General features: G+C 37.6%; 3 protein-coding genes and 1 long non-coding RNA gene across 7 annotated transcripts; 2 read left to right on the forward strand and 2 right to left on the reverse strand.

Annotated features, from left to right (window-relative positions):
- Positions 1-14,890: 14,890 nt before the first annotated feature.
- On the reverse strand, positions 14,891-28,041 carry slc20a1a (solute carrier family 20 member 1a). Of its 3 annotated transcripts, none has more exons than XM_036578609.1 (11): positions 27,880-28,041; positions 23,863-24,581; positions 22,710-22,850; positions 22,291-22,376; positions 21,996-22,092; positions 19,957-20,076; positions 19,349-19,567; positions 16,440-16,938; positions 16,060-16,245; positions 15,553-15,637; positions 14,891-15,441 (listed from the first exon to the last, which is right to left on the reverse strand). In XM_036578609.1, the coding sequence occupies exons 2-11, from the start codon at positions 24,209-24,211 to the stop codon at positions 15,277-15,279; spliced, it is 1,947 nt and encodes a 648-aa protein (XP_036434502.1). In that variant the 5' UTR covers positions 24,212-24,581; positions 27,880-28,041; the 3' UTR covers positions 14,891-15,276. The 3 variants fall into 3 exon arrangements, with proteins under 3 accessions (XP_036434502.1, XP_036434500.1, XP_036434501.1); XM_036578607.1 differs by having other exon boundaries at positions 27,738-28,041; XM_036578608.1 differs by lacking the exon at positions 27,880-28,041 and adding an exon at positions 25,458-25,738.
- A 28,091-nt stretch (positions 28,042-56,132) lies between these two features.
- vgll4l (vestigial like 4 like) lies at positions 56,133-61,220 on the reverse strand. The gene is made up of 5 exons (XM_036578611.1): positions 60,665-61,220; positions 58,851-58,974; positions 58,445-58,682; positions 57,281-57,359; positions 56,133-57,084 (listed from the first exon to the last, which is right to left on the reverse strand). Exons 1-5 carry the CDS (start codon positions 60,729-60,731, stop codon positions 56,759-56,761), a joined length of 834 nt encoding a protein of 277 aa, XP_036434504.1. The 5' UTR covers positions 60,732-61,220; the 3' UTR covers positions 56,133-56,758.
- Positions 61,221-78,629: 17,409 nt separating this feature from the next.
- On the forward strand, positions 78,630-82,397 carry LOC118813338. Its single transcript, XR_005007629.1, has 4 exons — positions 78,630-79,214; positions 80,411-80,477; positions 80,725-80,812; positions 81,315-82,397. It is a non-coding gene; the product is annotated as an uncharacterized LOC118813338 (long non-coding RNA).
- A 2,225-nt stretch (positions 82,398-84,622) lies between these two features.
- syn1 (synapsin I) lies at positions 84,623-102,857 on the forward strand. 2 transcript variants are annotated; one of them, XM_036578612.1, is made up of 13 exons: positions 84,623-85,429; positions 86,096-86,153; positions 87,444-87,535; positions 87,739-87,895; positions 88,218-88,307; positions 94,046-94,108; positions 94,251-94,393; positions 94,653-94,727; positions 94,864-94,966; positions 96,143-96,310; positions 98,392-98,473; positions 98,585-99,185; positions 99,837-102,857. In XM_036578612.1, exons 1-13 carry the CDS (start codon positions 85,125-85,127, stop codon positions 99,976-99,978), a joined length of 2,079 nt encoding a protein of 692 aa, XP_036434505.1. In that variant the 5' UTR covers positions 84,623-85,124; the 3' UTR covers positions 99,979-102,857. The 2 variants fall into 2 exon arrangements, with proteins under 2 accessions (XP_036434505.1, XP_036434506.1); XM_036578613.1 differs by having other exon boundaries at positions 85,125-85,429; positions 96,143-96,274.
- The last annotated feature ends 32,771 nt before the right edge of the window (positions 102,858-135,628 follow it).

The following is a 135,628-nucleotide window of genomic DNA, read 5'->3' on the forward strand; positions in this document are numbered from 1 at the left end:
AATAAACGCCGTTTTCATGACCGTACAGAAAATGATGTAATAAAGCTGCGATTCCAAACACTGCGCTGTAATGTCAACAATGTGAAGTATGAAGCTGTTTCTGTGCATACTACTACTACTACTACTACTACTAATAATAATAATAATAATAATGAGACGTGGTAAACGGTGATTCTTAACAATGTTAATTTAATCAAAATTTAATGTTTGAAGTTGTTTGGTGCACCAAAAACAATGGAGACTCGCAGTCACAGTACATGCATTCATAAAGACAATTTTGTATCCCTTGTTTTTCATTTTCTATTGTTTTTTTTATTATTTATTTTTATTTGTTATGTATTTATTCAGCAATGTATAAATTTGAGTCTTAATACTGAGAATTTTCATTGTATAACAATAATAATGATCATAACTATTATTATCATTATTATTATTATTAAATCGTTTTGAATTTTATTTTACAATGATCACTAATAAAAAGTAATAACAAAAATTAATTATATGGTGAAAGTGTATTGTCGTGCTGAATGGTTGTGATGACACGTGTCCCTTTAACACCTTCACAAATTTCTGGGAAGCTCCTACAAGCACTGCAGTTTATTTCTAGGTTTTTATAAAGCTTTTGTAGAACAATAGAATGCAAACTCATTTTTAAAGCACTGGAACATTTTGGTTTTGGGTTAAAATGAAAAAAAAAATAACATGATATATAAAGGAATCAATAGCTCAATTTTACTTGCATCTGGTACTACAAAAAGATTTGAAATTAATAGGGGTATACACCAGGGTATCCAGCTAACCCATATTTGTTCATTCTTTCAGTTGAATTACTAGCAATTTGTGTAACAAGCAATAAGGAGGTTAAACACTTGAATTGGTGAGGAGTTAGCTGTAAGTCTGCATATATTATGTCCTGCTTTTCTGAAGCATCTGCATTACAGTTAAAATATAAAAAAGTGAACTGATGACAATACCTGAACATCTAAAAATATAGTAGATAATAGATCTATAGTAGATAATATACCAGTTAATATTAAATATTTAGGGACCACAATAATTAAGGACGGATTTAAATGTTAGTGAAAAGGTTGATTTTGATGCTAACTTGAAGAATAGTCCCCTTCTGATTAGTTGGCTACAAAGAGATATTTCTATCTTTGGAAGGATTCTCTTACATAGAACAAAGACATTATCTAGATTGATACTCACTAAGTATATCTGAGAAAATAATTAAAAAAAAAAAAATCAAATCCAGTACTTATCTGGAAACTTTATCTGGAAAAACAAACACCATTATATTAGAAAAGGAGTAATGGTCAAATCCTTCAGTGAGGGTGGTCTGAATATTATTGACTTTAACGGTATGACTGGTAGTATTAAAATGAAGTGGTTACAGTCATTTCAATGAGATGGGCATAGTGTCTGGTTCACCCTTCCTAGGAAAATTTTTGAGTTTGTTGGAGGCATACATTTTCTATTGAAATATGATTTAGAGCCATCTACCTGTTAAACTGTGTTCTTTCCATAGTCAGGCCCTACTGTATTGAAGATGATACACAAACGTATTTTTTCTCCACACACTATTACACTGCAGAATAACAGGTTTGTTCTTATTAATAAAAAACTGTGTTCTTTAGGGATTGGATGGAAAAGGGTATTTGGTCTGTGGTACATATGATGGATAGTAAAAGAAATGTCCTTAACTACACAGAGCTAAAGTATTGTACTAAAAAAAAATTACGTTGATTAGGGCTATTCCTCTGGGGGTTATTAAATTAATCAAAAGTGTATCAGTCTACTCTTCTGTGGTACCAAAGTTGTTCAGTTTGTCTGTTTCTGGTTACAATTTTACAGAAAAAAAAGATAATAATAGTAATAACAAGGCTTTTAGACATTTGTTATCCACAGAATTATTTTCATCCCCACTCAGAAGGAGAGACCTGGAAATAGACTATACCAAAGTGAAAATCATAAAAATTTGAACAAAATATCTTTCTTTTACTATTTTACCCAAAGTGAAACAAGTACATTTTAAAACTATAAATGACCCTTATAGGTGCACTGGGCCTCACTGTAGCATGTGTATCAAAGCGTTAAATATTGAGAACCAAACCACTTTGCAAATACAACAATAACAGAAATTTTACTTTACTCATGTATTTTTGACATCTATTTTGGCCAATCTTTTGCATGTTCTACAAACCTTCGAAGATCAGTACATATGAATGTAGATATATGTTTGAAGACCCCTGCTCTTTGTCAGTGGCTAATGAAGCCTTTTTGATAAACTCCCTGACTTCCTTTCAGCTTTTCATATAAGCCAATGAGGCCTAATGCAGTTTGTTCCTTATATATATATATATATATATATATATATATATATATATATATATATATAAATGAATATATATATATATATATATATATATATATATATATAAAAGAATATATATATTCATATATATATATATATATATATATATATATATATATATATATATATAAGGAACAAACTGCATTAGGCCTTGTGAGACCTCATTGGCTCAAACCGCCTAAGGGTTTACTGTGCTGATGTGTGCTCATTGCCGCTTGCAGCTATAATTTACTTTAACTTTTTAAACCTTTTTACTTTAACTTTTGACTGTATATATGTTATGAAAAATGTGAAATCACTTATTTTATCATTATTTGCTGAACTACTTAGAAGCTGCACCATTTGAGCCCCTCCAAGATAAAATATGTTGTAGCGTCTCGCTACTAGCTCGTGCTGCCATAGAAGTGCAGAAGGCTGGTTATGCAGAGCTTGAGGATGTGCATGTGTGCTATTTGTGTCATTCTATATTGGGTTGTGGGCTACTTTTCCCTCGCTGTCTGTTTAATAAAAGACCATTTGCCTTTAAAGTGCTAAGTCTCTCTGCAACCTAGCACCAAGGCAGAGCATGCAGCCCTAAGAGAAGACTCGAGGGGCCAGTAAGACCGTGGGGGTGGGGCGGTGTACCAAAGAACTCTGCTCAACCTCCATGAGGTTACCAGGGCGTTTCACCTTGAAGACTGGGCTATGTAGCGTCCTGATACTGGCTCGGGCTGCAGGAGACATGACCATGCAGAGCAGCCATGCACGCAGCCCTTTTAGGAGGCACAAAGTTCATGGGAGGAGAGACAGTAATTTAATTTTTTTTTAAATCAGTTGTTGTTGTTAGTTTAAGATGTACATGTGTGTTAATTAGGTCATTCTGCGTTGGGTTGTGGAATAGTTTGAGCAGCGGCTCTCCTTTGCTGCCTGTTCAATAAAAGAGCATTATCTCAATTACCGCAGATCAAACAATGGCGTACCATGCCTATATGTTTTTTTACAAAAAATGTCACATCTTTCGTTGCAAGGGCTCATTTGATTTATTACGGAAGAAAGATGTGTTCTTGAATTAAATATTCCTATTATTCTATATAATATTCTTATGAGGGGATAAATTATGCTTGTAAGCTAGTGTCCACACCAGCAGAGCCTGTTTGTGAAATCTGGACAGTTTAACAGTTAATTTCTATTTCTATCTATTCTATTCTATCAAATTAAGCAAATATTTTGGAACATTTTGCACATTTTGTTTTGTTTTTCTTCAACTAGAGTAATAAGCCACTTAACTTTAAATGTATTAGTTTATAACTTAATACTTCTAAACCACAATTACTTCTCTTATGTAATGAGAAAAGTAACGAAGGTTTACAAGTTTTAAGTTATGAAGCCTTAACTTTATACTTACAAACCACCATTATTTTTCTTATTACATAAAATATTTCTTTAAGGTCTATTATTTCATATGAAGTTAATGGTTTATGTAACCCTTGGTGTATGTTATAGGCCATATCTAATGATAAAGATGTATAAACAGATCTAAGGATACCTTCAGCCATTTAGTGAAAGATCTCTGTGTAACAAAAAAATTATATTTTTTTTTATTTTTTGCATTAAAATTTGTGCCTCTGCCCTAGTTGTATACACTACCAACTTTTACAATATTGAAGCTGGAGTGCATTTATATCAAACAAATCTAAAACCTATTTGGAATCACTACCTAAGGTCAACTAAATATAAACCCAACAACATACATCTATGTTTATTATTAAATGAAAACATTCTGATCTGCCCAGTTAAGCTGTCATGGAAAAATCACTCAGACTTTATTTGAAATAAAATATAAAATGCAGGGTCTTAAAGTCAAATTATCTGTGGGCCAAGTGTCAGGTGGTCTTCTCCAAAAAGGCCTGGTAGAAAAATGTAGGGAAAAATGTTCTGTATTTTCCATCCAAGTACGTAAAACATGCACTCATTTAAATGCATCTTAGAACCAAGTGAATTTGAAGGCAGGACACATACACAATCAGATATTCTCATGAGCCCTCTCTTCAACTGACCCTGCCCTCAACAGGACTTAAAAGCAGAACTCATGATAGAAAAGTTGGCAATAAATCTCTTCCTCCACTCTGATCTAACAGTAGGCTACTACAACGATACAAAGATGTCTCTTCTAGTCTAAGCACAGATAATGAGTGAAATGTTACATGCAAAATAATAAAAAGCCCCATGCAGCATTAAACTTTCTCATCCAGAAAATTTCCTTTTCAGTAATTATATCAGTCCCTTTTGGTCACTTGAACGTGTAAAATAATCAGATAGGCAATATCAGTTAACCAAAAATCTTTGACTATGATAGCAAAGGCAAAAAAACCCTACAATTTAGACAAAGAAGAAACCATACATAGACAGGATCCAGAAATGCTTTCACCTTCTCTGGGCCCAAGCTTATTTAAGATTGATGGAGGGGAAGTGGAAAAGTGTCCTGTGGTCCGATGAATCAACATTTGAAATTCTTTTTGGAAATCATGGACACTGTGTCTTGGGGGCTAAAGACCACTCAGCTTGTTATCAGTGCACAGTTCAAAAGCCAGTATTCATGATGGTATAGGGGTGCATTAGTGCACATGGCATGGGTGACGTGCACATCTGTGATGGCACCATTAATGCTAAATGATATATACAGATTTTGGCAATGTATACTGCCATCCAGACGACATCTTTTTTAAGGCCTTGCTTATTTTAGCAAGACAATGCCAAACCACATTCTGCATGTATTACAACAGCAGTGCTCCATATTAAAAGAGTCCAGGTGCTAAAGTGGCCTGCCTGAGTGGGTCTTACTGATAACATTTGGCACAAATGAAATGAAAATACGACTAAGGAGATCCAGAACAGTTGAGAACAAGAATGGGAAAACATTTCACTGGCAAAACTACAGCAATTGGTCTCCTCAGTTCCCAAATGCTTACAGAGTGTTGTTAAACGAAGAGGTGATGAAACACAGTGGTAAACGTTTTTGAAACGTGTTGTCGGCATCAAATTCAAAATGGACATATATTTTTCATATATATATATATATATATATATATATATATATATATATATATATATATATATATATATATACACACAGTGGAGGAAATAAGTATTTGATCCCCCACTGATTTTGAAAGTTTAAAATCCTGCAGTGCACGCCAGGTTCCTCTGCTCAAGAAGGCTCATGTCCAGGCCCGCCTCAAGTTTGCCAATGAACATATTAATGACTCCGAGAGAGACTGGGAGAAGGTGCTGTGGTCAGATGAGACCAAAATTGAGCTCTTTGGTCTCAACTCAACTCGACGTGTTTGGAGGAAGAAAAATACAGAATATGACCCTAAGAACACCATCCCCACCATCAATCATGGTGGTGGAAGTATTATGTTTTGGGGGTGTTTTTCTTCTAAGGGCACAGGCCAACTTCACCGCATCGACGGGAAGATGAACGGGGCCATGTATCGCAAAATCCTGGGTGACAACCTCCTTGCCTCCGCCAGGGCACTGAAAATGGGTCGTGGATGGGTCTTCCAGCACGACAACGACCTAAAACATACAGCCAAGGAAACAAAGGAGTGGCTCCATAAGAAGCATATCAAGGTCATGGAATGGCCTAGCCAGTCTCCTGACCTCAATCCCTTAGAAAATCTATGGAGAGAGTGGGCTAAAATTACTCCTGAAGTGTGTGCAAACCTTATAAAAAACTACAAGAAACGTCTGACTGCTGTGCTTGCCAACAAGGGTTTTGCCACCAAGTATTAAATGATGTTTTACTAGGGGGTCAAATACTTATTTCCTTCAATGAAATTCAAATTAATTTTTATTTCTCATTTCATGTAATTTTCTCAGTTTTTCTTTTGATATTCTATGTGTCACTGTTAAAATAAAGCTGGCATAAAATTATGAGATGTTTCATTTATTTTTTTGTATTAAAACTTTTAAAGTCAGTGGGGGATCAAATACTTATTTCCTCCACTGCATATATATATATATATATATATATATATATATATATATATATATATATATATATATGTATATATATATATGATTGGAAAGTGGAGAGTGATTGGTTTGACATTGATTGGTTGAAATAATTCAGTGCTTTTGGGGACTTGTAGTTCATTCTGACTTCTAAAAATGTTAAGTACACAGTCTTTTACCCAAGGTGAGAAATAATAATCTCTTGGACCTGTGAAGGTCCCTGGAAATTAATTCAGCATAATGATGTTATGCTGTCCATTAGGGAAAAATGGACACTCACATACAAATTCAGGGACAGGTTTATGTATCACAACTGGCAAGCTTTTGTCTTAATGTATTAATATTCTTAAATAACTATGCAGCACTGGTCTGCCTCAGAGTGACGATATAGCAAATTAGTTCACCTAGTTTATTAGTTTGTCCTTCATTGCCTCATTGCCTAACTGTACCTATGCTAGGAATATCTCTAAAAAAACTTTACAATATGGCGTAGCATATTTGTAAATCTGATTTTTTTTTTTACAAGAGATTGGTGGAAAGAATGAATTGTTACTCATTTCTCAAACAAAAGACAGTAGAGGAGACAGGTAAGGTCTCAATTAATGTGTGGAAGACATTACCAAACCAAAAAAGAGCCTTTCCAAAAGAAGAACTGTTAAACCAAACATTTTGGTGCCACTGAAGCTCTAGTGCCACGAAGGCAAGTTAGTTAGCATGCTGACTGTAGTGCTGAAGAATGCTGAAGTAACCAGCCAACATTGGACCCCTCAAATATCAAGGAGTATTTTGCACATTGCTTGTACCTATGCCTTTTTGTTAGTTTTACTAAACCTTCTTTGCTCTGATTTAAATTTTATAATCTCATGATTGATCTCATAGCTGGCTGAGTGTGTAAAGCTGTTGATATGACGGTGTGTCTAAATGGCTATGGAGACAATTAATAGGATTTTATCTTCCGGAACTATAGCCATGAGGCTGAAGTTGGCTTATTCGTCCAGTGTTGCTAACAATTTTCAATGGAAAGTAGCTAAAGCCTGCTTGAAAAATCACTAAATGATGTCACGCACTAATTAACATATTATTATGCACTGTATTTGCGTTCTGCTCAGGAGCAACATGGTGAGAGCACTTTACATTTGTTCTCTGTACTCTCACGTACTGTATTTTAATACGGCTGAATTCTCAATAAAGCTTTTCTCATTTATGTATTTTTCTGTTTCTGTTGTCACACAGCGGGACCAGCATTTGAACTGACAGTAACTGAAATGAGGCCCATTAAGACTGCATGGCTGTGCTGTGATTTTGACTGCATGTCCTGATATTGTAGAGTGAGGCGTGGTCTTGGGTCAACAGGGGAGGTGCTTAAATTGAATTTGTTCAACCAATCACTAACTTGATTCTTTGACACCACATGCAACCAGGTCTTTCTTTTATTATCTATTTTGAACCTCACTGCAGTGAAGCTCCAGCTAAACTGCAACCCCTGGTGAAGGTAAGAGATTTCATTTAGAAGCTCCTTGTTTTACATCATCCATCCTTAGTAATATAGTACTGGTTTTACTTACACAATTAAATATTTACTGTAGGTAGCCTTAGCTTGGTTAGTTAATTTTTAATAGCAATTGCAATGCTGGGTAGTTAAGCTATCTGACTAGCCTAATGGTAGGCCCGAGTACTCATTTTTCACTGTTAAAATTTAGCTCTGAACAATTTCTTTCAAACTTGTTACATATACTAAGTTACAAAGTCATGGAATTGGATTTTTTAGCTTGTTTACAGTTACCTATCTAGCTAGCATAGTTTGCAATTCAAGGAAAATCATGCCTAATATTTTCTTTGTGACATCATATAGAATAGCTGTGTTAAAATGAAATGTACTACTTTTGGGTCGCAAAGTTTTGGAACGGATCTTTTATCTTCCTCACCACAGTATTGTGTGGCCCCAGGAACATAATCTAGTCCTAACTTGGGGCATCATACACATACAACTGTGTTGACTCAGGGATTTTTAAATTAATTTATGTTACCCTAGGAGCAGTACCTTTAATAAAAACAGCAGAAACAAAGTTCTGGAACTTGTTTTAGTTTTCTCGCCACAATAAACTAGTTAGCATGTTAGGCAGTCCCAGGAACATTATTCAGTTTTAACTTCATACAGTTGTGTTGACTCACTGATTTCATTATTTTGTGTTAGCACAGGAGCAGTACTTTTAATAACAACAGCAGAAGCAAAGTTCTGTAATTGATCTATTAGCTTTAACTCCCCATTAAGCTAGCCAACAAATTTACAGTCCCAGGAACATCATCTAGTCTTGATCTGGGAACATCAATAAAGTTGTGTTGACCAAGGGATTTCATTAATTTAAGTCAGCCCAGGAGCTGTTCATTAAATAATAACAGCAAAATCAAAGTTTTGGAATTTCTTTAGTTTTCTCAGCACAATAAGTTTATCAGCATGTTATGCAGTCCCAGGAACATCATCCAGTCTTGGTCTGAGGTCATCATACAGTTGTGTTGACCAATGGATTTTATTATTTTATATTACCAAGGCACAGTATGTTTAATAATAACAGCAGTAGCGAAGTTCCTTACGAACATCCCAGGAATATCATGTAGTCTTGACCTGGAGACATCATTAAGTTTTCTTTTACGTTAACCTGAGAGCAGTATATTTAATAATAGCAGCTGTAGAAAAGTTGATTCACGTAGCTTTAGCTTTAATTTTGACCATACGGTCAGTATTGCTCGCTGCCTCCTTAAGAAGCCTTTTCATTCTTCTGTTCTCCATGCCACTTTGGTTTCTTTGGTCTTTTGCAGTTCTTGCCACTGCTGTCCATTTTCACATGATTCACTGATGATACATCAGTAATGGAAAAAAAATAATGAACTTTGCCTGTTGTATCAGTAAGTATCAGAGTCAGTATGCTGCTATCTCGAGCCTGATGTTAATTAATTTCTTTGTCGAATTTCTGTTCCCCCTTAATAGTGTAGCAGTTGCATACTAGGTGTCTGAATGTAACTCCTCCATCATTTAAGCTGGAACGAGAAGTGAGAATAAGAGTCTTTTGCTTCATCTAATCTCTATCCACTGTACGAGCCTCAGTTACAATCAGCAAACTGGTTCGACCTTAGACTGACCTATATTCTTATAAGGAAAAAATAACACCAATGTCTTTGTCCATTTTTTTAAATTCAGGCCGTAAACATGTGTGTGCAATAGGCAGAAACTGACTTAAAAATTCTAGAAAATACCTAAAATTTTATAGGGCTCTTTTTGGTTGAAATGTTTGACATAGTGTAGATTAATATAAATAATTAATTCAGAAATTTAATATATCACTTCATGTCATTTAATTTGTAAATGTTAAACTATTTAACATTTTTTTGTTAATGTTTAGAACAACAAAGTCTGAAAACAAGCATGTCAGTGTCACTGCAGTGCTGATAACAGTACACCACCAAAGTAATATCTGGTCAGTTGTGTCTATGATTCTGTGATGATAACTATGACCAAGACTCTTTATGCTCAGTGACATGGGCTTGACTATCTCTCTGCTGCAGCCGGGTGTGCTTCCTCACACCACATGAGGTATGCCGGACGGCTGGGAGCATACCACTGTCGTAGAGTTCAGCTCCGTTACTGGCAGCCGACATGACATGAGAGCAAGGAAGTGACTCCCTATCGTGAGCCGTGATGCGACGGGAACTGTGATCAGTGACGCAAAGGCTACGCTGAGGCTGGAGAGGAGGTGAGGAGATGAACGGGAATCTTTGTGGCAACTGAGGAAGAATATATGGGGACCAATTTGGTGTTGCATAGCATTAACACAGAAAATGCTGCTCCAAGTTTGCCAGTACTACCATTCCTGTGAGCAGCTGCAAGTTTGTTGTAGGGAACGGAATTGCTGGCTGTTGTATTAGGGCAGCACCAGTTTTGGCCCTACCTGTACAGTTTTTCCTTTATGCTGCACATTGATCATGCCTTGTCGACCTGGCTTATGCAGTTTAAAAAGCCCGAGGGCCAGGCAGCAAGGTGAATCATGGTGCTACAAGAGTACAATTTTTTCATTCAGCACCATGCCAGGCACCTACACGGTAATGAAGATCTGATCTCTCCTGATCCTGATAACTCCTAATACTGATCTTTGCTGGTTGCATGGTTGGCTTCAGGCAGGGCAGACACCAGAATGAACAGATGTATCATCACAGGGACCAACTGCCAAGGCACTCCAAGTGGGTTGGGACAGCCTCCAGGTTGTTGTTCCGTGTTTGGGAGGAGCATCTGGCTGTTGCGGGTGCCATGCAGCCTATGCAAAGTGCTGGGGCTGCTGACATAGGGCACTTTAGGGTGGGCAAGACTCTGAAGCAGCTGCAAGCTGAGATTCTACTGGCCAGGTTGCTGCTTGGATGTGAAGCTCTGTTTGCATTGCTACAGCTTGTGTACAGCCAAGAAAGGGCCACCGCAGCCGTCACGCACTTTGTTGAAATCCCTTTCTCTTATGGAGGGAGCAGATGTGGGTATTCTGGGCCCCTTTCCCAGTACTGAAGCCAGGAACTGCTATGTGCTTGTGGCCATGATGATGAGTGGCTGGTAGAGGAGTTTATTTTGCTGTTTCGGTGTGCCAGAAGAACTTCACAGTGACCAGGGGTGCGACTTTGAGTCAGCAGTCATGACTGGGGTTTGCAACCGGCTGGGCATTTGAAAAACCCGGACCACACCACTCCACCTGCAGAGTGATGGTCTTGTGGAGTGTTTCAACTGAACGCTCACTATTTAGCTGGCCTTCATCATTTACTCCTGGTCCTGTTGGGGCCATCAATGAACATATGACTCATACTGTCAAGGGCAACTGCTGTCGCCTGGAGCATTTGTGTGGCTGTACAACCCACACCACAGAAAAGGGTATTGCCCAAAGCTGCAGTCACCCTGGAAGGACCCTTGTGTGGCAAAAGAATGCCTGGGTAAGTTGGTGTATGGGGTCCTGGTGGGGCAGCAGACTGTTGTAGTTCATAGGGATACATTTGCCCAGTACGGAAGATGATGCTGGGCTAAGTGGAGCCATCTCATCAGGGGCCCCGCCCTGAAGAGGAGTTGGAAGTGCCTGGGGTCAAGGGACGTTGCCTCCCTGGTGCTTGTGCTGACCAGGACAGTGGAAATTCAGAGACCCGTGCTATGAGGAGACCATAACAGGCGACACCTTCCGGTGCACCTAAAAAAACTTTGTTCGAGCAATGTGGGTCACTGGGATGGCTGACTCCTAAGGTAGAGGGGGCTGTGTGGTGGTCTGCCACTGACTGCACTCCTGTTGGAGCTTGCAAGTGGACATGCAAAAAGTGCCATAAGAACAGGCTCTTGGGAGTCATGCCCCCTCCCTTTGAGTGACAATTACTGTTGTTTATGTTATTGTTCCTGGGTTGAAATGTGTTTTATGTGTTTTGTGTGTGGTTTTGTGTTGGGGGTATGGTTTTATTTCAATTGTATCGGAGCTTACCATTGGGAGAAACTATAGGGCTAGGAGTGACCTGCCCTCATTTCAGTTAATTCAGGAGCATTAAAACATCAAAGCTTTGTGATTATGAAACCAAGTATTAGGGAGACCTATAATAGTAAACTGTACAGGAAATAATGACAAATAACGCAACAAAGAGTCATAGTGCTTTGCAAGATTTGTAAGTTTAAGTGGAACAGTGCTGTGCGTGCTTATTTTATTTTCTTCACACAGGTTCATTAAAGATTTGTCTGTGTGATATGGGCAGTTTCTAATTGCATTATTAATAGACTTGTCTGATAAATTAATATCAGGGTCTGTGTTAGACACGTATCAGGTTGAAGAAAGAAACGTGTATGTGAAGTACTGTAGTTATAAAAAGAAAGAGAACTGGAGAGGGCTATAAGAACATGAAAGTGCAAAGGACTTAGTTGGTCTAGGAAATATGAACAGTGGTGAACCTTAATCAGACTGGGGTTGACCATTTTGCTGGCCTGGCAGCTTGGGTGGGCAAACAAAAGCTTATCATATAGACATGTATACAGACATGCAATATTTCCCTGGCGTTATGCTTCATGCAGCCAGGGTAATAGTTCCTTTCTTTTCAAATGCACAGCTTCTGAAAAGTTTTCATTGACATAGATGTTTGTGCCTTTGAGTGTTTTAGACAGTTTTAATATTTCTTCCTTGTCTTTGTAGTGCAAGAGCTTTACACCAGACATTCTTTGGCAACTGGCGTTAAACTTGCAAATGCTGTGCACCCTTTCAAATTCCATTAGTTTTGGTTCCTTTTTAAGGTGATCAACAAGTAGCTTTTTCTCTTCGGTAGCTGGCTACTACCAAGTTTCATATTTAGAATCATGTGCCCTATCTATTATAATGTTGTTTCTGTGCAACTGATTTTAGTAGTGTAGTAGTAGTGATCCAAATGCATTTGATGCCATTTGCTATTGTTTTTAATGCATTTAAACAAGACGCAGAGGCAGTTTTTAGATGTTCTATCTCTGATTTTGCGTAGATTAGACTACTTTTTAGTTCTTGAACATCTTTGAAGAGGTTATTGATTCTAAGATTTGTTGAGTCCATAATCATCTCGATAAATTACTTGTATGACCTCATGGCCAAGTGAGTCCTCACTCACCTATACAAGGTAATCTACATCCCTTCACTTTGGGGATATGCAGGCTATATGGATCCAGTTGCCCAATCTAGCTAATCTTCTTCTTATAGTGTTTTTCTGGAGACTGCCTCTAAAGTGTTCACATATCTTTTTTAATGTTTTTTTGTGGCCATGTTGGCCTGTTTTGTCTTTATCTACCTACAGGGTTGTAGCTGTAGCAACAGTGACAAGACAAGAGTTACAGCTTGCCTACCAAGAAGTTACTGGGTTTTCTTAATGACATAACCAACTACTATGAAAAGATTTGAATGTAGACCTAAGAAAGAGCTCTTCTGTATTTGTCCCCTGCCATAGCAAAGTTTTATTGTTTTATTTTTTTCTGTCTGATTGTGGAAGCTACATTGAAGTACATGAGTGGGTAGACTTATTAGTAGTTGTTGACCTCACTATAGCGATGTCTCTAGGACAAAATGCTTCCTAGTTGCCATCTCAACCTCCCCACTTAAAATGAAGTTCTGGCTACGCTACTGGCATAGTTTTGGCAACTAAATGTAACCTATATAATTTTTTATTTATAAAACAGTGCAGTTTTCCTCTTTCCCTTTTCAAAGACATCTTGGATGAGTTTTTATTTATTGTATTTTTTAACATGTAATCGGTAATCTATAATCTTCCTAACCCTGAGTACTGTGTACATATTTCTGAATTAACAAGGCCACACAGTGTCTCACTTGTGAAATATTCAACAACACATCATTTATTTGCATAAAGCAGCATTACAGTTGTACTGCAAACAAGCCTTGATGAGATTGTATTCATATGGGTTTTCTCTCTTTCAGTAAGCCAATACAAACCTGTTTAAGAGCTAATAGATCCCCCTTGTGGAGAAACATCAGCCTGCGAAGTGCAAGAGTCAGGTTTCAAGCCAGGTCAATATGTGCTTTTCATCTAAAAATGAGAAATGTTTAACATTTGCTACATGCAGTTACCACAACAGTTGACGAGTACCCTATAGTTTTTTTGATGTAGTTGTTTATCTTTCTGTTTTAGACATTAGTGATTTAACACTTATAACCTTAAGGTAATTTAACGTAAATTATTTTGGTATTTTGGTTAGGTAGAATTACAATTGCAGTATTTATACGAGACAGTCCCACATGCCATATGTCATTATGTTCAGTTAACAGTGTAAACAAAATTTTCATGTATTATCAAGTTTGATTACTCGCTGATAGTTTTCTGCACATCAGTCACAGATTGTTGCTGATTGTTCTGAAAAGTGTCATATCTGAATGTTTTTGAGTGGTGAAGCCTAGAAACAGAGATGTAATTTTGTGACAGCAAGTGAATTTTGCATTGTTTTCCAAGCCAGATTACTTGGAAAGTTCAAAGTTATAAGGCTCAAAGGAAGCCATGCACACAAATTTCAGTGTTTTCATGACCTCTGAACAAAAATTAAATCTTTATGGAAACCACAGAGTGGGAAGTCCATTTCCTTTTCAATCTCTCAAACCACACACAACTTAAAGCTAAATGCATTTCAAGAAGAATTCAAAGTCAAAATCCTATCCTACTCCCTATTAGGTTGTCAATATTTATGTATTGCTAGGTGTTTGCATTATTTTGTCCACTCCCTTTATTCCTGTCCTTTATTTAGCCAAAAGTCCAGCCCTTCTAGGTTGAATGTGCCAGACATATTGTATGTATTCACCAGTAAGACAGTGAGGGTGTTTACATTTATGGAATTCCCATAAACTCATTTAATTACGAATGCTGACTTATGCAGCTCATTTATATTGGCCTGAATGTGTTATCAGATACCTCTAGCACCCACTATGTTCAATCCAGTCAAACATCCTAGTGCACTGCAGGGCAGCTAAGAAAAAATAAATGGACAACTTGTTTGTTCAGTTCAATAAAAACTTTGCTTTATTTATGAAATCATATTTGCATGACAATAAAAAATCACTGTTTTAGGACAACCTTAATCACCTTAATCTTTGTAATCATTTTTATATATGGAATTCCCAAGAAGTGTAATGAAAAAGTTAACCAAGAGGAAAATTACATTACACTGTTATAATTTTTTCTCACAGTGTTACACATGATAGAATTATGCACATAAAATGAGTACAAGTATCACAGAACTAATATGTCAAGTTAAACACACTTTGCATAGTACACATAGCTTGAATACAATTGAAAATGGAAATCAAATGAAAGGCCCACATCTGAAATTAAACAAACAGTAATTATTTAAAATGTTTACAACATTTACAACAGCTCTAAGGAGCCTTTTAGTTTACAGGCAAAATAGCATAATAGAACAGTGCCATAATGGCAGCACTGATAAGACCAGAAATTGGCACAGTCACAAACCAGGCAATGAAAATATTTCGAAACAGACGCCAATCAACGGATTTCCTGGAGCGAATCCAGCCCACAGCCACCACAGATCCAACCTGTTAATCAATACGCATGCAAATCAGAGGCAAACAGTATTAATGTATAACTTATGTATACAAATATACAATTATTTCATAAAAACAATACATTACTTATGGCAGGCTCACCTTGCAATGAGTGGTGCTGACTGGGAGTCCAATGTTGGAAGCAACTACTACTGTTACAGCAGAGGCCAGCTCAATACTGAATCCACTATGAGAAAATACACAATATCAATATGTAATATTTAATGTTAATATTTAATAATTTACACAAAACACCATCTTGCATCTTGTTGCTTTAAATTTTTTTTAAAAAGAGAAAAAATAACTGAAAATTGTACATCTTATTACAGATAAAAGTTGCTTTATAGCAGATATCATGAACAATCTGTGCTAATTCAAGAATGCCAGTGTGGTGGTTTGATTAAGTATAATAATATGCAGCTAAGTAATACACTATTGTGAGTCCAAGCTGCTTAAAATCGTATAATTCTATGAACAGAAACAAAAAAGCAAACCAATGTAATTTCTTATGCTTGCTGTTGAATTTACACAAGGCCATTTGTTATTGCTTTGCTGTGTGTTTGAGTTTATGTATGACAATAAAAAAAAAAAAATTATGATGTTCCTTACCTGGATGGTGTAATTGGGGTCAGGTCTTTGCCCATAGTTTGTATGACCCTCCGGCCCCAAACCCACAGCCCAGTGCAGATGCCCACTCCACCATAGAGGAGCAGCCAGATGGGTGTTGGGGCATTAGATGCTACAGAGACACTTTTATATACTAGCCAGAGAGCTATCAAAGGACCTATTGCATTGCTGTAAAAGGAAGTGGGAGACAAAAGAAGGTAACCATTACGTTTTGTCCCTTGTAGATAGCAAAATGACGGAGTAAAAGAAAACCCTATTTTTATTTAATTTTATGGCTTAAAAATGACATCCCCAAGAATTCAAGGGCATCTCTTGCATATGCTGTTACTTAGACCAAAGGCATACCAAAACTCTTTCCATACCTGACATCATTACCTCCATGTGCAAAGGATCCAAAGCAGGCAGTGAGAATTTGCAGGAACTGGAAGAGCATGGATACCTCCGGCTTGTCTATCTCCAGCTCATCCACCTTGTCTTCCTGCAGGGGGTCCTCTGCACTGTCATCATCATGCAAATCTACAGCTAGAGTGTCACTGGCACCACCTGCATCTCCATCTGCTACAGCTGTACAATAACTGTTGTAACTGTCCATGCGCGAACGCCGTTTCTCACCATCCTCTCCAGAGCGACCTCCCTCACCCTCTTTGAAAGATCCATGGATGCCGTAGATGGCCATAGTATAGGAAGTGTAGCTGTTGTTTCGTCGGATAGGCTTGTCACTGGTCTCACCCATGCAGCCTCCCACCTTGGCTAGATGCAGCTTGTGTAACAAGTCTTTGTAGATGCCAGAGTCTTTGTGCACTGTATGGAACTGCCCCCCCTGCAGCTGTGCGACTGCCATTCCTGCATGTCCATTTAGCACTGCAATGGCCACATTTGAAGGCATTCAATGTCACTGAGCAATCAAATGTACATAGCTTTGATGTATTTCTTGTTTACCTATCTTTCATTTATTCTTTGAAACAAGCAAGTAGTGCCCTTCAGAATGATTGGTAAAAAAGCTATGAAAAGCTTTTCACAAATATGCGAGAAATGTAATGTTCAAATGAGGCAAACATTTTCAAAGAAAAAATAAATCCATATTGAAAAATCTCAAAAAGATGTGTCTTAATTTTTATTATTCCAAATTCTAATAAATAAAATGTAATTGATAAAGACAGGTAACAAATTAAAGTAAAACCAAAATAAATGTTTGGAGAATTATAATGAATGCAGATGCTGTCTGACCTGTACTGGATGATACACTTATGTGAGGATTAGTATTTTTTCTCCTGGGCTCCCCCTACAGTTGCCAAGTGTATTTCATTTTACACCACTGTTGTAAATACAAATCGTGCTTTGAGCCCCCCTCATGAACAAATGTACACGTGCATTTGATGACAAGTTGAAGGATACAGAATCCAACTCAGGTGATTGTTTCACTAACGCCATATTGTAAGATTTTCTTGCTCAGGTCGAGAATGTGACGTTTGTTTGGGAACAGAAGGAGAAAGCAGCTTGTGACTCATGATGTGCTGAACATTACCTAACACAGTTTGGTTTTTAACTTTAATTTTTTTTAAAAAAGCCTTAAGATTTAAAATGTTTAAAAAGCAAACCTACACATCTCTGCTACAAAATGAAAATGAACGTGTTTCCAGTCTCTGCCCTTTCTGATAAAGACCTTTGCTGAAAGTGACAAGATTGCAAATGCAACTCACCCCAACTGTAAACGGATGCAGACACAATTAATTAATAAAGTACACAAAAATACATTCATCACAACTTAATCACAAAATAGAACAGCAAACAATTTCATTATGAAAATTTAAATATATTTATATAAGAAATCTAGTACCTATCTTGGTGAATCTATGAATGTCATTTAAAAAATTATAACACAGTTTATGTGACAAGCTGATGCCTTAACAAATAGAATGTTAAATTTAGGTGCATTGTGGGCGCACATTGCGGTCGCATCAATGCACATTCTGTGCTGCGGGGGCGCTCGTACATATATCTGGCCCTTTGTGGTGGAAAGCACACTTTCGCTGACTATGATGCTTGTGCATTAGTTTGATACTTAGGAAAAACAGAAGAACAACTGTTTCTGAGGTGACTGAGAATGTCAGTGTAGGATATGAGATTGTGTCAGCAAGAATACTCTATCCTCAAATGCATAGAAATATGTATTATAATAGGGCCCTCTTTACAGAGAGGAAGCAGATTTGAGAGGTGTGCAAAACCTTTTGTCTACAGAGATGTGCAAAAAAGTGATTTTGTCAGCTGAGTCATCTTTCAAAATGTTCACCAGAAGAATAGTGTTCTATCCCTCCAAAATAGTTCTTGTTCTTGTTTTCTTTAATTTGTTAGTATCTGTGTATTTTTATCATATGTATATTTTTTAATCTGAACATGCCAGCTGCTGTTTTGATTGTCAAAATTTCATGAAGAACGAACCAACAGTAATAGTCCAAACAACATTAGAATACAATCTTCTTACATTGGCATACATATTTTAAATTGTTCATCTGTTTTGTTACGATAAAATTTTAATTTTCATGTTTGTTAATGACACAGTAAGTTACAATGCATCTGCACTGTTCAAATGTATTCACTACAAATACCATTAACAACATAAGTTTAGCCACTGTTCAAAGTAGCATGGTTCCAACTGATATGGCTCAAACTACTGTGGAGTGAACAAGCTAAAGTTGTTTAGGGGAATATTGATCAGCAAGATGTTTGATAATTTAATTATCAATCTTACTATACTGATTTAGTAGTGCCTTGCTTTGGTGTTCAGGAAACACACGCTTATTAGTAAATTGCTCCAGGTAGTCCCCCCATGTTTGTATCTCAATGATCTTACCTCTTAAAATGCACAGTTATGAAGTAAGGTGCAGTAAAACCTGCAGCTCAGCAGAGACCTTGTGTTTGTATGCAAAAAGTCTTCTGTGAACAGGTTGATAGATAGCTGTAGTTATCTCTACAGATGCAGCATGCATTAGCACCACCAGAGATGTTTTGTAGATACTGCTATGAGTGACTTCATCTTGGGAAAACCATGGTGTACAAATTGCTAAATGCAGAGGTCCCACTAATGTGACGTGTTATAGACAATGTTGAAAAGCTAGATTTCTTTTGAGCTGTAGATTTTCAGTACAAGATCAAGCTGCTAAAGCATAAGAGCCATTTTCGGTAGCCTTTCATTAATTTGTACCAGGAGTGCTAATAATTCTCAAAGATCCTTCTTTAAGTTATTGAGTCTTAGTCATTTTAATATACTGACCGTTAGTGCAATCCAGGTCTTTTGGTTCAAAGTCTTTGCTGTCAAGGTCAGCTTCTTCAGAGCCTCCAACGTCAAAGGCCACTTTGGTGCTGTCCACAGCAGGTGTCTGCTGGGTAACGGGAGAGTAGGACTGGAGTGTTACATGATGTTTCACTGATGCATCTGTGGGAGTGATTCTCTCAGCCAATGACGCTTCACAGTGGTTTGATGTAATCACACCTAAATGGAATGATTTCAGAATTTTTTCCACAAAGCACAGTGAGACGGACTATCTACACATTTAATTCAGGAGATGTAGTTAGATTGAGTTTTGATGACTTCTGTAACATAATTGATACTTAACTTTAATTTAATATGTATTAAATTTCCCCTAACCCTAACTCTAGTCCTAAACCTAAGCTTGGTACTAATTCTCACCCTAACTCTGACACTGTTGAGAATCAACCTTGTTTCATCCAATTGTTTGTTAACAATTTTAACAAATTTTTGCAATTAATAATGCCACAAATAGTGATCTAGTTAAATTTTTGTCACAGTCATGAAAATCATCAAAATATGAAGAAGGACAAACAGAGATTAAGTGAAAAATGCATGGTATAGAGACATACTTTTCGTCTTCTTCTTTAAGCGAGGACACACAACAAACCACACCACAAGGGCAGTGAGGAGAGCACAACCCAGCGAGAAGAGAAGCATGCCCCACCATGTCATCCTGTTGAATCCCAGCACTGTTCAAAAACAAGAGTGGAAGATTTCTGAAACCAAGGTTTGGATACAAATTACAAACTTTAAAGCTGTAATATCTTAAACAGACCAAATATGACAAATGTCTATAAAACATTTGAAACAGTTTTAACTTGTGGTGGCTTAACATTTATGCATGAAAAAAAATCACTCTGTAACATGGACTGTCTAGACTGTGTGAGCGCCCAGGCTTGGCCTAAGATGAGATTTTGCCCTACGAAATGGTAAGTCAGATATTACTGTCAGGGGGCTTGCTCTATTAGTTATGAGAAGGTAATAACACCTCTGTAGGGTCACAAATAGGTGCCTTGCCATCCTTCTCTGTTGAAAAATTGTTTCATGCCCATCTAGAAAATATCATTTTAAAATGGAGAACGACAAGGTCCATTAGCCACTTGATCATAACAGATTCCTAACTGCTAGTGAATATATGTGAACTAGGTTTTGAAAACTACCACTTTTATACCATTTTATTGTCAGTTTTACAAGACATTCTTTTTTGAACGGTGCAAAATTACTTGATTTAATTTATCCATACTAATGAAGTGAGGGCTAATGAAAATAACCCAATAGCCAGGACCTAGTCACACCCCTACTTAACTGACTTCATTAAAACCTGACCATCTATACAGGGCCCACTATACAATACTGTCACAATGTTTGAGTCTGTTGCAATATTTAAAGATTTGTGATGTGGTAAATATATGCAATATATCAATACATTTGTGTTTTATCTTATGATTTCATCTCCCTTCAATCCTTTTGAAACAGAATTCTGAAGTAGACAAATCAGCATTTAAAAAAAACACTTTATCCTTATATTTACATATTTAGCAGATCCCTTTATTTGTTAAGCAAACAGAGAAACACTAAAAACAGGCTGTGTTTTTCTCCAGAAAAGATTACAGCAGCAAATAAACATAATTTTAGGAGACTCACTGGTATATTACCACCCAGTCTTCATTTCCTGCCTGAGCAGCAGAATAGAACCCTGTTCTCAGGTGCACTGGGCAAGTGTGTTGTCCACTACACCAGAAGTGTCCACTCTTATCTGTCAAGACCAGGTGTGGCTGCAGATTTTAATTCCAACAAAGCAGAAGCACGTATGATCAGTTGTTTGAGGACTGAGATTGATTAACATGTGGAATTAGGTATGCTCCTGCTTGTTTGGAATGAAACCCTACAGCCACACCAGGCCTACAAGTGGATAAGACTGGACACCATTGCACTACACTGTCTAACTGTTCCTAATAATGCCACTCCACTTGGTCTAAAAAGCAAACAGTGCCATGTTGTGGATTAAGACAGAAAAGCATTTTTCTCCCACATCTGTTGCCAATCACATGAGGCAGAAAAGTGATGAGTTTCTGAGCAAAATGAGTTCTGGGTAAGTTTTAGGTTCTTCGAACAGCCCTTTCTGCTGACAGTATCCGACATGTTCATGGGCTTGGCACAGCAGATAATGAGAGAAAAACCCTCTGCTGTTTATTGATTAGAGGGTATATTCAGAAGGTTGTATGGTTCACACCAGTTGCTTAATGTTTTCTTGCCAGTTTTATTTTTTCATGTAATGATTAATATTATAATTTAAGAAAAACACACAATTTTTTTTTGACAGGTTAGAAAGACTAACTTATGGTGTTCTGTTATAATAACAATCAGGTCCCAGTGTGACCCTATGACATCTATCTGTATCAAGGTGGGATATACCCACTGCATGTCCCAGAGCCAAGAAAAAAGAATATGCCATGACAAAGACATATTCCATTGGGAGAAGGTTGTGTAAGTGTGTAAACTTGTGCATATATGTTTATGTTTGTTTGTTTGTGTGTGTGTGTGTGTGTGTGTGTGTGTGTGTGTGTGTGTGTGTGTGTTAGAATACAGGACTATATTATAAACTTACTTGGGGCTCCAGTGAACATAATGGAGAATAGATTAATTCCCATGGTAACAGCATAGAATATTGGAAGGGCCCTTAAACCATTAACCATTGAGTCATCCTAGAAATAAACAAATGAATAAACAAACAAGAAACATTTGTGCTAGTCAAGCTAAATCTGTCACAACTAAAAGTCAATTCAGAAAATTTTAACTGTTCACTGCAAAAGTAGCATGTGCTCTCAGTGTTGACAGTAAAACAAACTAAGCTCATGAACACACTGATAGGTTATGTAACACAATTTAAGTTTACATTTTACCTTATTTAGGATGAACTTGCGGACAAAGTAAAAGAGAACAGCAGACATGATGCCTGACAGCAGAGGGGAGAGGAACCAAGAAGACACTGGAGCAAACATAAACAAATGAATCCAGATAAATAAGATATTAAAAACATCAGGTTTGATTGTGTGCCAACTTGCAAAAGGGACGTTCAGTCTGTGCGAGCCATGCTGTTATCTTAAGATCATGTGACTAGAATTTTTTCCAAGCTGTGTATCCTTAAACAGCCTAAATCATCAGAGACATTTGGTTCTTCATGCGACCTTGCTTTCTGTCTGTGCAAACTGTGCTGTTCTTAAAATAGATTTCAGATAAAATTTATGGTTTTCAAAAGAAATGGCCAAGATAGAATTTTACAAGTAGTTTAGCCGTACATCAGGACATCAGAAAGTCATACCAATTCGAAGCAGTTCCAGCCATCTGACCCCTTGATGACCCCTAGCAACCACAGAAAAGCCGATAGTGGCTCCAACGATACAGTGTGTTCCAGAGATAGGGAGCTTCAAAAATGATGCCACCAACTGCCAAACAGCAGAGCCTGCAGCACACAGACATGTACTAGTGATATGTTGCAATAAATTTGAAAAAGAGGAAGAGAGACAAATCATCATGGGTGCACTATGTGTGCAACTTTAACACAACATTAACACAACGCATTAAAGCAGGAGCAGTAGTGTAATAGGAATAATGTTATGACAATATCACACTATGTATGTATGTATGCAAATTTTAATTCCAGAACTAAACACTCAAAATGTGTAATTAATGTTTTAAGTGTACTTGAAATTTGGGAACATTTTAGAGTTGAAAAGGGTAAAGACAGACTTGCTAGTCTGGGTTATATATGTTGAAATAAAATAACAACAACAACAACAACAACAACAATAATAATAATAATAGTTATTCTTCCTCTTCTTCTTATTATTATTTTGTTTTTTTATTTTTAAAATATTTACCTTTTACTTTAACATGCAAAATACAAATAACAAATTCATTGTCAGTTGTGTATGAGTGTGTTATTTTTAAACCTTGTTGAGGAAATGTATTTACTGTTATCATCTAGTACATAGTTTGGCTAATCAGTACTTCATTAAATTAAAATAGATGTGCTGCTGATGGAATTTAACAAGTCCATTCAATGGCTGGAGTGCACCCAAAAGCCAAGAACCAAAACTGTGTTCTTCTAACTGTATTCTTTTAACCAACTGTTACATTGTATTTAGGTTTATTTGTGGGAAAAGCACACAAACTGCTGACAGGAATAGTTTTATGCAATTTTCTTGGTTGCCTCAGAATCTTCTGCAGCACGTTTTCTACCTGTTTGCCACCAGGAAACTAATGCAGACAGCATTACAAGTGCAGGTGTTCCGAAGTAGCTCAACCAATTAACACAATTGGCACTAATCATGTTCAGCTGTACCTGTTATTATATGTTAGCTATGTTGTAGCTATAGTTCTACTAGATTAGTAGATTTGTGCAATTTGGAATAGTAATTAACTAAATTAACTTGAAAATTAGTGCAACAACAACAACAAAAAAAGATTCTCACCAAACATGGCGCTGATGGAGCCAGCCATCAGTACTGGCTCAGAACCATTGTACATGTTAATGTCAATGATGCCCGACCGAATGGTCTCACTGACTTTGGCCCCCAGAAGCATAGCGCCTAGTGTCTCGAAGATGGTAGCGAGGATGCAAGCCTGACGCAGCGTCACCACTCCAGAACCCACCGCTGTACCGAATGAGTTAGCCACATCATTGGCTCCCACAGAGAAAGCCAGGATAAAAGCAATGATAAAGCCCAAAACTAACAGCCATAAATATGGAGACATGTTAGCCTCTGTAGTTAAGTTCGTTGCAGTAACAGTCACTAGGGATACTAATGTACTGGATTCCATCCCTAATCTTTTAGTGTAATTATATTGGGCCAAACCACTATGATCAAAATTACAATTATTAAGCTGTTATATATCAGTTACAAAGTCAAACACTTTCTGAAAATCTGACAATTAAAAATTAGATATTTTTATAATAAATAAATACACTACAGATTTATAGATTAGAACTACAAATTACAAATAGAGTGTGATCGTTCAGCTGTGTCCTTTCATCTGTGTGTCTGCAGTGAAGTAAAAGGGAAGTGACACAAGGCCAGTTACTAGCTACATATACTAAGATTAGTGTTTGTTTTGTTTTGGCTGTGGGAAGCTAAACACAGAAAGAAAGCCATGGTAGAGCGCAGATTTTAATGAAGGTGGATGGCGCATTCTGAAAAAGAATAAATAGTGAAGATAATTTGAATAATTTAAAATACTATAAAACAATCAAATACAATAAACTAAATGACTTTGCAAGCTGGGGAGTCAGTCATCAGTCAATGGCCAGGTTTAGCTGGTGTATTTTAGCAGAGAAATCAGTACACTGTGTTGTACAGTTTCCCTTGCAGAGTTGAATACCTCGGCAGTAGGATATCAAATACCTGGCTGAAAACCAAATTCTTGTAAGAACTATCATGTAATCACTGTACACTGATTTGTGCAATAACCACCAGTTACTAGTTACACTGGAGCCTTCTTTTACCTTTGCGGTTGTGCTTGCAGAGCGTAATATACCAATCGGTTTTAGGTTATGGAAAGCGTATAATTAAACCGATGGTTGCAAATAAAACATGAATTGCAATACCTTTTCCCTGTTTTATCTTAATTAAAGTTATATAGAATTTAAATGAGTAACATTTATTATCAGTAACAAACATAATACATTATAAAGTTAAGTTTTAATCTGTAAATATTTTTGTTCAAGGCTTATCAGGAAGCAGTTACGTAAGTAAATGTAAAACAAAATCATCAGAGGACCGAGGGCGACTCAAGGCTTTAATTTGCTGAAGAGAACATTTTAGTGCCATGTCACCACAAATGATGCAAGCCAAGGCGTTTGAAAAGTATGGGTTGTTTTAACCTATACTATATAGCACGTACTAATTAGGGAACTAATAAAAATGTCCTGCTGAGATAACGGTATATTCGTGACATAAATGCTAACAACTATTCCTAACAACTGCGCACCGTCTTATTGAACAAGGAGAGAGCTCCTGGAAGAAGCTCAGGAGCTAAACACAGTCATGTTCATTTAGGAACTACTCACCAAAGACGTTGTTGACCGAGAAAGGTACCTCGAAATGTCCTTTTGCCACAACTTGGCGAAACTTGGCAAGTCTTTCTGTCTTGCGAATTTCCCAAAAAAATATATAAACAAAAAGCTTTTTGATTATTATACCGCGCCAAAAACTCAGGTGAGTTTTCAAATCCTATTTGCTCCGTTTTAACAAGTACCACTCTCTCAGTCTTGCTCTGAATAAGTAGCCGACGCCGATTATATCTATTTCTCCAGAGGAGGAGGGCAAAGGGCTATTACGACACGCCTCCTGTGCAAATCCAGTTGCGTGCGAGTAGCAGAGGAAACTTCTTTAAAATTTAGCCAGACACATCTGGTGAGTTATTTACTACGTGTCATTTTCATTAAGGGTCTTTTTTTGTGTTTCAGGTGTTACACGCTGCTTAAATTTAAATAAGCGATGGTTTGGTGGATTATGTAAAAACTATGCAACAATGTATTATTTACGTTTGCTTGTTTTTGACTGTACTCTTTTTGTAGCGCTTGTTTTAAAACTGACGTTTATAGGTATATGCCTAGCGCAGGCCTCTGTTGTGAAGCTGTTTTGCGTGTTGTGTTACATTGAAATTAGGCTAGTCTTAAAAGCCTGAAAACAAACCGACACATACACACACACACACCACACACACACACACACCACACACACACACACACAAGACAGTCAGTTTAAATATACTCAATGGCTGAAGGTTTCCCTTACGATTCTGGGAATCATTATTGTTTTAGACTGTTTCATTGTACACATGGCTTACATTCCTTTCATTAGATCTGAACATGAAATTTCCTGTTTATGTTTAATCTGTTTACAACTGGAAGTCAAAATAAAACTTTAGAAATACAACATCAGCTCTCAAAAGAATGGCCTAGGACAGTTATTTAAGAAACACAAAAAGAGATAATTGAACCACTGTAAACCATTCTTTAGTGAGAGTGGTGAAATAAAAAGTGTTTTGTGCATTGTGTATAAGGCTCAGGTGAGCCCTCAGACAATAATTACATGTTAACTGCATTTTCTGTGCAGTACTTTAAAGTTAATCTGAGATAGATCTTTATGTAATCTAGAAAGGTTTAATTGTTCTCTGATTACTAATGTAAAACATAAAATACCTTTTCTGATAGAAAGTTAATATCGTAATGTAAGTTAAATTTGTAAGGCAACTTACTGCACAGCTTTAGTTGGTTAACTATCTGAGGGCACAGAATTGTGTTAGGTAAACAGTACAATTTCAAGTTGAAGAAGTTGGGGTTAATTAAACAATATGAATATGAATGTTGTTGCTTCAGCGAAAATATTTTTTTCTTCTATTTTTTTACTATCCAATGTCCTATTTTTCTCAAACGTTATTACATTTTTCTCTAAACTAAGGTGAGTATTCCTAAAACAATTAACACAGTGGAATATATTAACATTTACAACTAAACTGATGCCAACGGGGCTAGTAAAGCACAAAACAAGTCCAGTTTCATAAATTGTTCACACAGGTGTCAGCACTTATATGTATATAAAAGGGGTTACATATGAAAGCCATGGAGCTAGCTTATGTTAAAGAATAAAGGAGTTTGGAGAAAGAGCAAGATGTGTGAGATTTAGAGGAGGCAGAGTTGTTGTAGGAGGACAAGGAGAGATGAGAGGAAGAGGAGAAAAGAAGAAGAGTGGAAGAGGCAGAAGGAGATGTGGTACAGATGATGAGGTTATGTGGTAGGAAGAACAGAGCAAAGAGATAACAGGGAGGGGAGGGTAGGAAGAAGAGCATGGTGAGGAAGTGGGCATAGAAAAAGGATATCAAATCTGATAAGGGCCACCCTGATTGACCATGTTATCAACATGGTCTTTCCCTAAGAGAAGCTGGACAGAGTTCACCCTGCTTTAAGCAAATCCACTGTTGCCGTAATCATTTGAACATGTCAGACAGAAAACAGGTATTGCATTTCTATATATCTATGGGTATTCTGGAATGAAGAGTTGTGATATCCTATCACAGAGTCTAGTATCTACATATTACTTATAGTACTTAAATGTGTTTTTGACATTCTTAAGAATGCTACAAAGAGCGCCATTAGGAGAACATGTATGGCTTTTCTCAGACAAATAATAACATTCTGTTGTAGACGTGATCATCTAGAATAACATCATTTGACTCTGAGGGATTCAACAGAGAATGATAGGATAATGAAGCAAGGAAGTCATTGTGCCACTGTTACAGGCTATACTAGTCTGGCTTCAGCCCTTGTGTTGGCGAGTGGACTTACGGTAACACAGTGGGCATGGAGTCCATCACCATTGTCGCACATCACACAGCCACAGCGCTGTCACTCCAATTCCCCATCCTACTAGCCCTGTTTTTTACAATGAAAGTAGAAGTGGCCAAATTATACACTGGCACTGCCCTACCTGAGCCAGAGGTCAGTGGTCCAAACTAGAAATCCAAACCCACACAAAAATGGTTCAATAACCACAAAATCAAGCCTTTGACTCGACCAATCCCAGTCCTGACCTAAGCCTCACTGAAAACCTTCAGGAGGAGCTTTCCAGATTTTCAGTGTGAGGTTGAGCTCATTAACCACAAAGGGCATTCATGATGGTTTTTTTCCCATCTCGATACATCCTTCTCAGGAATCAACTTCACAATCATTAACACACTTTTTTTTCTGTAAAATATAGAGACAGGTTCCAGGCAGTCATTAACTTTACACACGAATATGCACACAGAAATGCTGACATCCTGATAATTTTTGTCTAATTATTACTTATAAGTCATCTTGTCTTGAGAATGGAAAAGGCTTGCTCAGTGTAAATCTAACGGATGTAAATTTCAGAGGAACTTTGCCCCTATGTCTCAAGTAAATGAGGAGGGACATGAGTGACTTAAAGTTCAGAACATCATGACAGTTCCTCCCCTCCTCAGCTTATCCTCAGTGAGAGTGATACTCATGTTGCTTATCTTCACATGTCAGCTTTTTTGTGTGTTTTGTTAATATGTGTGCTTATCACCACAGGCTTTAGGCCAACAGGACCCTAACCCTTGACTTTTGTCAAGTTTAATAACGTTTTTGAATAAATCTACAATCTATTGTAGAATCTGTTGGTTTCACTGAAAACATATTGGGGGCCGCTCATTATTGCAATCACACCCTTGACTTAATTGTTTTAGTGTCAACACAGATAATTTAGCTATTCTTGCCCAGACTATGGCAGTCTCAGATCATTATCTAATTTTGTATAAAATCCGCTTTAGTCACATATTCATCCCCACACTAATGTGTCAAGCATACTATATCCTCCACAGCTAGTAGCTTTATTGAAAATCTCATAGGTCTTTCAGCTTATATCAGCTGTCTATCTAACTCTAACTACTGAAATAGATATTGCTCGATCTTAGTGTGGTATTTGATAAGATAAGATAAACCACACTATTCTACTTGACAAGCTAGAAAACATACTAAGCTCTAAATGACCTTGCCCCATTGGTGCATACCTGCATTTTCTGTAAAGCAGCTTTGTGACAAAACCAGTTGTAAAGTGCTACATGAATAAAGTAGTCTTGAAATCTTTTGGCAGATCGTCTTATACAGAGTGACTTACAGTTCAATCATATTACGGAAGCGGGTGAATGTAGCATTACATCTTGATCAAGGACTCTTATAAGTACAGTATGACATGCTTGCCCAAGTGTGGAATCAAACCCCAGTCTGCCACATAGAATTATCCATTAAATTGTTGTAACCCTTCTTTTTGGCAATTATAAAACTTTATTTTGGTGTAGCTTATGCTATGTGAATACGGCCTTAAGGTCTTAAATGACCTTGTCTTGTCTCTATAGCATTTGGACTTGTCTCAGTCTCTGAGTAAGGTGGACTTGGAAATTATTCTCGAGACCAGCCATGTGCAGTGGCTATATCTGAATTAACTGGAAACTGAGCTTCAAACAGAATAAAACAGTTCTTTTTCTACATGTTAAAAAAGAGTTGCGGACTTGCCTCTAATGGTCTTGACTATGACACTGCCTAGACCTTTGTGGAGCAAAGCACATCACAGCAAGAGTCATCAAAGCATAACCTTAAATTTAAATAGAGACAATGTGAATCACTGTTTGCTTTTTAAAGTCTACATGTTCTATAATTAAATGAATGTTCATACCTTATAATATGAGTTCCTTTACACCATGTTTTCAGTATACTACTGAATGATTTATGCCATTCAGTATCAGCAAAAAAGCAGATGCATTAGTCCATGCCCTTAGAGTCCAACTGCTTTATCCATATATTTAAATTTTTTATTGAATGCATTTAAGCAATGTTTTCAATTGTACTCTGATTTCGACATAGAAGAATTGTGATTTTGGTCAGGGTGAAAAATGCCCTGATGCTTTAACATGCCCATTTACAACCCTATGATTTGGACCTGAAATTAAATGAGCTGTTTTCCCTTTTTGGTGTGCTCATTTAAAATTTGATGAGCTCTGCTCCGATTTGATCTGGTTTACAGTGAGGCACCGCAATGGCTCACACAAAAGCACTATGTCAAAATAGACACACTCAGGAAAATAAAATGAACCTCCATGTAAATAAATTCTGTCATCATACTATTTAGTTTGCTATGCTAGTTACTTAGGGGTTGATGAGAGCTAAAGTTTTCTAGCTACTTGCTTTCAAAATCAACAACAACACAAAGTAAATTAAAGCTGTTAGCTCACCATGAAACTTTCAATTTAAGATAATCTGGCTTCAACCATCAAAAAGTGGATAAAATCACAAACATTATGGCTGCTACTCACAGGTTGCTGTTGGGGTTGTGATGCATTTGAAACTGCCCCTCCATATCTTTAGTGTCAAACGCTGAGCAAAGCCTGCTCAATATTGTCCAAGGTTTGAGAAATTGTCCAAAGTGAAATGTTCAGAGCAAACTAACAGCTTTGAATTAAAGTTGTCCATAATCTTGATAAAGATGTGGGCCCTGAAGTTGGCTTCCTATACACCAGCTTGTTTTGTGAACTTTCCGTTACACCTTAAATGGTTCCACAGTTACATTCTGGTGCCTTACATGCTGTAGCATTTAAGGTGGAGAGAAACATTCGATTAAGAAGCTAGACAACAGGAAGCCAACTTCAGCCTTGCTTAAAGATGAATATCAACCATACCCATTGACCTTGGTTGGGCCTTCAGAAGGAAAGTTTTAGGTTCCTTGGAAAGGGTACAAAAAGTGCTGACATCCCCTTCACAGCCTGCAACGATACATTTCTGCACATAGTTTGCCATTTTCTTGGTGTTGCTCTGTTGTCGTAAATTCTGAGTTTTGCGTAAATGTTGAGTTACATCACAGTCTAGGAATTTGGAATCAATCATTTTACCACCCTCTGTTTGAAGGAGGAGGCAATGTTTGAGGTTCACAGTATATTAGTTCTATGCAATGAGTTCTCCTTATTCAACTATGCTGATGTCAGGCCCAGATTATCCAATAGGTTTTATGGGCATGGGCCCAGGGGCCTGAGCCACTAGGGGGCCATGTGAGCAATTATGAGAAAATCTAAAGAGCTGTTTTAATTGCAGTGGAATCTTTATTTTTATTGCATTAATTAAATTTATCTTTACCTTAATTTAGTGGGTACAGCAGTAAAAATGAATAGCTAGTGTCCTACCAGCTAATGTTAGCCACAGATGTTCAATCCACGGTTTACTCCCGTACTCATGATAGCCTGGGGGGATGCGAGCAACAACAATATAATGCTTTCATTATAATCAATGAAGCTGTCTATACCAGCTGTGAGCGGCAGAGCTTAATGCGATGCGGGGAGATGAAATGTGCCGGTTTTTCTGTTTTTAATGCATCACTCTGCAATTCCACCTTAAAATGGATGTGAAGAAAGTCTTCCAAGAACAACTTTTCCAGTAAACAATTAGGAGAGAAAGAGCCAGAGTGCTGGAAGTTAGAGGTGAAAATCTTTGTTTTGTGTTACCTAGATAACTAGTTAGGGTAGCTAAGTAAAGATATGAGTTAGCATGACCGAGCAGCCCCCCACCAAAACGAAGCAGATTAATGCAATGTAATTTAGAGTAATGATGTTAAATGTGGGAATAAAACTAAAAACCCAGTACAAACTCTATTAAATACATGCCTCAAACCACAGCTGATGGCTCTGTCAGTAAAGCAGCTTTTGAGAGGTCTGTGGTTTGTTTACATTTTGATGCGCACTCAATGTTTCCGGTGTAGACATCCTGATGGCTTTGTGACGCGATGCAATTCTTCATTTGAACATCAATTTGCTGTAGGACACGGTGCAATTTTGTGTTATTGATCATAATCCTGATGCTCTCCACATCTTTCCTGAACCTCAGTTTATTTTTGTCCTCCAATCACTATTTAGTAATTGTTACACTACCCTTCATTATTTCTCTCAAGCTTTCAGGTTTTTAGCATTGAACTAGAGCTACTTTGGAGCTTTAAATTTTAGACCAAAAGAAATAAAAAAAAATTAATCCCAAAAAAAAAATAACAGAGCTGCACAATCAAATTTTTTTTATCAATACTTTTACCTGTGTTGATTTAAGCTTCTTTTCTCACCTCTGAACCTGATCATGAACAGTGCCGGTGTTTGTTTTGATGCTGCTTCAGTAGGTGCAGCCTCAGACAGCAACATTTGTTTGCTGTTTTCATACGCAGTTCATTTTCTGAAGACCGCATCACAGCTTGTCTTTTTGTGATATGGTTTCCTTTGGCTTGGATGGTGACCTGCAAGGGCAAAAGTGGACTAAATTACACACGTGGGTGTTTGTTAATTGATCACAAATTTTGCAGGGATGCAAGTGCTCTGTTACTCTCACGTTCATCACCATGAAAACAGATAAACAGAAAATAGAGACATGTATCATCTTTGTGAATACCAATTTAAATTTAACCGATCAGGTTGCCAAAAATATGCCCCACGATGCATAATCAAATGCATATAATTGTTTTATTGCTTGTCTCTCATTATTTACAGCAGCTCACAGTGCAGGAACAATATGAGCATTTGTACTGAAAAGAATGTTCTCTGAAGTTGAATTCTCTCGTGAATTAGCGCAGTTCAATTGTTTGGTGTGGATCCGATCTGAGTGGAGTGTTCCCACAACTGAACTAAAGTGTACCAACCAAGGCAGATCTGAAAGCTCCTCCAACTGAACTTGAGATTCTGATTGCCTACTCATAAAGTAGTGGGGCGTTGCCACAGTACTTTGAAAAGTGGTGGGTCAAATGCCTGTTTGCCACTGTGGTTCTGGCGGCCCTGTTCCAAGTATTCAAAAGATGTGCCTGAGGGATCTGTTATAGCGAGACCTGAAACTTCGACAAAGTAGTAGATGCACATTTCCAAAGTCAAATGTAAAAAGTTAAAAAGTTGATTCGTCCTTGTCATCAGAGAAAAGATATAAATGGAAAATCCCCCAAACATTTCCAAGCCCCCAACAGTGGTATGCATTGTCTAGGCTCAGGCCCAGATCATCCAGTTGGTTTAAAGGGTGCGTGCCCAGGGGCCCAAGCCACTCGCAGCAGGAAAAAATGAACTATTAACCTTATCAATGATCAGAATCCTGACACTCACTTTGTCTTTCCTAAACCTCAGCTTCCTTTTTTTATATTCCAATCACAATAACAACCGTTTTGCTATCTGCCATTACTTTAGACAAGCTATCAGGGTTTCTTTTACATCAAGCTAGTGTTCCTGTCTATGCACTTTGAATTTGAAGCTTCACAAGTACAAAAGAGAATCTGTAAAAGAGACCTGATACTACAGGTAGATGTCTATTTTCAAAGCCAAACACAAATAAAAATGTCAGCCTGAGTTGATAAAAAAATTGCTGCGTCATTGTTGGCAGTGATCTACAGACTGTCTACTTCAAATGTAAGATATAAAAATTAAAAAAAATAAATAAATAAATTTCCACTTCCACTGAAGCCGTATACTTCAGCTTAGGGTGAGTGACAGTTTTTATTTCGCTGGTGTCATTAGGCACATTTCTCAGCTGTATTATTTTAATTGATGTCATCTTCTTTGGGGTAAATGTGCTTGTGAAAAGTGGACGCATTACTTTAGGATGTTTTGCACTGGTTGTTGGGTTTATGTTAAGTTGTGTTCTTGTTAGTGTGGGTGTAATCTTGCTATGGCTCCTATAGTTTGGAAAACGTATGACTTGTCAACTTGTTATTGTGTAACCAGCACAGGTCAATGCAAAAATGTTCATGCTAAACAAATTACATTAAAACATTATACTGAAGCGAAATATTTCATTCAAGAAGTTTGTTTCTGTAACTACTTAGATAACCTGTTGTTTTTTTGTTTGTTTTTTAATTTTTGTATAGCACAAATCCAACATTCAACATTCAAAGCTCTTTACAAAAAAGTAAATAAGGGGCCTATATTTTAATGATCTGGGCCTGGCTAATGTAAATACAGTTTATATATGTAAATATTTATTGAAATGTGTACTCATTTCTCTCTCTCTCGTCATCATCTTCCCTGAAGAGTTATCTCTCATCCACTCACCTTTCTTCTGCTCTCCTTTCCTCCTTGTTGTCTTTCTATGTTTGTCCTCTGCCCTAGTCTCTATGGTCCTCTATTGGCCAAGTTATCTAATGTTAGCTATAGCTATGTGCACTAGTAGGCAGCTGGAACATCAGCAAGATTCATGTTAGTAGTACCACTGAGGATAAAATAATGAGGAATGTCTAAGATTAAACTTAGCTGAACATTTTCGAATCATCATCATTTCTCTACTAAATTAATAGTCCTGGCCTGCCTTTATTTTGTCCCTCATTATCCTGAAATATGCAAAATCAGAGACTCTTCCTCTGCAATATTCTTTTTAATCTGTCTCTGGAAAATTGCACATTGGTCAATGTCTAACATAACTTCTCTCTTTACTGCTTTTGTGCTTAGTGCAGATGGGGTCTCAGTGGAGTAGCCAGACGGATACTACGGGTGCTGCAGTGTAAACTTTTTAAAGTGACAGTAGTGGTAAAGAAAATTACTGCGCTTTTAAGAAACTGTGCACTGATAACAAGCTGAGTGATCTTTAGCCTGGAGGACACAGCATCCATGATTTCCGAAAAGAAACTCAAATGTTGATTCATCAGACCACAGAACACTTTTCTGCTTCCCCTCAGTCCATTTTTAATGATCTCAGGCCCAGAGAAGGTGGCGATGTTTCTGGATCCTGTTTTTCTTTGCGTTTAAGACTCTAATTAGCATTTGCGGATGCAGCAACAAACTGTTTTCACAGACAGTGTTTTTCAAGTTTTTCTGAGCCCATGCAGTGATTTCCACTACAGAATCATGTATGTTGTTAATGCAGTGCCATCTGAAGGCCCAGCAAATACAGTTTTTTGGCCTTGTCCAATGCGTACACAGTTTTCTCCAGATTCTCTGAATATTTTAATGTTATTATATACCGTAGATAATGAAAAGCAAAAGTTCCTTGCTCTTTTATGTTGAGAAATGTTATTCTCGAATTGTTGCAGTATTTGCTCGTGCAGTCTTTCACAGAATGGTGACCCACTCCTCATCTTTACTTCTGAAAGACTCTCTCTCTGGGATGCTTTTTTATACCCAATCATGTAACTGACCTGTTGTCAATCAACCACCAGGTGTTTTTATTAGCATTACACAATTTTATCAGCCTTTTGTTGCCCCCATCCCAACTTTTTTGGAATGTGTTCTTGGCATCAAATTCAAAATGGGCATGTTTTTCAAAAAACAATAAAATTCCTCAGTTTCAACATTTGATATTTTGTCTTTGTACTATTTTCAAAGAAATATAGGGTTTGCACATCATTGCATTATGTTTTTATTTACATTTTGCACAGAGTCCCAACTTTTTGGAAATGGGGCAGTTTCTTTGTCGCACTGATAACAAGCACTTGGGGTGGGGGGGTCTAAAGATTTTTATCAATAAAATGTCTCAAAATGAACAAAGAAATAATGTGGAATCATTTTTTTCAACTTTGTCAGCTCACCTTCTTCTTCTTTCTCTTCAAGAATGTGCATGAGGGCCAAAAGGTTTTTGCCTGCCTAACAGCATACAGTAGTTGCACTGTTTTCTTGTGGCTACATCTCCAAACCCATATTTAAGGTCAACATGTAGCAAACAGGACAAGAACCTTTAGACTAAATAGCTTGGCTTTGTCTCATCTCGATCTGCCTCAGCTAAGGGCTTGGAAGTAACACAGAACACACAGGCATTAAAATAAGATGTTTTCTCATAGTATCTGAGGACGCTGAACTGATGCATATCTTAAGTGCTGTCTAATAAAAATATGCTGTATTTATTTTTCAACCCAAAAAAGATAGGTCTTCTGATGAAAGACTACATGCTGAGCTACTGAACAGTATGTTAAATAGTTTCTATGAATATTCTGAAGTGAATATTCAGCTGTATTTTGTAGAGCATCTAACGTGCTCTGTGTTTACATCATACCAACTATGTTCTTTTGTTTTGTACTTTGTATTAGTCTTTTTGCTACTTCTTTGTATTTTCAAGTGCTGAGATCTCTTTTTCAGAACTCTTCACATAGTTAGCACAACAACACTCTGTTTGGACAAAACCATGAACAGTGTTTTTCCATGCTTTAAAATAGTATGCTTTCAGTGACCACAATTTCCAAAATTCTTTAATTCACTTCTCACTCAGGCTCAGCCTTTAGTATAACTGTGTATTTCTATAGCTCATTTTGCAAATGCTTACATACACTGTTACAAAACTGTTTTACTAAAATCTGAGTTATTTTGTTCATAATGGACAGTACATTATGGGCCCAGCATGTAATAAGCAAGTGCTTATTTGTAGGCAAGCAAGTGCTTATTTGTAGGCAAGCAAGTGAGGACATTATGTGCGATGTGATTGAGAACACCTATTTGGACCAACAGCTCTTTGCTTGCTTGAATACAATATACATTCAGTGAACACAATTTCCAAAGTTCTTTGAGTCAAATTGTAAGTGCATATAAACGCCATTACAGAACTGTTAAACTTACCTCCAAAACATAAACATAAACTCCAAGTCATAAATGTTAAATTGCATATTGCAATTGCATATCGAAGCAAATAATGATATTGATTATAGAGACACAAACTGCTGATTGAATGTGTCTGAATAGGCCAATCACATATGATTCCCATCTGAGCTGACCATCTATAAAAGGGGGTCAGTTCTGTAGTTCGTGTTCACAATGGACGGTCCATTATGAACCCAGTAATGTAAATAAGTAAGAGAGGACATCAGGTGTGTGTGTGAATGTGAGGCTAAATTATATATAACAGACACACTAAGTGTTAACTGTATCTGAGACTTGGATGTTTTTCTTTGCTAGGTTTTGTAAAAATATAGGATTTTTTTTATTGTTTGTTTCCATCACTTCATTTGTTATAGTAAAGTTAAACCATTTGGTTTTGTAACGATTTTCTGTTGTGTTTTTAGAAAAAAGTCTATACCTTGTTTACATGATCAACTAAAGAAAAGTAAAGTAATGCTGACTGACAAAGTATTCTTGTTGTAAAAACACTGGTGTTGGTGATTTGATGGAATGAGTTTGAGATGTTTCTGTAGTGTCTTGGTAGCTGTAGAGCATTTGAGGTGTAAAATAACATGTTGTACCAAGCTGCATGTTTCTGCTGAGAGGTGTGTGAAGACTTGAAAAAGTGAGCTTGGCATTGGAAAATGCTTCATAGCTATTGGAAAAAACTGCAAGGTTAGCATGGTGTGAACAAGAACATGTGGCCAAATGATGCAGAACAGAGACACTCAACATGTACTGTATCTGTGACAGATCTTTGCCGGATTGTTATGGGGTTTTTTTTGTAATGAGTTTGTAGCAAAGCAGCTTTACAGAAACATCCAGGTCCAAGCCCCCATGAGCAAGCCAATGGTGACAGTGATAAGAAAAAACTCCCCAAGAGCAAGAGGAAAAAACCTTGAGAGGAACCAAGACTTAAAAGGGGAGCCGGTAACACTTTACAACACTGTTTTGTAGTTAATAAGTAACTAATCAGGAACTGATCAGGAACGAGTGAGTAGTGCTGCATTAACACTTAAGGAACTACTCTTAACTACCAAGGACTACTAGTTAACTACTCAGTCGGTAATAGTAAACTAATGATTAGGGTAGTTTACTATTAACTAAACACTACCTACTGAGTCTTATAGAGAATTACATAGTAACTATGGTTTCTTAGAATAACTACTAATAACTCATAAATTACCGATCAATTCTACATTAACTGCTCAGTAGCTGAGTCTTTCTATGAACTGATAACTGATGTAGTGTATTCCAACACCTCTAACAGTAGTGAAATACACTACCCAGTGTGCAGTCTCTACAATATAATGGATTATATCCTCCATTTCTATTCAAAGAAACAGGTATCCTCAGAGAAGGCTGGCGACATCACACCACACTGTATAGACTGATGTCCCTCATGTGTGTTTTAATCAGAAACCTTAAAAGGCTATTGCACATGTTCATATTTGGCAGTGTGAACCAATTTGCACATCAGCCTACAAATGGGACAACTGCTAAAATACTACAGTATTCAGTAGACCAGTCTGCTTACCTCTCATCTTTAGAAAAGAGAACACCATTCTTTTCTTCAGGAGCACGTCTGACAGTGTTTTTCTGAACAGTAGTTCTCCTTTAAAGTCCTCTTGAGGGCAGGGTCATCTGCAGTCCGACTGTGTATGTGTCCTGCCTGCAAATTCACTTGGTTCTAAATATTACCAACTGATTATGTAATTACTGTCTGTTAAATAATGAATGAGGTGTTGCTGTTCTTCATTAGGAGTTAATGAAGATCAAGAACAATATAAAGTGAAACACATGGTAACCAATTATTAATGAACAAGGAGTTAATGATGATTAGGAGCAATATAAGGTGAAACACATGGTAACTCATTATTAATGAACAAGGTGTTACTGTATTCTTCATTAGGTATTAATGATGATCAGGAACAGTTTTATAAAGTGAAACACACGGTAACTCATAAATAATGAACTAGGAGTTCATGATGATCAGGGACAGTATTATAAAGTGAAACACATGTTAACTCATTATTAATGAACTGGGAGTTAGTAATGATCAGGAACAGTATTATAAAGTGAAACACATAGTAACTCACTATTAATGAACTAGGAGTTAATAATGATCAGGAACAGTATTACAAAGTGATATACATTTGAAATAAAAACCCCTAAAGAAATTATGTACTGTAGTACAAAAAATATTAATAAAGAAATTTTGAATAAAGTAAGAGTAAATAAGTTGTTTATTGACTGCTTTTTTATTTGTGAACAGTCCAAATGTGAAAGCATCCCTGAGTTCGCTAGCTATATCATTAAAAATAATACACCCAAACAAAATGAAATCAAAATCTGTGATTACTACTGAAAGAGAAATTCTGAGAGCTAATACTGATCACTGTATGTTCTGCTAGTATATTAATTACACATCTTTCTGTTTCATATCTGAGGCACAAAGTTTTACTGCCTATTAGCCTTGCTCACATTAGTTAAATTAACTACCTAGCTAGCATGCACTCATAACAGAACATCAGCAGCAGCTTTAGGTTTAATAAAGCACTAACATGTGCTTATAATTCTGAAACAACACAGCAAAACAGACATTGTACAAGAAGACCGAACCTACTTAGCTCAGATTAGTTAGCAAGCCAGCTAACTGTGTCTCTACGTTAGTGCTGCAGTCTGAATAAAACCTTGAATCTGAATCAAACGTCTCACATTAGTGGCCTGGGGGTCTGCCATGAGTCTGATTCACTCATCATACATCAGGAGATACAGCAAGTCAGAATTAAAATATGAATAGAATTATCAAACTAATCCACTGAGAATTCAGGATTAAATGCTCTCCTTGCCCAGCACTCAGAAAAACCTCACAGGCACTCAACAGAAACACCAAAGCTGTCATAATAAGAGTGCTGTGCAGCTCTACTGTTAAATGTAAGTTTATTTAATTCAATATAACTCTAGAATTTTTATTATTTTAAGTGTCAGACTCTCTATTTATTTATACTCCTACAAAAAACAAACAAACAAACAAAAAACAGGAGTGGTGAGGCCAAGATAAGATTTTTCAGCATTTAAAAATAAAAAGAAGAAGAGAAAAAGCACTGAAACCACTAAAAAGGTTCTTTATCATTCATTATACATTATATATAAATGAATATTATATTTATAACATTTTGTAAAACTAGACATTAAATAATATTTAGGCTGAAAATATTGCGAAATATTATTATATTATAATATTAGTCCAATTCTGCATTATAACTTTGATGGTAGATTTTTCCCTGTCCCTTCTTCTCTAAAATCTATTCAGAATCACTACCTAAGGTTAAATGAATATAAACCAAACAACATACATGCATTTTTATTATTAAATGAAAACATTCCTATCTGCCCAGTTAAGCCATCATGGAAAGATCAATTAGACTTTATTTGAAATAAAATATAAAATACAGGGTCCTAAAGTCAAATTGTCTGTAGGCCAAGTGCCAGGTGGTCTTTTCAAAAAAGGCCAGTGCATATTAGCAAGTCTTCTATCACCACAATCCACTACTACTACTGATGATGATTATGATGATGATTATGATTATTATTATTATTATTATTATTGTACTAGTTGTGGTATAAACACATAGAGGTTTTGATATTTAAAATAATAAACATTTTAGTGTTCTGTTGAATTAAATAAACTTACATTTAACAGTAGAATTGCACAGGACTCATTATGATAGCATTGACATTTCTGTTAAGCACAAACTAGCACAATGGACTCTAATGTAGAGACGCAGTTAGCTGACTCATTAACTAATCTGAGATAAGTTGGTTCAGTCTTCTTATACAATGTCTGTTTTGCTGTATTATTTAAGAATTATAAGATCATGTTAGTGCTTTATTAATCCTAAAGCTGCTGCTGATGTTCTGTTATGAGTGCATGCTAGCTAGGTAGTTAATTTAGCTAACGTGAGCTAAACTAATAGGCAGTAAAACTTTGTGCCTCAGATATGAAACAGAAAGATGTGTAATTAATGCACTAGCAGAACATACAGTGATCAGTATTAGCTCTCAGACATTCTCCTTCAGTAGTAATCACAGATTTTGATTTCATTTTGTTTGGGTGTATTATTTTTAATGATATAGCTAGCTAACTCAGGGATGTTTTCACATTTGGACTGTTCACAAATAAAAAAGCGGTAACACTTTACATTAAGTGTCGCTAATCAATCATTAAATATATAATAATCAACTATTAGTTTCCCATTATTTAGTTATTAGTTAACTCTTCATTAAGCATTAGCTATTACTTAGTAATCAATTAGTAATTAAGTACACTGTTAGTTGATAAGTTAGTATTTCGTTAGTTTGTGGCTTACTTACTCATTATCTGTGTGCTAATTGCTGCTTATTACATTGTTAATTAACTAATAAGTATTTTTCTTCATATAAAGAAGTAACGTGATAACTTACTAGCACTTATGTGTTAATCCTGCTAATTATCTGTTAATTAACTTTCCATCACCTCCATATATATCCATATATTCAGTTGCTTCACTTTTCTCACTTTGGTTCTTGTTCATTAAAGATGCTTATGGTCACATCTGACCATAAGATGAGCGCACACAAATTCATGGACGGTTTTGTTATTCATCACGTTCATCTTGGCATATCTGTACTCATATCTGGTAGGAGTGCATGTAAATTTGGGCATAAATGCTGGATATGTGGCTAATTAACCAAAACTATTATCAACATAATCGGTAATTGCAAAAATAAGAACAACAATAGAAAATTTCAATAATACTAATTTGTGTGCATGGCAGTCCAGTACAAAAGTGGATGTACTTACTTTACATGCACATTGATATAACAAGTGCTGCAACTATTTCATGTTCCATTTAAAGACACATTACACTGTGCTTTTGTTTCATACTACCGGCTCACAAACACAGCTTCAGTCATACACTGCAATAATACAGCGTTTATTTTAGGGAATTAATTACACTAAACAATCATTCTACTATGTTAACAACACTGAGTATTTTGTTTTATTTCACATTTTATTTTTTCCAGTTGTTTTCATTTCAATACTATTAAGTTTGGTCAGCAGGGGAGGAGTGCACTCACTGCTGGACATCAAACTCCACCCACGAGCACGGCCATTAGCTTTCATGCCAAACACTGCCATTTTATTGGCTGGCTACTGAAACATCTGCATGAATTAGTGCTTTATGTAAATGATATGTAAATGAGGTGCTGGTAGGCTGGTTTCATGCACTGAAGCTGATTTATCATTTATGCTCAAATCTCCACTTGTTTCCACATCGTACAAAATTGTTATGAATCAGATGCAGAGCAGTTCATACCTTATAAAAGGCAAAAAAAGGTGTTCTTTTTTTACGTAACTTTGATGATTAATGGGCCCTTTTCATAAAATTCGTGATTACTTACGGTTTAAGCATTAGCAGGGTAAAACTCACTTCCTCTCCATATAGCTACGATGCAATGTCAAAATGTTTACTAGTGAACTATAACGCTCAAACACTGAGCTACAACAGCTGTATTTTAGTTTTCCTGCACGGTTGTGACAAACAGTGAGAATAAGAAGTGAACGGCAGCTCTGATTTAACTGTAAACAGAGCTAAAATGTTGTATGTTGTTTTTACTGCAGTTCTGCTGCAGCTGCTTCACATCAAGCAGCCTCTGTGCCTTTGTACAACATGCCAGCGATTCGGTAATATTCTGATTTCAAAAGAAAGAAGAGCTTTTATATGTAGCATGAATGTTATAGACTCTGTTTATATTAAGCTAGCTATACTGGCTAGAAGCTACTGCTAACCAAACTAGCCCGGCTAACATAAAGCAGGTTTTTCAGATGTTTTTTTAGCTAGGAGTCTCGTTTTTGACTGAGCAATGAAAGGTGGATGTTTTCTGAAGTGCTGCTTCAATAATTGCCATGAAACTATTAGAATAATGCTGTTTGGCAGATCGCTAACTTAGCTTTAAAGTTTGCTACTCATATGAAGCTGGTGCTCCTCAAACTGCTAATGGTAGGCTAGCTAATTAGCGACTGTAGCCTGCTAGCCTACCATAAGCTAATACAGTTTAAATGAGGTCTGTAAAATAGACTTTACATATAAAAGTTTTTGTTTGCGTTTATGTCAGAAGTCACTGCCATCCTGTAGCTAAATGTGTCACAGAACCTGCTCCACATTAGCCGGCTGGTGGCAGCAGCTAATGAAAGCTAACTAGCTTCCTTATTTTGGGAACACAGCTACAGTTAGAAATGGCTTCTAGCGTTGCTAGCTAGCTACAGCTAAACAACGTCTACCAAATTCATACCACATAGAAGAACTTTTATTTCTTTTGAAAACAAAAATATTACAGAAATCACTGGCATGTTGTTCAACTACAGAGGCACTGCTTGATGTGAGCAGCTGCAGCAGCAGTAAGCAGGGCTACACCACACACAGCATTTTAGCTATGTTTAAAGTTAAATCAGTGCTTCTATTCTCTTCCTATTCTCACTTTTTGTCATGATAGTGCATGAAAACTAACATATGTCTGTTGTAGCTCAATATTTGAGCATTATAGTTCGCTGCTAATGCTTAATCTGGACGTAATCGCGACCCTTTGTGAAAAGGGCCCATGGCCATTAGATCTTTACATTTTGACCATTAATTACTTCTTAAATTCCACTTAATCAACCATTCATTGCTTCTTAAATTCCTCTTACTTAATCATTAATTACTTCTTAAATTCCTCTTACTTAACCATTAATTACTGCTTTTGTGTCCCTCCAAGTAAAGTGACAACACCTAATGGCCATGGGCCCTTTTCACAAAGAGTCGCAATTACGTCCGTATTAAGCATTAGCAGTGAACTATAATGCTCAAATACTGAGCTACAACAGACATATGTTAGTTTTCGTGCACTATCATGACAAAATGGCCATTAGATCTTTACATTTTGACCTTTAATTACTTCTTAAATCCCTCTTACTTAACCATTAATTACTGCTTTTTTGTTGTCACTTTACTTGGAGGGACACAAAAGCAGTAATTAATGGTTAAGTAAGAGGAATTTAAGAAGTAATTAATGATTAAGTAAGAGGAATTTAAGAAGCAATGAATGGTTGATTAAGTGGAATTTAAGAAGTAATTAATGGTCAAAATGTAAAGATCTAATGGCCATTAATCATCAAAGCTACGTAAAAAAAGAACACCTTTTTTTGCCTTTTATACGGTATGCACTGCTCTGCGTCTGACAATTTTGTATGATGTGGAAACAAGTGAAGATTTGAGCATAAATGATAAATCAGCTTCAGTGCATGAAACCAGCCTACCAGCACCTCATTTACATATCATTTACATGAAGCACAGGAAGCACACACTAATTCATGCAGATGTTTCAGTAGCCAGTCAATAAAACGGCAGTGTTTGGCATGAAAGCTAATGGCCGTGCTCGTGGGTGGAGTTTGATGTCCAGCAGTGAGTGCACTCCTCCCCTGCTGACCAAACTTAATAGTATTAAAATGAAAACAACTGGAAAAAATAAAATGTGAAATAAAACAAAATACTCAGTGTTATTAACATAGTAGAATGATTGTTTAGTGTAATTAATTCCCTAAAATAAATGCTGTATTATTGCAGTGTATGACCGAAGCTGTGTTCGTGAGCCGGTAGTATGAAACAAAAGCACAGTGTAATATGTATTTAAATGGAACATGAAATAGTTGCAGCACTTGTTTATATCAATGTGCATGTAAAGTAAGTACATCCACTTTTGTACTGGACTGTCATGCACACAAATTAGTATTATTGAAATTTTCTATTGTTGTTCTTATTTTTGCAATTACCGATTATGTTGATGATAGTTTTGGTTAATTAGCCACATATCCAGCATTTATGCCCAAATTTACATGCACTCCTACCAGATATGAGTACAGATATGCCAAGATGAACGTGATGAATAACAAAACCGTCCATGAATTTGTGTGCGCTCATCTTATGGTCAGATGTGACCATAAGCATTTTTAATGAACAAGAACCAAAGTGAGAAAATTGAGGCAACTGAATATATGGATATATATGGAGGTGATGGAAAGTTAATTAACAGATAATTAGCAGGATTAACACATAAGTGCTAGTAAGTTATCACGTTACTTCTTTATATGAAAAAAAATACTTATTAGTTAATTAACAATGTAATAAGCAGCAATTAGTGCACAGATAAAGAGTAAGTAAGCCACAAACTAACGACAAACTAACTTATCAACTAACAGTGTACTTAATTACTAATTGATAAATGCTTAATCAATTACTAAGTAATAGCTAATGCTTAATGAAGAGTTAACTAATAACTAAATAATGGGAAACTAATAGTTGATTATTATATATTTAATGATTGATTAGCGACCCTCAATGTAAAGTTTTACCAAAAAAGCACTCAATAAACAACTTATTTACTCTTACTTTTTTCAAAATATCTTTATTAATATTTTTGTACTACAGTATATAATTTCTTTAGGGGTTTTTATTTCAAATGTATATCACTTTATAATACTGTTCCTGATTATCATTAACGCCTAGTTCATTAATGATGAGTTACCATGTGTTTCACTTTATAATACTGTTCCTGATCATTACTAACTCCTAGTTCATTAATAGTGAGTTACTATGTGTTTCACTTTGTAATACTGTTCCTGATTATCATGAACTCCTAGTTCATTAGTTATGAGTTACCATGTGTTTCACTTTATAATACTGTTCCTGATCATGATTAACTCCAAATGAAGAACACAAAAACACCTTATTCATTAATAATGAGTTACCATGCATATCACTTTATATTGTTCCTGATCACCATTAGCTCCTAATGAGGAACACCTCATTCATTATCTAACAGACAGTAATTACATAATCAGTTGGTAATACTTAGAACCAAGTGAATTTGAAGGCAGTCACATGTTGCAGATGACCCCCCCCTTCAACTGACCCTGCCCTCAAGAGGACTTTAAAGGAGAACTACTGTTCAGAAGAAACACTGGCACACATGCTCCTGCAGAAAAGAATGCTGTTTTCTTTTCTAAAGATGAGAGGTAAGCAGACTGGTCTACTGAATACTGTAGTACTTTAGCAGTTGTCCCATTTGTAATCTGATGTGCAAATTGGTTCACACTGCCAAATATGAAGATGTGCATTAGCCTTTAAGGTTTTTGATCAAAACACACATGAGGGACATCAGTAAGTACAGTGCGATGTGATGTCGCCAGTCTTCTCTGAGGATACCTGTTTCTGTGAATAGAAATGGAGGATATAATCCATTATATTGTAGAGACTGCACAATGTGTAGTGTATATCACTACTGTTAAAAGTGTTGGAATACACTACATCAGTTATCAGTTCACCAGGAACCTTGTAAGACTCAGCTATTGAGCAATTAATGTAGAATTGATCAGTAATTTATTACAAGAAACCATAGCTACTAAGTAATTCTCTATGAGAGTCAGTAGTTATTTTTTAGTTAATAGTGAACTACCCTAATCATTAGTTCATTATTACCTACTGAGTAGTTAACTACTAGTCCTTGGTAGTTAAGAGTAGTTACTTAAGTGCATTAAGCAGCACTACTCATTCGTTCCTGATTAGTTACTTATTAACTACGAAACAGTATTGTAAAGTGTTACCGGGGAACCCATTCTCTTCTGGTCCACACCAGATAGCAAACAACATAACAAAAGAGCAAACTGAAGAGAGAATAAGATTTGAACATTAGTATGAAATATTAAAATACCAAAAAGGGGAAAAGCAGGTGAAGCAATGGCTATGACTAAATAGTTAGAGCCTGTGCAGCATCAGGAGGGTCAGTTAATGCAGGTGAGGTTTGCACAGTGTTGTACAGCAGAAAGCTCCATGGTGGTCAAACTGGTACAGGCAATGGGTGAGCAGTGGGCACACGATCAAGGTAGATGAACCAACAGCATCAGACTGCACAGAATGGGCAGTTGTTCAAAGAAACGAAAGAAAACACACATATAGTTCTGTTAAAAGAGATTGATTACAGTATACAGTGTTAACAGAGTGCAGCAGAGACTCCAGCAGGTCTAGCTATCACAGCCTAAAAGGGAGAGCCAGAAGGTTGTTGAGTGAATGCATAAGAGCAGCAGGACAACAGCACCTACACTACCAGTTTCCTATACTCTTTCTCCATGAACCCCAGAACACTCTTTATCTAAAGGGAAAAACTAATTACCAAAAGCAGTAGGTTTTTAGCCTAAACTTTTACAGATGTACGTGATGCATCTGAGAAACTATTACGTTTAAGCATTAGACAGTTTGTTTCTAGCAGTGTTTGACCCAAGAGGAAGAACCTCTGTTTTCTCTGAGTAGGAGGAAGTTACTCAACATCCAGTCTTTTATGTCTTTTTCACAGTCCTCAGTCTTACTAGGTTGAAGTTTATCATCTGGTTTAGTCAATATATATATATATATATATATATATATATATATATATATATATATATATATATATATATGATCACCTCCTTGTTTCTATGCTCATTGTCCATTTCATCAACTCCACTTAATATATAGGTGCACTTTGTAGATCTACAATTACAGACTGTAGTCCATCTGTTTCTCTGCATACTTTGTTAGCCCCCTTTTATCCTGTTCTTCAGTGGTCAGGACCCCCATGGACCCTCACAGAGCAGGTACTAATTGGGATGTGGATCATTCTCAGCACCGCAGTAACATTGATGTGGTGGTGGTGCGTTAATGTGTGTAGTGCTGGTCTGAGTGGATCAGACACAGCAGTGCTGCTGGAGTCTGAGAATAGTCCAGCAACCAAAAATATCCAGCCAGCAGCATCCTGTGGGCAGCGTCCTGTGACCACTGATGAAGGACTAGACCAACACAAACTGTGCAGCAGCAGATGACAACCACGTCAGTGTTACTGCACTGCTGAGAATGACTGGACTAATGACAGTCTGTAATTGTAGAACTACTCAGACTCCAGCAGCACTGCTGTGTCTGATCCACTCAGACCAGCGCTACACACATGCTGAGAATGCTCCACATCCCAATTAGTACCTGCTCTGTGAGGATCCATGGGGGTCCTGACCACTGAACAACAGGTTGATAAAATGGACAATGAGTGTAGAAACAAGGAGGTGGTCATAATGTTATGTCTGATCGATATATATATATATATATATATATATATATATATATATATATATTATATATATATATATTTATATATATATATATATATATATATATATATATATATATATATATATTTATATATATATATAATTAACTAATCACCACACAAAACAAAGCTACAGAGCAAATAACCCTTTACTACTTCATAGATTTACATAATACAGTGAATTTACAGGACCTTAATGCTGAGTATTCATTTACAGAATACAGAGTATTCCTCTTGTAAGAACACTAGTGTTGATGTTTGAGTATTTTGAGCTGTAGAGTATTTGAGGTTTAATACAAACTGTTTCTGCAGAGAGAAGAGTTTTGTATGTTTTGCATGTGAAGAGATTTGAAAACGTGATCTTAGTACTGAAAAATGCTTGTTAGTAAGTGCTGAAATCTTATATTTCATTTTATAAAGAAGATACTAGCATCTCAAGTGTTCTTTGTATTTTAGTGAAATTAAAAAGAATGATTGGTATAGTGTACACACACATGCTTTACAAATAAAAGTTGGTGGACCAGACTCCTAACCAGGAGTGGAGTGGAGTTTAGTGATTCTGGGGCTCTAGGCAAAACACAGGTATGGAGCCCCCTGGATGCACAGTTTTAAAGTAGCTATGAGCTGCTGAGTGGTGCAACCATGCAAAAATGATATGTTGACAAGTGGAATCATCTTATTTTTAAATAAATGATACATCTAATATTTCTCATTCTTAGATTGTTGCAAAAATGCACATTTTTCTGAGAACCACTTATAACATTTATTTGGTTTTATGTAGCAAAAACAATCATAATTCATTATTACATGACCATTTTCCAACCTCTCTTTTTCCCTAAACAGGCTGTTTTTTGTTAGTGTAAATTTAGAAAGATTTAGTAAATTTGAAGATTTTTTTTTAACAACATCATATGTTACATATATTGATACCCCTGTACTTAAAACTTTGTACAACCTCCCTTTCTCAATAAAACAGCACTTAGTCTTCTCCTCAAACATCGTATAAGGTTGGAGAATACAGAGCAGGGAATTTTGAGATCATTCCTCTTAACAAAATCTCTCCAGATCATCCAGAGGAGCTTCTTCCCACAAGCCATTACTCTCTTGAACAGTTAAAATATTACACATTAAAATATTCCAGCTTCTAAACTGCACTTCTAAATATACTGGTATACAGTATCACACTGAACTCCATCCACTGAAACTACCGTCTCAAACCAGTGTTTATTCTAGTATCTTACTTACCTGCCTTATTACCCCACTTATCTTACTGTTACCTCACTGATCCCTTCTTTGCCACTATACACCCTTACACACTATACACCCTCAGCATTTTAACTTTACACTCATACTTTGCACAATGTAAAGGTTACAGGTATGACTGTGTATGTGGGTGTATGAGTGAGTGATGGTAGGAATGCATGTTTTATTTTATCTTTGTTTTATTTTTTTGTATTTTATTTTATATTTATTTTATTTTATTTTATTCACTACATGTAAATGTTTGATACTGTGCACTGTGAGCTCCTGTAACCAAAACCAAATTCCTTGTATGTGTAAGCATACCTGGCCAATAAAGCTTGATTCTGATTCTGATTCTGATGATTAAGGGAATTTGACGACTGTGTCACCTCAAATATATACTTCAGTGAAACAGAAAGTCATGGATTACTGCTTTCCTAGTTCCTAGACACTCTGATCAAAAAGTAAAAGTTACCTTTTGTTTCTAAGAATTTCTAAGGGTGCCAATAATTGTGGAAAACCTGGTTTTGTTAAAAAAAAACTTTCTGGATGAGGGATTTTTTTTTTTATCTCAGAATAAATTTACTTCAATTAAAGGTTTTTCTCATTTTTTTCAGTGTGAAAATAAGCTAATTCACAATTCACTATACTGCAGATAATGTTGCTTCTTTTAAGAAATATGCTTGCCAATTTACTGAGAAAATAAATAAATAAATAAATAAATAGTTGTGAATAATAAGTACCATTACAAATAACTATTTAGGCAAAGGTAGAGGCAGCTACTAGTTCAAAGATTGCACTAGTTCAAACTCTAGTTCAAAGATTGCCCCTGCTCCTACATTACATTAGTGTACCTCTGTAGCATAATTAAATTAGAAGTTTTGGATAAGAGCATTTGCCAAATGCATGAATTTTGCTATTCCATTATGCTTTTCTACTGTTGTCAGAAGACTGAATAGCAATACGCAAACCTCAGAAAATAACTGTTTTTCAAGCACTTCATATAATAGTCCACATCAGTGGCACATTTGCTTGCACATCGATATTCATTTATCATTGCTTTCACAATAGTTTTTATGTTAATACATATTTTTGCAAATATAATTTTGCAAGTCTAATTGTCTTCAGTTGGCTCTGAAATGTATTTAGTAAGCTTTGGAGATGAATATTGAAAAAACTGCTTTACTGTTAATTTTTATTACTCACATATGTATATTTAACAATATGTATAATTGATAATGGATATATCCTTAGATTACCTAATACTAGCCAATCACACATGCTGTCATATGCAATCATATGCTGAAAGCTTAAAGGTAGTAGCATTTCCTGAGAATGACGGGGGACTGGACAACAATGACTTACCAAATAATGTAGTAGCTTGGGAACTTTTTAGCTTTCACTGCACACCCATCCATGGAATTCTTAGCTGCCCATTCCCCAAAGCAGTGTTTTTAGAAAAAAAGGTACGAAACTGTCACTTGGGCAGTACTCGTCTTGTCACTGGGGTGGTACCCTCAAGAGTACATCTCAGTACCTTTAGTCAGGGAACATAATTGTACCATAGTCCATTAAAATTATATTTTTAAGTTGTATTAGCTCCACACACCCCAACTCATCTCCAGACTTTTTATAATATAGTTCTGTTTTAAAACATTTGGTTATAAAAGTTACAAATGCGTACTTTTCACCTGGGAAAAAGTTTATTTGATGTACACAATTGGACCTTAAAACCACTGTTGTACCTTTGAGGGTATATTTACATTGTTTGTACCTTGATGAACAAAACGTGTACCTGCACAGTACCTTTATTTCTAACAGTGTAAGAACAGTCTTAATTATGGCATTTTAGCTTACTGTTTTGTACAACTTAGCTTACTGTTTTATACAACTGTTTCCACGAGAAATCTAGAATTTGAGGCGCAATAAAATTAAAACCTGAGCACATTTTCTGCTATACAATCAGTTTGTAATTCTAAATCATACACAAAACTCTACAAACAGTGCAAATACTATAAACAGCACCAGCATTCAAAAATTTAGAGTCACTGTTTTCAATATTATAAAACAGTAGTAATTTTGTTGCAAATACTTTTTCTACAACTTCATGGGTTTCAGCTAATTTGAAGGAATCTGTAAAAATTAAGAAATTTTACATGTGCTCAGAATGCTGGTGACATAGAAATGCCTTTAACTTTAAAAATTAAGTTAATACAATGACTGTAACATCCAAGGCAGATAAACCAATCTAAACCACAAGTACATGCAATTTCACAGAATCCCATATAATTATGTAGACAATCTACACAATAGCAAACTGAAACAAACATTGCATTGAGAAGAAGAGAACTGTTGTAATACTTGTCTCTGCTACCCAAAACATTACTTAAATGAAATGATAGTGATAAGGATGAGAGAATACTTGCAAAAGGGTCTTACAATAGATTAAACTCACTGAGAGACAGAGACAAACCAAAGCAGCATTGTTCAGGGTCAAATGAACAGTATAAACAGTGTGGCTTGCTGAGAGGAATAGTAGTGGTGGATCATAAGTATATATTGCCCAACAGGTCCAACACTACTGCAAACTTATGTTTGCCATTGTATATAGTGCTCTGTACATTGTTAGAATAGCTAAAACAATACACACAGCTAAGAAGCTGGCAAGTACTACAGATTTACTCATCTCACAAAAGTAGCACACCTACAAAATGACAGACGTGCTTGTGGAGAAAGCCAAATGTCAGAGGGCAAGTTTAAACTGGCTTAAGGTAAAAAAATGCTTTACACCTAAAAATACCATTTTATAAAAGAAGAGCAGAAGACAAAGTGAAGCAGGGCATTAATATAGCTATATTTTGCTTTTCTAATATTCTGTAATTGCTACCTTCACTTTTTGCAATTCTTAAATAAGGCCACACTTGAATGTACAACAGAGCCAGTAGAGGTATATCCAATGTACATCGAAATTTTGAAATATTCTTTTTATCTCTGTTTTAAACTCTAAATACAAGGCACAAAAACACCAAAAAGGTCTTGCAAAGCTAAACACTGGGATTCAATCTCTGTCATTTCTTGTTAAAACAGTATTTTGTATCAAATGATACATACATGCCATCAAATTAATACATCTTTGCTGGAGCCACATGTTAAATGGATCAGTGCTATCTTTACCTTGTTTATGCCTTTTGTATTTTCAGTAAAAACAGTTATGTCTGTTTCAGTAGAAACAGTTCTTTCTGTTAATTCTTCTACATCATGAAGATGTAGTATTTTTTTCTATTGCCGTTAAACTTTATCACCTGTCTATAAAGCACTTTAAGCTTCCACCAGTATGTGAGGTGCTCTTTATAAAAAGTTATAATTATAATTATTATGATGTATTTGTACAGTGCTTGCTCCAGACATTGTCCACAAGCAGCTTGTCCAGAAATCTTGGTCCAGCAAGCTAATTTGCATTGCTGAGGGAGGACTTCCCTAAGAGCATGAGGAAGAATCACTAAGAGGAACCAAGATGCATAGGTGTTTTGAATGGCACTGTTTTTGTGGGACTTCACTTCCTCCCATACAGAACATTGCAACAAGTCGCTGTCTGACCAGAGCTCAGACCATAAACAGAGACCCCTCCCACCATGGACTGTTCTCGCTGCTAGCCACTGGAAAGAGGTTCCGAAGTCTTCGAAGCAGAACAGTCAGGTTCAAAAACAGCTTCTTCCCACATGCAATAAGACTGCTGAACTCTAAATGAATGCTGTTTCAATTCTTTTTTGATCACTCCATACCTGGGAGCTACAGTGCAATACACCCTCTTGTATATATACTTATTTAAAATGAATTTATCTGTTGACATAAATATGTTTACATATGCACCACACTCTGCACTACATTTCACTTTGCACTACATTGTATTACTTATGATTCTCCCTGATCTACTCTGAGCCTATGCAATGTAATTTCATTCTAATGCGCACTGTACGGTGTAAATTTGAATGACAATAAAGTCTGTCTAAGTCTAAGTTTTCCAAATGAAGTGGAGAAAGATGTGTAGTGTTTTGTCATTTTAAATGGCAAACTATGTGCAAGTTAGAAAATGTGAATGTATTTTACAGTTGGATTAGGGATTTGGTACATGAGATTCGGGTTTCAATTACAGTGCACTGTGTGTGAATTGTGAATGCTGAAAATCCCATGCATGTCCTAAAATGACCACTAGATGGCACCATCAATCATTATTAGCTCCGTTATTTCCATTTGCTTAAAACAACACTCAGCTTTAACAAAAAGACATGGATCTTTTTTCCACATATTTAATGCTTCCTTTTGTGAGGGGCGCAGATGAAGAAATGATTTAGATTATATAGATCTTAGGATAACATTATGTTTTACAAGAGTTCAGAGCTGTGTCACTATTCCCATGTATTATTTTCCAAATATGCACTCTATAGATCAGCTCGCAAATCAAGAAGAACAAAGGTAGAATTTTCAGCGAAAGCTTCTGTACTGTAAGAAGCAGACAAGACACAGCATGCAAATGAAGCCCTGAAAATGATCCCTTATGAGAACGTGTTCTTCAGCTCCCCCTCCCTTATCCACTCTTTTCATCTTTGTGTTCCCTTGCCAAACAGGATCTGTAGGATCTTTCTGAAGCATCTTCTCAGTAGAGAGGAATGTCTTTGTGTGTATATATGTAGAGATGGGCAATATGATGATAATTTATCATTATCATGATAAACAATATGCTTGTTCATCAGAAGAATGACCAACTGTATATTTCTAATAGTAGTTTATAAATGTAGTATTATTGACATTATTAGCATTGTTAATATTAGGTTGGGGGGCTTTGTAAAATAATCTGATATTTCCTTTTTATACCGTAACAATATTTGGCTTCAGAACTGTACATTTAAGGTGTAAGCCTCCCTAGACCAAAAACATGTACTGCGGCCTGTTCATTGCATGAACACCCAGCCCTTGCCCACTCCCCAAAAACCTCAGACAAGGACATGAATGGCATGCATAATGATTTCTGTGCTAGTAGCCTCTGTCCGTGTGAATCAATTACACAGATATTTTCTAGTCTTAGGAACTAAATAATGTGGCATGCCTACATGTTTGGGAGAGTAACAAACAGTGCATCACCACGTAACTCTGTCTAGAGTGATGACTTATATGTCAGACAGAGCTGTGAAGGTGAGAATCTTGAGCCTTGTCCTGCGGAAGTGAGTCATATATTGTAGTTTACTGGAACCCTAAAGGGAGTGGTTGTGAGGGCTTAAGATTATATACTTTAAATACATCTATAATGTCACTGTTAGAACAAAAAAATTCTTTTTTGACACGTTTGCAAACACCACATATAAGATATCTGTGACTTTGAAAACTAAAGAACTTTTAAGAATAACCTCTCACACCTAAAATAGTTAAGGCAATGCATGAAAAGGGATGTGTTTCAACAAATCTATACTGACATGTGAAGAAGGTGTGGCCTCTAAAAAAGTCATCTCTCTTTAACAAGTTGGTTTCATACAGCAAGAAGTACTGTGAAATCTTTAATCTGTTCTGTTTACTTGGAGCCTAAGTCAACCAACATCATTTTAAGTTTAGTGGAGCCCCACTTGATAAGCCCAGTATTCATAGCCTGAGGGACTAGCAAAACAGACTGACATACATTTGCTGTAATTCAAAATGACAGGAATGGAATGCAACAAGATTCTGAATAGACATGGACAAAGAATTATTAGCTCTAAAGTATTGTTTTTGTTTATAATGTCTGTGTCGTTCAGGTACATTGTTCCTGCTGGTGAAACATTTAACAATATTTTTGATAAATAAATCCTGCGTTTACATAGTGTAGCAAGATTTGTATTTCACAGTGTTAAAAATAAAGGTGCAAAAATTGTTTCATGAGAGATGCCACAGAAGAACCACTTTTGGTTTACTTAATAACCTTTTAATGAATGTTTCTTTGGACAAACGTTTTGTACATGATAATGAGAGTGTGAAAAACATTTATGATGTTTAAAGTACCTCCTATAAAGGTTCTAGGAAGTACCCTTATATTAGTATAAAACCATTATATTAACACTCACACATCTCTTTTTCAAATATGATTCAAACATGGGAACCAAAAAATTATTCTATAGCATCACTAAAAGAAACCTTTATGACTCATTTTTTAAGAGTATATTTTATTTTTTTTGGTGATAAACATTTCATACTACTAAACTTTATCTTTATATTTATCTCCACTAATCTTTATATCAACTCTTTATAATTGTAATATGAATCTAAGCAACACATTGTATTGCATACAAATGACTTCTAGCAATTTCTGATGTTATTGACTCTGCAATCTTTCATATGGCATATATAACAGAGTTTTTATATATATATATATATATATATATATATATATATATATATATATTTTACACCACTACAGTTTCCTAGTCCTAACCTCAGCTCAGAGTTTATCAACCAGTTGGTATGCACCGACATGCTGACACACAAAAAGAGAAATATTAATAATAATTTCTTAATGAAATAAATACTCTTGTTCACACTTTTGATAAATGAAACATTCACTGAATATCTGGATTGGATATTGGTGATGTCATTGCTGATGTGCTTTTCTTGTTCTTTACAATTGCCCTGAAGTGTCCACATTCCAGGAGGCCATCGAGTTACAACACCATCTCTAGTGCTAAGCTGAGAACATGAGTTGTTTTGTTGCTGAGTAACACGAGACCGCTACCTGGACCAGGCAAGCCAAGCCTAGAGCTTTATAGAGGGCTTGGCTTTTGGCAATGAGAAGACTTCTTTGAACTGTATTTTCAGTCACTTCTACTGTATATGCCTAGAAGAATTTGTTCAAACCAGTTTCTCAACTGCACTATCATAATTTTGCAATTTACATGCTAAGATTTTAAAATATACTTAATGTGTGTCGGAACAATAATTTCAAAATTGGTTTCCATTTCTATTCTCTTTAAAGAAGGGCAGATCTGAAAATTTGATTTGGTTCAATAGTCTTGTTTTATATTTATATTTTTGCAATAATAGTATTTAGTGAAATATTCTTAATAAAAATATATTAAACTCTGTCAAAACAAATAATAAAGCATAATAAAATGCTGCTGAATACAACTGTAAATGAATAAGTTTATTATAATATTTACAGTAGCTGATTCTTGAAATCCAACCATAAATTGAAATGAAGAAATTCATCCCATTAAATTCTGCCAAAATCTTTCTCACTGTATGCTATGTATGCTAGTGTTTGTGTTCATTACAAAATCTATTACTAATGTTTTTAACGTTTACTTTGAATGGTACCACAACTGGACTACAGGACCTATGCATATACAAACACCTCTAGCATTTAGTATTAGTATTAGGCAAATACTGCCAAATGAAATGGTATTATTAATAATCAGTGCAATGAAGGACAACAAATATTCATCAGTGGCAAACAATGTAAGTCATGGGAAAAAAATGAAACCTATCTATTACACTTCTCTAGCAGTACCTAGCCATCAAGAAATTATTCACATCCTTGAAATTAGGGCATATCATGCTCAACTGCTCCAAGAAAAATCCCATGTAGAGAGAGACATACAAACAGGCAGTACTTCAGTACCAAAGTCCTCAATATTGCTTCACTACACCCTGTCATTTTTGTACAGGTGCTAATCATACATAGCATGATTCTATGTGTCAATCTTGTGCACATAAGTTCATTCACTTAATTATATATGCTTTTCTTTTTTCATTTCATTTCTCTGACCACAGACTGGGAGTGGTTGTGGTTGGGCTGACAGAATCCTTGCGGGCCCGTTTGGGACTCTGGCCATAGCCAGGTGAGTGAATGAAGGTGGGACTGCTAGATGGAGATGAAGAAGATGATGATAGCGAAGAAGAAGAGGTACAAAAGGAGGATGATGCTTTAAGCTGAAGCCACTTCTCCCCAAGGGCCTTGGCAAAGTGGTCATCCACAGACACACTGATAGAGAGCTGCTTGGAGGAGCTGTTTTGGTAGTTCACTCCAAGACTTCTCTGGAAATGCTCCTCAACGTTATCACAACTGTGGTGGGTCATTACTACACAGAAGAAACCGAGAGAGGGAAAAGACCAGATTTAAAATGTACACTAAAATAGATAAAAAGAAGGATATAGATAAAATAAGTAATCTGACGTATGTTAATAGTAGTGAGCATTGTGATGTTGTAAAAAGCAATTAGAAGAACTGTTAAAAAATGCAGTCTCTTTACATTGTTAGCTTCTTACATTACATACCAGAGGAATGTTCATAGCAGTCTTCAGCCCTATGTGCTGACTTAGTTGATGAGACACAAGTGATCACTGAGGGACGAACCTGGAAAACATAAAAAGTGTCAACCAACACTCATTACATACCATACTGCAGGAAAAGTCTATCCTTTGATAGTGAACTCTATAGTGACAGAATAATGTTTAAGAGCCATTCATATGAATCTAACCCAATTCAGATTAATTCCTGAAGAAAACAGTTGTTTGCACATTTGTTCAAAGGAAGAAGATCTCAAAGGCATGTTTGTGGCTAAAATTCTATAACTTTAGTCTTTTCAAAGTTCCTAACTACTGCTTCAGTTCTGATGCCACTAACAGGTCAACAACGACCATGGTGTGTTGGGACTTGTTGACAACATTCCTCCACCCATTGCTCACATTTCTCCCTGAATCCGGCTGGATTGCATATCTGGGGCAGGCAGAGGCCTGTCTGCTCACTCAAGAAGGAGTCTGTTGGGAATATAGACAACCTTCTTGCATTCTGCTGAAACTTACAGATATTGGAGATAAGTCAACCTACATGGCCTTGGGAAAGATTCTAAAATTTGACCAGACACACTCTACTTTATGTTGAACAGCATTACTAGCACAGACAGAAATTGGTTGAATATGTATATATATGCATATGTATGTATATAAGTCCATACGTAGTTAGTGGTTTAGTATAGGTAAAAAAAAAATCTAAAAATCTCTAGAATAGAATAGAATAGAATAGAATAGTGTGGAACCTTTATCCAGTCCCCTTTTTATTCATATTGTATTGTACTTATTATTGTATTAATGAACTTATTTTTCAGCATAGTTGGGTAAATAATTTGTTCATGATTTGATAATTAAAGTCTAAGTATATTTTGTTGTCATATCCACTTTGAAAGTGTACAATAGAAATGACATTGAGTATGCCTAAGTTACAATATTTGAGTGTTTGATATTGGAGTAGTAATATCATTTGTCAAGATATTTCACACCAAATTTGGCCTGGTTGTGTTTGTTTACTGAAACGAATATTTTGCTGTGTTATGGATATGTTACAAAATAATTTTATAATATCAATTTTAAGTGGTAATTTATCATTTCCATTTTCCTCTGTAAATGATGCATGAGAGACAATCACTCTTTGTAAACAATCACCTGTATGTGCCTGACTGAGGTTTTTTTGTTCTTATCTTCCATCATCTCTAGTTCTTGACGGGGTTTCTTGATGAGGGCGAGAGGCTCATCCATACTTGGTGTGGAGAGGACAGGGCTGGGAATGAGGTCAGTGGGACTGGCTGTGGGGCTCCAGGTGGATGTAGGACTCTCAGGTATGTTGAAGCCTGATGTTCTCCTGGTGGTGTTGGCCAGGCTCTTACTTAAGGCCCTTTCTCTCCTGACAAAATACAGCAATGACTGTCAATCTCCAGGAAGCTCAGTGGTGTCTACTAGTAACAAAGAGTGGTAATAGCATTTGGCTAAACTGTACAAAGGTATGTGGCAAGCTACTTAAAAAGCCACCAGCAGATGTTCCTTGATTAGAGACGGCTGACACTGGATGTACCTCTCTTCAAGTGTCCGCCCTCGTTCTGAACTGTGCCTGTGTTTGGGTGGATGAGCAGGGACCACTCGCATTCTGTCACTGGTCATGTGACGGAACCTGTCCTCACTCCTCAGGTTAGGCTGACCTAGAAGACAACAGAAATGTATCTCACACATTTCACACAAGAGGACCACAGATTTTAAAGATGCTCAGTGCAAAAGCTGCAAAATTATAAGTGCATATTCCATGTCTGTAGAAAATCACAAATATGTGAACCGGTGTAAACGTAAATTAATTGAGATAAGTAACACAGTAGCATTATATGACTAGGCAATGATTATGGGAGCAAACGGTGAAAAGGAGTGGCAAACACATAAACAACCGTCTTACTGTTAATACTTGCTATTTCATCACTACCTGTATGACTTAATTGTGGGAAACTTTGCTGTGCTTTCGTTAAATGTAAACTCCGTTAAGCAGCAGAACAAGATCAACTGGCTCTGTGAGTATTACTGTGGAACCCAGCTGATTCACCACTAACGGTAAATGTCATTCAAATGCAAAACAAAAAAGGCAGCACTTGTTTACTCATTTACTCATAACTGCCTGGAAACAAACTGAAACTTTATTATCCATTCTGACTTTGTTTGCCTTGCTGGCCAACAACTGGAAATTTGTGAAATGGGACAACCATGACTGTTCACATCGTATTTTTACTCATCATCAAACAGAGCAGAATTATCCAAAGAGAACTCAGTAAAAACATTTTTATCCTAAGTATGTGATAACTAAGTATTATTTCTCAAAAACTCAAAGTGATACACTGAGCCAAGGAACAAATTAATAGGTGTCATTCAACTTTTTGTGGCTGTAGTTAATGTCAATACAGTACACGTTGTCAAAGTTCAGCACACCTCTGGTGAGTTTAGTTGGGTTTTATTTATTATGTCCAGAAATATCCTTAATGTCTTTCACCTGCAAAAGCATTATTAACCACAAATACCATACTATGTCAGGATAGCCTCGTTCACAAACTGTGAAAAGCACAGATCAATTGTACAAAACATTTAAATAAGTACATTCCTAAAAAACAATTAAAATCCTTAGATGCAAGTGTTAACATAAAAATCTTGCAGCATGAAATATTTAAGTCAAGAATCCAACACTCCAAGTGTCTTGAGGAGAAAATGTTGGTAAATTTCATGTGAACAGTAGCCTTTCTCCCTCACACTTACAAATATGCCCACAAAGCCAATTCAGTGGAGTGTGACAGGCTGGCACAGTCTGGCAGAGGACAGGGGGCTGGGTGTAAACCACACCTTACACCTTGAGTCGTTTTCTAGCGCCTGAGGGAGGGTTATTTTTCTTGAGAGCTCAGACACAAAAGCAGGCCCTCCTAAGGGTTCCATCATCTTTTTTATTCACTACCAGACAATTAACAACCATTTGCTGTCTAATATATACACTCACATAGTCTGTGATGAAGCACACACAAATGAAAGTCAGTGAAAAATACCATTTTTTGTAATTTTGTCACAGTTTTGTAAGTTTATCTGAATTCATTCAATTCAGTTCTAGCTATCCTCACTTGGATGGAAATGCTCTATAAAATTACATATTTTTACATTATGAACTAGACCAATTATGTTTTATATTCTGCTGGGCTGTCATTAAACATTATTGCAGCAAGGTATTTGTTAGATAGAGTCACACTTTTGGCTGGAAAAAATGAACAGAAGTTGTGATTAGAAGACCAAGTCAAAAATTAACAGAAGCTATTAACAGACGATAGAAGACAACAAAATGATTGCACAAGAGCACAAAGGGTAAATTACCTTCCAGTATGTAAACTTTAAAGCCACTGCTCATCCGAGTGATGTAGTGGAAATTAGTGAGAGCCATGGTTCCAGATCCGAGTTTTCAAGTGGTTCAGGGCCCTTGGCAACTGCTGACAAATAAATTCTATCTGGGCTTTTCACTAGGACAACTGAAATGTCAGGCTGACAACAACTCTACACTGTGCTCTGTATCAGGACTCCACTCCTGTGCTCTGTGTCATTCAAGAACATCTTCCTATTGGCTATTTCAAGTACAACCCCCTTCTCCATATCTTCCTGCTCTTTGTCTGCTTCTGTTTCGATGATGTTAGTCTCCACAGGTACCTTATGGGAGGAGTCTGGTAAGGAGCTGTAAATTGCTCTCTATCTGGATCCCCCTAACTGCCCCCTCGCGTAGCTCTTATGAAACTTGCAGCGGCAGAAATCTGTTGTGGCTCAGTATGTTGTGAATGTGTATGTTGTGTGTGTCTGCTAGTGGAAAATTGTATTCAAAAACGTTTAGTTGTATTTAAACTCAGATATTCACCATTTCCTTTCCCCTGAATCTTCTTAGAATCCACAAACAAGCATTGCACTGTCTTCTGTTTCCTCTCCAAGTGTTAGCACCTGTTGACAGCCCCTCCTTCAGGACTAATCTAAAATCTTGCTTGACTGCATTTTTTAGAGCGCTTAGCCTACTTGAGCTGCAGTCATTTTGCCAACCTGCCTATACACGTAGCTTCATGTAAGTGCAACTAACCTTAAAGCACCATGTCTTTTCTTCTTCTTTTATTTCTTCTTTCTTTAGCTGGTCAGACAAATGCTGTAAGCACTGAAAGATCTCTGTGCTCTGTGTGTGAGTGATCTTGCCTGAGCATGTTGAAGCATCTGGATACATACCCAAACTGTGAAATACAAACACACACACACACACACACACACAGTATGTTGGTAAGTCAAGTCTAACTTGGCTCTTTACTAGGACAATGAAAATGTGAGGCTCTGCATTGTTCTCTCTATCAATACTAAGCTCCTGTATTCTGAGGAAACACCAGTCGGGAACAAATAAACATACTGAAGTTGTTTCTAAATGACATCTTTTTTCAGGTTGTTACTGATGCAGTTCTATCAGATGTTACAATGCCTCTCAAAGACATGGTAGTAGTCCATTGAGTCTTGACCCCATTGTTACCAATATTGGTCAGTTATGTCTCCTTCAAGGTGCAGGTCAATAACCATAGAATATGGGCATTATTCCAAAAGAATGTAGTTTCTGTGAAATATGTATAAGGTGCATTGGAATAATTTTGCACATAGCCTTGGATAAATCTGTGAAATTTACTCACTTATTTATTTGTCAACAAAGTGAATATTGGGCAAAGTGTACTGAAGTTGCATGAAAACTGGCACAATGATGTTGGTGCTTGGCTTTGTTTTAAATGCAACCAAATAAAACTTCTTTTCTTGTGGTGCAGGTTTTTTGTAACCTGAAAAATGAAAACAAACAAACAAAAAAGCAAACTAGCTGAAAGCAATTAATTTGAAGAACAGGCTTGAACTTTGTGGCATTATTATACCCCCCAGTTAAGTCAAAAGGAAATTACCTTGTCTCATATTCTATAACTAGCTAAATGAATACCTTGCCCAGATGCCACACATGCTGATGTAGCCATCTACTGTAAATGTTTACACAACTCATCGCCTATCATTATTGGCTTTACTGTTGCTTTTCTTGTGTTTTCTCTTTATTCGACTACATACAATGGAGACATACTTCATAGCAGTAATCTAACTACACATAATGATATATTTGGCTAATGAATCAAGTGGTAGATAGTTTAATCTTTGGCATACAGTTGAACTAAGAAAGTAACTTACTGTCCTCAGAACCAAGTGTATGTTTATAAAGAAAGGGAAAAAAGTGTATAGTATAATATGTAAGTCCTATATTCTGCCATTGCTTTGGGTACAGCAAGCGTCTCTCTCTTTCTCCATAACAGATGTTGGAACATCTCCTGGCTTTCCGAACAGTTCCTCGCTGTCTTCAAATGCTGACTGAAGACTGATCTCTTTGTAAAGCACTTAAATGAACATTAATCTATAGCATTATTGAAATGCATTGTATTGCACTTATACTATGTCTTAAATCTGTATTTTGTATTTTTTCTAGGTATCAACACTGGCTTTTGTTTCTGCCAGTGTGTTAGCTCAAGGCTGGTTTGGACTCTAACCTGTTTTTACTAGTTGGAATACATTTTCTGAGTGGACAACAAAGCAATTTTGTAAGTTACTCTGGATAAAAGCGTCTGCTAAATGCTGTAAATGGAAATAAATTATCCCATTTTACACAGCTTGTCAGTGAATATATGTGCTGAAGTATGGATTGTATAAACAGTGACCTCTTGAGGCGGACAAGTCTGATAGCAACAGGTATATATTTATATTTATATACTGTAAAAGACTCTTAAAATACAGCTTTACACAGGAGCAGATGATTAAATTTAAGCCCACTAGCTACTACTAAAAAATTTAGTTAAGTCTTATACACCTCTTTAAATACTTACACATGAAAGTGTACTAATGTAAGATGTAAGAAAATGTAAGACTGTAAGAAAATTGCTTTGCAGGATACACCTTTGTGGTCTGTGTAATCTGCATATCATTAAGAAGAGCTAGGTTTCCTTCTTCACACTGGAACTTTCAGTCAACCATTTTCTGTGGCTTTGTAGAGTACCCATGTATTCATGCCTACAGTGCTCCCAAAAGGTATTGGCAAGATGTACTTGCTTCCATTTTTGCCAGAAGAGGTCCTTGATGTCAAATGTTTCTGGCATGTGAAGGAGCGCCAAGCTTTTGTGTTAGTAACATGGCTGGGGTCAAGAGAGTAGGTAAAACAGGATCACTAGACGGGAGCCAAAGGTCTTGCATTCACTGAGACTTCTGCCATAAACATAGAAAACACTCTGTGTGTGAGTCACAACTGGAGAATACACAGGAGCATAGAGTCCAGTATGCAATGCCAATCATCCTTTTCCAAGTCCTGCCTATAGGGGAAGCATGGTGAGGATTAAAAACCCAGTGATAACCTCCTTAGCTCAGGTTGGTTTTCAAGCTTGGTTCTTCCAAGACCATGCACGGTTCTTTATAAGTACCCCTAAAATTGGAGCCACAATCGGAGCATATTTGTCTTGCAGGACCTAAAAAAGTGTCAGAGTGCATTAATAAAACTATACTATATGTAAGTATTAGGACACACATCTTAATCATTGAATTCAAGTGCTTCATTCAACCCCATTGCCTCAAATCAAGCACCTACCCATGCAGTCTGTCTTTCTAAAGAGCTCACTGAATTTGAGCGTGGTACTACAGTAGAATGCCACCATTGCAACAAGTCAGTTCACAAAATTTCTTACCTCCTAGATATTCCACGATCAGTTGTGAGTGGTATTATTGAAAAGTGAAAGCGTTTAGAAACCACAGCAACTGAGAACAGACCACATAAAGTTACAAAGCGGGGTCGGTGATTGCTGAGGCGCATAGTGCATAAACGTCGCCAACGCTCTGCTGACTAAATAACTGCAGAGTTCCAAACCTCCTCTGCCATTAACATCAGCACAAAAACTGTGATCTAAGTGTAGTATCACAGTTCTCGATACCGTAATGATAATTTGGCAAAAATAAATAAATAAAAATAAATAAATAAAAGACCATAAAAATATAAAGTCCTTTTATTGTCTGAATGTAAAAGGTTTATTGGGTTGAACACAAAACTGAGGCTGCCAAATTTTGATTTTGATTTATAATTGCAACATTGCTAAATAAAGTTTGTTTAGACCATGCCTTCAACATGTGGTGGTAATATGAGGGAAGACTGATTGAGGACTGAGAACTAGGCTGGAGTACTAGAACTGAGTGATCTTCACATGATGAGAACAGATGTCCAGAAATCTGGTTTTCCAAGAGCAGGTTCCGAAGTGACAACAACTGTAGCAGGGTGGGTAACTTGGTATGACTGTATGCCAGTGGAATATGGAGGATCTGGATTCAGAATCAGGTTGGTCAGACATTTGGGTATCTAAGGCATGGTATGGTTAGGTAGAGAAGTTTAGTCCTGGCAGAAAAGAGGTCTAGTAACATAGGCCCTTGTATGATGCTTGGAGTAAGTAGTTTGCTATTAAGGTTGTAAGATGAGAAGAAAAATGGAGCAGATGAATTTGATTCTGTGTCACATTGTGGCATGCCTCTTAACAGACATCCGGGTTCAAACCCCTGATGAGCAAGCCAACGGCGACAGTGGCAAGGAAAAACTCCCAGTGAGGAAGAAACCCTGAGAGGAACCAGGACTCAACAGGGGAACCCATCCTCCTCTGGTCGACACCAGATAGTGAAGATTGTGTTAAACATGGCAGGCAAAGGGGTTGGATGAGAATAAAGCAGATTATATCCTTCTGAATGAAATGAACATGGAGCAGGAATGGCTGTTGGAGGTGGTTGTGGGTAGATATGAGTGTTGAATGGCTTGATGACAGAGACAACTGGATGATGCTCTAGCCACTGCAGGAGGTAGTATGGCATGGAAATCCTGTTGGCAACAGCATGGTTGTTCTGTTATGGCAATGGGTGAGAATAACTTGCTTGAAATTTAAGCCCCCAAAAGACTGATCATGCCAAAAAGACATGGGCCCCCAGGACTGAGAGCTGAATGGAATAAGAGAGTGAAGGAAAGTCAAATCGGCAGTGGCCAAAGAACAACCGGAGTGCCTACGAGAGCAGCAGATTACAGACAGCATTTTTATGAACAAACTAATAGTAGTCCAGTCAAAGGGAAAAATTAAGAAATGGATCTGAGTACAGATAAAAGTCATCCAAGATGGAGCTGGTCTGAGGTAAAGCTGAGTTAAGACAGCAATGAGTTGCGGAGCTGACTGTGTTGGATCTGAACATAGATGGAGCTGATCTAAGATGGAGCAGATCTAAGATGCAACTGATCCAACATGAAGCCAGGCTGATCCAAGATGGAGAAAAAGTGAGACAGATGTGAGTTGCAGAGCTGATTGCACTGGAGCTGATCTGAGACAGATCTGGTCCGATATGGAGCAGAGTTGAGACATAAATAAGTTGCAGAGCTGTTGTGTTGGCGCTGATCCTAGATGGAGCCGATCCAAGATGGAGCCGAGAGAGTGAAGTTTTGCGGAGCTGATACACATTGGAGCTGAACCAAAAAGGAGTTGAACTTGAGACGGAGCCAGGATGAGATGGAGCCATAAAGAATAAGAATGGAGTTGCAGAGCTGGGTTGTAGGAACCGATCCAAGATGGGACCGTGTTGAGATGGAGCCAAGTTGAGTGAGGAGTTGCAGAGCTGAGACACATCGGAGCTAACCCAGGAAGAAGTTAAACCTGAGACGGAGCTGGGATGAGATGGAGCCATAAAGAGTCAGAAAGAGGTTGCAGAGCTGGGCTGCAGGAGCTGATCCAAGATGGAGTGGGCTGAGATGGAGCTGGGTTGAGATGGAGGCATGTAGAGTCAAAGAGAAAGGAGTTGCAGAGCTGATTGAGAGGGAGCCTAGTTGAGAGGGAGCCAGGTGGAGAGGGAGCTGGGTTGAGAGGGAGCCATGTAGAGTCAGAAGGGAGTTGAAGAGCTGGGTTGCAGGAGCCTATCTGAGATGAAGTAGGATGGGATGTAGCTGAGACGGGATGGAGCTAAGATGGGATGGAGGCTTAAGGTACAAGGTTGAAAAAAACACAGGACGAAAAGGGTGTGAGAGAGAGGGGGGCTGGGATAATCAAGGAAGGGGAGGTATGACAAGGAAAGGGGAGGGATGATAAAGGGAAGAGGAAGAATAAAAAAAAATCCTACAGAATGAGGGGAGGGGCTTGGATCAGTAGGTCGAGCAATTACAAAATCACTAAATAACATAAAACTACATGGAATGGAACGTAAGGAAATCAAGTGGTGCAGTCTACATTACATAAGCAGTGAGGACAATACAATAGGATTGAATAAGCAAGTCCCCAGTGAGCAAAATAAAACTAGTGAAGTAGTAGGTAGGAAGTAGGTAGGAAGCAGAAAAACTGACATATGAACAGCAAGAAAGGCATAACAAAATAAGGCATTGCATGCAGCTGAATAGATGCAAGGCATGGTAAGGGACAGCAAGTTTGCCCCTATGCTAGTGAGAAAAGTGGGAAATACAAGGGAGGTAGAAAGAGACAAGAACAAGAAAGAGAAGAAATGGTGGCTTGTGGATCAGGTCAGAATGGCGGGAAGGGGTGACGTTGTCCTGTAGAATATGCGTTGGCTTCGATATCGCATATGGTGAGTGTGCCGTTGTCACTTGGTTTGCGCAGAGTCTGAGTCAGATATGAATGGCAGAGCTGATTGCACTGGAGCTGATCTGATATGGAGCAGAGTTGAGACAGAAATAAGTTGCAGAGCTGAGTTGTGTTGAAGCCAATCCTAGCTGGAGCTGATCCAAGATGGAGCTGAGTGGAGTGAGGAGCTGCAGAGCTGAGACACATCGGAGCTGCAGAGCTGAGACACATCGGAGCTGAACCAGGAAGAAGTTAAACTTGAGATGGAGCTGGGATGATATGGAGCCATGAAGAGTCAGAAAGGTGTTGCAGAGCTGGGTTGCAGGAGCTTATCTGAGAGGGAGCCCAATTGAGAGGGAGCTAGGTTGAGAGGGAGCCAGGTTGAGAGGAAGCCAGGTTGAGAGGGGAGGGCTGAAGGTCAAACAATTAGTTTACCTCCGCTCGGAGCTGAGACAGAGTGGATAATGTCTGTATGGGAGACGCGATTTGTCCATCACAGTGCACTGGTGCATAGTTGCAGTCCAGACAAGGGTGCAGTCTGGATGGCTTCGACCGCCGCAGACATGTTGAAAGCGCTGGAACCAGGCGGGGAGAACACGCGTAGCCAGAGAGATCAAGATCCTAGATCCTGTCGAGGGCTCACTAGCCAGAGCAGCAGGTACGATAAAAAGGAATTCAGAAGGATGTGGACTGGACTGTATTTGCAGTAGGAGCAGGCAGACATCTGTAGGGAATTCAGGAGAGAGAATTGAGCTGCACTAGTGTCATACGACTGATTGTGAACACTTTGTCACGGGAACAGAAGGTGAGGATGTGAATTTATAGGGCATTAGATTGGAAAAAGGAGGGGTTTCAGCCATGTTCCTCCCCCCAAACTTCAGCTAGAACACAACCACATCAAGTCAAATTACTATTTAATAAACAAAATACTTCAAACATGACCTCTTTCTTGTTCTGAAATTGCTGGGTAGTTTCTTTGCCTGTTTAAGGTTCTTAGCCAGGAAAACCAGTGTGTCTATGTGGTCTTTTGTCAGTCTCATTCTCCTTGGACTGCAGACTGAGCCAGAGGTTCTGAACACCCATTCTGATGCACAGCTACAAGCACGAATGCACAGATACACTTTAGCAAAATGTGCAAGGATAGGCAGGCTTGTGGCATGTCTCCCCCACTAGGCAAGTGAGTCTTCTTCAGGACTGATCTCCTTTATCTGGCTGTACAACATGAACTCACTACTAAGCTTTTCAGTAGGCATCTTGTCATATGCATCACTCTCAGCTATACCCGCAGAGCTGCCTGCTGATCCCCTTTTCTCTGTTATGATGCTAGACAGCAAGCTTTTCAGATCAGTTTTTTCTTTGCTACTTCCATTGCATTTTCCTTGCTGAACTTTTTCTACTGCTCCTATTCTGCTCCTTCTAATAGCTGAACAGTGGAAGCTATCTGCAGAAGCTGTTCCTTCACAGCTTTTTCCATAGACACAAATGACTTTTTTTAGACTTAGACTTAGACAGACTTTATTGTCATTCAAATTTACACTGTACAGTGCACATTAGAATGAAATTACATTACATAGGCTCAGAGTAGATCAGGAAAATTATAAATAATACAATGTGGTACAATGTGCAATGTAGTGCAGAGTGTGGTGCATATGTAAACATATTTATGTCAACAGATAAATACATTTTAAATAAGTATATATACAAGAGGGTGTATTGCACTGTAGCTCCCAGGTATGGAGTAATCAAAAAAAGAATTGATGCAGCATTTATTTAGAGTTCAGCAGTCTTATTGCATGTGGGAAGAAGCTGTTTTTGAACCTGGCTGTTCTGCTTCGAAGACTTCGGGACCTCTTTCCAGAGGCTAACAGCGAGAACAGTCCATGGTAGGGGTGGGAGGGGTCTCTGTTTATGTTCTGAGCTCTGGTCAGACAGCGACTTGTTGCAATGTCCTGTATGGGAGGAAGTGAAGTCCCAATAATTCTCTCTGCTGTCCTTACCACCCTCTACAGAGACTTCCAGTCAGAGGTGCTGCAGGCTCCTGCCCAGACAGAGATGCAACTGGTCAGTATGTTCTCTACAGTGCCTCTGTAGAAGGTGGTGAGAATCAGAGGGGGGGAGTTGTGCTCTTTTCATCCGTCTCAGGAAGTGCATGCGCTGCTGGGCTCTGACCAGAGCTTCAGTGTGAGTGGGCCAGGTCAAAGTGTCCGTTATCTGTACCCCCAGGAACTTGGTTTTGCTAACTATCTCCACTGCTGTGTCCTTGATGAAGAGTGGTGTGTGGTTGGGTTAGCTCCTCCTGAAGTCGACGATGATCTCTTTGGCTCTCTCGACATTCAGGACCAGGTTGTTGGTTTCGCACCAGTCAACCAAATGGTTCACCTCCTCTCTGTAGTCCAGGTCGATGTCGTCCTGAATTAGGCCCACTACTGTCGTGTCATCTGCGAACTTCACGATGTGGTTGGTAGTGGACCTGGCACAGCAGTCGTGGGTCATTAGAGTGAACAGCAGCGGGCTCAGGAAGCAGCCCTGAGGGGAGCCAGTGCTCAAAGAGATGACACTGGAGACATTGTTGCCCACCCGCACAGACTGAGGTCTATTTGATAGAAAGTCCAGCAGCCAGTTACACAGGTGGGTGCTGAAGCCAAGGGGGGCCAGTTTGCTAATCAGATGTTGTGGGATGATTGTGTTAAACGCTGAGCTGAAGTCCAGAAACAGCATGCACACATGCGTATTTCTTCCTTCCAGATGTTCTAAGCTCAGGTGAAGTGCAGAGGAGATGGCATCCTCTGTGGAGCGATTTGGGCGGTAAGCAAACTGGTACGAGTCGAATGTGGGAGGGAGTTTGGAGGTGATGTGGTCCTTTACCAGCCTCTCGAAACACTTCATCATGATGGGGGTGAGTGCTACAGGGCGGTAATCATTGAGGGAGGAGATTGTGGGTTTTTTGGGCACTGGTATGATTGTGGCAGTCTTTAGGCATGATGGTACAACAGCCTGTTTCAGCGAGGTGTTAAAGATGTCTGTGAGAACCCCAGCCAGCTGATTGGCGCATTCCTTCAGCAACCGTCCTGGTATGTTGTCGGGGCCCGCCGCTTTCCGAGTGTTCACTCTCCTCAGGGTTCTTCGGACATCTGCTGTACCCAGGCAGAGTATCTGCTCATCAGGGCGAGGAGTAGATTTTTCTGCAGGAGTGGTGTTCAGTACCTCAAACCTTCCAAAATATTTATTTATTTTGTTGAGAAAGTTGATGTTGTTCTCACAGGGGGGAGGAGTAGCTTTATAGTCTGTGATTGTCTGAATGCCTTGCCACATTCGTCTTGTGTTCGAGGGATCCTGGAAGAAATCCTGCACTTTTTGACCATGAGCACACTTTGCGACTCTTATGGCACGGTTCAGGTTTGCTCTAGCTGTTCTGAGTGCCACCAAATGGCCGGATTTAAAAGCGGTATTCCGTACTTTCAGCTTCGCACATACCTCGCTGGTCATCCAGGGTTTCTCGTTGGCCCGTGTGAAGTGTTTTTAATCACACTCACATCCTCCATGCACTTCTGGATGTATGCAGACACAGACTCAGTATACTCATCCACCCGCGTGTGATGATTTTCAGTGGCTGCTGCCTTGAACATCTCCCAGTCTGTGCACTCGAAGCAGTCTTGTAGTGTTTCCATAGCTCCTGCAGGCCAGACCCTCACCTGCCTCATGGTGGCTTTTTTCCAGATCAGCAGGGGCTTGTATGCAGGAATTAACATCACAGAGAGATGGTCTGAGGAGCCAAGGTGGGGGCGGGGTGCTGCCCTGAATGCCTCTTTGATGTTGCTGTAAGCCAGATCTAGTGTGTTCTTTCCTCTGGTGGCAAAACCAGTGAGAGCGCTGCTCCTGTCCGACCGGAATATTGTTAGCCCCTCCATGCTAACGGCGTCATCCGAGACTGATGGATTGAGCCATGTTTCAGTAAAAATTATGGCACAGCAGTCTCTCACCTCCCGTTTTGTTGTTAAGTCCAGCCTCAGATAGTCCAATTTGTTCTCTAAGGACCGCACGTTCGCGAGCTGAATAGAGGGAAGCGGTGTTCTGCCCGGGTTAGCCTTTAGCTTAGCTGTTAGCCCAGCCCGGCATCTGCGCTTACACTTTCTGTCGCACTGCCTCCTCTGCTGGCGGCCGCCGCTGGTTTGAGGCTCCGCTGCTTCACAGGCCGCTGGATGTAGCCGACGTAGCAGTCCGAGGCTGCGTAGAAGGTCTAGAGCGTTGCATATATGAGTCCCAGATTACTTGATCCTTTTAAATCAAGTATCTCTTGACGGTCGTATACTGATTTGAAATGTATGCACGGCAGATTTGTGTGAAACTGCGCAAATTCTCTGAGTTATAACCCATTAAATCTCCGATACTATCGCGAGCCGTAGCAGCCACAGCCGAAAAGGGCACCGCCATCTTAACAAATTGAGAATAACTTGTTGAGAATGAGTTGCAAATTTTTGTTTTCATATCTCTTTTTTCATGTCACTTTTGAGCCATTGATTCATTTCTCTTGCAAGAATGCTGTCAGACTCTTCTTTTGCACACACATATACATCAATCAGGCATAACATTATGACCACCTCCTTGTTTCTATGCTCATTGTCCATTTCATCACTCTTTTTATCACACTTACTATACAGGTGCACTTTGTACTTCTACAATTACAGACTGTAGTCCATCTGTTTTTCTGCATACTTTGTTAGCCCCCTTTTATCCTGTTCTTCAGTGGTCAGGACCCCCATGGGCCCTCACAGAGCTGGTACTATTTGGGTGGCGGATCATTCTCAGCACTGCAGTAACACTGATGTGGTGGTGGTGTGTTAGTGTGTGTTGCGCTGGTCTGAGTGGATCAGGCACAGCAGTGCTGCTGGAGATTTTAAACACCTCAATGTCACTGCTGGACTGAGAACAGTCCACCAACCAAAAATATCCAGCCAACAGCGTCCTGTGGGCAGTGTCCTGTGACCACTGATGAAAGACTAGAGGATGACCAACACAAACTGTGCAGCAGCTGAGCTATCGTTTCTGACTTTACATCTACAAGGTGGACTGACAAGGTAGGAGTGTCTAATAAAGTGGACAGTAGGTGATTTAAGTGTTTTAAAAACTCCAGCAGCACTGCTGTGTCTGATCCACTTGTACCAGCGCAACACACACTAACACATCACCACCACGTCAGTGTTACTGCAGTGCTGAGAATGATCCACCACCCAAATAGTACCTGTTCTGTGAGGGTCCATGGGGATCCTGACCAATGAAGAACAGGGTAAAAGGCAGCTAACAAAGTATGCAGAGAAACAGATGGACTATCATCTGTAATTGTAGAACTACAAAGTGCACCTATATAGTAAATGGAGCTGATAAAATGGACACTGATTGTAGAAACAAGGAGGTGGTCATAATGTTATGCCTGATTGGTGTATGTTCCATATGAAGAGAAGAACTGAAGATAGAGTGGGGTCTTTCTCACCACTTAAGGCATCTTTGAAGTCACCCATTTGTACAAACACATCTCTGACTGTCTCCAGAATGGTGACATCTGTGTCCTTGGGCATAAGATGCCACCTTTTGCGGTTCTCTGCCGGAACAGCACAGACAGTTTGCTACTATTCACAGAATCCCTCTACCATATCATAAGTAGAATTCCACTTGGTCAGCTCATCATGAATGAGTTTGTGTTCCCGTATCTGCAGCATTTTCTATTTCTTTTTAGTGCTCTGCACATTTTATTTGATCTACAGAATGCTGAGACCATTCTAAGGAGCCTGGACAAACATGCTGCTACTCCATCAATTTCCAAGGCCTTGTTTACTGCCAGGTGCAAACTGTGGCAAAAACATGGGACAAAGTTATATTCTTTAAACGCTTTGATATTATTAGAGGCATTATCTGTTGTCATTCCAGACATTTTGGATATGTCCAGTTTCCAGTCTTTAGTTGTGGTTTTCTCAAGTGCCTTGTGTAAACTCTGCAGTATGACTTGTATGCAGAGCTGTAGAGCTAACACCAAGACTGCACTTCCCACCATTCTGTTACAAACTGATTGGTGACAGTCATATATGCATCTTTAGCTCTCGTCCAGAGGTCTGTGGTACAAGCAAAGAATGGAATTCCCTATCAGATATGTCATATTTTCTGTCTAACCGCTATATTAGATTTCTGAATCCAGTTTTCACAATTTTGATTATAGAGGCACTTGGTCCTTGCATATGTACTCCATTTTACATTTACATTTACATTTACATCATTTAGCAGACGCTCTTATCCATAGCGACTTACAAAAAGTGCTTTGTCTATCCAGAGAAAGAATCTTCGCTAGCTACCAATAGGTTAGAAAGAAAGCCAGTCCTAAGCTCAGATACTGCTAGAATCAGAAGGTCATTGACACCTAGTGAAAAAGGGACAGAGTTAAACACAGAACAGTGCAATACAATACATAAGTGCTGTGCAATACTCCACTACAGTTCTGTTTAGTCTTTGGGCTTCTTTGGAGTCTTTGCTATGTTTTGTGTGTCTGTCTAGTACAGATGTAATGCTAGTCTGACTGGATAAACCTAAGGGGGTGGGAAGTTGACTTCTGTGTAAAGAAAATAAAGACTGAGACGAACATTCATATTGTGAGGTTAAGCTGTACACCTATTGTTCAGTTTTAAACACCAATATTTTACTATTTAAAATTGGCCCACATGAACTTTAATGATTAAGTAGGCCAGTGTTAGATGTTAGCGATGGAAACGCAAACATGTGGAGCATAATCAAGAGTTCACAAAACAAGTAATTAGCTTATCCCCAGTGCAAAAACACTTAAATTCTCAAAAGAACATTTCACTTAAGAAAGCTCCCCAGCACAGCCTTTAATTTTGCTAACCTGTCTAACTTAACCTTTCAGCTTTTTGTACAGGTTGGAGTGCTTGTTGGCCAAATGCTTAGCATATTTGCTAGTGTTGCCTGTTTTGCAGTGGAGGCACTTGTAACACCTTTTGCCTGCTGGTTTTGTCATGTCTGGTGGCTACTTGTCTTCATGATATGACATGATATTCAAAATATGCTTAGACTTGACACCTTGAGCAAATTCTTTCCACAAGACATGGATGTGAGAGTACATCTTTTGTTTTTGGTGTAGCCATGCTAGCTAGGTTACTGCCTTGGCGCTGCTTGAGCCAGCTGGCTTGTGTGCGTGGCCTATCCAAGTCAAATTAACATGCACAATTTGATTCACTTATCCAGAATACAGATTCAGTTCTTCAGGCTGTATACAGTATTGAAAGCATCAAAAGTTACAGAATCAAATAATTTGCCTCGTTATAGTATTGAAAAAGCAGCAAGCTTTTGATGCCTTGTGTAACTCTACCAGGTGCCTGTCCCCTATACTGCTAATCTAGCAGCAGTAACTTCTGCTTCTTCAGGTCAGCCTGCCAGTAACTCTGCTGTACCAGACTCACCTCTTAGCAACTCTGTTGCTGCAGTCTCAATGACCTCAAGTACTGGGGTCCTGTCGCCCTTAGCTGTTGCAGTCCTGCTGGCCTAAGATGCAGTGAAACCAGAGGTTGGATCTTTAAATGCAGATCCAGTCTATTTAGCTTCTACTTCAGCACTTTCTGTTTCAGTCCCTGATCCTGGATCAGCCTGACCTATTCTCAGTCTCTGATTCTTGCCTCTGCAGACACTGTCCTTGACTCTTGATGCAACAGTGCCACCAGGTGTTCCTGAACTTCCAGTACAATTGCCACTGACCTGCTCTTGTTGCCTAGAGTTGCAGTGTACTTTTTTCAGGTCCTCTACCTGTTCATCAGACACAACAATGCAGCTATAGTTACCTCTTTCAGTCAATGACTGTCATCTCTCAAATTAAAGCAAAGACATGCTGTTAAAAAGCAAAGACATTTGGGAGTTAAGTAAAACCTAAATTATAAGATACAAGGAGCAACAAAAACAAAACAAGCACACACACACACACACATACACACACACATTTTCTTAACCATGTATACAAAAACAAGCTTTACTAATCAATTATAAAAAAAAATAAACAAATAAAATAAAGTTATAAACCTGAGAAAGAGGGGATGAACAGCTAGATAGATATTGCAGCTAGACAGAGTTACATACACACCTAATATTTTTTGCCATGCACACCAATCATTTGCACCACTTACCAATTAAATGTTGAACGATATTGCTTTGTTTAAATTATTTGTTATTATTTTTCTTCTTCTTGTAATACTACTAGTACTAAAAATAAATCTGTGTATTGTAATTGTGTATGTATTGCAATAGACAAAATTGACATTTTAAATATTTCTAGTTGCGCGCCACTTATCTCTTGTCACCTAGCATTAACTAGAGGTGGGTAATCCAGGTCCAAAAAGTAAAAACCCTCCCTAGGATTTTGTTCCAACTGCTTGAATTCTCTAATTTGCTCAAACCAGCAACAAAGGTGTTCAGGCAGTTGGAACAAAATCCTAGGGAGGGTTTTTACTTTTTGGACCTGGATTACCCACCTCTAATCATTACAAAGTGAAATCATTAACACAAATACATAAAGATCTCAATTTAAATTTAAAATATAATTCTTTAGTGTTTTTAATTCTTTAGTGTAGTTTGATGAATAACAATGTGTTTGAAAAAAATGGCCACAAATTATTTGCCATATTATTATCAATTCTATAAAACTGAGATGACAAATATTTACTTTAAGATTTTCTCTATTTTTTATTTTATTTTATTTTTTTATTTATTTTTTTTTGCTATATAAAAATGAGCTCTTCCAGTTTATTCCCCTTAACTGTGATAATGTTCACAGATCAATGTGCGTTGTTTTTAAGGGTGCATTTCCCCCCATTTTCCCCTTTCATATGAGGCATCAGATAATTCTCACTTAGCAGGCATAATAGCTGTCTTTATGTTTTACATTATAGGATTGTTTGATTTTTCAGGTTACCTGTATCTCCTTAGATTTGTCTCCTTGGTTTAATGAAGATACTTTGGATGGGTCATGAATATTATATTATCAACATGACGGATGCAAGTTTCCACCACATTTACTTGCAGTGTACTAAAAGCTGAGGAGTCTAAAGTAGTCTCCAGTTTAAAATTTGGCATTACAATATTAGAATAGGGCTTTCATAAGAAGTTAAAGGCATGCAGTGATATATAGTATACATTAAACATATAACAAATGTGGAACACACACATTTTCCCCACTGCAAACACAAAGCTGCATTACTGGAGGAGGGTAGGTGGCCTGAGCAAGTATGTGTAATAAATCTTAAACTGAAACTTTGCTTGTTCACAAAAAGTTATTTCATAGCCACTTGGTTCCTAATGGAAATTGTTTGCCTTCAGTGTTTTGTGCTTATGATAATTTTAATAGACATCAGTGTCAGACTAACTAATAACATTCTATTAAAAGACTGGAGAACCAAGAGTGACACTAGAGTCTTTTCTCCTAAAATAGCTTGATTAAGCAAGAGTCTTGTTACAGAAATGATACTTTACTTTTGATACTTATTTGAGATATTTAAGAGTAAATAGTTTTATACTTTTACTCAAGGTCTAAAGGGAGGGCTTCTATTTTACTGGAGTAATAGCTTACTTTGGGGATCTCTTTCTTTAACTTAAGTACATGGTTTGTGTACTTCGACCACCACTGGATATATATTTGAATGATGAAGAAGTCTTTTTTGAATTAGAATTGATAGATTGATAGATAGTTAATGTATAGACCTCCCTAACTTAGGATAAACTCTGTATACCATTATGTTTATATTGCTCATAGTTTCTATTTGATAGCAACATCTTCTGTAATACCCATTACAACACCCATCTGTCCAGTCATCTTCTTATCCGCTTCTTCCTGGCCAGGGCTGCGGTGAGTCTGGAGCCTACATGGAATCATTGGGCGCAAGGCAGGAATACCGAAAGGGGAAAGTTGCAGACCAGAGACCTAAAAGGGAGGGAACTGTTGGCGGGAGTCTGTCAATCATTTTTTGCATCAACCAATTACATAACTACTCTTGGCCATCAATCACAGTTTGCATTGGCCAATTGCAAATTAGAATGAGCTGTCCGTCATCTTTGCATTAGCGAATCTAGCCGCTGTTAGGTTAGTTTAACACCCAATTTTGTCACAGGCTGTTTTACCCACTGGAACGTGAGATGAAAGGTAAATAAGACGAGTATGTAGCTAATGAATAGTAGTTCAGTATTTCTGACTGATATAGCTAGCTATATGTTTGTTGTTTTGATGTTTCACTCTAGATATACACTGTGAGTGAGGCGAAAGTGTTTATAGCTAACCAAATACGACTTAATGACTGCGTCTCCTCACTACAGTCAAACGCTGCTGTTAACCTAGCTACAGATACGTTAGCAGTAACTTAGCTTTCCATTCTGAGCCAGTAAGGATGTAGCTAGTTAGCTAGTAGTTTCTGAAATAATACGTTAGATGTTTGAAAACATGAAGTTAACTCTAAAATGCATTTCATTCAATCATATTCAATCATAACAAAACAAGTGAATTGGATTACACTGATTGTCTTGTTACAACTGCACCTTTCAAGGGGTTAAAGGGTTGGATATATTAGGCAATATGTGAACAGTCAGTTTGATCCCACAGAAAAGCTATTGTAGCACAAATTGCTGTAAAAGTTCATGCTGGCTATGATAGAAAGGTGTCAAGACACAAGCCTTGGTGGGTTAGAGCTGTTTTGGTAGTACAAGGGGTACCTACACAGCAGGCGGTCTTAATGTTATGGGTGGTGTATTTTAATATACACAGTCATATCAGAATATTATGACCATTGTTTCTACACTCATTGTCCATTTTATCAGCTCCACTTACCATATAGGAGCACTTTGCAGGTCTACAATTACAGACTGTAGTCCATCTCTGGTTTCTCTGCATACTTTTTTACCCTGTTTTTTAATGGTCAGCTCGTTCTAGTCTGCGATTGGCCAATGCAAACTGTGATTGACGGCCAAGAGTAGTTATGTAATTGGTTGATGCAAAAAATGATTGACAGACTCCCGCCCCAGTTCCCTCCCCTTTAGGTCTCCGGTCTGCAGCATTCCCCTTCTCGGCCTGAGGGCTGTCATGTATAGCCCTGCTTTAGCTCTAAATTACTGACTGCATGGTAGTAGGTGCTGAGAAGTCTAGGAGACCAGACCAGCGATGCTTAAGGTTATGGTATTCTTTTGTTTGAATCACAAGCTCAGTGATTCCCTATGTGTAATGAAACATATGTTAAAGGTGCTTTGTTTATTACTTAGTTCTGATCCTTAATTTACATACTTGCCACTCTGGGTCAGACATTAAGAATTAAGTTATCGTTTTTAACAACAGACAGCATGTTGAAATTTGTTCACATCACATTATGCCACAGTAAAACACTGCTGAGTTTTAATGACCACAAAACCTGAAATAAGTTTTAGTGCTTCACTACTTACATTTTCTGCCAACTGCACTGAAAAAAATTAACTCGGCCCTTAGTAAATTTTACATAAAAAAATTGTGCATGTTTTTCTCAATTTAAATGTGTTTTTGCTTCAATTAAATAATAATAAACAATGTTGAAAACCAGTAAACTAAGCATATGAAACATGCTTAAAGTGAATCAGAAATAATTATGTCAAGGGGTAGAAACTGCGCATGCACAGCTTTTTCCGAGCTGACGGCAGCCATTTTCTACACCTCGTCTCTGGGAAGATTTGGATTACCTGAGAAGATTCTGTCATCTTACATTCACAAGATAGGATATCGTATATTGTCTATTTGTCATTATGGACATATAACATATTCATGACATTTACGCAGAAAATTATTGGCAAAAACGTAAGGTTAAGGGAGGACTTAGCATGGCTTAAAATTCGCTAGCTTAGCTACCTAGCCAGTTTAAACCCACACACATTCAAAGTACACATAACGTTACTCGGTCAAATAATCACCAAACTTACTAAAACCGCAGTGTTTTAATTCACTGTGTGCTTCATAAGTATCTGTCTGTGTTGGGGTCACTTGAGGTCCTCACTAAGTTTGCTCATGAACACAACCGTTAGCTAACGTTACTGTTGACGTAGCCTGCTAGCTAGCTAAGTAACGGCGCCATTTTCTTAAGTTCACTGCTGACGAGTGCGTTTAGCTACTGTGTCATCGTACAACTACACGGTAAAATATTGTTTAGATGGTTGTAGACACACACACACACAACGCAGCGTTGGATATAACAGATGAAAAGGTACAGTTAAGGGACGACTAGCATAGCAAAGTTTGTGAGGGGCTCAATTCAACGCATATTCGAAGTAAACAGACCTAGTTGTGTGTCCTTGACATGACCTGTAATAATCTTTTCTCATGGAGGAGGCTGTGCTCGCTTCGCCTGTGATTTCGGATATGATATTTGGGTAATAGGTGTCCACAAACCTGTGTAATTTTAGCCTTTGTTAGCTAGCTAGCTAGCTCCACCGAGCCTGGAGTTTGGATATGGAGCCAGAGCTGGTTTCTGATGGAGCCTGCAAACGCTATTGTAGCTAGCGTTAGCAGCTAGTAGGTTACAGGCATCAGCTGATGAACCCAGTTTGCAATGTGTTGTTCCAACATGGACTCTGATATCGTTAGCGCAGCTAGCTAGCGTTAGTTAGCTAAGCAAACGTTAGTGTTAGCAGCTAGCTGGCTAACTTAGCTAATAGGCTACAAGCACCATGAAGCAGGTTTAACATTAATTTCAGCATTCTGTTCCTTCAACACCAATCGCTCGACTTTGCTCTATCAGAATTGTCAGTGGAGATTTAGTTTGGCATAATAGAATCCGTTATCTTGTTAACTATCAAGCTAATGATAACTGTTCAGCCCTGTAGTGGAAAAGAGGTTTGTTTGCCCTTATAACAGCAGAGTTTCACTGGTCATTATTATAATCAGAATATCATTTTGTATATAAGATGGTGCATGCACACACACTCACAAATGTATTTTGCTTATGTAACCCTTTTGTCATTGTTATCAAGATGTGGTTTACCTTATGTTTAGTCAAACTGCATTTATGTTAAATATTATGGACTTCAAGTGCCAAGTGGTAGAAGTAATTTTTATACATTGATTTTGATGCTCAATAATGCACAAACCCTAGACAGGGAATCTTGATAGCCATATTGATTAAAAGAACCATGATGTGACTTAAATATCTGAGTTGGTTTCAAATTAAAATAATGCTCAAAGGATTAAAACAAATAGCTAAATATGAGTAAAATAATATATATATATATTATTGGAAGACTATTAAATTTCAGCCAAAATAATGCACTGTTATGTCCTTCCACATGGTGAGATAAAACATTAAAGTAAAGCAATAAAACATTAAAGTAAAGCTTATGTTTAAGATAAAATGTTAACGTTGTTTTTCATTTAATTTTATTTAAATGCCATCTTTGTTTATAGGTTAAGGCTTACCAAGGTTGTTGACTGCCATGTTTTAAAGGATTCTCTGGCATGTTCTAAGTCTCTGGTAAGTGCATTTTTATGACCCAGATTTGATATTTGTATTGAACTATGAGGCTATTTGTTTTGTAAAGCTACTTTTTATTAATTGGTTTATTGTTCAAATTAGTAATCATTTTTCAGTCTCTAAGATGATCGGGATTTTAATGTTCATATGTTTCTTTTATCTGTTCCTTGTATGCTTGTCAAGTTAATGTACCGATTTTTTTAAATAGTTGAAGGTATATTCTAACAAGTGCAATCAATATGCGCAGGCGAAGGATGTCTACCATCATAAAAGCTCTTTGTCTGAACCTGAATGATGATGATGATGATGATGGATTTCTTATCAAGGAGTACATGGTAAGTCAGTATGTGACCTAAGCACATCACCACCATTCTAATTCATTTCTAATTTCTAACTAAGGTAAATTCATCTTATTTCATATTCGAGCTCTTTTAAATACTGTGTGTCTTCCAGGCACCTCAGTTCTTATCAATTGCTTATAACATTTGCTTAATAAAATCAGCCCCCTCCCGTCTGTATAGTAAATCCAAATCGAAACGCGGCGTTGGTGCTAACATACTAACACACCAACCATAGATTGTAGGTGCTAGTGTGAGAAGGGTTAGCTAGAACTATCCATTTTGTAATGTGTATTTTACCATTGAATGGAGTTTTGTGGAGATGGGGGCTGATTTTATTTAGATTCATCATAAAATAAGTATTTGATATAAAAAAAAAAAACTATCGGAGGTGCCTGGAAGTATTTAGAAGAGCTCCAATGAGAAATAAACTGAACTTACTCTTTATGGAGCAAGAGTACAATGGAGTTTAGTATTAATAACAAGATTTAATTTGTAGGACATTCATGGTGAAGACATCTTGAGAGACCAGCACAGCACTGAAATGGGCATTTATGTCATCAGAAGAGGGTGGAGCTCTTGGAGAATATGAAGACGTTGACGCTGATGGAAACGTTATTGTAGGAAACATCAAATCAGTTGCACCAGACTGCAGTAATGCTTGGAGTAATCTATGCACTGAATATGGCTCACCACAATGGGCGGAAGTGCTGCTATGAATTTGTACATTCCTCATGCCAAAGGATGGTGCAAAGCTCTCCCCTAATATTCTTGGTTTGGAGAACAAAATCTCGGGATAGTCCAAGTAGGCTGTCCATTCTGGAAATATTTGGAACTTTTCACACTAGCTTCTACTTTGATTGAAAAGCAATGGACTTTTGAACAACGCTTAAGTCACATGAAATAAGAATGGCTGTATTTGTCAACATCTCTTAAAATTCAATGACATTTCAATGGTTTTCTATACAACATGTCAAGATCCTGGTCATGTTTAAGAATAATATGTCTTAAAATGGCATGCAGGTAAATTTTAGAATCTTTTTTGCTAACACTGTACAAAGTAGCCTTTTGCACAATTTGAGCTCTATAAATTTTCACCTGAAATCTGCATAGTCTAACAAGCAAAATAAGGTTGTGCTAACTACAGGCAGTGCTTTGACAAGAAGGTTGTACTCTGTAGGCACTATTGATGACAATTGGATATTCTATAAAGTCATATAACATTAATACTGTTATTGTGCTGTTCTATTTTAAATATCTGCTGTTGTAAAGTTGCACTTAAGGTTGGTGTTATCATTACATAATTACTGAATGTAAGACTTAATTAATTGTGATTAAAGGCACACACATTTAGGTGAATGTGTTTATAATGGCAATGTTCTGTTTGAAGCTTATTGTTGTATGTAAAGTTGCATTTTAGCTTGTGTTGCCTGCAAGACAAGCACTAATTTATTGATACCTGTGCAAGTATTTAGTCTATTTTTTACTACTTTGCTTTATTTTGTCTATAGTCCTGTTTTATTACTTAATATTCAGTGTTTTTCTATAGTGGTATAGCAAATGTGTATTTTAGTTGATCCTAATATGCATGTGTTTTTGATGTACCTTAATAAAATCACTAATTTTTTATCATGATAGTCATTGTCTTGACCATGTGTTTAAATAGATGGAACATGAATAAGTGTAGCTGAAGTTTAATTTGTGAAAATTAACATTTAAACATTGTACAATAATAAATGCTCTGTGATATAATTAAGCTGTTGTATCTACAATGAGTAACTATTTGGAAATACGAAAGAATTGAGTAGTTTTACTAAAAAGTTATTTAACAGTCTTCATTAATGAAATAGCATGAACATGATTGAAATTACACTTCAAGGAAATTTTACAAAATATAACTAAGCTGACAAAACTTACAAGCAATGAGTAAATGTCATCAGAAAGGCATCAAATTTGAGTTGTTTTAACAAAAAAAAATGTATAACAATTACGTAATTTGCTTAAGTAGAAAGAACATGATTCATTTTAGTTAAAATTACATTATTGATGTAAATCCTGCAAAATATAGTTACGTTGACATTACTTATAGGTAATAAGTAAATGTTACTCAAATTATATCTCTGAATGTAGATAATTTAATTTTGTGCAACACTTTGATGGAAAAAAAAATATATATATTTTCAAAGAGTCATTTTTTTGAGTGTGGTCACTAGATAACCCATGGCAGATTACAACACAGCAAGAAGTTTCTAGGTCCTAAATGGGCAAATATGAAAAATATTTTGAGGTAACTGTCGAATGAAATTTAACCTAATAAAATTATGGCAAATAACAAATTTGTGAGAGGTATAAAAAGTAAAAAGAGGAAAAACCTCTCAAAACTACATGTCACATTTATTGGTGTCTATAGCAATGATGATGATTAAAATGTTATTCACATGTATTCCCATATTTTCATATTTCCTTTATTTCCTAAGTTTTTAGTGGCCACTCATGATTCCCTTTTTCACTAGAATAAAAATATGTAACATGCAATGCAAGCATCCATTAATGTGGGGAAAATCAGAGAATACCCAAATTAGGTTGTTGATCTTCATAAATCATGGACAGTGCTAACCATTAGGATAAATATTAAGAAGTTTCAAACAATTGAAGCTGTGCTGACCCTGCCTGGAATATGACATAAGTGTACTTTGACCCCATGCACAATAAAGAGGGATTCTTGAGAGGTGAAACTAGGGGAAATGTTTTTGTTAACTTAACCGACTTGAGATTTCAGATATGAGGCATTCTGCATATTTTATTATATGAATAATAATAAAATATGAATTATTATATTTAATTCTATATGACTCACTCAGTTCTATACATCATAGAATTTGTATATACTTGAAAACATTACATCAACACGATTATTGCCAAATGTAAATAAATGGAAAGGCAAAGCTGGGTTGATGTAATATCCATATGAGGATGATGTACACATTTGAAAGAAGTAAGTTCAATGCATCACTTTAAATAAAACATTAAAATAAGTTCACTGTTTTTTTTTTTTTTTTTTTATCTATGACTGAAACATACCTAATAGCGTGTAATACCTCCATAAGCATGAATATCAGCTGCGATTCGATGTGGCATGGATTGGACAAGTTTTTGGATGTGGGCAACATCAACGTTCAGCCACTCTTGCCTCAAAGAATTGTGAAGTTCGGCCAGATTTCGTGGATGCCTTCTCTGGCGTCTTACTCGTTGTTCCTGATAGTCCCACAGATTTTCAAGAGGATTCAAATCTATGGATTTTGTGGGTAAGTCCAGATGTGTGATTGCTCATGAATGTTCATCATGCCAATCAGTCACGTTTGCAGCCCTGTGAATGTAAGAATTGTCATCTTGGAATACAGGGATGTTATGTTTCAAACTTTTAAATCGAGTATCTCACTTTAAGATTGCATATCCCACAAAAACTGAGAAGGTATTCGCTGAACCTCGCTTTGAACAGCCGAACCTGAAAACAGCGAGCAATTGGTTTCATTGCGTCACTAATACATATTTTTTTTGTAGCTACGTGTACTTGATTTTGGGAGGAGAATTATTCTGATTAGGAGGATGAAAATAATCCCGATGTAGTTAAAACAAAAAATACTGCAATAACGAATTCATCATTTTGGCCATTCATCAGCATCATCATAACAATCAAACCAAGTCATAAGCACTGAAGGAACAACGGGTGGTGGTCCTGAACATAACGCAGGAAAAAAGAAAAACCCTGATCGGATTCCGGAAGACAGGATTGGGCAGCGGGCGTGATACAGTAGGCTACATGCATATTCGGGAGCTCGAACCGGACCTTCGCTTAGAAGAATCCAAATCACGGACAGTCTGGCCACAAGACGACGAGAGGAAATCCAGACATACTTTTATCTTTTTGCTCAGCATCTTGATGTAATTGAAGTACAACTGTTGTATTGTTACAGATCAACCTGCCAGAACTAGGAAAACGGCCTCTTAAGTGTGTCTTTAGAATCAGCACTGCCGTCTTACATTATAATAACACCTTCAATACATTTTTCATGCTCGTGGAAATACAGCGAAACCTTTGCTTTTACAGCAACGTCGAAGAGTACTTTAAGGTACCGCTTGAGGCAACTGCACTGTAGGATAAGGTCTACAGGGTCGTTCAGTCAACTGATTTTCGATGGGGAAATAGAACACTTAGTGGTGGATCGTTTGTAATATTTGAAGAGTCACTGCATATATATTGGTATTGTTATTATACACCGCTCCAGTCACCTCATCTTTTATCCTCACCATGAATTACCTGCGACGTCGACTATCGGACAGCAATTTTATGTCCAACTTGCCAAATGGCTATATGACTGACCTCCAGCGGCCCGACCCTCCGCAGCAAAGCCCCGGACCGGCGGTGTCGCCCGGAGCGCAAGAGAGGCGGCCACCTCCCATCCAGTCGAGCGGGGCCGGATTTTTCTCCTCCATCTCCAATGCTGTGAAACAAACGACCGCTGCCGCCGCAGCCACGTTTAATGAGGCTACCGAGAGAGCAAGCGCAACACACGCAAAAATTCTGTTAGTCATCGATGATCAGCAGACAGATTGGTAAGATGAACACTTCCTCATTTTAAATAGGTCATGACTGTTAAGAAAGCTTCAGTTCGTTCATGTGGACTGGCCTTCCCGCTTTATTTAAATCTTGGATTAAAGCGAATATTGTCACATGTATAACCTCAAATTATGATATTATATAGCTGCATGTAAATAAGAACAATATAGATAGGAGTTTACGGGTCCCCTAAAAATATCAATAGTCGATAGTCGAGTATCAATAGGCGTGACTCACCATCTCATCGCTTTTTTAGGCTACATGTAAGCGTAATATGAAAAATAGAACTATTAGACGTTGCATTTGCGCTTGTATGGATAAGGACGTTTAACATCATTAATAACAACTTCTGTGAGCAGTCAAATATGGGCTCTGAGATCTGAGTACTAATAAATATGTAAACTTTAAAACCCAAAACAAGTGTAGAAGATTGAAAACTCTGAATTGTTTCACCTTTCACAATTCTGGCAAGAAGTCCAAAAGAAGATAGGATGGAAGATGGATTTTACATTAATTGCATTATACAGTCATGCCCCAGAACATAGACAGATGTTATATGTTACAGATATATTCTTTTATAAAGATATTAGTTTACATTTTCTGTATGACTCTTATGTTTCATTATTCTAACTAGGTTTAATCCTACTTTTTTCCTCCATTAGGACCAAGGTTTTTAAAGGCAAGAAGGTTCATGGTGAATTTGACATCAAAGTGGAACAGGTGGGAAGAATTTCCATTTAAATTACTGTTTGTTACACATGCTAATAAAACATTCTTCTTCTAGCGATTTGTCATTTAGATTTGATTGATTTGATTGAGAATTTTTCAGCTTACTGCTTCACATTGACATAAATATTGCCATAATCATGATTTTTATTCATGTTTTCAGTGACACAATTGAAGAGACACTATGAGCAAAATGGAAACTTAACCATTGCTACTTCATACCTAATCATTTTCTACAGCATTTCCCACAGTACTCTCTACAGTGAGATATTCCAATTTAACGACTAGGAAAACCCATTTCGGATAACCTCTGAAAACTTAAAAAAACCCTAAAACTGTGGTGGTGTGGATTTTTGGGAGCAAAATGTGTTATTACTGTTTTGTTAGCTGGTGAATGCAGAGGGAAGCCAGATAACTAATGTTACTCCTAGTGAGCTCAATGTCTTACAGCAACTGTATAACTGTGGTAATGGTTTTCAGAGAGAACTGAACCCTGGCTACCCTTGGGCAAGGCAAGAGTGTTATCGAAAATGCTAACCAATTACTCTGTCTTCATCATTTGTTTCTGCATGTTTTCCAAATACAGGTGGAAAATGCAATTCACACGCATTCTTCAGTTGTGTCTTTTATAAAGAAAAAGCTCTCTTGTTTGACAATCAAGATAAAAAAGTTATAGTAATGCCAGTTTGGTTATATTTATTAGCCAGGAGATTAATGACTAGGTTAGCAATTAGGATTCCCAGTGGTTGTATGACCTTTGTGCAATGCATGCTGGGTATTGTAATAGGAGAAAACATGAAACCAATATAATGGGCTACAAAATACTGCATAATACAACTAATTACATATTGAATGCTAGTTTTAGGCCAGATTTACCCTTTATTGTCTAATTTCTCAATGTCTTTGTACTTACTTTCATTCCCTCTACTTCTGCCTAATAAAGCCAGTCTCTTTGTAGTGCTTCCATAGCATTAATCAGGAATGCTACAAAAGTATTTAATAACAACATGGAGGTTTTCTTCCGACAACAGCAATATATATATATATATATATATATATATATATATATATATATATATATATATATATATATATTGCTGTTGTCGGAAGAAAACCTCCATTTTTGACGTTTTTCAGTTTTTGACATGATTTGAAAATACCTATTGCCCTTGTATGTAAATTTAATGATGAATGTACTAACGAAAATTACCCAAAATGACTTGGAAAAAGTTATATATAATACATTAATCCTCTTATTTGTCGCTGGTATGGATTTTCTTCAAGGCTGACTTCTCTGAGATTAATCTGGTGGCTCATGCAACTGGCAGCTATAGTGTGGACACTGAAGCTATTCGTGGTGGCAACAAGATCACAAAGTAAGCTGCATCAGTTTGTAGTGCTGTGAAACATATTCAAAAAGCTTTCTTAAGAAATCTTTAATGAATTAAGCAGTGACGTTATTTGTAGATAGATTTATAATTTTCGTTTACCAACTTTTAGAATGGCTGATGTAAAAAAATAGATCAGATTTCAAAATGTGTTGTAATGCTCACTAGCAGAAATTTTGCATGTTCTCCAGATGTTTCAAGCCAGACTTTGTACTGGTGCGGCAGCATGCTTTCAGTATGGCCAAGAATGGAGATCACAGGAACATTGTGATCGGTCTTCAGTATGCTGGTATCCCTAGTGTAAACTCTCTGCACTCTGTATACAACTTCTGTGACAAGCCATGGGTGGTGAGCAATATTGTGCCATCTAATCTGTGATCTAATCTTTATCAGTGTCACTATTTGTCATTTCATTTGATTGTCACTGTGAGCTGACTGGATAATTTGATTAGTTTAATTGATTTCATAAAACACTGTGAAATTTATGTATTATAACTTTTCATTCCAAATTGTTAAAAAGACCTATTCATCTAAATAAGCTGAATAAGTGATTTTAAAGATTATAGATTATAGAGTCATGTGACTGTAAAGGCACATTTTCTTATCATCCACTATGTGAAATGCAAGGATTCATGTATGTTTGTGATTATGCGCCTGTGGACACTTGCAGTTTGCTCAGATGTCCAGATTGTACAAGCAACTGGGGCCAGAGGAGTTCCCACTGATTGAACAGGTTTACTATCCCAACCACAGGGAAATGGTGAGTATGGCACCATCTGTCTTTCCTTCACTTTCTCACACTTGCAGAGTCCTGCAGGGACAGGATACAGCAGAGCAGCTGTTAAATTGCACCATCCACCATTGCATGAGGACGGCCCAGCACTAGGCAAAAAATTCAAAGGTGTCATACATATTCTGTATTTCATAGGACAAGTCACAGAATTGCCTTTTAGCCATTCAGTTCAAGTAAAGCCTCATTACTGGCAACTGTAGAGATTCTTAAGAGTACAATATTTTCCTGTTCTCAGTTATTTTTTTAAAGACTATTAGGTTATTATTTATAAGAACTTCTAAGTGGCCTATGATGGCTCATGTATTAATGATTTCTAAATATAAAGCAGCATTTGTCAGAAGAATGTCTTTATTATTATTGATTGACTCAGCTTTGAAAGCAGAATTTTTTTTGCCATGCTTCACTTATCAAATTTTAAGCTGCATAGCCGCATAGAGCCTTTGTTGTTGTATTTTGCACTTCATAATTTTCAATAGGAGACAGGCAGGCTAGTCTAGCACCCATACTCTCTGATGACGCAGCCTTGCTGTTGTAATGTGCAAAATGTGGGAAGGCGCTGTCCTGATGAAATAAGCGTGAATGTCACTGAAAAAGATGCTGTCTTGAAGGCAACGTATGTTGCTCCAAAATGTGTATATATCTTTCAGGCTTAATGGTGCTTTTACAGATGTGCAATTTACCCATGTCTTAGGCACATATACACCTCCATACCATGACAGACCCTGGCTATAGAACTTTACGCTGATAAAAATCTGGATGGTCCTTTACTACTTCTATATTATTATTATAACAAGCTTAAGGTTGACTCATCAGACATCCACTGTGCATCAGTCCATTTCAGATGAGCTCGAGCCCAGAGATGTCTGCAGCATTTCTGGCTTCCACTGTGCATGGTATAGTCTTAACTTGCATTTGTGGTTGCAGTAACAAACAGTGTTTATTTGCAACAGTTTGACAAAGTATTCCTGAGCCCATTTGGTGATACCCATTAAAGAAGCATGTCTGTTTTTAGTGCAGTGCTGTCTGAGGGAGTCACAGGCATTCAGATGTGGTTTTTGGTCTTGATTTTTATGCACAGAGATTATTCTGGATTCTTTGAATCTTTTGATGCAATCAATCATAGAGGAGTATTGTTTTTAAACAATTAGGCTATTGGCAAAGTGGTGAGCTTCAATCCTCAATCCTTACCCAGTCCAGAACTATGCCTCTCCTGGATGTTCCTTTCATAGCCAAGCATTACTTCTTTTAAAATGTTTCCTGAACATTTGACATTGGACTGTTCTTGCTGACATAGTCTGATTATGTCTCGAACTGATTTTCTGATCACCTTCTGTATTCCTTACATATCTCAGTAATGCACAAGCATCACAGTCATTGGATGTGTGCTTTCAACCACAATTTCCAACCCTATTTACTAATGTCTTTCCCATAGATCTAAATGTAGATGTGACTTTAGCCACTGTTTTTATTGAAACACCAGCAAGCTGAGCAGTTTTTGTGATGGAATCTCCTGTCATTCTTGCCCCAATAATGAATGCTAAAGACACTCAAAGTCACTTTTCCTCTTCCCATCTTGATAAAAAGCTGAGGTCATCTGGGCTTGCTTTTTATCATGCTACAGAGCATAGTAAAATATTATCTGCTTAATTGCACCATACAGTCAGGGGCGTAACTAGAATCAGAATTTCAGTGAGGTCCATTTTGAAAAAATGTGACCTACGTTTCAGAGTGAATAAAATAACTGTCTATTATGAGTTACACCAACTGTAAGTTTCTCCTTTTAGTTTAGTTTTTTTTAACAAAATCATTGCTCTACTTTTACCTATCCATAACTGTTATGCACCTCTTGTTCATTCTTTTGTTCATTCCCAATCCCTCCATTCTTCCATGAACTCCTATTACTGTTCCATAAACTGATTTGACTCCTACCCTTTTATGTTTGTTTAATGAATAATGTAACTATTTATTATATGTTTATGTAAATATATATTGAAACCTACAGTAAATCAAGTGATAGTTTCAAATTGATTTTATTTAATTTACCTCTCTCTCCCTCTCTCTCTCTTTCTCTCTGCTTGTCTCTTTTGCATCTCTGTCCTCACTGATCAAAGCACTCATTGAACAAGTTATAAAAGGCTGTCTCTAACAAACCCTAGCTAATGGGAAAGGTAGCTACTCATACAGTTAATGAGAAAAATACAGTCTAATTTACTTTCTGATTTCTTAATAATGTTAGCTACGTGGATACTATTATCAATATGCTGGTTAACAGTGAATGTTCTCATGCCAGTTGTAGTGTGTTATGTGTAGGTAACAAAATGCAGCTTTAATTTCTCATCTAATCACTAGTATAGCCTACTATGGAGCCTGTAGCCAAAACTGAGCAGCTACTGGAACTAGAATAAAGCATGCTGATTAAGCGAACAACGCTGTGAGTGCTTCAAAAAAAGAAATGAATAATATTTGAATTTTACATTAATGTGGAAAAATGTACATATGTATGTAAATCATACTCATAAACTTACATTTTTCCCATAGTGCTGTTATATTTTAGCGTACAGCATATATGCTACATACCTGAACATCTCAAGAAGTCAAAGTGACTCTGAGAGTGGATCATTGTGGCGGATCATTCTCAGCACTGCAGTAACACTGACGTGGTGGTGGTGTGTTACTGTGTGTTGCGCCTGTCTAAGTGGATCAGACACAGCAGTGCTGCTGGAGTTTTTAAACACCTCAGTGTCACTGCTGGACTGAGAATAGTCCACCAACCAAAAATATCCAGCCAACAGCGTCCTGTGGGCAGCATCCTGCGACCACTGATGAAAGACTAGAGGATGACCAACACAAACTGTGCAGCAGCAGATGAGCTATTATCTCTGACTTTACATCTACAAGGTGGACTGACAAGGTAGGAGTGTCTAATAGAGTGGACAGTGAGTGGACACAGTGTTTAAAAACTCCAGCAGCACTGCTGTGTCTGATCCACTTGTACCAGCACAGCACACACTAACACACCACCACCACGTCAGTGTTACTGCAGTGCTGAGAATGATTCACCACCCAAATAGTACCTGCTCTGTGAGGGTCCATGGGGATCCTGACCAATGAAGAACAGGGTAAAAGGGCGCTTACAAAGTATGCAGAAAAACAGATGGACTACAGTCTAATTGTAGAACTACAAAGTGCACCTATATAGTAAATGGAGCTGATAAAATGGACAATGAGCGTAGAAACAAGGAGGTGGTCATAATGTTATGCCTGATCGGTGTATATGTGTGTGCAACAGAGGAGCCTGACAGCATTCTTGCAAGAGAAATGAAACAAAGGATCAAAAGTGACATGAAAACAAAAACTTGCAACTCATTCTCAACAAGTCATTTGTGTCTATGGAAAAAGCTGTGAAGGAACATCTATATAGTAAGTGGAGCTGATAAAATGGACAATCAGTGGTGGACAGTAATGAAGTAAATGTAATTCTTTACTGTACGTAAGTAGTTTTTTGTGTATCTGTACTTTACTGAAGTATTTCCATTTTGGGCGACGTTTTACTTTCACTCCACTACATTTCAAAGTCAAATATTTTACTTTTTACTCCACTATATTATGCAAAATCTGTAGTTCCTTTTGGCTTATGTGTGTATATAAACGTAACATGGCAAAATGAAAGAAGCATGAAGCAAGCACACCAATCAGGGTACAACGCGCACTTTGTTTCGAGCTTGTTTTGACCTGTTGGACATACCGACCCAGTGCAAGCATACAGTTCAATGTCAGTGCAGCAGCGTAAAATTTTGGGAGTGCCTATGCCTACATAAATGATGGAACTAACCTACCTTTGTGTAAATAGACCACAAAATAGAAATATGTACACATATCCAGTTGTGACTGGCATGTGTCTTTTTTCTGAATTTATACAAGCACCATATCATTTTTTATAGTAAATTTGTTTTTGCTAGTTTATGTTTATGAACATAGACCTACAGATGCAATATAGTAAAGGAAAACACACACAAGTTGCAAATAAATCTTAAACCGAAGCTTGTTTGCAAAAAGTAATTTCATAGCCACTTGGTTCTACCTAATGCAAATTGTTTGCCTTCAGTGTTTTGTGCTTATGATAATTTTAATAGACATCAGTGACTCATTAAAGACATTCTATAAAAATATTGGTGTCACGATAGTGACACTAGAGTATTTTCACCTAAAATGAGTTAATGAAGCAAGAGTCTTGTTACAAAAATGGTAATAGGACATTAGAGTCATAATTAATCTTTCAGTACTTTTACTTTCAATACTTAAGTACATTTGAAGGCAAATACTTTTGTACTTTTACTCCAGTGGAGGTCTAAAGGGAGGACTTCTACTTTTACTGGAGTAATATTTTACCTTGGGTATCTCTACTTTAACTCAAGTACATGAACACAGAAAACAGCATTGATGTGTGACAGAAAGTGGTTGAGCTGCACAAATCAAGAAATGGCTACAAGAAAATAGCTAAAATGTTGAAAATGCCCGGAAGCTTTAAACAACTGGAGATGATAAGAATTTGCCAGGAAAAAGACATATGTCTATACTGGCCCCACACACAGGGATAAGTGATGGTTCAAGTGGACAAAGAATCTCCAAGGATCACAGATGTGGAATTGCAGAAATTACCCAAACTGCAATCGAACTCCACCTATATAACAATAAGTTGTTTGATGTGGTTGTCAGAAGAAAGCCTCTGCTGTCAAGGACCAATAAACTCAAGGTCCTACAGTTTGCCAAACATTATTGGAACATGTTCTATGGTCAGATGAGACTGAAATAGAGTATTTTAGCAACAAACACCAGAGGTGAGTTTGGCGTGGACACAAATATAGCCAAGCAGAAAAGTATTTAGGTTTAATATGTCAATCACTGTGCTCCAAAAAAGCTTAGATTTTTGTTGATATTTTGAATGAAAGATCAAGGAGATAAGCAGTACAGAATGTTTTTACAGCCTGTTTTGCTCATGTTTACCAGGGGTGCCAATATTTAGGAGGGCACTGTAGTTAAGGGAAATAATAGTGCTTTTTAACAAGAGCATACTATTGTTTATAAATCACTCTATGAACTGAACACCCCATCACAGTAATTACATGCACTTATGTCAATCATTAAGAGTACAAAACCATTTATCTATTAATCATTACACTTCAGAATGAACTAGTTAACTGCAACACAATACACCTGGTTGGAAACATGTAAAATGCATTCAAGCATAAATTAGGAGTTGCGATAATATGTTACAATAAAAAAAAAATCTCAAATGAAATAACCTGTAGAAGAAAAATGAAAGCAAGTTAACAAAAACCAACAAAACTGCAAATAATTCTGTGACGTTTTGCCCCGGTCATTGCAAAATTCAGAGACAGGCTGCTCAAGGCTGCACAAAACACCAAACACTTTCCTAGTATGATTTGCACATTAAGGTTAATTACTATAAGCTCAACAGTTTAACTTCTTTGACAAGAAGCTTGACTTACCAGAAAGCACTATTCTTTACAGCAATCGGTTATATTTAAGGAATACAGTAGATTACTGCACAATTTTGCCTCAATTCTTTAAAATGTAGGAAATATTTAATGAATAATAAAGGATAGAAGTCCATCCAACCTGAATGTATAGGGGGTGGTTTTGATACAGACTGTTAAAACTTGAATGCATTTATTTATTTACAGATCACTACCCCTGGCTTTCCTGTGGTGGTGAAAATGGGCCATGCTCACTCTGGCATGGGAAAGGTAATATCAGAACATTAACTTCCCTTTTAAGACTGTGAGAATAGACTTACAAGGGAAACTAAATTATTGATTCTAGTTTAAATGGAAAACTACAGAGAAACATGTTTGTCTGGGCTTTAATAATGTGATGTTTTCTTTACAGGTCAAAGTGGACAATCAGTATGATTTCCAGGACATTGCCAGTGTTGTGGCCTTAACTAAGACTTATGCCACTTCTGAGCCTTTCATTGATGCTAAGTATGATGTCCGTATCCAAAAGATTGGGGACAATTACAAAGCCTACATGTAAGTGAATATGTTGTTTTATGTATGAGCCAAGTTTTTTACATTTTTTTTTTGTCTGACTATGAGATGTATATATAGCAGACTATTTTAATACTGGCAGGAAATATTTTTTAATTTCTAAAGTATCTGAAAACAGATACTTCCATAAACTGTATTTGGTTGTCTCCAGCATCAATTAAATTTGTAAGAAAACACACATTTTTGAAGTTGGTTGCCTGTGAACTAGCTGGCAGCTGACCTGTGCTGTTTGGTTGACCAGGAGGACATCTATCTCTGGAAACTGGAAGACCAACACAGGCTCAGCCATGCTGGAACAGGTAGCCATGTCTGACAGGTGAGATCTCTGCTGAGATGTCCACTTTTTAAAATGCACATTGCGTTTCTTTAGAGCTGTAGTACACTGCTCTGTCTTTTCATGGTGTGCAGTTTAGTGGTAAAAGAAGCATATATATTGTATGTGATTCCTATAGGTATCGTAAGTGGGTGGACTGGTGCTCTGAAGTTTTTGGGGGTCTGGATATATGTGCTGTTGAGGCCTTACATGGCAAAGATGGGCGAGATTACATCATTGAGGTAAGGGCTCACATGCAAGAAAACTCAATTCAAGAGCGATGTAGATTCTGTTGTACTAGTAACAACCAGGGTTGGGATGTAATAGAATTGCATATTCAGAATAAAAAAAATAAGTATCTGTATTCAGTCCAGTCCAACTCAAAAATGGCTTCTTTACAAACGATGAAGAACCTGCAAAAACCCGAGTAGACAGATAAATTGCAAGCAAAGCAAAGTTTATTTATATAGTGCTTTTTACAACAGGTGTTGTCACAAAGCAGCTTTACCAAAATCAGCATTACAGAAAGAAATCCAGGTCCAAACTCCCATGAACAAGCCAGTGGCGACAGTGGCAAGGAAAAACTCCCTAAGAGCAGAAGGAAGAAACCTTAAAAGGAAGCAAGACTCAGAAGGGGAATCCATCCTCCTCTGGTTGACACCGGATAGCAAAAAATTGATAGTATAAGGTATTGCAGTACACAACGGGGAAAACAGGTGGAGCAATGGTTAAATTGATTAGTTTAGTTTAAGCAGCAGTGGCATCATTGGGAGGGTCAGTTTGTGAGGGTGAGGTTTGCACAGCGCTGTTCAGCATGAAGCTCAGTGGTAGCCAAGCCAGTCCAGAGGGCTGGCGAGCAGTGGGCACCTGATCAAGGCAGGTGAGGCAACAGCATCAGACGCACAGGATGGGCAGCTGTTCAACTCAACAAGGAAAGGAAAAACACACAAAACACACATAAATCAATGTGATGAGTCAGTTATTCTGAGTTTTAGTAAACTCCTTTGAGGGAAGACTGAACTGAACAGTCTCCTCAGTAATGCACATGTTCACGTGTGAAGAGCTTAGCTTTGGTGTTGTACTGGACTTGTACAATGCAGTAGTGGAGTGAAGCAAGCGATAAGAGCCAAAATAATGTTGAGAATTTTGTAGGCATTTTGGTAATTTGAATATTTTTTTCCTGAAACATATTAACAGAAGAATTACATGAACAAACACGAACAAAACTACCATCCAGTAACGGTGAGGAACAGTGTGAATTAAATAAAAGTTACAGCAATGCGTTCCAAATGTATTCTGACATTACTTTTATTCTAATGAAATATGTTACTAAATACATTTAGGACAGTGTATTCAGCCATCACTACTTTAAGTATTTTGCACAACTCTGGTAACAATTTCTGTGTGTGGGCTGTTAGGTGGTGGGATGTTCGATGCCTCTGATTGGGGATCAGCAGGAAGAAGATCGGGCTCTGATAGCTGACCTGGTTGTGTCCAAAATGAACCAGACTGTCCCACACACTTCAGCTCCTTCTCCAGTCCGCTCTCAGGTTAACACACAGTCACACACCTTCCTCCAAGACCTGGTAAGTACACCTCCTTGTTTCTTTGTCCATTTAATCAGCTCCACTTACCATATATGTGCACTTTGTAGTTCTACAATTACTGACTGTAGTCCTTGTTTCTCTGCATACTTGGTTAGCTCCCTTTATAACTGTTCTTCAATGGTCAGGACCCCCACAGGACCACCAAAGAGCAGGTATTTTTGGGTGGCGGATTACTGATAGTGGAGGTGTGTTAGTGTGTGCTGCCCTGACACGAGTGGATCAGACAGAGTAGTGTTCCAAGAGTTTTTAAACACTGTGTACTCTTACTGTCCACTCCATTAGACATTCCTACCTTGTTGGTCCACCTTGTAGACATAAAGTCAAAACACTAACTAATCTGTTGCTGCATAAAAACTGCAGCAGCACTGCTGTGTTTGATCTGCTCACACTAGCGCAACACACACTAATGCCATCACCATGTCAGTGTCACTGCAGTGCTGAGAATCATCCACCACCCAAATAATATCTACTCTGTGATGGCCCTGTGTGGGTCCTGACCACTGAAGAACAGGGTGAAAGACAAACAAAGTATGCAGAGAAACAGATGGACTTCAGTCTGTAATTGTAGAACTACAAAGTGCATCTATATGGCTGCTAAAATTGACAGTGATTGTAGATACAAGGAGGTGTACTTAATGATGTGGCTGGCCGGTGTATTCTCAGCCTGGTAGATGTGCTTCTAAACTTCTAATATGACACACATTAAGCATATTTACACTCACTGAGAGGCACACTAACACAACAATGTTACACTCAACACATTTGAGTAAAACCAGTGTTTTATTTTATTAATGAAATCTACATACATTAAATAAAAGAATTAAAGTTAAAGCAAAAACTGTAGCAATAGCTTCTAAAATATGTTGTAATAATTATTTGAAGTTCTCTAATGAATACAGAAAATTAAAAACATATTACTCAACAAGATTAATCAACTATGTAAATTTAAACCACTCAAAAAAGCTTTCAAAAGCCAGAAGACAACACACAGGTAGTAAGTGCAACAACTGGGAAAGATATACCCATATATACACTGTTAAAAATAAAGGGACTGTGCAAGTACATTTTTCATTCATCAAGGTACAAACAGTTTGAAAGTACCCTTAATGGTACAACAGTGGTTTTAAGGTCCAAGTGTCTACCTGTAGGGAAATAAGTGTTTCCCTGTGGAAAGGCATGTGTTTGTACCTTTTCATAACCCAATGGTTTAAAACAGGACAGTAAAATAAAAAGCCTGGAGATGAGATGGGGTGTGTAGAGTCAATACAACATAGAAACAATGGTACAATTATGTTCCCTGACTAAAGGTACTGAGATGTATCCTTGAGGGTCCCACCCCAGTGACAAGAGAGGTACTGACCCAGTGACAGTTTCGTATCTTTTTTCTGAGAGTGTATGGCACTAGGAACCAATGAGATCAGATGGAAAGAAGATTTTGCTTAAGTCTCTTGCTGCTCAAATGTTTCTCCTAAGCAAAAGTAACCTTACACGTGTCTACTCTTGAGTTTTAGTAGAGAACTCAATAAAGTTATAGTTTAAGCTCAGATTTGCCATGACTTTTTTGTGTAGTGCTGTTTCTTCTAAGGGATTTTAGGAGAATCACTATTAAGTCTACTGAGACATCGAAGAGCAACAAGCTCTTTGTACTATAGCATATACTGTAGTAAACTAATATTTTTAATGAAGTGTTCTCCACCCCAGATTATTTTTTTACAGTACATTTTTATACTGATGATGCAAGTATGCCTTTCCTACATGAACAGAACAATCTCTCCTGTGAATGAGACTCTGGTGAATGAGTCTCTGGTATCCTTCTCCATGGTTCTGCATTTGAATCTGTGTTACTTGCGGTAATTCAATTGCTTGCATCACTTAGTGATATTGTAATTTCCTTACTCACAAATCCCTCCGTTGTAATGAGGAAATTTAATCACCTGAATTTAATGCCCCCATGAGACCCTCATGAGACTTAGCATTTAGTCTGTATTTTCAGTGAATGTTTGCTGTTTGTTGAGGTTATTCCAGCATCTTTTTGTTACCCCTCACCCTTGCTCTGTTAGGCTTCAGCGCAGAAAGTTGTTTCACCTCAACCTGTCACTCAACCCAGAGTTCCGCAAGCTCAACAGCGTCTTCCTCCACAAGGTAGGAAACTGCAACTATGTTTTTACAAGACCAGTTAGCTGAGTTTTGGAATCTTGAACTTTTCATGCGAGCTCTTATATTCACTTTCCTGATGTTATCTAATTTTCTCAGGTGGGCCACAGCAAACACCTACAGGTACTTCCTCTGCCCACCAAGGGCCCGTTCCTCAGCAGCGACCCTCTCCCCAGGGACAGCCTCCTCCCCAGACGCAGAACATGACCAGTCCTATTGCGCAGAATCCTTCAGCTCAGCAGGCCAAACAGCCCAACCCTGCCCAGCATCGGCCACTGGGCCAGGGGATCTCAGGCCAGCAAAGGCCTCCTACATCCCAGGGCTCTCCTCAGCGTGGCCCTGGTGGGTCTCTTCAAAGTCAGAAACCTCAACAAGCATCCATTCAACAGCAACAGCGGCCTCAGCCTGGGGGGCAGGGGGCAAAACCTGCAAGTGGTCAGCCACAGCAAAGGCCTCCACAACCACGGCAGGCTCAGCCAGTCAGGCAACCCACCCAGGGAGGCCCTCAACAAGGCCAGCAGCAGAGAGGTACTCAGCAACAGCAGCAGGAGCATGGTGGTCCCAAACCTCCCACCACCCAGCAGCCACGACCCTTCGCACAGGGACCAGGGGGTGTGCGACCACCACTGCAGCAGAAGCCCCAGCCTCCACAGAAACCTAGTCCTGACCACCCAGCCTTGAGTGGATCCCCACAGCTCAAGTAAGAATGACTTTCTACAGCTCTGTTATACTGTGCTAAAGTAAATTGTTGAATGCATGAATGTCATCTGATGATGAAAATGAACACCATCAACTCACCAACACTTTTGCTGCAGACATATATTCAAAATATATGTGAAAGTGCACATAGTAGTATGTGCAACAGGAATGTAATGATGCTTTGCATGATAAAATCACTTTATACATGCACCACATAGAAATGAAACATTTATTCTAGAAATAGCATTTTTCTCAATGACTACTGTACAATTTATTTACTCTCTATTTTTACAATAAGGATCATTTGTCCAGCATTATTCCTCTGTTAAGTTCCAAGAATTTTTGATTGGCAATGGATACACAGAATACTGCAGTAATCAACTGAAATATATTTGCTGCTGGGCTCTTGACTGAGGAATAGTGGCACAGAATGATGGCATGCAAGACAGTGCATGCTTTTACACCTGAATATATCATTCCCTTGCTCTCATGTAGTGGCTCTCAAAATCACTGGCAAAACACCATGAATGGGAATGAATTCATCCTCTCCTTTTCTCTCTGCCACACCTCTATACAGCCATCTCCACGTATTTACTGCATGACTTTAATAGCCTCTTCTTCTCCTCTATTGCCATTCTTTCTCTCTCTGTAGCAAATCCCAGTCTCTTACCAATACCTTCAACATTCCAGAAACGCAAGTGGCCCCACGCCCAAGTCTTAGTCAGGATGAAGAGAAAGCCGAGACCATCCGCAACCTGCGAAAATCCTTTGCCAGCCTCTTTTCAGTGGAATAGACACACATGTGCAAACACAAACATAAACGCCATCTTAACACCACCATTCTAAGAAGACAGGCTGAGAAACAGGAAGACAATTAGACAGACATATATTTAGATTGATACAGTCAAACAGATACCCCTTGCATACACACAAATACTTGAGGACTTGAGACACAGCTTACACAAAGGACCAATGACATGACTTATTGTTATATACATCCTGTGCATGCCCTATCATTGCATCTATTGTAACATTTTAACATAACACTCACTGCCTACACAAATTAATGATCACAAGATCACAATAAAGAGAAATATTGCAGCTGGCTTCAACAGTACTGCTAGCCAATGTACTGCACCTGTGTCTCAAAAATATTCCCAGTTCTTCTGGCTACTCACACACATACATTTGTAATATATGTCTTTATCCACATTGTTTACTTAATTTAAACTAATTGTTAATGTCTGTGACTATTCACATGATGTTCAAATGTTTTAAAGGTAACTTTTCCTGCCAGATCATATTTTTGGCAAAAGTAAGACCTGAACTAGCGAGAAATTTTTTTGACATTTGGACATGTCAACATTGGAAAGCCACTTCTTAATGCAGTAATGGCATCATCTCACCTGATTTATATTTGAACATCACATGTTTATGTGACCAAAATATACATTGGCGTACTTGCTTGAACACAGTTTGGGTTCCCTGGTGAACCAATGTGGTAATGTTAGAGTAAATATTTAATCTGTATGGACAGGCTTTTGTCAAGTGTCAAACTAAGCCACTAGCTATGTCTTTGAAACTGCATGTCAATCAAGGAAGTAGGCACATAAAGCAGTCCTGATTGTGCTTTTGTAATTTTGTGCCATTCTGCATAGATAAAGTAGCTATAGTCGAAAGTGTTCATTTTTGTGACCAAGCTGTAGCTGCCTCCCTGTTTTCCCTTCTCCTGAAATATAAACATAAATAATACACCACTTTAAGCCCTAAATGTGATTAACATGCCTTAGAAAGACAAAAACAGCTTTCAGTTTTGTTAAAGTGCATACATCTCAGGGATGTCCTGGAGAGTGACACAATAATAAAGTGTCTATGATCCGGTCTTCCAAACCAATAGTTCAAAACTCACTGATTGACAGTCATAAAGGAGTGAAGAGGCATGAATATAGTTATTTGCTTATACTGTAGAATATTGATATTCTGTCTGTGATTTCTTGCAACTGTGTTTGCACATGAACACTGTAATACTTGAGAAAACATGATATGGATCAAAGCTCAGGATGGTTGAAGAATGTAGTTAACTTCTATCCATAGTATGTGTCGAAGTTACACTGAACACAGTTTATGCCAGCCATTCTGAGTGCCTGAGCCTAAATTCTGAGATTAGGTACAGTCCACGTGCTTGTTATTCTAATGGAATCCACAGTAGGGCTACACTCCAAAGAATGCAACAGCCAAGGATGCCATTAGTGCAATGAATGTCCTTGCCAATCAAAACCATATACTACAAAAGAGATTTATGTCATATGTTAGCTAATAAACAAAACGGCTTTTGGTAAGTCCCAGGTTTCCCTAAGGTCTATCTAGAATCTTTAATATAATTTCTCCAGGTTTCTGATAGTTCAGATGGATCCTATAACTCAGGGGTGGTCCTGGAGGTCAGTGTCCATCACAGTTTGGTGTTTGCTTTTAAAAACCCACTTAACCCGCCAATTAGCTGAGTTGAATAAGATATGCTTGAGTAGGAAAATCACCAAACTGTGCATGACAACAGCCCTCTAGGTTGAGTTTGCCACCTCTGCCGGAACTGAATTCATAGGTTGGTAGGGCACTGCCATGTCTTCCATAGGTGAGAACATTCCAACACTGTGGTGTTAAGGGCGATATAATAGATAAGGCCGCAAAGATAGCCCTGGCCCACTCCCTGATCCCCTTTCCAACTTCCTGCACCAGCCTGTTGTGTATCCATAATGATCCCTTGTGCCAATGGTGCATTAGTGTAAATGTTGTACCGTAATTTGTCAAAACCAAATAGAAGTGTTGTATAGACTATAACTTAACAAATAATGCAAATGCAGTTTTTTCCCTTTTTGTTCATTATAGTTAGCTGTGAATATTTTAGTGTGTTTGTCAAGTTCCTCTAGAAGTCTGGTTGATGAATTTATTTAGGTTTGCGAGGCTTTTGTTTGATGTATGCCTTGCTTTTTTGTGAAAGCACTTTGTTTTAAATGATTTGCATCACTCACTTATTTTGGAGTTCTATTGCACACAATATTAGTCATGTCATTAATATAAAAATGAAATGAAATTAGCTGACATTGATGCAGTCTGGTCCAATTGCACTGATGTGTCTCAGGCAAATATTTAATGATGGTCAGTGTTCTTCAAACAAGAGTATGTGAGCATGCGATTATGGCTTCGATGGGCATTTCATTATGGACTGTACTAGTCAGGAATTATGTGATTAGAGGAAATTGACGAGCCTTTGATTCTTTTTCATTTATATAAATTAACACTACTGGCCCTCAACTCAGGCTTGTGCTTCATTAATTTGTTATGATTCTTTTTTATTTAATCTATTCAAATTTCTCATACAGTGCATATTAAAGTATGGTGTTGTCTGTTTTTAAAGTATATTTATTTAACAATTTGGGATGGTTTTATGCTGTGTTGACTCTAGGAATTTCTGTGAAATGTATTATCTATTGATGCCTGCCAGTTGTACAAAACAAGTAAAGAATATATAAAGCAGTCTAATATACAGATGAAGAGATATTATTGAATGTAATTAATATTGCAAATATTATGTTGTTACTGTAGCTTAATAACTGTGTGAAATGACTATGCTGACGAAATGTGCACATATTCAATAAAGCATATAAGTCTGAAGATACATCTGATTTCCCCTTTAGGTCTTTGTCAAAAGAACACTTATTTGAGGGATTTAAAATGCAGTCTACAAGCCTTTGGAGGATATTCATCAGATCCAATGCAAAGAAGTCTGTTCAAACCAGTTGTTAAAAGTACTTGATATACACACAGTTTAATTTTGAAAAAAAGCCTAGTAAGGCTTTCAAGTTAGTTATATGACATAGCTTGGCAGCGAAATAGTTTATTGATATTATCTTTATATTGTTTGAACATTGCTGTATTTTAACATACTGTATTTTGTGGTTGCTTTATAAAAGTAAAAATCCACTGTAGCCCAGCCGTTTCTACTCTCCTTTGTGTTGTGCTTTAGCACTCTGACATGCTGCCTTGAGGAGTTATTTTTTCATATTACTTTTACATTAAAACAATGTCCAAAATGCCCCTTCATCTTAAATTTTCTGGGTGAATGCTCTGAAATCCATAACATTAGCTGCAGAAGCAGTCTCGTCTGTCTGTGTGTGTGTGTGTGTGTGTGTGTGTGTGTGTGTGTGTGTGTTGGTTGCATTTTTGTGTTCACACTCCTCCCTGCGATGTCAGTAGTTAGTCCCGTTAGCCATTATGTTATTAACTTGTTGATTTCGATAGCCCTAATGCAATTATTTAAAAAATCTATCAGTCCTATAACTAATCAGTGTTGTATTTTGACCAGTTAGAATTATACTTTAACGAGTAAAAACTGACTTGTTCACTAGTGGCATTTTAGCTTAAAACAGCTTTCCGTTTGCAGTGCAGTGGAGATGTGCTGCTAGATTTCTTGAATGTAAAAACTACATTATAGAGCTGCATTTGGCATTAACCTACAGAAGAAGGTTCCTTAATTGCACTGCCAGTCAACCGTAATTGCTCCAACATGGTATTTTTTACAGGAGAAGGAAAAAACATATTTTGCTTTTAATGTAAGTCAATGGAACCAGACTTTTTTCCAAGCATTTGTTTTGGTCCATTTATCATTAAATTTACACACAATGTAAAGGCCAACAAGCTCTTTCAAATTATGCCAAATGACTGAAAAATGAACAAAAATGAATATATATAGATAGATAGATAGATAGATAGATAGATAGATAGATAGATAGATAGATAGATAGATAATTTGAAATATTTAACGCATTAAAAAATATTAACACAATTTTAAATCCCCGGGCCAACATTCCTTGGCCACACCACCACCCCCCCTTTTCCAGGGGACATATATACATATGTTTTTTTTTTTCTTTCACTGCACTATTAATGTCGCAACTCATCGTTTATTAATGATCATATAGATATAAGGTGATGTGGCACCACAACCACCCAACAGCCCTCCAAACACCACCCCGCCACCCTCGCACCCATCCCCTGATTTGAGTGAAACAATGAACAGAAATAACAGGGAAAAAAAAACAAAAAAAAAAACAGAAGAAGTAAAGAGAAAGGATGAGAAAATAATAATAATAAATGATCATAATAATAATGATAAACTGGACATACAGAACAGACAAATACAGACACTTAACAAAACAATAAACAAGACAGTAATGCCCTTTTTATGTAATTATAACGTGGGTAGGTATCAAATCCTATGTAGGTGTTTTAACCTTCCCCTGATGAGTTTGGAGAGAGAAATCAGCTCTCAATATATTGTAAAAATTGTGACCAGGTTTCCTTGAATAATTTTGTGTTATTTTTAAAATTTGCTGTGAGTCTTTCCAAGTTGCAGTGATCCATGAGGAGATTAAGCCAATGCTTTATCGAAATTTTGGTTCTGTCCTTCCAGTTCAGCAGTATAACTTTTTTGGCAATGGTAAGTGATATGAATATAAAGCATTTGAGGTGATTGGGTGCTGAAAGTGAGGAAAGGTCATTAAGTAGCGCTATAATGGGACATAAAGGGATGACAAGGCCCAAAATCTCTGATAGCCTGTCCATGACCTCTGACCAAAACTGCTGGGTCGGGGGACAATTCCAGAAAGCATGATAGTAGTTGTCTGTTAAAGCTGGACAATGTTGGCATTTATCACTGTGACTAAATTCCATACGGTGTAGTTTAGAGGCTGTGATACATGTTCTGTGAAGGGTTTTATATTGAATTAGCTGGAGTTTTGAATTGCTGGACATAGAGAAGATATCACAGCATATATTTTGCCAGTTGATATTACATGTTTCTTTTATATCTGAGGTCCATTTTTCAGTTGGGAGTGAGATAGTGTTGTCCTTTGAGGCTATAAGTTTATATATTTGTGATAACATTTTCTGAGGTTTGAAGGAGTGTAGTTTTAAGTAGAGGGGAGGAGTGTGATTGCAGAGATTTCCACTATTAACTGTCTTCTTTAGAACATCTTTGAGTTGTATATACTGATAGTGACAATTATCTGGTATATTGTATTTTTCTTTGATGTCATCAAAGGTCATGAGCAAGCCACCAGAGAACAACTGTGCCAGGCTGGTTATTCCTCTCTGTTTCCAGGCTGAGAATATGAAAGGTTTGTTATTTATTAAAAACATGGGGTTATTCCACAGAGGAGTTTGACTGGAGGGAGAGTAGCTGTATTTAAGAATTCTGTTTGAATTCCACCATGCATTCAGGGTGGTACTTATTGTACTGTATTTATAAAATTTTGTTTTTTTATAGCTTTGTCTATGAATGGAATACTATTAATGTCCGGTTCTTGAATTAAACTTTCCTCAATATCTTGCCAGGGTTGGTTTGAGCTAGTTGTCCAATGTCTAATGTAAAGCAATTGATGTGATAGAAAGTAGTAGTAGAAATTTGGGGCTCCAAGTCCTCCAAGATGTTTAGGTTTCTGGAGGGAAGCTAACTTGATTCGAGGCTTTTGGTGCTTCCAATAGAACTTAGTCACTGCATTGTCAAGAGAGGAGAACCAGCCTGACGGTGGGGTAACAGGGGTCATAGAAAACAGATAATTGATTTTAGGAAGGATATTCATTTTAACTGCTGATATTCGGCCAATTAGAGATAATGGTAATTTATTCCACCTTTCTAGATTATCCTTTATTTCTTGCATTAAAGGTATGTAATTTATACAAATCATTTATGTTAGAAGAGATATGAATACCAAGATATTTAATAGACTGGGCGATATGTTCAGATGGTATATCATAGACCTCGTCATCCCAGTTGAATTTACTTAGAGGCAGAAACTCAGATTTGGACCAATTAATGGAATAACCAGACACCCTGCTATACTTATTTATCAGATCATGAACTGATGGAAGGGATAGTGAAAGGTTAGTAATATACAGTAAAACATCATCTGCATACAGACTGATTTTATGGTGGTATGACTTTGACTGTATACCTGAGATTTTATTGCACTGTCTGATAGAAGCAGCCAAGGGTTCAATAAAAAGACAAAACAATAAAGGTGATAAAGCACATCCTTGTCAACTTCCTCTTTGTAGCTGAAAGGGTCTGGATATATGTCTGTTTGTTGAGACTGAGGCAGAAGGTGAGTTGTATAATGTTTTTATCCAGTTAATAAAGTATGGGCCAAATCCAAAGTGTTTGAGAGAAGCAAAGAGAAAGGACCGCTCCACCCTGTCAAACGCCTTTTCAGCATCCAGAGATGCTATTATACATGGTGATATATACAGAGATTTTTCGCTGTTATACATATGAATTAGATTGAATAACCTGCGTGTGTTCTCTGAAGACTGTCTCCCTTTGATGAACCCAGTTTGATCTGTGTTTATGAGAGTGGGTATGACCGATTCCAATCTGATTGATAAAGCTTTACTTATGATTTTTATGTCTGAATTGATCAGTGAAATGGGACGGTAGCTGGAGCAATCTGTGGATTTTTTATTTGGTTTTAAGATAAGTGTGATAAGAGCAGTATTCATATGATAGGGTATGGATGTATTTTCAAACATTTCTGAGATTGCTTTTAAAAACAGCGGTGAAATAAGAGGCCAGAATTGTTTTTAAAATTCTGCTGGGTAGCCATCAGGTCCTAGTGATTTATGGTTAGGCATTAGAAAGAGGGCTTTGGTGATTTCTTCAGAGGAAAGAGGTCTGTCTATAGATTCTGATACAGATGTAGATAATATAGGTAGGGAGACGCTGCTCAAGAATGCTTCAATTTCTTCCATTGAGGCTTTCTTATCAGAAGTATAGAGATTGGAGTAAACGGACCTAAATACCTCATTGATAGCTAGGGGATCCTGAATGATCCTATCAGAGGGATCTGAGATTGCTGTTATTATTGATTTCTCAGTTTCCTGTTTTAATTGATTTGCTAAAATTTTCCCAGTTTTATTTCCAAATTCAAATTGCTGTTGTTTAAGTTTAAGCATATCCTGTTCGGTCTTCTTTTGTAGTATATTATTAAGTTCGTATTTAGTTTTCATTAGTTCTTTAATAATTGAATCAGTAGGAGTCTGAGAGGCCAGAAGGTCCAATCTCTTCACCTCCCCCTGCAGCTTTTGTTCTTTTACTAAGTCTTCCTTCTTCTTTTTAGAACAGTATGAAATGATTTTTCCTTTCATCACCACTTTTGCTGTTTCCCAAAGTGTGCAAGCTGTAATGTCAGGATGTTCGTTAGTTTCAATAAAGGCTGCCCATTCCTGGTTAAAATAATCTAGAAATTCTTTATCATTGAGTAAAGTAGTGTTAAAGCGCCATCTTGGTGGAGGGAGGGATTGATAGTCTGCTAGAAAGGTGATACTAATTGGGGCATGATCAGAAATAATAATACTATTAATATCTGAATGAATTATTCTATGTGTGATAGAATTGTTAGACAAAAAATAGTCTATACGGGAGTATGACTTGTGGTAAGGGGAGAAATATGAATATTATTTACTGCTGGGGTTCTGCAATCTCCAAATATCCACCAGTCCGTAATCTGACATGTATTGTTTAAGCAACGTTGCTGAATGATTATTTACGTTACATTGTGCTGAAGAGGAATGATCTATGCATGGGTTCAGAACTGTATTGAAGTCACCACCAATCATAAAAAATGAGTCAGAGAATTTAGATATTTCTGAGAAGAGTGAATAAAAGAAAGCAGGAGAATCTGTGTTTGGTCCATAAATATTTACTAAAGTTAATTTATCTTTCCCAGTAGTGCCATTAATAATAATGTAACGGCTCTCTGGGTCGTTCAGCATAGAGGTACTTATGAATGGTATGTTCTTCCTGATCAGGATGGAAGTGCCACGTTTTTTTGAATTATATACAGAGTGATAAGCCTGGCCAATCCATTTAGCCGTTAATTTTCGAGACTCTGCCTCTGTAAGGTGGGTTTCCTGAATAAAACATATGTCAGATTTTAAACTATTGAGATGGTTTAACACTTTTGTTGTTTTGACAGGGGAGCTGATTCCTCTTATATTCCACGAGATTATTTTCAGGGATAGTACCATGATTGTTGAGGTGCCATATTACGTTGAACTGGCATGTAGTAACAATACCTACAGATGGGGAGGTTATATTTACAACAAGCAACAGAGACAGGACAGACAGGTACAGAGACTACATTCAGGAACAGACACAAAAAACAGAGTAGGTTGGTCATGGATGTGTGTGGGTGTGTGTGTGTGTGTGTGTGTGTGTGTGTGTGTGTGTGTGTGTGTGTGCGCGCGCGCGAGTGTATGGGTTTAAATGGGCTGTAAACTTGGGTTAGCGCGATGTACTGACGAGAGAGAGAGAGAGAGAAAAAAAAGAGGCAACAAACGCATAGAGGTGCATTTCATATATGTTGGTTGCTGGATCGAATCAGTCTTTCCTCCTTCTTTTCCATGATCCTTCTTGTTTCAGAGAAGCCACGGTGTGATCTGTGAGTCTCTGAAAAGCTGGCCATTAATATATAATTTGTCCACAACTAGTGAGACGCGTTTGCCAGCGAGTCTGTGTTCCTTCATAAACGGATATAACAGCTTGCGTCGCTCATTTATCTCGCGAGGAAATTGGTCATTGATACCAAAAGTTGTTCCTTTTAGTTCTCTTCCTTTGCTTTTCTTTCTGTTTATAGTGTTCGAATTTAGCGATTATTGGTCTGGGTCGATTTTGTGAGCGGGCTCCGAGACGGTGTACACGGTGGAAGGAGAAAAATATTAACGCAATTAACGCAGCTGGGTGTTTACGTCCTGTGGCGGCTGACTTATGACGAGGTATATCGCCAAACCGAACCATCCTGGCAAAAAGATGGATAAGGACAAGGATGGAGTTTTAGGCGGAAAGTTTTACTTTAAAAAGTTGCCTGGTGATGGACTGAGAGAAAACATTCGAATTGCATCAGGAGACACCTCTTATAATCTACCCTCGAGAGGAACCATCGTTTCAAGAATGCACACTTTGTATGAAAGCGAGAGGTCATGAAGGATGAACATGCTTGAGCAAGCAAAGTGTGTCACAGGGGACCACTGGACTTCGTTGAGCAATGACAACTACTTGGGCGGCATGCGCACTTCACTGATAAAGAACGGACTCTGCAGTCGTTTGCGCTAACTGTGAGTAAAACAGAAACGCGAAACTACGCAGAGGCAGGTGCTGATCCTTTTCTGGATGTCGCAAAAGAATGGAACATCACGGAAAAGTTAACTACACTTGGCACTGACAGTGCTCGTAATTTGAACACTTGCCCTGTATGGCCCACAGTCTGCAAAGAACGGTCATGGTTTCGCTTCGTGACAGTGGATTCGAAAGTCTTCTGGCTAAATGTCGCAAGATTGTCGGACACTTTAAGCACAGTCCATCAAACGCACATGAATTAAGTGAACAGCAAGTTGCACTTGGACAGAAGCAAGAATCACTCGTTCAGGACGTTGCAACAAGATGGAATTCTACTCTAGAGATGGTGAAGCGAATCCTGCGAAATAAATCTCCATTGACCACTATACTGGCTCTGCAAAACAGCAACGTTGCCATGTTGAATGGACAGGAGCTTGCCAAACTGCAAAAGCTAGAGGAACTACTTGAACCTTGCATGTGAGTTAATATTTCTTTCTGCTCTCACTCGCTGTGTCTGTATGTCTCTCTGTGTATGTGTATGTTCTGTCTCTCTCCCTGTGTTTTGTGTGTATGTGCTCTCTGTCTGCGTTTTCTGTGTGTATGTGCTCTCTGCCTGTGTTTTCTGTGTTTATGTACCATCTGCCTGTGTTTTCTGTGTGCATGTGTCTGTTCTTGATTTCTTTGTCTACTTATGCATGTGTGTGTCTGAAGTCTCTCCCTGTGTATCTTCTCGCTCCCGCTGGATCCTCTATGTGCATGCAGGCATGCGTAGCATACATACAGCAAAGTAGTGAGTGTTTTTCTCTCTGTAATTAATACAAATTTACTAACATGTTTAAAACATCTTTGCTTTCCATTGCAGATATGTGACTGAACTACTCGGAGGAGAGCAGTATGTCTCTTGTTCAGTGGTGTTGCCAGCCTTATGCCGCTTGTTCAGAGTTATGGAGCCCTCAGACGATGATCCAGTCTATGTAGTGAGGTTCAAGACAGTCTTTACCTCAGACCTAGCTAAACGGAAGGACACCACCAACCTCACATGGCTGAAGATCGCTACTGCACTTGATCCCAGGTTTAAGGATCTGAAGTGTCTTCCCAAAGATGAAAGGAGTGAAGTATGGGCTTCATTACACAACTTGATGATGGCAGAGATGCCTGCACAACAACCATCTGTAGAGGCAACAGAAACACAGCCTCCAAAGAAGAGGAGGATGTCTGCCTTCTTGCTGGGTTCTTCTGATACGGATACAGACGAAGAGGAAGAGTCCATAGAACAATGTCTGGACCGCTACAAAGCAGAGCCCAAAATGGATATAGAGGGGTGTCCACTACGGTGGTGGTCAAAGACAGAAGGAGCACATGCGAGGCTGGCACCCATTGCATGCAAATACCTGTCAACCCCTGCAACCACAGTGCCTTGTGAGAGGTTGTTTTCACTCTCAGGCCACATCATCCAAAAGAAGAGAGCTGCTTTGTCCCCTGATAATGTAAATAAACTGGTCTGTCTCAGTAAGATTCAACAATCTGAACCTTAAGTAGAATCTTTCCTTGTTCCTTCTTCGTATTTTGCATTGATATTGCTGACTTCTTTGAAATTTAACTGGTACTTGAACATAGTTCACAAGGGACAATCTGTGTTCAAAGTTAAAAAGATACAATTAAACAAACATATTTGAACATAAATATAATTCCATTGTGTTGATACTACATTGATTCTTTAATTTTACGTTTAAATATCTATCATTAAAAGCATTAGTGTTAAAAAGGGAAAATGTGATTAATCGCAATTAATCACAGCAAATTGTGCGATTAGTTTTTTTTTTTTAATCGATTGACAGCCCTAGTATGTGTGTGTGTGTGTGTGTGTGTGTGTGTGTGTGTGTACATGTGAATGCATATATATATAAACAGCTATATAATTCGGCTATCAGCAACAGTGGCACATCAATGGACATTTCAGGGTGTGCTTTAGTTTACTTAATTAAATAAAGCAGAAATAAATAAACACATTTTGGAGCAACATATGCTGCATTCTAGATGACACCTTTTTCAGGAATGTCTATGTTTATTTCAACATGTCAACATCAAGCCACATTCTGCATGTGTTACAATAGTATGACTGGGTAATCAGAGAGTGTCAGACTGGCCGCCTGCAGCCCAAATCTGTTGTCAGCTGTTATTTAAAACAGTCAACATTTATTTAAAGCTGTCAGCTTTTATTAAAAACTGTCAACTTTAAAAGTGTCTACTTTTATCTAAAGTTTTTGCTGATGTTTTGTTTTTATGTAAAGATGTCATTTTTTGAAGATGTGAGCTTTAATTTAAAGATGTCTTCCTTTTATTTAAACATGTTAAAGATGTTATTTAAGATGTCAACTTTTATTTGAAGATATCTGCTTTTTGTTTTGTTTGCTTTTATTTAATGATGTTTGGTTTTATCTTAATTTATCTTTTCTTTTTTTTAAGTAGTCTTGAGTAGTTGTTACTTTATGTTACTTACCACTTTACTCCCTTTTTTCCAGGTCGGGAGCGCAATCAGAAGCAACTGATGGCACGAATGATCTGGTGGTGTGAGAGGAGAAACAAGTGAATTATTAGCCCTCCGATTGATCTCTGAAGTAAGCGGCGGCCCTCTGATATTATCAAACATGTTTGATATTTATGACTCAGAACATTCACGAGTCCTGTAGTGTGAGAAGGTCAGAAATGTACTCAGTGAGTGATTTCAAACAACAGCCAATCAAGAGAGCTAGAAGAGTGGTGAAAAAAGCAGGGAGCCTGCATGTCTTTTTTACCTTCTGGCTCTTCCTTTTAGTTAAGCTGTATATACTAGCAAATAGCTAGACCTGCTAGAGTCTCTGCTGCACTCTGTTAACACTGTATACTGTAATCAGTCTCTCTTAACAGAACTAACTGTCTGTGTGTTTCTTTGCCATGTTGAACAGCTGCCCATCCTGTGCTGTCTGATGCTGTTGCTTCATCTGCCTTGATCAGTGCCTACTGCTCCCCCACCTTCAGGACCAGTTCGAAGTCTTGGTCCATCTCAAGGTTTCTTCCTCTTGCTCTTAGGGAGTTTTTCCTTGCCACTTTCACCACTGGCTTGCTCATGGTGGCTTGGACCCAAATTTTTTCCGTAATGCTGCTTTGTGATAATGCCTGTTGAAAAAGTGCTATATAAATAAACTTTGACTTGCCTTGGCTTGCATGCACAACAACTCAACAGCGGAGTGCACAGACAGAGGAGCTGCATTATCTTGTTTGTAAGGTATGGATCCAGACATCAAGGCATTTTTTTTACAATTTCAAGTCAGCTGCCAGTTTGTAGCAAACTAATTCTCCAGCTCTTACTGTGATATGTTTCTCAACCTTATATTAATCCCCAGTTTGCACTTTCGCTACACATAAAAGCACAAACGGGTCAGGCCAGTTTATCTTCATTTGTGCCATGTGATATCTGAGGAGATCTGGGATTTTGAGTTCTTATTTGTAGCCGAAGCTCATTCTGTGTGTTATACGCTCTCTTTGCCTTTGTCTAGTGTGAGTGCCCACATGACAGAAAGACAAAAAATTCTGTCAAACTTATGTTAACTTTGTGATGCTCTCTGTTTCAGAAATCTGTTAAGATTTTAAAAGTCATGTAGTATATGCTCAGCCTTAAAGTGACTGGCTCTTAAAGCATTTCTCCATTATGCTAAAGGGCATACTGACCTATGGGTTACATCCTTCTCTGCTTAGACTCTGACATCCTTCAGCTTCTCAGACTCTATTACTTTTTCCAAAACTATAAAACTATGAAACAGAGTAACTCTGGAAAACAGAAGAAACATGCAGCAACCATTAAAGTTTATCTTAAAAGCTTTATTTTAACAATTACAAGCAATATGTAAGTCCTCGAGAGAACATCTGAATCTACATTCTGTTTTCCTGACTTTCCTGACTAAAACTAGCACTGTACAAGTAATTCATTTCTCAATAATAGCCTATTTAAGGGTGAGAAATTCCAGCTTGTGGGATGGATATTTCACATCTGGTGAGACCACAATTTGCGTAGTCACAAACCTAGCCTTGCCTTCTTGGACCTGTTATAAGGATGCACCCAACTTGGTCATGCTGGTATCTATATGGAGTAGAGAAGTCATCAATCTGCAAAACCCAAGGATGGGTGTAGAGGTTAACTTTTCTGTAAAGCTCCATCTGTCAGTATGTATAATTATAATTGGAACCATTTCTTATTGTAGAAAACTCTCCTTTTAAAAAAATCATTTGAAGGTCTAACTATCTTAGCGTACTTGTGGACAAATCGGTAATAACCTGAGAAACCTAGAAATGACCATAGCTCCTTAACTGTGTTTGGTACAGGCCATTATTTGACAGTCAAAACTATTTTCCAGGAAAGGTTAAATTCCCTCAGCAGATATAATGTGCCCAAGGAATTTTACTGAAATTTGGGAAAATATACATTTGGATGCAGACAGCTTTAACCCAAAGTCTGCAGTTCTTTTCAACATTCACATGGATCTTTTCTCATGTTCTGCCAGTATACCCAAGAATACAATCAGATCATCAAGAAAGGCAATAACTTCTTGGAGATTAAGTCTTGAAGTTACTTTCTGCATTGTTTTCTGAAAAGTAGCCAGTGACTTTGTAAGCCCTTGTGGCATCCTTTGAAACTGGCAATTTCCAAACAGGGTAGTGAATGCAGTTTTGAGATGATCTGCCAGCTCTACCTCGAGCTGGTAATATCCACTTTTGAGATTGTGAATCATGAACCATTTGGAACCTGCTAGAAGGGAGAATGTGTCCTCAATGCGAGGTAAGGGATAGGCATCTTTTTTAGTTAAGCTGTTTAGTTTACGAGATTATGAGATCGCCATTTCTTTTTTGGAAGAGAACTATGGCCAAAATGTGTGTGTGTGTGTGTGTGTATATATATATATATATATATATATATATATATATATATATATATATATATATATAGGTTTTAAAATTTGAGCTTGTACCACTTATGACGGTCCTTGTTATGTTGTTATGTTCCCAAGCATGTTGCATATTCTCTTCTTTAAAGAGTTAATTTAACACGGTCTCAGATAACATATGGTCTCACTTGCTGCAGTGTAAAAATAACTACAACAAGAGTTAAAATTTTACAGTAAATACAACAATACTACTGGATTCATATATTAACTCTATGTAACACTCATCAGTGTTTACTAATTTTTACTCCACAGATAGAATAATTCTCAAAATGGCTTAAAATTAACTTTAAAATAACAATAATAAAAATATTTTTGCAACTCTAGACAGTGTTACTTATTTACTCTGCATTTTTAAAATTAATTTGTTGTATTTTTCTGTTATTTTCTGAGTCACTGTTTCTAACACACTGTTACTTTTACCAAAACTATAAAACAAAGTATCTATGGAAAACAGCAGAAAAATGCAGCACCCATTACAGTTCATCATAAACGCTTTATTTTAACTTTTCTTAACTCAAAAGGAAGTGGCAGACATTTTGCTGAACACTGCACTATCAAAGGCCACAATTACCAGCAATATTTAAAAATAAAATATTTCGTAACATGAAAAAGAATAAGAAAATAATTAAAACCATGCAAAAATTAAATCATCATCATCATCAAACTGCTTAATCCAGATAGGATTGCCTTAACAGTTCGGAGAGCAGAGAATCCCAGACAGCCGTGTCCCCCACAACTTCATCCAGCACACAAGTGTATGCTGACCAAAATGAATTATACTTTAGTGAAAAGTTTCTTATTTTTTACCAAATAAAGATTCATAAGAACAAACTAACCATGAGTCTATGTCATTTCTGTAGTCAGTATATTGACCACGTCTTCTGGTTGTGTCGATCAAGGTTTTGTTCCACATATATTTTTTGATTAGCCTATCCCCTCCAGGTTTCTTCAACAGTATGTTTTTAATCAGCTACAAAGTAAGCAAAGTGAAGCAATTTATGTCACTCATCTCAAGGATGCCACTCAGAATATCTTATATGACTAGCATGTTCAATAAATCCCAAAATAACACAGAAGCCAGGCATTTTTGTGTACTGTATTGCAAAATACACTGATTTGCCAATGTATTAACTTTATATACCCTGTACACTCACTGACCATTATCAAATACTACAAATCAAAAACTACAACAAGTGCTTATAGGTTTACAAATACTTACTGTAGACCAGCTTTTTTGCAATTTACAACAGGACCACTTCCATTCTAAGCAGAGAAAAGTGACACTAACACAATAATGGGATGTGTGTATGTGTTGCTGGGCTATGCTCAGAATAGAAACAATTAATTTGCCATACAGCTCTCTCACATGTCTTGGTGATGATTTCTTTGAAACAGTCAAACAAAACCTAAACTATAAAGCACATATATTTTTACACGTATACTTGTTATCAGGTATGCCATCAGGTATACCTGATAAAATGGTCAACGAAGAGAAAGTTTGGGTGAAAAAATGATTGCTTCTTAGACATGAATGATTTTGAACATAATTTATGTGGACTCTATGTTTGCCATACTGTAAAACAAACCCTTATGCAACCAAAGATCTTATAATGTTGTATACTTTGACACAGCTTGGAGGAAGAGAAAAAATGTGCACGTTTTTAAGTCAAAAATTTACCATCACTTTTGTGTGTATGAAATAAAAGTCCTGAAATCATCCCAAAAAAACCCTACGTAGAAACACTGCTTATTAAAGTCATTAACAATCAGTGCATTTAAACACTTATTTCAACCCAGATAAAGATTCTTAGATGTTCAGCTTCACAATCTTTTCTCTGTCAATTATTTGGTGACAGGATGACTGTCCATACTTTTATATATATATATATATATATATATATATATATACGTCCATATGTCCATACTCCATCAAAAGTGAAGTAGGTTACCATTTTGGAGGTTGTGTTCCAACAGCTTATATTTTTAACACCTAATCAGTGACCTTTATGTATTTATATATTGTTTCACACTTGACCTTCACCAACATCCAACAGACAGATATGCAACATTAAGAACATTCATCATGACACAAAATTTGTGCACTACGAAGAAAAAAAGCACCACACTACTGCTTCATTTCAGAGGGCCCGGCTCACAATCTCCATTCTAGTTCATCCCAAAGGTGTTTGATGGGGTTGAGTCAGGGCTCTGTGCAGGCCAGTCAAGTTCTTAAACACCAAACTCACCCAGCCATGCCTTTATGGAGCTTGCTTTGTACACAGGGGAACGGTCATGCTAGAACAGAAAATGGCCTTCCCCAAACTGTTCCAACAAAGTTCGAAGCATACAATTGTCCAAAATGTCTTAGTATGCTGAAGCATTAAGGCTGCCCTTCACTGGAACTAAGGGGTCTAGGCCAACCCCTGAAACACAACCTCATAGCATTATCCCCCCTCCACCAAGCACTTGGCACAAGCTGTTAGGCAGGTGATGTTCTCTTGGCATTCAGCAAACCCAGACTTGTCCATCAGACTGCCAGATAGAGATGTATGATTCATCACCCACAGAATATGTTTCCACTGCTCCAGTGGCAGCGTGCCTTACACTACTGCCCCCCAATGTTTGGCACTGTGCGTTTTGATCTTAGGCTTGTTTGTAGCTGCTTGGCCATATAAACCCATTTCGTGATGCTCCTAATGTGGAGTTCTTTTGCTGATGATGCTTCCAAATGCAATTCAGAACACTTAAGTGAGTGATTCAACAGAGGACAGGCACTGTCCACTTCAGCACTTGGCGGCTTCACTCTGAGTTTGCGTGGTCTAGCGCTTCATGGCTAAGCTGTGGTGCTCCTGGATGCCTAAATATAACAATAATTGCACATACTGTTGACAGGAGCAGATAAAGAAGGATAGAAATTTCACAAACTGTCTTGTGGCGGAGTTGGCACCCTATGACAGTGCCATCTTTAAAGTCACTGTACTCATCAGTACGACCCATTCTACTGCCAGTGTTTGTCTGTTGCAAGGCTATGAGCTTAATTTTATACTTTTACTTGTGTAATTATTTTATGCAAGTAATAATACTGTTACTTGTGTTTTTTAAGCTCCTTCTCTCACATCTGAACCTGATCACGAACAGTGTCAGTGTTTGTTTTGTGTTTGTTTGTGATATTGTATTAATGAATGAATGAATGAATGATGAATGAAATGAATGAATGAAATGTATTTCATGAATGAATGAATGAATGAAATGAATGAATGAAATGTATTTCTTTTCTTTTGGTTCGGATGGTAAACTGCAAGGGCAAAAGTGGACTAAATTACACATGTGGGCGTTTGTTTATTGATTAGACTTTTTGCAGGAATGCAAGCGATCTGTTACTCTCAGATTCACCACCATGAAAACAGTAAACAGAAAATAGAGACACTTATCATCTTTGTGAATACCAATTTAAACTTAACCGATCAGGTCACTAATGCTTGGCCAAAAATATGCTCCACGATGCATAATCCAATGCATATCATTGTTTCATCACTTGTCTCTCCTTATTTACAACAGCTCGCAGTGCAGGAACAATATGAGCATTTGTAAAGAGTGAAATATTGAAGCAGCAGATTGTGCAGATAATGCAGTGAAAATATGCACTGAAAAAATCAGCACTTAATGCAGGTTAGAGAAAGCGGAGGTTTTTATGTGTGTGTCCTGAACTCAGAAAGTAGTGAGGCGTCACCACAGTACTTTGAAAAGTGGTGGGTCAAATGCCCGCTCGCCACCGTGGTTCTGGCAGCCCTGAATATATATATATATATATATATATATATTATATATATTATATATATATATATATAATTTACTATCCAGAACCACCAGTGAACCTATATGTGTCTTCTGAGTTCATATATGTATTGTTGTGGTAGTGAAGTAGTGGAAAATATGTTTTCTTTTGGGTACTATTTTTCCTGAAGACGCTGTGTGTGTGCCTCTTCACAATTAATAAATTATAAACTGCAAAATAACTTTCTCGAAACTATTGTAAAAATAGTCAGACAGCTGCGTATTCATAACTTTCTATGAGGGAGGCATTAAACTGTTCAAATGTCTGGTTCCTATCATTTCCACTATAAACAGTTCTGACTGTAAGTTTCTGTAGTACAAACTACTCTGAATGACTTTCTTTATTTACTTTTTAAAACTGCATTGCTTACCTAAATGTGCAGTTGAATTCTAGCCTCAATAACTTCAGGATGGTTTAAGCTACAAACATGATCCACTTATCAGAACACTCAGCAGACTCAGCCCAAACTAACGTCCTCAAGCTGTGACGTCAGCATCAGTGAGTAATTTGTGTTGGAAAAGCCAACATTTCACAAGCCAGAAATACAGCACCAAACACAGCCAGATCCACTGTAAAACCTCCTATTAGCTCTCTGCTTTAGCCTTCATGTGATAACAAAAGGGTTAAAACAGTGATGCAAGATCACACAACTAGGTCCTAAAACACATTTTCTCCTGAAAATAATAACATATGTGACTGTCTCATGTTAATATTTTGTAATTGCCATTGTAATTGCAGTTGCCCAAAAAAGAAAAACCCAAATTACCCTAGGTTCCTAAGTTTAATGTTTCTTTCTCTTGCTCTGAGAGAGTTGTTTTCCTTATCTTGTCTTGGTTAGCTTGGTCACTTGGGGCTTGGACCTGGGTTTTTGTAAAGCTACTTTGTGTCAGTACCTGTTATGAAAAGTGCCATACCAATCATTTTGATTTGATTTGCAGTAAAATCCCTAAACAGTTCTGTGCAGTAATTATTTACATTAATGGTGACAGCTGTAAGTATATGCAGGCTTTCTCTTTTAAATGTCACATCATTTGCTGTCTTGTTATATGCCCAGGCGGTACTCTTCTACATCTTTCAGGTACATTAAACTCAATATATATGAGTATAAGTAACCTTATATTTATTGTACGATGTTGACCTTACTCAAAATATGTTAATATTTTCAAATGGTTCTGCAAGTGTCCATGTAATGAAGGTTATAGCACCTGAAGCTGAAGCCTCTGTTATCTACATCTACCTTTTTGTAAAAGGAATAAGATATCTTGCCAGTGTTAATAGGCTTAATGGGGAGGTGCTGAAAATAGTTAAATACTAAACAAATGTGTTTCAGTTTACTGTATGTTCTTGCTGGAACTGTGTTTTTATTAATGCCAATGCATTTCAGTGTTTGTCATTGTAATAAACTGACTCATTTCATTTTAGATTACCTGTATTGGTATGTTGTGTTGGTAAGGCATGGTTATCATTGATGCTGATTTTTTGTCACATTACAGACTTACATTTCTTTACAGTGGTGGTGCTTGGAATCCCTTTCGATTTTTGTTGATTTGGTGTAAATAATGTAGGGATAAGTCTTAAGCTTTTTGAGTTAATAAATACAGGATTTAAACACTTTATTTTAAGTTAAAAAAGTGTGGAAAATGTTAAGCTTGGAATTGACGTTTCAATTTTATTAGGTGTTGAAATGCAGATTTTAGTACTTTATTAAACACAGGGAAATGGCTTTTTATACTGCAAAACAAAAATAATCACAATGTCATAGAGGTAGTGTATGTTCAAATAAACGTGACCTTAAGAAACTGTGAGGTGACAGAAAATTTTCTCTTCCAGTGTCTACAGAGTTCATGAATATCAGGTTGCTGCTGAGGAACGTTGTCCGGAGAGCAGATGGACGTTGCTTGAACATGTAACAACGCCGTGTCAATAAGCAAACAAGCTGCGATAGATGCCTTAACGATGTTACTGTGAGTATTGCATAAACGTCTTGGTGACGTGCCAGTGCTGTCTGGGGACTGATACCCTCTTTAAGAAATGTGTTAAAGAACATCTTTTACAGTTTAAAAAGAAATTCCCATGGGCACTCTGCAATTATGCCAACTGACATGTCGTTAAAGGCAGTGCTGCTCACCGCCTTCAGTTGGGAGTAGGGCTGGTTTGTTGGTAGGGGTATGGGGATGGGGAGACAGGGCGGCTAAGCCTGAGGCTGTCTCTGTTGGGCTTGGCACCAAGCAGTGGCAGGGACAACTGATTTAGAATAAATAGCTTGCTAAAAGCTTGCCTGCATTGATCATATGTTGGCTAAAATAGGAGAGAATTGTAAACACTGAATTTTCTGTGAAGATATTAAGTAACTGATATTAGAGGGGCAAAAGTAGCCAATTTCACTATGAACTAAGCTAACAGGTTAATTTCCACCATTTACAGATGTAGCGAACACTGGCTGAAACTTTACCAACTTTACTTTGGCTGAGTGTTTCTAACGTATCAACAACCCAAAATTACGGGCCTTTTGGCTCCAGCAAGTCTGGAATTGAGGTGTAAATCTGTCGGCTTAACACGCCCCAACCTTAGACTCAATCAGATTTACAGCTGTGCTTATAAGGAACCCAAGAAACTTCTTGCTTTGTCTGCTTGATTATCAACATTTATATAATCTAAGCAATACTACTTGTTGTATTAATCTTGTTGTTGGGTAGTTCCTAAATATTACCTGTATCTTTTTCTACTATTAAATGCTAGAAATACATAGAGTATAACTTTGATAACAGTCAGACCCAACCATTTAATTGCTGTGTTTAGACCATTGACCAATATGTATCCTGAATGTGTTTTTCTTTTCTTTTCTTCCTTTGTTCCTTTCCTTTTATTGTCGATTTTATTTTTCATGCATTGGGTTATGTTCAGATATGATAGGCAAATAGTACCTGTGTTGTGTATCAGGTAACAAGGGTTAAACTCTCTCTTAGAAACATGCCTGAATATCCTAGTTGACTACACACACCTTTTTTCGTGAAACATTTTCTCTGTCCTGTCTTTCTTTTTCTTTTTAGAAGCTATGAAAAGAAAAACGTGATAACTTAAAGGACACGGGAAGTTGGGGTGCTGAGGTGGCTACAGCGCTCCCAATATCAGGACTGCAACTGTTAAAAATAATAATAATTGTACAACGTTTGGTACTTGATAATAATTTGAGCATAGTAAAGACTCACATACAGTTGTGCTCATAAGTTTACATACCCAGGCAGAATTTGTGATTTTTTGAAAATTTTTCAGAGAATAACAATGATAATACTACAACTTTTCTTTTATTCATGGTTAGTGGTTGGGTCAAGCCATTTATTATCAAACAATTGTTTTTGCCCTTTTTAAATCATAATGACAACAGAAACTACCCAAATGACCCTGATCAAAAGTTTACATACCCTAGTCCTTAATACAGTATATTCCCTCCTTTAACATCAATGACAGCTTGAAGTCTTTCGTGGTAGTTGTGGATGAGGCACTTTATTTTCTCAGATGGTAAAGCTGCCCATTCTTCTTGGCAAAATGCCTCCAGTTCCTGTAAATTCTTGGGCTGTCTTGCATGAACTGCACGTTTGAGATCTCCCCAAAGTGGCTCAATGATATTGAGGTTAGGAGACTGAGATGGCCACTCCAGAACCTTCACTTTTTTCTGCTGTAGCCAATGACAGGTCAACTTGGCCTTGTGTTTTGGATCATTGTCATGTTGGAACATCCAAGTGCGTCTCATGCGCAGCTTCCGGGCTGATGAGAGCAAATTTTCCTCCAGTATTTTCTGATAAAATGCTGCATTCATCCTGCCGTCAATTTTGACCAAGTTCCCTGTGCCTGTGTAGCTCACACATCCCCAAAACATCAGCGATCCACCTCCGTGTTTTACAGTTGGGATGGTGTACTTTTCATCATAGGCCTTGTTGACTCCTCTCGAAATGTAGGGTCTGTCAGGAGCCCAGTAACTTACTGACTCTTTACACTGATTTACAAGCAAACAGATCACAGGTGAGGATAGTTACCTTTAGTAGCCATTTAAACCTGTGTGTGTGTGTGTGTCAACTTGTGTGTGTTATCATGCCAAAACTTCCAGGGTATGTAAACTTTTGATCAGGGTCATTTGGGTAGTTTCTTTTGTCATTATTATTTAAAAAGGGCAAAAACAATTGTTTGATAATAAATGGCTTGACCCAACCACTAACCATGAATAAAAAGTTGTTGTATTATCATTATTATTCTATGAAAAAATATCAAAAAATCACAAATTCTGCCAGGATATGTAAACTTACAAGCACAACTGTATCAACAATCTGACTGGTCACCATTCAGCTCATTTGCAGAAAGTTCGTCCAGAAAGAGAGAGCAGAGAGGGGATGCGAGCTGGTGGTATGATGTTTCAGTTATATGTACACATTAAATGACAGAAAGTGCTGAGCACCGCAGGTATCAGGTATGCTGGGGTGAGACGAATCATGTAAGCAGTTGTGTTATGTACATTATTACTGCATTTATGTGTTATGGTCCTGATAAAGTGTTGGTCGTGGGGAAGTTAGATGGGTCTGCCCACCTACCATGTACTAGAGTTGTGTGGTTGTTGGTGACTTAACAGCCGTGTGAGTAACGCTGGGATGGATTTCCTTTTGATGCTAATTAATGACAGGGCACTCGTGCTAAGAGCTATGTTTGCCACGTTTTCTTCTTCTATGCCGACGCTACAATATACATGTCACTGCTAATTGGGTAACACCTCTGACACATCCATCAAAAGAGAGAAGATGTACCACAAAGGCCGTTGCACAGCTTTGACGAAACGTTGTTCAACCCGGCAACCCCTGCAAAATGGTACACAGCACTTTGAGATTCAACGTGCCCCTGAATGGCGCTATTTCCACATTGAAATTCATAATCGAAAATGCAAAATAGCTGGGGGAAAAAACCCTGAAACTTCCAAGGTCCAGACTCATAGCTTGGTGTTCTCTATAGCCACAAATAAAAAGTGTGTTGTGTTTATTGAACTGCGTAAGTATTGCGAAAGCATGATAGTGTCCTTTACACTAATAATAATAATAATAATAATAATAATAATAACACAATAAAAAATGAACACATAGTAAGAAATGATATTTTCACATTTGCAAATTATAACCACAAACACTGTGTATGAGGAGGCGGCATTTAGATACGAGATATATTTCTTTAGCAGATCCAACAATTTCATCAGCTACAGCTTATTTTAGCCAACCATTAGCTAATTTACTCGCAAGCACAGATGCCTAACAGTACTTAAAATCTAATAAGGTGAATCACGCAATAGCATTTATTTATCTGACAAGTCATTAAACTATATATAAGATTATGCTTTAACATTAACCCTTTTTCAGCCAGTTATAAGTACTAAGTGAGTAAGCTAGCTATGCTCATGACAACATAACTCATTTGTTATGTTGTCATGAAATATTAGGTGTTCGGCCGTATTTGGTTGCTTTTACGAGGACGAAAATGGGGGCAGAGTGAAGGAAACTGCATATAACACACTAGGAGGACGTCCATGTAAGCGCCTCCTGTTTTTCCAAGCATATTTTATATTGGTGTATGTTGTGCTCTGGAAACCACAAGTGGGAAATGAAAGAGTGGTGCTTCTCATGAATAAGAGTACAAAATGGTTTCTTATTGGGATACTTGAACACCATTAGTTAAAAAAATCAGATATTTTAACTTTAATTTTAATAACAAGCTTAACAGTGAAAGCCAAAAAAAGTGGGGAAAAAAACTAAATCCAACATGATAGCATTTTTTTTTCAGTGCTTTGAGGCGCTTCTTTCCTTTTCTCCAGATGATAACTCTAACTTCTGACAGTGCCATTGGCCAGTTGCATTCTCTCTTCTTTTCAGAACACAAGCAACAGCCTGAACCATGTAAACTGTGGACTGTACCAGGGAATTTTCTTGTGAGAACTGCCAATTGTCAGACATTCTAATAGTGCTTTATGTCAGTGAGTGTGAACCGCTCTACTTAACCACTTTACTAACCAACTACTTTTTAAAGATACTTATAAGTTTTTGTTTAAAAGAACAGCTTTTTGCATTTAATGCATTGTATGTATATATGCGCGGGTCCAGAATTGCAAAGCGTTCACTCGAATTAATCTTTTTTTTTTTACCTCTGTCCCCTCCGGGGCTCTGTAGGAATCTGCCAGAGTGTAGACCTCTACAAGTGAGTAGAGGACTGCCAGATATGGCATGCAATTGGTGCCACAACGCCTACTGACCAATCGCCTGCACACATAAAAATATCACGTGTCCACACGTAAAAAATGCAAGTGTGTTTACACGTCTTGATATCTTACACCCAATCAGTAAAGCTGTATACAGCGTAATACATCTGCATTTTAATAAAACAAAAAAAAAACAGTGCAAGATAAAACATCAAATGCCATTTTTGGTACCATTTTCAATGTTTAATACAGGTCTACAAATTACAAATCACTGATGTTTTTAATGACATTTCACATACTGTCCCAGCTTTTTGGGAATTGAGTTTGTAGGATATTAGGTCAGGTAAATTAATCTTCATTGTTATTCCAGCCTTATGCAGGTATGCAGTTGGATGAAATAGCTTTCTCCTTGGGCCTTGGGGCAACATACAGCACAGTAAACAAACAGTGCAAGGCCCAAATGTGCTGGTGTGTAATGCAGAGAGTCTTTCACATGCAGCAGCATATTAAAATAGTAAGCGTCTAAGCAGCATGATAGAGTGTAAAGAGGGTGAATAAAACAAGTGGCCATAGCCTGTGTTCATAATGGGTATAATTAACATATAAAATATTGTAATCACACAAAATTTCAAAACTCTTTGATACCCCAATTTCAGTTTTCGTTCATTATTGATATTATTCTATTATCATTATTTATTTTTGTGTTTAAATGTACACCTTTCATTTTATTTGGTTTTGTCTCCTGATTTTAGGCTACACTGCACTGCAGCTGACTGCGCATTTTATCCACAAAGTGCGTCCTGCTTTATAAGTCCACTTTATCCCGCCCACACTCACCAATCAAAATAATCACCCGTGCACTCATTAAAATCTAGATTGGTATTTTGTGAGTTCAGACTATGCCTTTAACATGTGGCAGTAGTATGAGGGAAGATTGACTGAGGGAGAGGGGAGAACTCTGAGAACTTTGGCTGGAGTTCTGGGCAGCTTCTACGGAGCCCCTAAGGGGCCGTGGTTAAAAAAAAAAAAGTTAATGACATTGCATTCCCTTGCAAATGTTTTGCGTTCCCTCGCAAAATATATGCTCGTCAGGCAGCAAGCAAACGTAGGACCAGAGGTGCCCAACGAGATTGCCTACATTAGAGCTTTGTTTTTAGCATATTTAACGCTAAAAGCTGTTTCCCCAGTTTCACCAGTCTGTGCTGAGTTTATTCAGCAATTGTTCTCTGCAGTCTCTGTAAATGGAGCTTTTACTGTACGAGGAAACTCGACCTCAGTTTCAGTTTGCGTCACTAACAGCATAATCATGTTTGATTTTGAGAAGCGACACGTCTTTATATTTCAATCATAGATCAACATAAAATTCATTGAGCTGCTTCATGTCTAAGCTTAAGCAAAGCACAGCTTTTGCAAGTGAATGCAAACTGTTGCATCGTAATGCAAAACATCTGCTAGGGAACGCAAAAAAAAAGAGGAAACTCCACTTATCTGCTAGAGGCCATCTCAGAAGACGTCAGTATAAGAGGTCTTATATCCTCTACGTGGAGTTGAAATACGTTGGTGGGCCACTAGGAGGCATCAGCACACTTTTGAAATAGCGTAGATAATTTTTAGATTTGCAGCTTTAAAACGGCGTTGAGACACGTAAAATCTGGCCACTATTACAAGTAAATAAATTTCTCGTGCACATTATAAAAAAAACACATTAAAGTTGTCAAAAGTTTTCGTCAGTATACGATCATGTTTTGTCATCTGCACACGGAAATATTTTGCACGTGCACACGTTATTTCCGTGGGTACAAGTATTTCTTTTACGTCTGTACAGTGATGATATTGCCGCCTGTAGGTAAAAAATATTGAGACGTTTTGGCACAATTGGCTTTCGATAAAAAATACAAGTGTGCACGCAGCAAAAAATTTCTCATTAAATTTTATTATATATTTTCCCTTTGGAATTTAATGTGTGGTCTTTTCTTTTTAGATTTGGATATTGTCCCACAGAATGGTGTTTTTCATACATTTCTAAATGTTTCTCTCAAACACGCTATTGTAAATTACCCAATAGCAGAAATAAGTGAAGTGGAAAGTCTGTGCCCTGTTTAATGAGAGAGGAATGGGTAATAAGAGGCAGCTTGAGGTGGATTCTGACTGCACCCCGTGAGGACGGGATGGGGGCTTGCTCTTCTCAGCTACTGAACAAAACGGAGACGGTTCTGTGCTTTTTGACTGGGAATGAGGTATTGAGAGACACATACAGTTGCAATTTGTCACTTTGTCTGTGAAGCCATCGATGAGCAGTGCAACGTGATTCTCACACCATCCTGAAGTCCACAATCATCTCTAAGTCTTTTCTGCTTTAAGAAACAGATTCTTTAGCACTGTCACTGTGGCTTTGTATCTCCATTTACGTAATTTTTGCTGTCTCTGCTGAAAAACCCTTAGAACCCATTAAGTGCTTCTGTTGGTTCGTAATGGTTTTGTAATGTGTTTTGGCACAAATACCCAAAATGCAAACACGGTTTGCCAGCGTATTTGGATACTGTGTGGGAGTAAAAGGCTAAAGAATTTTACTTCAGCAATATCATTGCCCACCATGCAGTTTAATCTAGAGACAATCTGTAAAAGGCATAAATTCTACCACCAAGTCCAACTTTTAATTTCCATGAGTATGAAAAAAAAGTTTTTTATTATCCTCCTACATTCATGTACAGTTTCCCAGTTTGCGCACGAAGGCTCGCAAGACTAATCGCCATCGGCTGTTTCTTCTCAAGTAAGAAACGTAAAATTTTGCCGCCTGTAGACGTCAGTATTTTACTTCTGCACGCCTAAAATCTTTATGGTCTTCAGACGGCAATATATTTTTACTTCTGTACACGTAAAAAGATGTCTTTGCCTGTGCAGGCGACCGGTCATTAGGCGTTTTGGCACTAAATGCATGTCATAGCAGACTGGCGCTTTACGTCCCCGGGACGTGACGTGGAGCACACGAGTCGTGATGTAGAACGCACAAAACACTGGAGATGGGCATAGCTGCGCACGGACTAGAACATGGAGGGAACTCTGAGCAGAGGAGCAAGAAAAGGACTGGAGAAAAATCTGCTGTAGTCATGACATCCTTTTTTGCATGATTTACATTGAAGCTATCTACTAAACCACCTTTGATGGGTACTGTTATGTATGACATATTTTAGTGTGAATATAAGTGAATAATTAAAACATCCTTTATGGGGAAAAATCTTAAATATGGCATTTTTCTACAAAGTTCCATGCACAATTTCTATTTTTTGACAAGTTATTGAAAAAAATAAAGCAATAAAATGTGTCAGAATTTTTGCACAGCCACATATTACATTTTATTATATTATTTTTTCCTATTAAGTTAAATTCAACAAATAAATAGTAATTTTGCATTATAATGTGCAGCTGTGTGTTCTGTGATCAGGATATGTACGTATTTTGTTGGTACCAAAAGTCCTCCTTTGGTACCAAATGGACAGATTCTACCTTACAGTGCTGTGAAAAGGTCTGTGCCCCCTTCCTAATTTTCTTCCCATACACTTTAATTTTTAACATCATCAGTTTACTTTTAATGTCAGGCAATGATAACCCAAGTGAACACAAAATGTTTTTAAATAATGATTTCATTAATTAAAGAAAAAATGCTATGTGAAAAGTTATTGCCCCTTAGCTACTAAATCAACCAGTTAACCAAATTCAGTTGACTATTGGGTTCATTTCACTAGCCACACCCAGGCATGATAAACATCACTTCAATAGAACCTGTCAATGTGAGGCAGGCTAGAAGGTCTCAAAAAGCAGCACATGATGCCACATTCTAAAGAGATTCGAATACATATGTGAAACAGTCATTTAAATGTACCAGTTTGGAAAGGGTTACAAGGTCATTGCTATAGCTCTGGGACTACACCACACCACAATGACAACCATTTTATCCACAAATGGAGAAAACTTGGAACAGTGGTGAAACTTCCCAGATGTTGCCGGCCTACTAAAATTTCACCAAGAACACATTGACGACTCTTCCAAGAGATCACAAAAGAACCCAGACGAACATCCAAAAAACTACAGGCCTGACTTGCCTCGGTTAAGGTCAATGTACTGGGCACTGGGTACTGGGCAAAAATGGCATCCATAGAGAGTTGCAAGGTGCAAACCACTGCTGACCAAAGAACATAAAGGCTTGTCTTGCATTTGCCAAAAAACATCTAGATGACCCATAAGACTTTTGAAATAATATGCTGTTGACTGATGAGTTCAATGTGGAACTTTTTAGAACACATGGGTCCCGTTACATCTGGCGCAAAGCTAATACCACATTCCACCATATGAACATCTTACCAACATTCAAACATGGTGATGGTAGTGTGATGGTCTGGGGCTGCTTTGCTTCTGCAGGATCTGGACGACTTGTCATAATTGATGGAACCATGAATTCTGCTCTCTATCAAAAAATGCTGAATAAGAATGTCCACCCCTCAGTTCCTGAGGGACTCAAGTGCAGTTGGGTTATGCACAGGACAATGATCAAAAGCACACAAGCTCTGAATGGCTAAAAAGAAAGAAAATAAAGGTTTTGGAGTGGCCGAGTCCTGACTTGAATCCCATTGTGATGCTGTGGCAAGATCTTAAACGGGCAGTTCGTGCTCAAAAACCCCAACTCAATGTAGCCGAATTAAAACAATTCTGCAAAGAATAGTGACCCAAAATTCCACCATTTCAGCAAGGTTTTTTGTGTTTGCTTGTTTTGTCTTCATCTTACATGAAAATTTGTTGGATTATCAGCATTATTTAAATGTGACAAATTAGCAAAAATAAAAACAGTGGGTTAGGGGCAAATACTTTCTCATAGCACTGTATGCTAGATCATGTATGCCATTTAGTCTCATAGTTAGTAGCCAAATATTTATGCATCGTCAAAGCAGATTTACTTTTTAAACTAAAGTTCCATTGATGAGACCTGAAATAACTGTTAGAAAGATTGTCAGTTTATGAAATGTGTTTTAGAGATAAAAATCATCCCTCTTGTTATTACACAGCTAAGAAGAAGAAAATGAAATATGTAATAACATTTATTGGAAGAGCCAAAATGCATCAGGTGCACAATGAATATTATCATTTGTTGCATGAGTCATGTTCATGAGGAGAACAAGCAAAAATGGCCCTGCAGGCAAAAATTACATCTGCAGACTCAACCACATCATCATCATGCAGGAGAGAAGGGCTTAACTGGGAAAGGCCTCATTATAATTAGAATAGTATAGAATAAAAGAATTACATAATCTCTTTGGCGCCCTGCGATGGACTGGCGACCTGTCCAGGGTGTATCCTGCCTTCCGCCCAATGACAGCTGGGATAGGCTCCAGCACCCCACCGCGACCCATAAGGATAAGCGGTTTAGATGATGTATGTATGTATGTATAATCTCTTTGGGAAATATAAATATTAGTGGCAGAACAAGTAAAGAGAGAGTGATCTCTTCAGTCATTAATGAAGTAATTTTCAGCTTCTTTTTTTCCTCTATGGGATGACCTACTTTATGAGCATGCACAGGCCCATAGTAGCAGCTAGAAGTACGAATGTTTATGGCGTTCTCCTTATTGGTCTCTTTATTGAATTCTTATGTGTTGGAGAGACTGATCTTTTTACTTCTTGTGTCAAGCTGAATGAATAGCAACTAATGTAGAGCAACCCTAATGTATTTTTTGTGTAATTATTAAATCTCTCTATAATGATACGTTAACTATGATAATGATATAAGTGGGCAGCTCATGGTTGTCCAAACAGTAGACTTATTGTTTCATGTGTTTATTCAGCATTTTCAATAAGCATTTGCAGCTGTGCTGTCTTAGAAAGAGTGTGTCTGAAAGAGATGTCACCAAAATCAATTTGGGGAAAGAATTAGCATTAACTGAGCTAATAATAGCATAGAAATCTGATCAGTGCAGACTTTGTTTCATAGACTTTTAGTATAACAAACCATTATTGTCAGACCAAGTTTGCCAATGCCTGCTTCAAGCAATAATAATCAAAAGAGCTTTGTAAAGGAAATAATTAAACAAAGAGAATGATAAATTAGCTCTGTCTTTCACATCTAGTCTGAGTATCAGTCCTTGTTACGCAGGAGCACTAATAGAGCATTTTACACAATTCTCTCTTTTGGAAAAGATAGAACGAAAAATGGCCTGTAAGGAACAGAGTAAAATGGCATCTGCATATCCAGGCTGAAAAAACAAAAGGCATTTTTAATGAAGCCAGTCCCCAGTCTTGGGATAACCTAAGACCCAGCAATTAATTTTTAACCCTAAACCTTGTTCTGTTCCAAAGAAGGTAGGGATATGGTACCAGATTTGATTATTGATTGTCATACATGCATCCAGGGGCACCACATGCATGATATTCATTAATACTCATTAATATCAAAAATTGCATACCAAACAGAATCATTAGCAAAATGTTGTAATGGTTTATGGAATATGATGTAGACCTAAACAAATAAGTATGAAATTTGTAGTTCCAATTATTTGCATGATTTGCATCATTCAGAGTAGTTTGATATGAAATTATGCATTGAAATGACTCTAGTGTCTTTACAGTGGTTCCGTTGTCTATAATACTGTAATGCTGCACAAGCACAGAAAGACACTCGTGGATCTTAAAAAGGAAGTGGTTTAATGAGAGACAGTAAGATGGTCAGACAGGGCAAATCCAAAATCAGAATCCAAAAGCCTTGCAAAAAGCCAAAAAACCAGAAGATACAAAATGCACAAGCGACCAGAGCAAAAGGGCAAACACAAAAACGCAATATCCAAAAAAACAGGCAAAGGGTCCAATACACAAGTCAGAAAACCACTCAGTAGTCCAGTGAAGGGCAATACCTCACAATGAGGAGAACAAACCAGAAACTATTTAAAGCCTGGGACAAACAAACACAGGTGTATTGCATTAATACTCAGGTGACTGAGAACAAGGAAGCTGTGTGTGATTGGTGGAAGGAGTGACATCATCAGGATTGGAATCATGGGAATTGGAGTCCTGGAGAGTATTAGGCAAGGGAGGAGAACCCGGAAGCGTGACAAATACAAATATAGCCATTTTATTTGCCATACAAAATAATCAGTAAAACTACACGTGTCGTCAGAATTTTTATATTATATTGACAATGGTAAAATAGTGGTAAATATGAAAAAAGGTTTCTTTGTGGACTGTTTTCCCTTAGAGTACCCCAGTATGTCCATCTTAACCATGAATGCTTTCATATGTTTTAGGCCAAAACTTTAACTCAAAATGATTATAAACAGTGTCTTAGGCATCAGGTAACATTCATAACCATTTCATGTAATAGCTTTCTGCAGAGTTTAGTGGCATTAAATGCCTAGGATGTCATTTTTAATTGAATTAAATCTAATTCCCCTTTAATGTTTTACATCATCATTAAAGATGTTTTATCAACTTCTGCCTCTCATCAGTGTTCGTCAAAGAAATTGTAGAACTTCAGCCATGCACACAGAATCCTGCTCACTTTGTATCATCAGAGCAGGTGAAGTGATCCTTTGCAGTTATGCCATTTTCCCTTTGTTGATACATCCAGAAATGAGCATCTGTACTATGTTACTGCATTGCAGCAGTGCAGAGGTTCATAAAATATCATTAATCTAACAGCAGCAAATACGCTACTTCAAACTTTCAATTTTATTACACTACAAGCCAGTTACTACCCCATCTGCCTCTCAAACACAGATGCCATGATAGTGTTAGTAAATTTCATGTGGTACAAAATGAATGGACATTTCTCCTTCCACAACAGGGAGAGCTAGATCTGACAGTATTTCTCTGTGACTAAATGGACACATAGTTTTATTTCTAACTCAATGTCTACCTTGTGTTAATCAAACCGTCATAAAGTGTATTTATTTTGTCTCCATTGAGATCCCTCCTTATTCTTTTCTTTGCCACAGAGAAAGTTCTATAAAATAATTCTGAACTCTGTCATTTTTGGCCAATGCACTGTCAAGTAACCATGGATACCAGAGTCATTTTCTCAAATCTTGATCATATAATAAGTGCTTTGTATGGAAATGCATGGATTTTTATATCACGTTTACATAATATTTGCCAATTTGCATAACTTCTCTTTAGCCATCTCCAGCTTAAAAGCATTCACAAATATTCAGAGCAGGTTTGGGCAAAAGGTCTAAACCCTAGAGAAGAGACAGCTGGTTGCTATGACACTCAGCCCATCTCAGAAGGAAGCGAAGTCTCTCTGAGATTGACTTTAGGAGCACAATTGGAATAAAGAAAAAAGAATCAGTTCTCCTCTCTGTCTATATGCCAGAGTGCCCTAGCAATACACTTTACCAGACATTACCAGAAAAGCTGTGTAAGGAGGATGTTATTAGTAATTCAGAGCCATATATAAAGATCTACTTTCTATCCTTCCACCCAAAAATACCTAAAAGATTGAAATTAATGTACAAGAGAATGAAAAAAGAACGAAATATAAATGTTTGATTCAGTACTGAAACAAACCAGGAAATATGGTGTTAATTCTTTGATCAGATGCAGAGGTATTTCTAATCAGACTTCTCAGTAGCTAGCTCAGGATAAAATATTCAGAGGAGAACTCCAGAAAGGGGAGTGGGGAGTCCTGCTGTGCGGGAATTTGAACTAAGCTCAATCTATTTTTTCTGTTGCTAGAACAACAGGGCACTTTCACATAAAAAGAAAAAGATGTCCAGCCTCCAAATATTTATCTTGGTTAACCCTCTTCTTTTTGCAAAACACTGGTTAGTAGGCTACCATACTTGCAAGATGGACTAAATTTTGCCCATTGCATTAAGCATGCCAAGTCCTACTGCCCACGTGTGCAGAATGTAAAAATAAACTGAAGATTATGCAATGCTGCAAACCAGCATTTCCAAAGTTCCCAGGGGAGCGTATCTTTGGCACATGCCCCTCCTTCCTAGACAAGCTCCTCTCTTATTTTCGCATTGCATACCCTCTCCTACTGTACTCTAATGCAGTTTTGCGATTCACACCACTCCATTATGGCTATATGGATTAAGAGGAAAGATTCTTATTTTTAAATTTGAATAAAGCATGATGTATGCATTTTGGAGGATAGAACACACAGTGAAAGTTCTGCTGTGTACAAAAATGTCAGAATCTCCTGATTACAGGAACATTTCGTTTTAAAAAGGAAAGATGTAAGGTGAATTATGTAACAGGGCATAGAATGTCTGTAACTGTGATTTTTTTTTCATTCCAGATGGTGACTTTGTCTTTGTCCAGGGTGCCCAAATTTCTTGTCTTGAGGGGCCAAAGTGCAATGTTTGTGGTGGGACAAGGACCAAAAAGACAAAACAGTATGCGCTCGAGGTAGGTGCTACCAGCAAGGATTTCTCTTAAGGCACAGGTTGCCTTTACTTCCACACCCTTTACAGAACAAAATCATTGTGGCAAAAATACAAAACACAGTGAATTATAAGGTGTAAAAATAAACATTTACCTCTGCTTTCTCATTAAGAAAGTCCCTTAATGGAGGCTTAGCAATCTCAAGAGAGTGAGAGTGTGATGAGCTCCCCTTACCAGTCATCAACATCATGATCCAGCCCAGAGGACAGGGAAATCAATATATGCAAAATAAATTACAGTATTATCTGCTGTTTCAGAGGCAATACTTCCTCACTGTCAATTTGCCAGGCAGTAAAAAAGATGGCAAGCCGACTAGATCCACTTGCTTAATCAGTGGATTCAGCCTGGCAACTGTCATGGTGAATCAGTGTGTACTTGTGAAATTCAAGAAAATGGAAGTAATCACAGTCTCTGCTAAAAGCAGAGTAAAATTATTCTCCTTATAGATTGAACACAAACATAAAAAGTGACCTTAATTGCATTGGCAAATATTAGTATTTCAAGAGCTGCATAAAAAATTGCACTGATTTATTTCTGCCATATTAAAGACCCAAATACAGTAATTTAAATACTTTTCAAACAACTCCAATTTACTCCAGTAGGTTTTGATGTTTTGCAGAAATATAAATATCAGCGTAAGTCACTTCAGCACACTGTGAATTTAGTAGTGTGGCCATAGGTGTTAGCTTGATTAACCTCTGTGGAAGCCCCTAACCACAGGATCTGCAGCCAATACATTGATCTTCTCTCTCTGCACCACTGAGACACTTGGTGACATGCTTATGGGCAGACATTAATGTCTTCCAATGCTCTCTGTGTGAAGCTGCGTCATTTATGGCAGATCCCAAGCACAGGCCTGCAACTGAGAAGAACTTGCTGACTCTCTGGCATCGTGCTTGAGCCTCATGCCTTGTGTAGTGTGGGAACAGCTCTTGTCACGCTGTATCATATCAGACCCATATGGGAACAGGCAGATGGAGGGTAGGCTCAACCGATGGGGAGCTTGCTGTGTTGCCATGCCAATGACAGTGATGGGCTTTTTAGTGCAGGAGTGGTGCAGTATAAAGCCTTATGTGAAACACTGCATAATTTTTATCTTTTTTTTTTTGTTTGTTTTGTATTTTTAGTTCCCAATTCTGGTGTTTGTGTACCCTAACTAATCAGCTAGTTAACAGTGGTTATTCCAGGACCAGGGTTGGTAACCTGTGCTGTAGTTGGTTGATGGCATACTACTCCATGTATTATGTACATAATTAATGCATGACTTCCAAATGAATGCTCTTGACATGCACCCGATATGATGATAAAGTGAGTCATTGCTAGAGACGAACAAAGCCATTGATAATTAGTTGATGAGCTGGATCAGATATTTTTTGGGCAAGAAATATTTGAAGCTGTTTAGGGCCGAGGCTTCCCAGGACTGGAACACAAAATCATTTGCTCTACAGAACATGGGAAAACAAAAGAACCATGCATTGTTAGTGAAAAAAGAGACACAGACACAAAGGCATTGATTAGCATTGGCACTGGCAAATGCATTGGGCATTGACCATCACACTCCAATGCAAGTTCAACGGAACAAACACAGAGAGAAAAATTAACAAAAATGAATACATTAAAAAAATTCCTATTGTTGGCAGCATCATTTGTACTGTGAAGAAAGATTATCACTCTGAAGAGTGAACAGCTATGGTCCAATAGACAGCATAAAAACCTACAGTGAGCTGAATTACAAATGTGCCAATTTCAACGATCAAAAACTGAGAAGTTTGCTGACTACAGAATTGTCACTCATTGTCAGAAG

The sequence above is a fragment of the Colossoma macropomum genome, unplaced genomic scaffold, assembly GCF_904425465.1.
Source record: "Colossoma macropomum unplaced genomic scaffold, Colossoma_macropomum, whole genome shotgun sequence".
Classification (NCBI taxonomy): Eukaryota; Metazoa; Chordata; class Actinopteri; order Characiformes; family Serrasalmidae; genus Colossoma; species Colossoma macropomum.

Coding starts and splice junctions, on each gene's coding strand:
- slc20a1a (XM_036578609.1), bottom strand. CDS start 24,211: ATGGAATCCAGTACATTAGTATCCCTAGTGACTGTTACTGCAACGAAC. Junction 22,377..22,709: donor GCTGGAACTGCTTCGAATTG/GTATGACTTTCT, acceptor TGTTTGCTCCAG/TGTCTTCTTGGTTCCTCTCC. Junction 15,442..15,552: donor TCAGCACCACTCATTGCAAG/GTGAGCCTGCCA, acceptor ATTGATTAACAG/GTTGGATCTGTGGTGGCTGT.
- syn1 (XM_036578612.1), top strand. CDS start 85,125: ATGAATTACCTGCGACGTCGACTATCGGACAGCAATTTTATGTCCAAC. Junction 88,308..94,045: donor ATCCCAACCACAGGGAAATG/GTGAGTATGGCA, acceptor ATTTATTTACAG/ATCACTACCCCTGGCTTTCC. Junction 94,967..96,142: donor GGCGAGATTACATCATTGAG/GTAAGGGCTCAC, acceptor GTGGGCTGTTAG/GTGGTGGGATGTTCGATGCC.
- vgll4l (XM_036578611.1), bottom strand. CDS start 60,731: ATGGCTCTCACTAATTTCCACTACATCACTCGGATGAGCAGTGGCTTT. Junction 57,360..58,444: donor CCTCAGTCAGGCACATACAG/GTGATTGTTTAC, acceptor TATGTTTTCCAG/GTTCGTCCCTCAGTGATCAC. Junction 57,085..57,280: donor CTGCTATGAACATTCCTCTG/GTATGTAATGTA, acceptor TCTTCTGTGTAG/TAATGACCCACCACAGTTGT.